This window comes from Diceros bicornis, chromosome 4 (assembly GCF_020826845.1).
Source record: "Diceros bicornis minor isolate mBicDic1 chromosome 4, mDicBic1.mat.cur, whole genome shotgun sequence".
NCBI lineage: Eukaryota > Metazoa > Chordata > Mammalia > Perissodactyla > Rhinocerotidae > Diceros > Diceros bicornis.
In genome coordinates, this window is record NC_080743.1 from 16,466,461 (window position 1) to 16,610,639 (window position 144,179).

Consider the following 144,179-nt stretch of genomic DNA (forward strand, 5'->3'; position numbering starts at 1 on the left):
ACTATGTAGTCTTTTATATTCCCTGCACTGTGCCAGATATTGTTATTGTCTCTCAGCTTCAAATATACACTTCTATATTCTGCTTTGTGATGTTGAAATTCTGAAAACCATATTTTCTGTGTTGTCATCAGGCTCTCTGATACATTCTGCCAAGAAGGGATGCTGAAAGGAGACAGCACGGCATAAGAAGGAACAAGTTCCATTCTGCCTGCTGCCTTCGCCTGTTTCTATTTCCTGTTCTTGTTAGTGTCACCCCAGCAACACTCTTTCTTCACCCTGGTAACAGCAGCTGATTTCAGTTTGCAATTTTTTCCAACACTCGGAGAACTAGTCCTGCCACCCCTCAAAGCTACCAGTAACAGCTGGTATTGTCCTCTCCTCAGAGGTCTGGGTCCTAACCCCTTGAGCCTCCAACTCCAAGGTCAGAGATATCAGCACCGACTGAACAACACCTCCTTCTCAGAGGCCCGTATTTCAGTGCTGTGGGGCCCCCTCCCCTACATTCTATGTTTTAATAATTCTAATCCCTTTGCTTCTTCCCCCAGCCCTAGAAATAATATCTACTTCCTGAAATTGCTACCTCAGAGGTATCTTAGTTTTTCCATTTTCCATTTCCATCTTTAATACTTAATTAATAATTCTTTATATAGAATTATCTCTATTAAAATAAATGGTAGTGTTTCCATTCTGTGTCTGGAAACTAGGAGTGAAACATGTGCAGTCTATTAATCAGAACGGCTTTCCTTGGGGCCAGACTGGTGGCGTAGTGGTTAAGTTCGCGCGCTCCATTTTGGCAGCCCGGGGTTCGTGGGTTTGGGCCCCAGGCGAGGACCTAAACACTGCTCATCAAACCATGCTGTGGCAGTGTCCCACATACAAAAGAAGATAGGCACAGATGTTAGCTCAGGGACAATCTCACTCAAGCTAAAAGAGGAGGATTGGCAACACATGTTACCCTAGGGCCAATCTTCCTCACACACAAAAAAATGACTTTCCTTTTAGGGGTATTTTCTGTTCCTCATTTAAGAGTAAACAATGAAGAAAGTTAACAAAAAAAGAAATAGTACGTAGAAAAAATAAATGAATAATATTGCAAAATAATTTTGTGTTTTATAAAGTCATACACACACAGTAGACAGAAAGACACACAAACTGGATAGAAAGATTTTGATATAGATATAGATGTAGACACAGATTTATATATAGACATACGGATATATGAACAGTATTATGAGTTAAATTGTATTCCCCCAAAATTCATATGTTTAAGTTCTAACCTTCAACACCTCAAAATGGGACCTTATTTGGAAATAAGGTCCTTGCAGATGTAATTAGTTAAGATGAAATCATACTGTAATGCATTAAGTCCCTAGTCCAAAATGACTGGTGCCTTTATAAAAAGGAGAAATTTCGACACAGACGTGAACACATGGAAATGCCACAGGAACATGAGGCAGAGATAGAGGTGAATATATCTTTAAGTCCCAGAACACCAAAGATTGCCAGAAAACCACCAGAAGCTAGCAGAGGGACATGGAAAAGATTTTCCCGTACACCCAACAGAAGGAACCAACCCTACCTACACTTTGATCTAGGATATCTAGCTTTCAGAACTGTGAGGCAATAATTTCTATTGTTTAAGCCACTCAGTTTGTGTTACTTTGTTATGGCAGCTCTAGCAAACTAAAACCCATAGGCATATATGCACGCACACACACACACACACAGACACACACCTTAGTGGAAAGGTGATAGCATGTTTTGAAATAGGAAGAAAAAGCAGCAAGGCAGCACATCTGCAGTGATTAACGTGGGTTCTTAGCGGTTCATATTGATGGAACAGAATTGAATACTGATTCTGATTCCAATAGCTTTCTCCAAATGAGTACTCATGTTGTCATAATAGACAGAAGGGAGAATCAGCTAGCATCCCAGCCAAATAAATCTCTGAAAAATAAACAATTTCTATTGAGATGACTGTGCTCCTGAACTCAGATCCGGTTGTTTTTCATCTGTGTGAATCTGACTATAGAGTCATTGCAGTGATGAGCTCATTCTCTTTCACTACACTGACCCTTTGCTAATCACGTCACAGGGATCCCCAACTCTGAAAACCCCAAACTGTCTCTGTTTAGGCTTCTAAACCTTACATCACAAGAAGAGTCAGCCACTCTGATTAGGTCAAACCCAAAGTCAGCCTCTTTGACCATACTTCCACCTGCACTTTTCCACTATACTTGTCTGTGTCATGGTTTATTTTCCCCAAAACTGTTTCAAATCTTCCCTAATCTTATCCTCTTTGTCAAATTCCATCCCCAAACACTTTGCCTCCTAAACTCCCTCCACGTCCTCCACTGTTCTTTCCTGAGATTAATGGACTGATTGATGGGTTGATTATTTAATCTCATCATCTTAGGTTTCCTTTTTAGAAAGACAATTTTCTTCCTGAGTTCTTATCTCCTGGCAATTCTACGTTCTCTTTTCTGACCCTAATCCATCCAACAGCTCTAGTTCTCTCATATTCAGTCTCTCTCATATCTCCATTTCTCCTACCATTAATATGCATCTTCTTTATCCTAGAGTGTTTTCTCTTTACCAAGTTCCTGGTTAAGGTGAGTTAATGGTACTGCATCAGTTATGGAACTAGTAATAGAATCTGGAAAAAGATTCAACTCCATTAAGGGAATTAATTTACTCTCATGCCTTCATTTCATAGATAAAGAGAGGTTCTTTATCCAGCCAGAGGGTTCTTAGGTTTTAAACCATTCTTTGAAAAATCTCAAAATCACCTCTGAGGCAAACCTAGAAGTTAGCCTGTGTCAACTTACAAAAGGAGTAGAAATAATCCAAGAAGAGCCACCAAGGAAATAGAGGTTTTGAATTTTGGACTAGATATTACTTATTTTTCAAAACATGTTATTAAACAAATATTTATTGGCTGGAATGTGTAAGGCATTATGCTATATGGATTACATGTACTACCTCATTTAACTCTCATTGCAACTCTATGATGTGAGTATTATCATTATTTCTGTTCTAAACATAAAGAAACTGATGTTTAGCTTAAGTAACTTGCTTGTGGTCGCACAGCTTGTAAATTTATCAGCAAGGACTTGAACTCCATTCTATCCAGCTTCAAAGTTGACGCCTTAACTGTTACTACCAACACTACCTGGCGCTATGCTCAATTATTTTCTCCTGAAAACATGAGTAGATAACAAGTGAGCATGTGTGCCTCTGTGAGTCATATGTGGCCACTGAGGGGAGGGGAGGGGGGTGGGCAATTGGTGGTGAGGCATGAAAATGGAGGGTATATATTTTTTTCTGGTAGGGAGATTGAATTGACTCTGATCCATACTTTAATGTATCTCAGAGATATTTATTTTTTACACGACTTGACAAACTTTGGAATTCAGTCTAGCTTTGGAAAACTGTCCCATCCCAGATGGGAATGACACTTTACAATCATGACCTCATTAGCATCTTCCCTGTTGAGTTCACAATCTAAAAAGAATGAGAAATATTCCTAAGAAGCAAACATAGTTTTACTCAAGCTATAAAAACAATGAAATATTTAGAGAATAAAAAAGTACTTACTGATCCTATTAAATCTTCAACCATCCAGAGGGAGACTTTCTGAAGAACAGAGAACCAGATAAAAGGTACATTGATTTCTCCCCAGTTTTCACAGGTTTACCACCAACAACATGACAAATATCATCAAGGTAATTACATGAACTTTAAAGTAAGTAGGAACAGGGCTATTTTAAATTTTCCAGGCTTTTTCTCTCCATCTTGAATGCTGTTGGAACGCCAAAATTTCAAGATCAATGTTATCTACTTCAGGAAAGGGTAATAAATATATAGCCCCATAGTCTCCTTTGTTGATCATATTCTGTTAAGAAATCTGAAAAGCCCAGCTCTCCCGGAATTACCTTATGCCTCTAGGGAAGGAAAAAAAAAAAGCTTGCTGGACATCCAGTTTGTACAAGATGTACATTTTCCTTATGAACTTGCCGCTAAAAGTTATGTGGCTTTGGCAAGTTTGACAGCAAGCTCTTTAAACCCTAGTTTCCTCATCTGTAACATGAAGAGGTGGGATTAAATTAGTTTTGTGACTCTGTCCAGGTCTAAAATTTCGTAATAAATACCACACAATGGCAATAGAATTGATGCCTTAACTCATAAAAGAGTCATACCACGTCACTAAATTTTCCAGATTTCATTTGTGGTGAGAGTAGAAGAGGAAGTCAGCTTTGAGACAAAAATCACTTATCTTCTGGATGAAAGACAGATTGGATTTCCAAAACCTCCATCTTCCCATTCTCTGTTGTCCCCAGAGAAAATGGCTGAAGGTGAGCACAAGGAGCACAACTGAGAAAGGAAAATGCCGATGGGAGGCATAGTGAAAAACCTGTTCAAATAAGGAACGTTTCCCAAACGATACTTCCCAATGTAAAAGGGATGCTAGAGGGTGGTTTTTACTGAGCACTTCTGGACTGGAAACAGGCTAATTAATAATATGAACATTTCATAATTTAAATGCTCAACCAAATCCATAAGTGCCCCTTCATCATAAAGATGGTAGAATGGTGCTTTTCCTACCCCACCTGAACTTCTCTTTACTCAGAATTTCCATAAGACTTCTCAGAAGCTTCTTACTAACACGGGCTGAGTTTTATCTTTTTAGTCTGGAATACAGAGGTAATCACCATGTAACTAAAAACAAGTATTCACAAATTGTGAGAATAATGTATACATCAATCAGAAGTCAATCAGAGAAGTAAAAATGCTAAGATATATACACACACACACTATGTATCTTAGTTACTCTATTTATATACTATAAAGAAAAAATAAGCTCGAGCCCACAGCATGAGCTGGCTTGGGATGGGTTACAACTCGTGTCAGTCTTGTTGCCTCTGACTTGGAGGATATGGGTGTCCTGCAGAAGCTGGGACCCTTCATTATGGAGCTAAAAACATGCACCTGGCCCGGAAGTTAGACATGCTATAGGAGGATCTAGGGGAAGGAGGAGCAGCTGGAGGCCCAGTCTCTGCATCACATTGAGGTGATCCAGCCTATCATCACAAACGTGTGTGCGCCATAACATGCTGCTGCTTCTCGCCACCCTCCAGATCTGCCACAAGAACCTCTCGTGTGGCTCACCTTAACCAGAAACTGGAAACGGATTTTGGAAAATGATTTCAGCTTAACCATGTTGATATATTACAAAGCCACTACATTGCACTGCTAAGATACTTCATTGACGATGGCAATATACTGCTAAAACAGGGATTATGCCTCGCTAAACACCTACTGGGTGTCAGACACTCTGCTAGGCATGAAATACATTATTTCATTTAGTCCTCATGTTAGCAAATGAGCTAAGAATTCTTACCTCCATTTTAAAGATGAGAAAATTGAGAATCAGAGACCATAGAAACTATCTGAGTTTGTATAATTTTAGATGCTGGGTATGTCTAACTCTAACATAAGTCTACACGTTTTCATTTTTCCATGCTGTATTGCGATGATGACGATGATAGCTAATGTGTCATCACGCTAGTGTGGGAGGTACTGTGCTGAGTGCTTTATATGCACTATTTTAGTTAAACTTTACATTTTTATGAAGTAGATATTGTTGTTATTCTATTTCACAGATAAAGACAGCACGCTTTGAGAGATTGAATAAACATGCCCCAAATCACAGAGGGAGTAGCCAAAACATGTATCTAAACTTGTCTAGCTTCAAATCCAGTGTATTTAACAGAAATTCAGGTAATGTGTCTAGGTCTAATATGTATTTTTGTTTGTTTAAAATGTTCCATACCCAAACATGCACGTATAGATTTTTAAAATAGTAACAGAGTCACTATCTATCTATCCATTCATCCATCCATCCATCCATCCATCCATTGATATCTTCCAGCTTAAAAAAAAATTATCAGTATCCTAGAAGCCCTCTTTGTGTCCTTCCCTAATAATATCACTCTCTCTTCTTTTAAGAGATAATTGCAAGCACGAACTTTGTATTAATCACTTTTGTGTCTATAGTTTTAGCACTTATAGTTTTGCTTTATGTCCTTTTTAAATTTATATGAAAGGAATCATGTTATATACATTTTTCTGTGACTACTTTCATTCAGAACTGAGAATGTGAAATTCATCCAACTTGGTTTCAGTAGCTATAAATCATTTGTTTTCACAGCTGTATAGTTTCTCATTGTATAAATATATCACAATTTATTTGTCCTTCTGATGATGATGGATATTTGGGTTGGAAATTTTTGCCGTTATAAATAATGATTCTATGTACATTTTAAAAAACATATCTACTGCTGCATATATCCTAGTGTTTCTCTATGGCATTTTCCAAAGAATAGACTGGTTGGAGTATAGGGTATGCTTATTTTCAAATTTACTAAGTAGTATCTAACTTTTTTTGAAAATGATTGAACAATTTTAAATTTGCACCAACTGTACTTGATAATTCTCATTACTCTAATGCTTTCCAACATGATATTTTCAGGCTTTTACATTTTTGCCTACTGTGCCTGTAAAGGTTTCATAGTTTTAATTTGCATATTTCTGATAATTATGTTGAGAATATTTTCACTTATGATGAGACTTTTGTGTTCATCTTCTGAGGAAAATCTTTTTGTCTTGTGCTTATTTTTCTATAGGGCTCTTTGTAATTTTCTTTTTGATCTAGAATTCATTATAATATGTATTGGAAAAATCTTCTCCCAGGAAGTGTTTGTGTTTTCATGGTCATCATCTTTAGATGATAAGAATTCCTTAATTTTCTAATAATTTAGTTTTTCAAAATTTCCTTTATGTGTTTTTGTGTGTGTTGCGTCTTCCTAAGAAATCTATTTTTTATCGTGTGGTCCTAAAAAAAAAATTTGTAGTTTTTCCTTTTATATTTTATTCTCCAATTCATCTGAAATTGTGAATTCCCTGAAGTAGGGATCCAATTTAATTTTTTTTTCCATATGAAAAACTAGCTTTTCCAATGCCAAATTTTAAATAATCCATCTTTTCTCTACCGACTCATGATGATGGCTGTGACATAAATTGTCTCTATATACGCATGGGCCTTTTTTTTTCACTTTATGTTCTTTTTCACTTGTCTTTTTGTGGTTGAAGCACATATGTCTTAACTAACATCACTTTATAATAAGTTTGATTTATTATTGAGCTGATCCACTCATTCGTCTTCCGCGTCAAGTTGCTTTGAGTATGTCTTGGCAATACTTGGGCATTTGGTTTTCCATATGATTTTCAGAATCAGCTTGTTAAGTTAACACAAACACGCGCATGCGCGCGCGCGCACACACGGAGATAGATAGAAGAGCAAGGAGGGGAAGTCAAACTACAGTGCAGGCTCCACACAAACAGTCAACATGATGAGGAGCTGGGAAGCAAATACTGCCCATTGGAGTCATCCTGGGCAGAACTGACTGGGCCTTTATACCGTCACCTTGCTCTGTCCCCGGATGCAAGCTGCATCAGGAACAAGGCTACTCGCTGAAGGTGAGGTGGATCCTGAAAGAAGCTGTTTCCTGACCTCATCCTTGGAGCTGGGCAGCCACAACTTTCCCTCAAGGAAGTTCTGGGCAATACATCTCCATGTCTATCACAGTTATTTTGAGTAGTTTTCCCTCAGGTTGCCTAGATAATTTGTATTTTGTCATTTTTGACAGTGAGTGCTCAATTTCCTTGTATGTTTAACTGAAGAAATTACTTCAGGTTTGAGTTAAAATTGTTATTTCCGTAGAGGATATGTACTTGCTTCTACCAGCTGCTTGTGTACACTATCAACTTGGGACCATTTAGAGCTTTTCCAGGCCACAAAGTTTTCATGAATTTCAAATACAAAACCACGCGAGGCCTGAATTTTGGTTATAAATTTTCAGAGTAGATTATTTTTTCCTTCCAACAAAGGAGGTCGTTCCGATATTCCCTTCTGAATGGTGGGTTTATTTCTCATTTATATTGAGAGTGTTTCCCTTTAGGTTTTCAGCTTTATGAGATGGTCTCCTGTAAGACTTCTCACCTTCAATGGGCCCTATTTTTTAGGCTTTATTTTCTATCTCAGTGCCCCAAAGCTATCAAAGTGAGCTCAAGTTATCTAGCATTTATTTGAAATCCTCAACTTTCCTATTTTCACATCATTTCTGGCCTGTTTCTGTGCATTCTTTTCTTTCATGCTCCTCTCATTCTCTATCAGGAGAGCCATTTAGGGTAGTTAGTCTACCATAAAGGTAGAAACAGTATGGTCTATATATTCTATTTAAACAAATATTAATATCTCTCAGATATTGCAACTCAAAAGAGCCAAGATAATATAATTCCAAAGTGTCGAATATACATTTCCCACAATTTTAACTGAATTAGTAAAGATACTAATAGATTTTTACTATAATGGCAACTTTCTAATCATATAAAACTGCTTTATTTACAAACGATAGCACATCTTCCCCCAGGCCAGTACCAATTAATTAATATAATTCCTAGTTTTGATATTGTTTCCATCATCTACTCTGCTTTGAATCTCATCGTTTCCGCATTTCACCATTGAGACTATTCTCCTAATTCGCTGAATAAGAGTATCTCTTTTTCTATATGTTCTAAATATTTTTCCTTTTCAGATCTCTACAGAGATCTACCTGGTGACTTTTGGAAAGAATCCTTAATCAAAATATAAAAAATCCGTGGTTTGTTTTTATATGTTGCATGTATACAATATGACAAAAATCACACCACCACCTTCCAGGCTTACACTACATTTTATTAAATAGGACTAATTGCACAGACTTGTTCTCAAGATCTAGAGCTCATCTTTTGCACTAAAAGCTAGATGTCAGCCAAATTTGTGTATTGCTAACTCCGTTGAACAGAATAACTGTTCTCAGACAGTAGCCAAAGAAAAAGATAATAGTTAATGAATTGCAAATAATGTTTCTTCAGTGCCCCTCTCCAGAATGACATCACCTGAGAAATTGTGTCAGCTTTGCATATCAATTGGCTTGTAATCATATCTTCAAGGTCTGCAGATTTTATATTGTCCTCACCTGTATCTGTGTCCTCCCCTCCTAACTTTATTGACTATTGCCCTCCTTTGCACTGAGTTGAAAGGACAATAGCATCCACCACCAACAAATATGTTCAGAATTTCTTTTGTACTTACAAATTGAAGATAGAGTGGAAAAGTCTCAGATTTTAATTTATTATCTCACTGGCTGATTTCTCATTAGGCTTTCTTCCTTTTCAGGAAACGTCTGAATATAATTCAATAGGTTGACTATTAACTATTATCATGGCCGGTAGCAGAGTATTATATTAATGCCATGAACACTTTCTTGATCCTAGATATGAAGGGAGAAGAGAGATCAGTTTTTGGTCTAAGGTTAAGGCAGGGACATCAGGGGCATGTTGCTAAATTTTATGCAGTGTATTTTTACATTTGAGGAATCACTTAACCTTTACTCTGGTTTTTCTAGTTGTAAAATGGGGTGTTGAAGAGGTTATACAATTAATATTTGTAGAGTATTCTTAAAACGAAAAATGCTATGCAGGTGTTAATTATCTTGTCATGTTATTATTAATAGTAATTTAGGTTATACATTTTAGAAAACAATCATCAAGCCATTTTTGCAACCCAGTGAGCTGTTTTCCTAAAACAGCATGCATGTTAGTATAATATAGATTTCAATGTTTATAAAACACCTCTCTTATAATCTCCAGAGTATTCATATCTAAACAAGTTTTAGGTTTACATTATGTTAAAAAAAAATGTAAAACAGATAGGAAAACATGCAGGCCTATAAACCAAAACACATTGGCTCTGTGTGTGCGCATATGTGTGCTGAGCCAACCAAGAAAGAGAAGGGCTGAAGGGATATTATCTTAATGAAGGAAACTGGTCAGCAATCCTCAGTTTATCTTGACAGACTCTGCTTTCTTCTGTCAATTCTCTTCCTCATGGCATAACAGGAAGAGAACTTCAAATGGCTTTACTGGTTTGTGTAGGCAATAAAGAGAACATCCAGGAAGTTAATACCACAGGGTACTGATAGCTCATGAGTCAAGTAAAGGAACAACTTTTATGTATAGCTCTTGTACTAGGGTTCTCCAGAGAAACAGAATCAGTATGATATGTATATATAGAACTACCATGACCTTTTAACCAGTGTAACTTCTAGATAAAGTTCAGAAACTTCATAATAGTTTTATTTTAAGGGTCCTGTTGCTCTGACCTGTCTTTAGACTTAGTTTAGGGTCATCCTGGGTCATCCCAATAGGTTTTAATAACTTTGAATTCAGAGAAGGTTAAGTGATCTTGATCATTCTTGCCAGAATTTCCCTGGGATTCCAATGCCTGCTTTCCAGCTGCCCATCCCAACAGCTTTCATTTTTCAATATCTCTCTCCCTATACCTCCTCCAGCCACAAAACCAATTAATAACTAAATATGCACGTCATTGGCCGCACAATGCTGCAAAAGTAGAATGGGTTAAGTCACAGAAGAATTCATGTAGAGATAATTGTTCATGGTAGAGATGGCTTATTTGAGACTAAGGGAATCAGGAAAGATTTTATGCAAATTGTTATTTCATTTGTTTTTGACTCGGAGAATGTGTAATCTTAAGTTATTAAGAAAAAGGAGCAACTGGGGCCAGCCTGGAGGCGGAAGCGATTAAGTGCACGTGCTTCGCTGCAGTGGCCCGGGGTTCGCTGGTTCGGATGCCGGGCGCGCACCAACATACCGCTTGGCAAGCCATACTGTGGCGGCGTCCCATATAAAGTGGAGGAAGATGGGCACGGATGTTAGCCCAGGGCCAGTCTTCCTCAGCAAAAAAAGAGGAGGATTGGCAGATGTTAGCACAGGGCTGATCTCCTCACAAAAAAAAAAAAAAAGAAGGGAAAAAGGACATTCCTTGATGGGTTAAAAGTGGAGCAAATGCTCAGTTACTGGAAGTTCAAGCTGTTTGGGCAGAAGATAGTTGTAGAATACATTGGAATATAGAATTTTTAAAGGGAAAAAACAGGTGATAATTATTGCTGCATTGTATAGCAAAAGATCTTGCTGTACCTTGAATGGTAGGCTAAGAAGTTGAACTTTTTCCATAGGGAATAATGAGAGTGACAAGATCAGAGATGTGTTTTAGAAATATGAATTTGGAAATAGTTTGAAGAATGCACTAGATAAAGGCTATGGGTGCTATGGAATTGAGCTTTGGGCAAGCTGTCAAGATAATCCAGGCAAAAAGCTCTTCAGTTCCTTCTTTTGTTTAATGGGACTAGTAATGTCTCTTTTAGTTACCTTGAAGATTGAGGAAGATATTTCACTTCTAGCAACTGTGCTTGGCACTTAAAGGAAGGGCGGGCGGTGGTGATGGTAAGTTGCTCCTGCAGGCTTCAGATTACCCTGAACGGAATGTATATCTTGTTTCCAAGAAAGTGATTATAAACTTTTTAAAGGGAAACTCTTCCTATTCCCTTAAAGAACTCTTCTTTTTTTTTTCTTTATATCTCACGTGATTTTAAGTTCTTAGAAAATACTCGCTGAATGAAAATACACAAACACATATCACACAATTGTTTTAAGCAGAAGTATCTATAATTTCACACAGATTCAGATTATTCAAATTAATAGCACCATATACTCTAAATGTTTTAATCTTATTGCCTTTCTATGCTACTATATAGATTTTCTAAACCATCTTGTATTGTGGAATTGCCTCACAAATCCAGAGAATAGATAAAGTCAAGGGCTTTTTAACTGCCTTATTCTGTGCCAAACCACATTTCAGGTTCCAGTTCAGTCCATGTCATTCCAGGCTGTCTGCATAGATTCAGCCTACCTGCCGGTTATCTGCAGGAGGTCAAAATCTAGCACATCCTCCAGCACTCATTTAGAACTCTCTAGCCCGCTGTTTTATGTTCTCACTTCTATCCTGACTTTTGAGACCGTCTTGGCTCTTTCAACTTGTCTTACTTCTAGATCCTCATTCTGGCATGCTTTTGTGACTTTGTCCTTATCGTCTCATTTGGATATCGTTTCTTATTTGGTCCCTTGCTCTGTACATCACAGCTATTACTCCCACTTCCTCTGACACCCTTACTTCCATCCATACAACCCTTACTAGCCCTATTGAGCTTCTAACTGGGATAGGGAAATGAGAGGCTATTAAAGACTTGGTTCTGTGTTAGGGCAGGAAACGTGAGAAGAGTTGAGGAATGGGCCACTGTCAGTGCCAGTGTAACTTCTAGGTGGCAGACACATTGACAGAAGCCAGCCTAGCATGGGCAGCACCCAGCAAATGGTGTTGCTTATTGGTTTTGCCTGCTCTGGGCTCTGGGTTGTTGATTGTGATTGTAATTCAGAGCCTACTCAATCTAGATATGGCTATCTTTGGTTTGTGTGTATAGTCCAAGTGTGTTTAGCAGACTCATTTGCCTACAGAAGTCATGCAATTATCATTAGTAAATAAAATGGTCATTGTGTCAGAAAGAAAATAACAAGTGGAAAGGGCTGAGATGAACCAAGGGGACAAGGCCATGGAAAGCTACCAGCTCATTGTTCCATGAGGAGATACTAGCCTGAATATACCTAATTTTTGAATTTTTCATAAGAAGATAGAAATCTGCAGTTTTATATGGCTTAAGTATATTTAAGACATGTAAGACAAGCATTCTGTAACTTCTCCTCTATAGCAATAATGAAAAGGAATGGAATTTTACAAAAAATGATACTCAAATTAGGGATATTAAAATTAAATTATATAGAGTTTACTCAACAGTGTAAACATGTATATATTTACAAAACTTACAAATATTATACTATGGAATTTGTTTTGTATCGCCAATTCTTCTATCCAATAATGGGATAATATTTGGAAAATATTAGCTTGATTTATTATTTATTTCTCCTAAATAATTTTCCCCTGTAATGTTCTCTCAAGGGCAAGCCAAGAGGCTTAACTTTGGAAAAGATGGATATACCAATTAGAGCAATAAAATCATTACTAGGTTACGACTGTCAAATTAGTCACTAAAGTCTCTAAGAACTCCTGAGTCTTTTGTGAGACAATATTCTGGAAAGCTAAGTATTACTGAGAGAAAAGAGGATTTTCTAAATTCCTTAAGCTCTCATTAACATATCAAGAGCCAGTTTTGATACAGTCAAGCTTGAATAGTCAGTTTTATTCTAAGCCATGTAGAGAGAACTCAGGATATGACGTAATAGAAATCCTGTCTGCCAAACTAGGATGTGGAAAGTTGTCTGAGTTGGAAGCGAGAGGAATTCTAGGAAAGAAAATTTTAGTGAAAGAAAGTAGGTGCCAGTTTATCATTTTTCTTTCTAAGGGAATCCTCAAGGTAGTATGTGAAAGAAATATCTAGATTAAGGTGGGGGAACCTGGGAAAGAACAAAACCCTCCTTCAATAGTATTACACTATTTTGGTACCATATCCAACACAGCAAATAATTTGCAAAGGCTTATGTACTTCGGGTAAATGATCAAAAAGTAGCATTCCTGTTCCTTCAGAGCCTACACATGTAGCATTTGTTTGTAGAGGATGCAGAAGGATCAGAAGATCGATATCTTTTTGTGGTCCAGATGAAAAACTCATGGTGTTCAAGGGCTCACCCAAAGAGGAAAACGGCCACGAGCTTGAACTTTCACAGCAGATGTCTGCATGACATCATTTTTTTGCTGCATGGCATCTTGGATAGATTGGAGTGGGATAGGAAAAAGCCCTGAAAGACTGAACTTTTACCCAGAAAAGATGGAGTCTACCCAAAGAGACTGATTTGAACCTGAAGAGTCAGAGCTATTTTCACTTGGCCTTTTTTTTTTTTTTTTTTGCTGAGGAAGATTGGCCCTGAGCTAACATCTGTGCCCATCTTCCTCTATTTTTCATATGTGGGACCCCTGCCACAGCATGGCTTGATAAGCGGTGCATAGGTCTGTGCCCAGGATCTGAACCTGTGAACCCTGGGCCGCCAAAGCGGAGCATGTGAACTTCACTACTATGCCACTGGGCTGGCCCATCGCTTGGCGATTTTAAGTCCTTACTCCCTTCATCACCACCCAGCAGGTTAAGAGCTTAAAAACTAGATTATATCAGTTGGAGATAAAGTAGTTATTTTCTTGCTCGCTTTAAAAATGGTTTGTTAATTATTGACCTTACCACATCTTTAAGGAATTAGAGAACTTATATAGGGCTAATGCAATTGTCTCTGGTGGGAAATTCAATCTATTTCTTCTTTGCTTTAACTCTTGGTTGTCTTATGCTTTGCTGTTGTGCCCAATGCAGGTCTTACCTCACGTCTGCTCTACGATGCCCCTTTCTAAAATCAAGGCATTTAACACCAACTGGGGGGAAAAAATCAGCCTACAATGGCTCACATTTCAGATTTTAATTATTGCATCCTCATCAACCTATTTTATGATTCCAACTTTTGCGTTCTTTATTGCAATTAACTTAAGAATGTTTTACTTCTCCAAATATATACTTCTTGGCTGGTTGTTATTTAATATCCTGCATTTTCTGTCTTCTTTTTCTCTAATTTGTCTGCACATAACTGTATGGTAGGAGGGTCAGGGGAGCATACATTTTTTAATTTGGAGTATGGAGAGTAACTTCACATATAAGACTGACTTCCAAGTCCCTGTTTAGTATTTCCTTTCACTCTTAAGTCAACCAAAAAAAGTTTGGTCCAGAAATATGAACTTTATGGTACTTGTCTAGTAACAGTGTGAGAAGTCTCTCTGAATAATAATAGCAGACTAGGAAGTTTCTGTGTCATCGTTTCCTGACCATATTATGGAATCTATGCTAACACGACATGTGACTGTGTTGAGTATGGGGCTTGGAGAGTGGAAACAGTAGGATATTGGAGATGTTTGGGAGAAGCAGCCCTTCAGAACTAGGAAACTGTCACGGTAGAGAAAATATGAAGTGGAAAAAAAGACAACAAGTCAATGGGCAACATATGTGAATAGGCAATCTATGGAAAAAGACATTAGAATGACCACAGAAGGTGAAGAAAAGAAACTCGTGAACATTGTTGAACCTATGGTTGATGTGACCACTCTGGAGAGTGATTTTGTGGAAAATAATAGTTTGATATGTCTATACTTTATGGCATAAAATTTGCACTGCTGTGTATAGTATATATCCTAGAGACATTCACACATGTCATCAGGGAGACTTATACAGCATCTTTTAATAATTGTTTTTATTAATAAAGAATTAGGTAAAAAAAAATGGCAAAATTATACAATGAAAAAATTAAAGCTTAAAAAATAAACTCTCTAAGTTAGATAAATAGATTACTCTCTCCATGTATATGTCTATATCTGTATTTGTATATGTGTGAATGTGATATGTATATAAGCAAATTTGACAAAATGATAATAATTTCCATTTTTATACTATTGGAATATAGATGTTAGTTATACAATTTTATTTAATATATGTATTTTTAACTTTTCTAAAAATGTTTGGTGGAGTCAGAAATTCTTAATGTTTTTCAGCCTTGGGAAAAAGAATAAATCTGAATTACATACTCGGTATCTTCCAATTCTTTCTAAGGAAAATTAATCTTAAGTTATGTTTGCAGATAGGCCATAGTAACAAGAATTCTGCTCCTTTGCTCTCTCCCCCAAAGACACCTGTCCCTAGTTCCTTAAAAAGCTTGATGAAGAAAATGAATGTGGTGGCTTTATCTCCATTGCCTCATTGCAGGCTTGGGGAGCTGCTCCCGCTCTCATCGGTCAGTAATTAGCTCAGGCAGCTCCTGCAAAGACAAAGCAGGCATATCCAAGTGACTGTGGCTCTGGGTAGACATGTCCTGGCCAATCGCCACTGAATTGCTTGCATAAAACACTTCTCTCTATTGCTTTTTCAAAAAAATATATGTGCTCCTACTTTCACGGTCTCTATAAACTTATGCAGAATTCAGAACAAAAAAAAGAATTTATGTGAATAGCTTTTGGATAATACAAATTTTGAAAATTATGCTGTGTCTATGTGCTTCACACATCTCTTTAAAGTTCGCTGGAAATGAATGAAAGCAGTTGGGTTCTAGGGGGTTGAGAACAGTATGTGGCATCTAGGAGGTAGTTAATAAATATTTTTGGAAAGGCAGAGGGGAAAAGGTAGGAAATTTGTTGTGAATAAATGTGGAGGCCAAAGTTAGATGTAGTTCAATTAGGTTCACATATAGAAAGTGAATTGCTTTGTGGCTTTAAACAGTAGTGTTTAGCTCAGACAACTCTCTTGAAAATTTGTGTTAAGCTGCTCTCAAGGTATGGACCTGGGAAAACCTGGGTGGGAGAATGTTTGAAAAGGAAGTTGTTGGAAGAGATGCAGAGGAGAGAAAAGATCTTCAGGAGGCTCTCATAAGGTCAGTGAATTTTCAGTGCATGTTATATTGTTTATTTCTTGTGGGTGGCCATCATCTTTTCTTTAATAGAAAAAGAAATTTTGATTGCACCCCAATGCTCGTGTGTGTGCGTGCACAGGTGTGCACACACTCACGCACTAATGTGGAGTCACGGGAACATGGAGGACAGAAGCCCTTATATTCAAGTGACATACCTCTCCAGGGACTAAACTTTTGATTCTCATCATGCTGTGATTCATTGTCTTCGGGAAGAAACCTAGGAAAGCCAAATGTGAAGCAGGCTTGTGGGTCCAGGGAACACATTATTTTTGATGCTGTATGGAATCATGACAGTCTAAGCAAAAGGACTTCTTGTGACTTACATGTTATTGGGCCCAGATCATAAAAACCAGGGCTTCCAAGTAGACATTTGTGGCTAATGATGTAAATAAAATTCACTTGTCGCTCTTTTCCAAATATTTCTGGGATGATAAAACCCACAAACACATTTCTTTAAAAGTAGGGTTTTGTTGGGGTCAGCCCCGGGGCGCAGTGTTTAAGTTTGGCACGCTCTGCTTCGGCAGCCTGGGTTTGCGGGTTGGGATCCCCAGCATGGACCTACACCACTCCTCAGCCATGCTGAGGCAGCAACCCATATACAAAAATAGAGGAAGATTTCACAGATGCTAGCTCAGAGCTAATCTTCTTCACCAAAGAAAAAAAAAAGTAAGGTTTAGCCTTTCCCATTGCATTGTCATTGTCACATGAGCATGATATGAGATCAACTACCTCAGGAGATCTGAAACTTCATAAAGTCAAATTTCACAGCTCTGTTAACTTCTTCATTTTCACATTTTAATCAACATTCTACTTAAGAGAAAAAAATAAGGTTACTATTATCCATATGAATACCACTTCATTTTTTCTTTTATTATAATTTCTTACTTGGTCCCAACCTGTTGTTAAAGTGAATTGCAATTACATGTGGACATAAAATACGAAATCTAGGTATGAAAAATTGGATAAAATAAAGTTCTTTCTTTTTTCTAAATTTTATTTCTCAGGAATAAGAATGTTTTTGTATTGGTGTTTTCTTATGGCCCTTTCTCTTTCTACCTGCTTGTTTGTTTGGCGGGCAAGCCGTTGAAAAATGGGATTTTTCTATCTGACATGCAGGAATACCTTGAGATTCCCAGTCACTGAGGTTTGCTTGCCACACCAGGAGTTTTAGAGTTACTTACCTTGACGGTGCCTGTTCCATATTAAATTTTATGTATAACAATTAAATTCCCCTCTGAGCCATCTGGTTTATTGGTTGTTTGAATTTAGATTTTTCAACTTGTCCTCCCAATTTACCCGTAGTGGACCCAGAGTTTCTCACTCAGTTTTAATGCCCTGCATGTGGCCCGTCCAGTCAACTCCCTGCTGTTGTGGCTGTGATGTGGCTCATACGTTTAAAATTATATCTCAGTACATTAGACCTCACAAGGAAGTGTGCATGTCTCTAGTTCTGTTCACTCAAGTAAATTGGGACATGATACAATTTTCAGAAAAGTTCCCTTGCTAGAAATTGGCTTGACTTGGAAGTTAATCTTTCCTTTTTTTCTTATAATTATAGTCTTGTAAGAATTCTCTGCTATATATGTTAATTATATTATTCTTTATTAATTCTATTAATTCTTTTTCTATTAATTCTTTAAATTGGAGATAACTAATTCTCTTCTTCTGTTTATTCATCCAAAAAACCATTTTTACGTGGATAGTAAGAGAAAAAATATCCACATTTCCTTTTAGCTTTTATTTTAGAAGATTCTTTAAGTCATGAAATTAAGGGAAAATATCCAAGTTCAAAAACCAAATTACTTCCTGTGAAATTTATATAATTTCCTATTCTTCATACACTTAAGCTACATACTAGAATGTGTAGCATAAATAATATATAAATTCAATAAAAAGGAAACCTAGCTAGACTTTCGTGTTAGCAAAACAACTGGTTGGGAGTTTTATATTTCATTAAAAATAATTTCAGCTTTTTATTTATATGCCATGTAATTTAAGTGCCAACAATATAAAATCAATCCCATTTTACATATTTATAGTCTTCAAATATGTTATAGTTAATTTTTTTATCAACATTTTAAAAAATTTAGAAAATACAAAGAAAAATAATCACTCACATACACAGACTACCTAGAATTAACAATCGTGAATTCTGTGTTATATTTTCTTCATACTTTTAGTAAAACATTATATATAACATAAATATAAATAATATATAAATTATATATATATCTAGCCCTTCAAGAGTAATTGCTAAGCACTGCAAGTGCTGGGCACTGTTCTAGGTGTTGAGGCTACATTGGTAAATGATACAGAGAAAAATCTTTTCCCTCTTGGAATTTATTGCTAGTGAAAGGAGACAGACAATAAGCAATAAGTGTAAAAGATATAGAAATTACATAGTATACGTGAAGGATATAGGTTTTATCAGATAGAAACACATGACAGGGATTGAGAACGCCGAGGTAAGAGTGCATTTGCTATTTTAAATGAGATGAGTGGGTGATGGTAGGAACATGAGGTGAGAGAATGAACCATGTAAATAACCAGGGAAGAATGTTCCAGGCAGAACAAAGAGCCAGTGAAAGGGCCCAGAGGTGGGAGTATTCTGAGACCAGGGAAGAGGACAGTACGTCCAGAGCGGACAGTATGGCCAGTAGAGATGTAATAGATAAGGACAGAGATAACAAGAGGCTCAGGTCACATAAGACTTTACAAGCCTTCCAAAGGACTTTGGAATTTACTCTTAAGGAAATGGAGTGATATGATCTTACTTAGATTTTTACAGTATCCCTCATGCCCCTAGCTCCAGTCCCTTCCTCTTTCCTGAGGCCATCACAGTAAGGATTTGTTGACTATATTTCTCATCCCCATTTTTATTGTTTTACTATATATATAGTAAAACATATATATATATATATATATATATATATATACACACACACCAAAACAGCATATAGAATTGTTTGTGTGTAGTCTTATATACTTACATTCACAAAAACAGTTCATATTATTATGGTAGACTTCTTACTTAAGATCTTTCTGCCTCAGAAGGGATAATGATAGTACCTACAACATAGAAATGCTGTAGCATATAGAAATTACTTGCACCAAAAGTCTTAAAACTGTACTTTATACATGGTAATAGAGTTTGCATACATGTAAAATGCTTAGAAGATTAACAGTTAAAAAGATTCAATGAAGATCAATTTTATGATTAATGTGATTATTTTGCCATCATTATTATTATATCAAAGAGTGTGTTTTCTAGGTCTTAGGTTATTTTCTGGGTGAGGTATACAGTTGCCTCTATTGTGCATTGCCTGCTCATATCCTTTGCCCATTTCCTATTTGAATGTTTGCTTTTTCTTATTTATTTGTAATACCTCTGTATACTTCTAGATACGAACATTTTTTTAGTCACAAATTTTGTCTAAATCATCTTCTAGTCTCTTGCCATTTAGATTAGCTTATGGTGTCAATTTTTGTAATATTTTTACCTTTTTGTTATGTTAATCTTTTATTATTCTCTAAAGTGAAATTTAACAATTTTTTTCTTTATTTAATCTTTATATCTTATTGAAAATATTCTTCTTATTTTGAAGTTAAAAAACGAAAAAAAAACCCTTCATCTACACGTTCATAAAAATTTTGAATTTTTTTCCTCATTTAGATCACTAACTCATAAGGAAATTTCTTTCCTTCTTCATGTGGAAAGGTCATTTTTGTAACCAGTTATTGAGAGATTATTTCCCCAGTAATTTGCAAGCCACCCCTCATTTACCCAGGTGGATGTTTTGTGTATGACTGACCCTTTTGTTAATGAAGTTTTTGTGGTCAGAAAATATTCTTTATTTATCTTTGAATCTATAGAAATTGCAAGGTCGAGTTAACAATGAAGTATTTAAAAAAGAGATGTCATTTGAACTGGAGCTTGACAGAAAACTTGTGATTTACCAAGAGCACGGGTCTGGGACAAAGATCTTCACTAAATTTGGTTTAACAAATGTGTCTGAAAGTAAATATAAAAAGCGTGAACTATTTCTTTTCCATTATGCCATTCTAAATTTCTTAAGGGCTTAACTTTGCAATTTTATGTTTGAATAACTATATCAAGCATGTAATCTGTAATGTTGTATAGCTCATGTTAAAAATGTTTTTCATTTATTCACTCATTTAACAAAAAAACAATTAATCCTAATCTGTCATGGGCAATAACTCAAGACATGGGATATAAAAGCAGCCAGGTGATATTCTCTACCCTCACAAAACTCATAGTCTGTTCAGGAGGTGGATGCATAAAGAAATAACTTTGATGTGTTAAGTGCCATAGGAGGGACGCAAATGAAGGGCACTGGAATGTAATGGAGGAAGGGTTAGTTTTGCAAAAGAGAGTCAGAGAAGTCTTCACAGAAGTGATTGTGTTTGAGCTGAATCTCAATAAGAAAATTTAAAGTTCACTAGGCAGAAAAAAGAAATGTACTTTCTGACCAGTGGGAATGACAAGTAGAAAGGCACAGAGGCAGGATGGAGCATGGCACGTTCAGGAAATACCAGCTGACCTTTTATAACTAAAGCAGAAACATCAGGGGTGGGGAAAGGAGTTGGAGATTAATCTGGAAAAATAGATTGAGGTCAGATTTTGAAGAGACTTATATGAAGAGGTCGGACATAATTCTGTAGGCAAGGAGTAACCATTGAAATTTTAAAATAGGCAAGTCACATGATCAAACTTGTGGTTGAGAAAATAAGTGATGTCAGGCTGATGGATAGACTGAAAGTCATAAAGACTAAGGCTTACTAAAGTTTATTTTCATAGACAAACCAAGAAATGGATTTCTAGATTTGTGTAATAAACTCTTAACTGATCTTCTTGTTCTATCTTTGCCTCTTATAATATTATCATAACACAGCAGCCAGAACTGTTCTTTTAAAAACCAAATCTAGATGTGTCACTTCTCTGCTCAACTCTTGTAATTGGCTTTCCAAATCATTCAGAGAAAAATCCTTATCGTTGATAGCACACCAGTTCCTATCACCTGCCTGCCCTCCCTCTCTCACCATCTTCCCCTGGCTCTCTCCATTCCAGCCCTACGGGCCTCCTTTCTGATCTTCATACATGCCAGATATGTTCTCATCATAGGACCTTTGCCCCATAAATGAGGGTCAATTCCCTCATTGCTTTTAGTCTTGGCTCAAGTGTCATCCTCTTATTGAGAACTTTCCTGGCCTCCCTGTTTAAAATTGAAAACACCTACCTCCATCGAGCAATCACAGCCTCTATATCCTGCTCTACTTTTATCCCCCAAAGCGTTTGTCACTTTCTAATATGCTATATAACTTACTTTTTTGTTATGCTTATTATCCTTCTCTCTTGCTGGAATTTAAGGTAGATATCTTCTGTTTTGTTCAATAATGTATCCAAAAATGCCTAGAACATGGGAACATACCAGGGTCTCAATAATTAAATTTTTTAATGAATGAAATGATAAGAGCCTTAAGACAGTAAGATATTGACAGAATTGTTGAAATGAACAGTTTTAAGATAAACTTTAGCGGAGTTGTGGATGAGACTGGTCTAAAATGGCCATTAAAAGAAATGAAAGAATAGAATCTGCCTCCTACTTCTCTAGCTTGGTTGAATCAGTGGACGGTAATGTTATTAGCCAACATTCGTCTCTTATTTCTAGTATTAATTTTAAAACCATGTAGAGACTGTATAAAAATAAGCACAAGTTTAAAAATTTTTAAATTCTTTTATAATCTCTAGTTATACAAATATGCATTGTCTTTTCTTTAATGTCTGATAAATAGTTTATATTTTATAGTTTTACCTTGGAAGAGAGAGAGGGAAACTTTTGAAAGATCATCCACCTCCTTCAACTATTACAAGTTACGTGAAAGGGAAAATAGATCATTTTCTAATTTATGTCTAATTCAAATTACCCTCCATTGCTCTTGTTTCTTTCTCTCTACTACGAGATCATTGTCCATTTGATTCTGGTTACACTGAATTCAGCTCTTACGTGGGTGCCATTACTTGCTCTGGCCACAGTCTGGTGTCCTCCAAGGGCACAGGATCACGACCATTATACTCTGAATAGTGTGGCCCTGTGGGAAGAAAAAGGAAAAACTTTCCGCAGGCTTGGATTCAGTAGAGCTGTTTTTAAGTTCTAGATTTGTTAATTTATTAGCAACGTCCTCCAAAACAAATTATTTAACCTCGTCAAGAAGCAGTTCCTTCATTTGTAAGATGATACTGTCATCCAACATTGTCATGAAGATGAAATGCGACATTTTTGAAAATTGTGAAGTGCAATGAAAGTGTTAGCTATAGTCATCATTCTAAAGAGCACAGTGGGGTCATAGAGAAGGTATCGAGTAGAGAAATTCATGTTACTTGAACTTCAGAAAACTAGATAGTGAAAGAAAAACCAGTTTAACAATTTTTTTCTTAACCAAACTTGTTCCTAGGTTCTACAGTTTTTTCCTACTAGACAGTCACAGACTGAGTTGTCACATTTATATTTTGCTCCACAACTTGCCATGGAGTAGGATCCCTCAGGGACCCCTCTAAACTTCATGTTAGCTCATACCAGGATATTTCCTGACTAGACACACTGCCAAATTAGCATTTCTAGTTAAATATTTTAAAAATTAGTCAGTGACTCTAAATTCACCTTCAGAGTATTTGCCAGAATCTGATTATGTGTATTCACTAATATAGCTTCATACTATTTCTTATTAAATCTAAGATTTGAGTTTTCCGTCTTGATTACATACTTGGAAATTTCTATAATAGACAATCTCTTAATTTTTTACTTCAATTTTTGTTGCTAAAGTTCTTCCCACATTATATAAGTCAAAGCCAATGGTAATTTTTCTCTTCCTTTTTGTGCTAAGAAAATTTAATAATTGGGGCAATAAAACATTATAGGCAAGGGCCGGCCCCGTGCCCTAGTGGTTAAGTTTGCACATTCTGCTTTGGCGGCCCGGGTTTGTGGGTTCATATCCCAGGCACGGATATACACCACTCGTCAGCCATGCTGTGGCAGTGACCCACATACAAAATAGAGGAAGATTGGCACAGATGTTAGCTCAAGGAGAAACTTCCTCAGCAAAAAAACAAACAAAACAACAACAAAAAAACATTATAGGCAAGAGAGGACTATTTTGACCCTCAAAGAATGAATGTATTAATGCAAGATAGTTTAATGCAGTAGTAAGAGTACTGAACTAGGTTACCAAAGACTTGAATTTGGTCCTAAATCTGCCATTACCTAGATCGCAGGCTAATCAGTTTACTTTTCTATGCCTTAACTCCCCTACCTGAAAAATAAACCACATCATTTTTCAGGATCTTTTAGCTGCAAATTCTATGAATACTATCTGATGGTTTTCTGGAATTAGATGGCCATTAGTGGGAAAGGGATTTTGTAAAAAGCTGCTCATTCTCACTGAAAGTTAGCCAAAGATGTGTGACATGGATATCACCTTGATAATTTGTAATCATTGGAGAAGACACCATTTCCTGATTGTAACGGAACTCAAAGTATCAGCTTAGAGAGGCAATTCAGTTATGTTTATAGAATTCCCTTTCTAGAGAGTATAAAATCCAGTAACTGGAAATATCCAACAGTGTGCATTTCTGATGGATTCCCTGTGAAACTGCTTTTGCTATGACAGTCTGTCTGATGAGATTTGTTGGGCTTTATATACTTTGTTTCTAATTACTTTGCGCATTACAGTATCCTTGAACAACTCCTGACAAAACTACAGTGAAAGTTTCACAAAACTTTCGATATCCATTCCCCTATTGCTCTAGGGTAGGCTCTTCTGTTAATTCTGAACCAAAGAAAAAATCTGATATCCCACTCAAAAATAACAATGCATCTAGTATTAATTATTTATCTAAACATCAGAGAGTTTTGAATAAACAGGCAATAAAAGCAATATGTTAGAGGGAGATGAGAAAAGCAACAGCAATTTCATTTTGAACCACTTCTACTGATGTTATTATCCTTTCTGGAAATGCTCCCTCACCCCAGAATTCATACTCAGGCATTCTAGCAGTGCCCAGATAAAGTTGATGGCAGGTACAGTAAAAATTTCTTATGCTTATTTTTCTGTGGGAAATCAACACAATCCCCACACTAATAGCAATTAGTATGGCTTGTGAATAAAAACATAAACAATAAGTCAGAGTGATGGTATGTGATCATTATATTTTCTTTAATAGGGTCATTAATTCATTCAGGAAACATTTATTGACAACTTGCTACGTATCAGGCACAGCACTCTAACATGGATCTGTTCATATGTTAGACTGAGATTATCACTTCAGCTGCTCAGTACTTTTACCTAGAAAGAATTACCACTCATCTGGCATCTTCACTTCAATATGTGCTATCTGTTGCTGCTTTTATTCTTGATGGTCACTCCACGTAATGTCAGCCTATGTTGTGCTTCTAAATATTCTCAAAACATTTATTGATTCCATCTTTCTATTACCAACACAGAAGCTCTCCATATACTTTGCTATCACATATTGTTTCTGCATTGTCCAGAGCTTTACATTTGAGATACAGTACGCAGAGTTTCAAAGCTCATGAACTTGTCGCACTCCAAGGATTAATTGTAAATTACTTCATCTTGCCATATGATATTAATTAGAACTCATAGTTGGCATCGAAGACGTGGCTCAAGAAGTGTCAGTGCTCAGTAATACTCCTCTGAAAAAAGATTTAGAGTTTAGAGGCGAGTTGACCCCAAGATTTAAAATTGTATGGAAAAGCTCTTTTCCCCCAACTTCCTGTTTTGATAAATTTCAAACCAGCAGCAAAGTTGAAAGAAGAGTATAATATAAACACCCATATATTCTCCATATATTCACACACGTTTTTGCTGAACCATTTTTTAAAAAATTGCATAAACCATGACTCTAAATATGACTGTATGTAGCTCTCAAAAATTAGAACTAAAAAAAGCATCAGGATATTTTCCCACATAATCACAATAATTACATATTTAAAACTCTCAAAGATTTTTAAATTGATAAAATAGTCCTATTTTATGTGCAGTCCATTATCAAATGGTCTCAGTTGTCCCAATAATGTCCTTTATAGTTATTTTGTTCTTGTTATTTTGAACCAAGATTCAATCAAGGATCACATGTACAGTTAGCTGTCATAATTCTTACTCTCTTCTCATCTAAAACAGAGCCCTGTCTTTTAAAAAAATTATCTTATAATATTGAAATTTTTGGAAAACCCTAGTCAGCAGCTTTTGTGATATAATAATTGTATCTGTCTAATTGTCGTCTCATGCTTTAATTCAAATTAAACATTTATGGTAAAAATGTTACATAGTTGGTGTTGGATTCTGCTCAGTGTATCTCACTAGGAGTTGTATAAGGACATTTGATCTGTTATTGATGATGTTTGTTTTTTTCCATTGTAAAGGCACTTTTTGCCTATTGTAATTAACTTTTTAAACTCTATTTTAAATAAAATTTAAATAAATCTACCTAGTTTTTTTTTCCTTTGAGAGAATTTGCTAATGCTTTGGAGAAGAGATTGGTGACTTTGGGATCTTGAGAATATAAACACCTGGAAATATCCATTAGTCCCCTTGCCCTGGGTAGATTAGTTACCACAGTCTTCTTATTCTTCCATGATTCTATCTAGACCCCATGAATTCTTGGGAATGCAATTGTGGAAGCACTTTTAACTTTTGATCAAATGTAATATCTATCAAGTTTTCATAAAATGATTACTTCAATCTGGTAAAATAAAGCCAGGATTAATCATTCATGCTTTGGCAACATTGAATAGGAAAGTAGTTGATCCAATATTACTAATTCTAAATATACCTACTACATGTTACAAAATTTTAGCATATTTCCCAGTTCTTTCCTGGGGAACTAAATCTTAGTAACTATTGTTCTTCCAAAAGCTTTAATAGAGGTAGTAAGTAGTCAATACGATTACATGCTGTTTTCTTCAGTAGTATTCTTTCTGACCTGCCATTGTAGTTTCTAAGTTGTTGAACTCAAACCTAATTGCAGGAAGAGATAACATAGTTATTCAGTAGGCTCTACATGTTTCTTTTCTTATTTCTTAAAGTATTAGGAATTACAGGAAACTTAAGTCTTGGTTTTTTTCAGATTTTTTGTTTGCTTGTTTGTTTTTGATTTTCTAGGCAAGGAGTTCTTGGAGTTGTTAGACATTCTTTTCCTGGGTCTGCTTTAAAAGATAGATGAATATATCCACATGGCCAGGAGCTTTATTACTCTGACCAGATGAACAATATTTAGAAATGGGATACAGTATTACAAATAAAATAATATAAATACAATATCCTCTTTTCTGTGACTATTCTATACTTTGCTAAGAGAAAGTGTAATGAGAAGATTGCTGAAAATCTTTGTCCTTTATAGCAGGGGATTCTCTTCTTGTCCATGAAGATGATAAACTATTTTCATTTTCTAATTTGGGAAGACAGCCAAAAGCCCTACGGAGCTTGATCTTTTCTATTCCAGAGAATTGTTTGGCTTCAACAGACCAAACTGAGCATATATATATCTTCCTTTGATTAGCAGACTATGATGGTGGATTATATAAATGTACTTCTGAAGCTTTAAGATTGGGAATCTATTTTATTTAAATAAGAATAGAAACCGTCTCACCACCACCTAGATTTAAACGTATATCAATATTCCTAGAGGAAAGAGGATATTAATCAGAAATGGCACAATGCCTACAAATCAGTGTGCGGTCCATGCTTTAATTTGGTTCCACACAATTTGACATTTGTTGTTTTTACTAATAATTTCCAGAAACGACTAATTTAATTGAGTTTGTCATACTTCTCAGGTAATCAAGGTACAACCAGAGTTTAATTTCTGTACCATTTGCTATTTTGAAACAGAGTGATTGGACATATTTCAAATGCACTCGAATGATACCTAGAGTTGACAGACCAGGAGCCTTATTTCTATTTTGTGTCTCTTCTGTATTAGCAATTTAGAAGCTTGACCAGAGAACATGCAAGTCTTAGTTAAGACCCTAAGTGTATGAAACATAAGAAAATTCCATGCACTTCATTTTCTGTGGTTTAATTAAAAAAAGGCAAATTTGTTTGGGGTTCACCATTTGTCTCCAATATAAGTAAGAATAATAATAAAAAAAAAATCAGCTTTACATGTCTGTTTGTCCTGCAGGGCATGGAAGGCCCAGATAGAAAACCAGCACAGTGATAGGATGGACTGTTCCAGAGTCTATATGGCCCATGCTCCATGAGAAATAAAACTCATCTCTACCAGGGGAACTGTTGGCTCCTACCTGCTATCATATTGTTCAAATCCATTGTAAAAGCAATTCATGACTAAGCACAGATAAGTGTTATTACTTGTGTCCCAGCCTGGTAAAGTCATGTAGTGTAAACACACTGGAAGAGTTTCCTCTTTCACCCAAGTATTTTTCTTCACAAACCCTTTTCTTGGTCCATTTGCTGTGTTAGATTCCTCACTTCTTTACCGGAGCACTTTGAGTGGTTTACCTAATGAAAATGATTTGTAGGAAGGAGCAGTATGGTATAAACGGGAAATCTCTCTTTAGTTAAAATTTTAGAATCCTCTAGCTTATTTTTATATCTCTCAAGAAAACAGTTAATACCACTAGTTCCTGATCGTGCTATTAATGGGCTTTCTTTCTGTTATGTTCTTTCCTTCTTTCTTTTCTTTCTAGATACACTACAATGTCTCTAGCTAAAGGAGAAATGGGTAAATCACAAATCTGAAATAGGTTGCCCAGCCATGAACTTCACAGGCAACCAGTGTTCACTACAGAGGTTGTTTTCATATTTTGAGAGCACTTTAAATCAATGATATTTGAGCAGCTTTAAGTAATTTGAGCTAGTTTTTCTCAGTTGTTTAATGTCTCATAAATGAACTATTGCTAAAAACAATGCAATGTTCACTTCTAATTTTGAAATAATTTTTGCATGGATGTTGCTTTTATTTTAAGCAACATTATATAAATGAACAATCTGGGGTCTAAAACACCTTTCACCCCTTTTGTGACATCTCTGTTTCAGATATTAAAATAATTTTGCCCTTTTCTAGCTTAGCTTTATATTGCTATAACAGAGTATCATTTTATTTCTTTTTAAGAAAGCCTACTGATAGATTTACAATATACATTTTGACTATAGCCCAAATACTAATGGTATTTATCCTTTTCAAAAGAAGTGACAGTGAGGCCGGCCCAGTGGCGCAAGCGGTTAAGTGCGCGTGCTCCACTGCGGCGGCCTGGGGTTCACCGGTTCGGATCCCGAGTGCGCACCACCGCACCGCTTGTTAGGCCATGCTGTGGCGGCGTCCCATACAAAGTAGAGGAAGATGGGCATGGATGTTAGCCCAAGGCCATTCTTCCTCAGCAAAAAAGAGGAGGATTGGCATTGGATGTTAGCTCAGGGCTGGTCTTCTTCACAAAAAAAAAAAAAAGAAAAAGTGACGGTAACTCTGTTCTGCTCCATAAGCCTTTTTAAGTTATTCAACATAAGGCCAAGGAATTTTTTTTTTTTAAGAAACTAGAACTCTCTCAGTTTACCACTCTTCCATCATTAGGGGTCCAAACTGTTGTACACTTTTCTTGGATCATTAGGCAACCTTGTAATAAGGAGAAAAAAAATGTAAATGGCTGGAACAATTTGTTCATAGCTGTAAGTCTACAACCGTGGTATTAAAAGCTCCCTAGTGGCCAGCATAGTTTCAGAATTCCCATGTGATATATGGCACTGCAGACGAGGTACTATGAACATTTCTACAGATGGCTGCTTAATGTGTAAATTAATCTGACTCAGTAAGGATCATGCCAGTCACTGGCAGCTATAATTATAGATCAGAATAAAATCTTGCTCTACAAATTTGTTTAACCAGAGAACGGTAGCATATACACAAGTTTATTTAAATACTTTAATTATTTACTGTCAGAATGTGTGACACATGTGTGCTTCAACTTGCAAACACTAATAGGAGTGATATGGCACCATGTTATAGCATAAAATAACCAATGTAATTAAAAAATGCAGGAAAAAAAAACACCACAAAGCAACAAAACCAAACATCCATCTCCAAATACAATGGATTTTCAAAACAAATGGATCAAATAACAGACCAGTCAGCATGGACATTTTGAAGGATCCAATTACATATGAAGCTGATTCTTTACATTTTTATAACCTTAAAATTAAAATGAAAATTTAAGTTACCCCAATCAAGCTCTTATTAACTAGCTGAACTCAGAGGTCTATTTCAACTTCATGGTAACAGCTGAAAGTTTATTTAAGACAAGCATATTTACGCTTAATGAGATTCAGATGAATTTTCAGCTTTTATTTGATGAGTTAGGGAAAGCAGCGACCTTGAAAAGCACATCTGTTCCTGTTACTAGTCCTAGAAAACAATCCCCTTCCTCCTATTAACTAGGAGAAACAGAATTCTCTGGGAAAAAATACATGGCAATTGACAAAGAATCTTTTATTTTTTCTTTCCAAGGTAAGCTTTAATCCTGTCCTTACTCAGTTAAAGTAAATCCTAATTAAAATAAACTGATCTGAAGCTCTCATTCACTCACAATAAAGGAAGAAGAGATAGAGTAAGATGAGATTTCCTATTATAATTTCAAAGCCGCTGGTATTCCCTTTGACAGTAACATTTTTTAAAAGATAACATTAACCATAGTCTCTGCCCAGTGTTAAGGAATGCAGCCTTCTCTCTTTCCAGAATGCCAGTCTGTCAATGGAGAGATGATTAAACTATATACAGCTATCTTCACATTCATGAAGGAGCTGTGTAGGATAATGTAAGGCACACAAGGCTGGCAGTCAGGACCTTGGTTTCTGCAAGAATGGCTGATTGTCAGCAAAGCACTTGACCTCCGTGAACCTCAGTTCCTCATCTATAGAATGACAGGCTTGGCCCAGAAAACATCTGCGATGTCTCTTTCAGTTCTAACAGTTAATTGTTCTATAAAACAGTGTATATACAAATGAAGAGAACTGACTCGTTTCTCTAGATAAAAGCTTATCTCAATGATATGGGTGTTTCAAAAAAATATGTTTCCTTATTTTTCCATTTCACTTTAAATACACAAAAAGCCCTACTTCTAGATAGAGGAGGTATGTGCCTTCATGGTGTGTTTTGAGATACCTGGGAAATTCCTGTAACTCACGACAGGCTTAGAAAATTTCAGCATTAGAGTCCCTCTTGCAGTTTAGATAGCAGCATTTTTCTGTAGGTTTTGAACTTGAAGTTGGTTTACTGTTGGGTTTGTCAGACTCGGAATGTGAATGTTTGCTGTGAAGGTTATTACTAAAGTGAAAATACATTTTTCAATTCATCTGACAGGGAACCCTGTTCTAGGGTCCAGTACAGAATGATTTGGATGCAGACGGCAGAGGATACTACCCCAGGAGGTAAGTGTCACTAGAGACACTCCATTAGGGATAAACAGACATCAGAAAAAGCCAGGAAAAGAGGAATAGGAGCTCCACGTCTCAAGGTGTTGGAGGTTCACACGAAACGATGATATTCCATTGGGGCACGTCTTATCAACCTACTCAGAGGAGAACTTCGTTTTTCTCTGCCAGCCGAATCATAAGCTTCTAGCAGGGTTTGATTATATTCTGTTCTTAACTAAAGCAGGGGTAGAAAACTGAAACGTAACCAATGTAAAGGGTTTAGCAGTCAGGAATGTTTTTAAAAAAGCAACAAAGCAAAAGGAAAAGGTGGTTTGATGATTGCTGCCTGACATTTGGGTTTGGTATCAGGAGGAAAATAGAGATCAGTGCAGACAGGGGCAAGTGAGACATCTAAAAGGGACTATTCAGCTCCTCAGTTTCAGCTAAGGTACCCGATGACTGCTAGCTCAGTATCTCCATGACTTCTGAGTTTTCATAAGAAGTCTTAATAGACTTTTATATCCTCCATTTTTTTTTTCTTTGGCAGCTATTTCAAAAAAATGTTTAAAATGTTAAAAATGTTTAAAATACCGTGCAGGTCAAACAAAACACATTTGCAGGCTGCATTTGGTCCAAAGGCCACCAGTTTTCAACTTTTGAACTAGAGCTCCATCAAACTTATAAGTATCTATCCCTAATAAGCAATAGTCCTCATTTAGTAAAAAAGAAATCTAATGCCCAAGTCAAAAACTTGCCCAAAGGCACACAGTAGGCTGTCATAGCCTGATTTCCTGGATGTTAGGCTGGTACTTAATCCGCTGTGACAGGCCTTCACTAGTTAAGTTCTATTTCAAATAATATGGACATGAAAGTATATACAACCTATAAAATCAAAGTTCACTTATTAATATGGGTAAAATAGAAGACATAGTATTAAAGACAATGCCATACATTCAAAAATTTAAATGTGGGTATTTGAATATTTTAAAAAAGTATCATGTCATGTGTCTTGCCCACGTATTTGATAACTGCTAAATTCTTAAAAATGTCTGGAGGTCAATAAATGGTTTCTTTCTAAGCCAGATAATAAGGTTATAATTTTTGCTGATTTTTTTTCTTATCAGCCATAACTGAGAGGTATCTGCATGTTTTTTCTTTTGCAGATTGCAATGAGACAGATAACACTGAATCTGATTATGTCATTGTTCTATAGCTGCTCTAAAAATCAAACCATGAGAAGGACAAAAATAGAATTTAATTAACTCATAACCCTTTAATAGCACCAATAACATGAAAAAAAAATTCAATACTCTTTTAAAACACCCCTAAACCAAGTTTTTTGATTGATTAAGAGATATTACTCTTTAGTTTTCTTTTTTTTTTTTTGTGAGGAAGATCGGCCCTGAGCTAACATCTGCCAATCCTCCTCGTTTTTTTGCTGAGGAAGACTGGCCCTGGGTTAACATCCATGCCCATTTTCTCCACTTTATATGGGACGCCGCCACAGCATGGCTTGCCAAGTGGTGCGTCGGTGCTCGCCTGGGATCCGAACCAGCGAACCCCGGGCTGCCACAGCGGAGCACAGGCACTTAACCACTAGGGCCACGGGGCCCGCCCCTACTCTTTAGTTTTCATGTTCTTTCATCTGTTTCATAGAATTTATGTATAGTTAAGCTAATACTATAGGACAGTGGTGCCCAAATATCTTTGGTCTAGTTCCTCATAATTAAAAAAAATGCACAATGTAAATAGTATATGCAATCATACAGGTATACGTATATTTATTGAACAGTTATTTATATAGCACCTAGCACATGTCAGAGACCAGGGATATAGTGCTAAGTAAGATAGATATAATCTCTTCTATCATAGTGTTATAATCTGGTGGTTGATATAAGGATTAAACAAATAAAATTATTTAAAGAGCTGTTTAATTGTAGAAAGTGCTAATTAGAAAGATGAAGAGACTGTAATACAGAGATTAACCATGTCCCAGTGGGGGTAGGGGTTGGGAGTTGGGATAACGGGAGGCTTCCCTGAGAAAGGGGCATTTATGTTAAAGGTGGAAGTGAGGAAAGCTAGGCAGACCAGGGATTGGCGGCAGAGCAACCCTAACGGCCGTAAACCAAAGGTGGCATTCTGAATGCTTTTCCCTAATGTGGCCCTGTTCAGCATCCTCTCAAGACTATCAGCAGTATCCCATTCCATTATTACTCTGGAAAATGACAGAGCAAATGGCAAAGGCCTTGGGTGACATAGACTGGGTTCAATCTTACTCACTGTGGAAACATACAAATTGTATAAATTCTGAATCATAGTTTTCTTATTTGTAAAAAGAAGACATAAAATTTTATTCCTTCTCCAAATTTTTTTAGGATTAAATTAAGTAAAATATATTAAGTAAGTGGCTCAAATTTGATATACCAGTTAGTGTCTCAAATTTTCTTTCCCTGTTAAGACGAAAAACCCTGAAAAGTAAGATACATGTTAAAATATGGCTGGTCGACAGAGTTAGTGAAGAAGAGTTAGAAACATTTCAATAGGAGGGAATTTTATCCCCATATTAAGGCATTTGCCTGTAACCTTTTTCTTTCTTACTCTATCTCTACAAGCAAATAATTCTCTTTCGAGAAAAACAAAAGCTGCCTTTTATTTAGTGCAAAGTATTGTACTAGGCAACTTAAGACATTTCATTTAATCTTTACAACTTTGGATATTAGATATTCTCACTTCCATTTTACAGATGAAGCAACTGAGACTAATGATGTGAAGTAATTTGCCCAAGGTCAAATCCTTATCAAGTAGCAGACAGGGATTTTGATTTAGGTTTTCTATACCGAAGGCCATGTTCTTAAAACTCTTGGCTCTATTTCATGGAGTATATATAAATTTTAATTATGTTTGCTTGTGGGTGGATATAACCTGAAAAAGCCTATTAAGTATTACACTTGAATTTTATATTTGAAATATGAAAAACGTTTACTTTTATGATATAAACATCAGACAGTACAATTCAAAAAATATTTTCTCAGCCCAGTATCACTATTTCCTCAAGGGAAGGGTGAGGGAGCTGAGTTTCAACTTTTTTGTTTGTTCGTTGTTTTAAAGAGGAAATAAATTTTACAAAGGAACAGATTTGAGAAAACTGGCATGGAGGCTTTCCTAAAAAACACGCTAGAAACTAAGACAACAGTATTTTTAATTTTTTTTTTTTTTTTTACTATTTCTGCCTATTGAACTAGCAAATTCTTTGAAATATAATAATATCTGCAACTAAATAAATTGAGGTGAAACTGACATTTTTGAAAGAAATGAAAATTACTTTTCTAATCTACTTGGAAATAAATATCAAGAAGTATAATAAAATTTAAAATATTTGCTTTAAGTGTTTTTCTTCTGGTCATCTCTCAAAAGGAAATGAGAGAAAATGTGAAAAAATTATATATGTCAAGATTTCTATTTCAAGATTATTTTTAACAGTAAGCAATTGGAATCAACATACATATCTAACAATAGATAAATGATTGATTAAAATATAATTAATCCACTGAAATGAATATCAATTATTTAGTCATTTAAAATGATTGTCCTAAAGATACTTGCAAAATACATAATACTTAGTAAATGAAGTTTTTTGGGGAAACGCAGGATATAAAACTACATGCATTAAGATTTTAACTATGTAAAAATAGAAGTAAAATAAACAGTCAACAAAATGATAATAGTTGCACTGTTGGACTAATATATGGGTATTTAAATAATTTTTTATTTTTTATAAAGTGGTAAAATTACTTTTAAAATTTTAAAACTATTTAAATAGAAAGCAAACAGTGAATCTTAGGTATCCAGAGCAATAATTCCAAGATTGCCTATCAGTTGGTTGTTTCTCCATCAAGTCACCTTTTCTCCTCCTAGTGATTATCATGTTTTACTACATTTGTTTATGTGCTAGTTCATTTGCCGGCCTATTGGCTAATTAATTGTTGGGATGGTATCTTAGCCATCTTTGTATGCTCAGTGCTTAGCACAGTGCCCTCCATTTAGTATGATTTCAATGCATTTTGCTTAATAAATAAATGAATGAATCAGTATATCCTAATAGCATATGTTCTCTAGTGTGGATATAAGGGCTTGGTGATAAAAATTAAATTTTGTAAGTAGTAAAAAATTAAGATTACTGAATATTTTGCTCCTAATGAAATAATGGATTCAGGTAATGATCATCAGTAGCTACAAACAACAGAAATGGCAAAAAAAGTAGACCTTCTTTGCCTCCTGATAGAAGTATACAACTTCAATGAAGCATTATTGCCTAAAGTTGAACCTGAAAACAGATCAAGTCTCAAGATTCAATTACAAAAACTACACAGGATGGAAGAACCTTAAACAACGTCATGGGGATTCAATCACCAAAGTTCAGAACATAAGAACTCTACAGAAGAAATGACCAATTTCACCAACAAATAAATTGCAACATGAAGAAAAGAGGGAAGGGTAACATAGATTAAAAGAAATCTAAGAGATAAATCAACTGTAAACTGTAGAGTTTGTTTGGATCCTCATTCAAGCAAGCAAACCGGTAGGTAAAATGAAAAAGAGGAATTTGAACTGGTTATTTGATGATATTAAAGAATTAATGTTAACTTTGTGATAATTGTATTATGGTCATTCTTTTGTTTGTTTGTTCTTTCCTTTCAGTGATGCATACAGACATATTTATGGATGACTGGTTACATGAAACAAGATTGATCCTGAGGTCATAATTGTTGAAGCTGGGTCATGAGTGTGTGGAGATTTATTATACTATACTTTTATACGTGTTTGAAATTTTTCTAACAAAAAGTTTTAAAAAGTAAGTCTTAAAATAATTGAAGACAGGAGAGTTTGGAACATAGCAACATGGGAGGATCCTAAACCTGCCTCCTCCCACGGACACAACAAATCTACGACTACCTATGGAATAATTTCCTCTGAGAGACATCTGGAAACTGGATAAAAAGAACCTCCACAACAAAGGACAACACCAACAGGGATGGAAAAGGCAGAGATACCACCTGCTGAAGAAAAAAAACACACTGTAGCTGTGGTGCCTTACAGTTGGGAGGGATTTCAAAGGTACGGAGCTTTCCCCAGAGGAGCGAGGGATTTGAGCTCCACTTTAGGCAGCTCCTCCCTTAGATTCAGTGCAAGAGAGATGAGATCCCAAAATACCTGGCTTTGAAAACCAATGGAGAATATACCCAGGAAAACTATTGAACTTCAGGGAAAAGAAAACCTGCTCTTAAAGGGCCTGTGCACAGACTCACTTGACACAGAAACCAGCACAAAAACACCAGACAGAAAAGTGCATAGTCCATTAGTAAAAGAGACTCACTTACTAAGCTTTGAGTGCATCTGGCAGAAGCAGGAGGCATCTGGGTCCACCCTCCAGGGACTGAGACACTCATGGCAACCATTATTGTGACCTAGTTCAGCTGTGCTGACGCAGGCACTGGCAGATGTCATTAAAATCCTTCTTCTAGCCTGTTAGTGCAAGGGTTTGCCCTGCCTACTAGAGCACCCAAGGCAATTGAGTGCAGTCAGACAGCACAGGCAGCCCACCTCAGGGACCAGCCCCACCTATCAATGAACCCTCAGCTGACTTGTGGCCCTGGGCCTCACAAACAGCCACGTAGGGGATCTGCCCTGCCTACCAATGCCTGAAACAGTTATGTGCTGTGCCTGGGTTCTGCCCCACCCATCAGCACACCTGAGGCAGCCAGGCACCACAGGGCCGTGCAGCCATCTACACTCAGGGCCTGCAGCAGTTGTACGCTCGCAGGCCTAGCAACCAGCCACACCGGGGGCCTGATTCACTTACCAGCAAAATCGCAGTAGTACACTACCAGACATCGCAGTCAGCTGTGCTGTGGCTTGCCTGACCTAACAATGTGCCTGTATCAGCCACATGTGGCCAGGTCTCACAACAAGCCAGCCCAGGGGCCAGCCCAGCCTACCTGTGAGCCTGCAGCAATAGCAGTCCTGCTACAACAGAAGGACATATGCAGCCCACACAGGGAACACCCCTGGAGCATTTGGCATGGGTGATGAGAGGGGAACAAGCTGTTGGGCCCCATAAGACATCTTTTGTATGAGCCCACATTTCCAAGATCAGTAGATGTAGCCAATCTACCTAACACATAGAAATAAGCATAGAGAAGTAGGAAAAATGAGGAGACAAAGGAAGATGTTCCAAATAAAAGGACAAGACAAATTCTCAGAAATAGAACTAAACAAAACAGAGATAATCTACCTGATAGAGTACACACTAATGATATAAGGATGCTTACTGAACTAGGGAGCAAAATAGATGAACACAGTGAGAACTTCAGCAAAGAATTAGAAAATATAAAAAACAACCAATCAGAACTGAAGAATACAATAATGGAACTGAAAAATTCAGTAGAGGGAATTAACAGCAGAGTAGATGACACAGAAGAACAGATCAGAGATCTGGATGAGAGAGTATAGGAAATCACCCAAGCTGAACAGAAAAACCAAATGAGAATTAAAAAGAACAAGGAGAGTCTAAGGGACTCTGGGACAATATCAAGCATACTAAAATTTGCATTATAGGTGGCCCAGAAGGAGAAGAGAAAAACAAAGGGGCAGAAGATCTATTTGAATAAATAATAGCTGAAAACTTCCCTAACCTAAGGAAGGAAACAGACATCCAGGTATAGGAAGCACAGAGTGTACCAAACAAGATGGACTCAAAGAGACCCACACCAAGACACATTATAATTAAAATATCAAGAAGTAAAGAAAGAATACTAAAAGCTGCAAAAGAAATGCAACAAGTTACATATAAAGGAAAACCCATAAGGCTATTAGCTGACTTTTCTGCAGAAAACTTATAGGCTAGAAGAGAGTGGTACAATATATTCAAAGTGCTGAAAAGAAAAAATCTCTAACCAAGAATACTCTACCTGTCAAGGTTATCATTCAGAATGGAAGGAGAGCTAAAGAGTTTTCCAGACAAGCCAAAACTAAAGGAGTTCATCACCACTTAACTGGCCTTACAAAAAATGTTAAAGAGACTTATTAAAGTGGAAAAGAAAAGACCACAAATAGGAATAAGAAAATTATCAAAGGAAAAATATCACTGGTAAATGCAAATATACAGTAAAGGTAGTGGATGAACCACCTATAAATCTAGTATGAAGGTCAAAAGACAAAAGTACTAAAATCAACTGCATCTATGATAAGAGGTTGAAGGATGCACAAAAATAAAAGAGGTAAAATATGATATCAAAAACATAAAATATGGAAGGGGGAGTAAAAGTGTAGGGCTTTTAGTAAAAGGTCAAAATTAAGGGATCATAAACTTAATATGGATTGCTACTTACATAGGTTATTATATATGAACCTCACAGCAGCCACAACTAAAAACCTATAATGAATACACAAAAAAGAGGATGGAACCCAAATATAACAGTAAAGAAAGTCATGAAATCTCAAGGGAAGAGAGCAAGAGAAGAAGGAAGGAAGAGAGAAGAACTACAAAAACATCCAAAAAAGAAGTAACACAATGGAGGTAAGTACATACTTATCAATAGTTACTTTAAATGTCAATGGCTAAATGCTCCAATCAAAAGACATAGGGTGGCTAAATGGATAAAAAAACAAGAGCCATATATATGTTGCATACAAGAGACATGCTTCAGACCTAAAGACACTCACAAACTGAAAGTAAAGTGGTGGAAAAAGACATTCCATGCAAATAGAAATGAAAAGAAAGCTACGGTAGTAATACTTATATCAGACAAAATAGACTTTAAAACAAAAACTGTAACAAGAGACGGAGAAAGACAACATAATTATGAAGGGAACAATCCAACAAGAGGATATAAACTTGTAAATATCTATGCACCCAACATAGAAGCACCTAAATACATAAAGCAAATATTAACAGACATAAAAGGAGAAATACACAGTAACACAATAACAGTAGGGGACTTGAACACTCCACTTACACCAACGGATAGATCGTCCAAACAGAAGCTCAATAAGGAAACATAGACCTAAAATGACACCTAAAACACATTGACTTAACAGATGTATACAGAATACTCCCTCCAAAACTGAAGAATACACATTCTTTTCAAGTGCACATGGAAAATTGTCCAGGATAGATCACATTTTAGGCCACAAAACAAGTTCAATAAATTTAAGAAGACTGAAATAATATCAAGCATCTTTTCCAGCTACAATGGTATGAAACTAGAAATCAAGCACCAAAAGAAAACAAATATGTGGAGATTAAACAGAATGCTACTGAACAGCTATTGGGTCAATGAAGAAATCAAAGGAGAAATAAAAAAAAAAATACCTGGAGACAAGTGAAAATGAAAATACGACACACCAAAATTTATGGGACACATCAAAAGTAATACTAAGAGAGAAGTTTATAGCAACACAGGCCTATTTCAAAAAACCAGAAAAATATCAAACTAACAATATACCTTAAGAAACTAGAAACAGAAGACCAGATGAAGCCCCAAATCAATAGAAGGAAGGAAATGATAATCAGAGCAGAAATAAATGAAAAACAAACTAAACGGACAATAGAAAAAAATCAATGAAACTAAGAGCTGGTTCTTTGAAAAGATAAACAAAATTGATTAACCTTGGGCTGGCCCAGTGGCTTAGCGGTTGGGTGCACGCGCTCCGCTGCTGGCGGCCCAGGTTCGGATCCCGGGCGCGCACCGACGCACCGCTTCTCCGGCCATGCTGAGGCCGCGTCCCACATACAGCCACTGGAGGGATGTGCAGCTATGACATACCACTATCTACTGGGGCTTTGGGGGAAAAAATAAATAAATAAAATTATAAAAAAATAAAAATTGAGTAACCTTTAGCTAGACTCACCAAGAAAAAAAGAGAGATTACCAAGAAAAAAAGAAAGAAGGCTCAAATAAGTAAAATCAGAAATGAAAGAAGAGAAATTACAATAGACACCACAGAAATACAAAGGCTTGTAATGGAATACTACAAAAATCTATCTGCCAAAAAATAGGATAATCTGGAAGAAATGGATAAATTCTTAGAATTATACAACTTTCCAAAACTGAGTAGGAAGAAATAGAGAATCTGAATAGAACAATCACTAATAAGGAGATTGAATCAGTAATCAAAAACCTTATGAAAAACAAAAGTCTAGGACCAGATGGCTTCACCAGTGAATTCTATCAAGCATTCAGGGAAGATTTAATAGCCATCCTTCTCAAACTCTTCCAAAAACATTGAAGAGGAGGGAATGCTTCCTAACTCATTCTACAAGGCCAACATTACCCTGATACTAAAACCAGACAAGGACAACACAAAAAAAGAAAATCACAGGCCAATATCACTGATGAACATAGATGTAAAAATATTAGCAAATCTAATACAGCAATATATTAAAAGGAATATACACCATGATCAAGTGGGATTTATTCCAGGGATGCAAGGATGGTTCAACATCTGCAAATCAATCAAAGTGATACACCTCATTAACAAAATGAAGAATAAAAATCACATGCTTATCTCTCAATAGATGCAGAGAAAGCATTTGACAAGATAGAACATCCATTTATGGTAAAAACTCTGAATAAAATGAGTATAAAAGGAAAGCGCCTCAACATAATAAAAGCCATATATGACAAACCAGCACTAATATCATACTCAATGGTGAAAAACTGAAACCTATCCCTTTAAGAACAGGAACAAGACAAGAGTGCCCACTTTCACCACTCTTATTTAAGATAGTATTGGAAGTTCTAACCAGAGCAATTAGGCAAGAAAAAGAAATAAAAGCAATCCAAAGTGGAAAGGAAGAAGTAAAACTGTCACTGTTTGCAGATGACATGATTTTATATACAGAAAATCCTAAAGAATCCACCAAAAAACTATTAGAAAAAATTAACAAACACAGTAAAGTTGCAGACTACAAAATCAACATACAAAAATCAGTTGTGTTTCTATACACTAACAACAAAATGGCAGAAAGAGAACACAAGAATACTATCCTATTTATAATCGCAACAAAAAGAATAAAATAGCTAGGAATAAATTTAACCACAGAAGTGAAAGATCTGTACACTGAAAACTATAAAACATTGTTGAAAGAAATTGAAGGAGAAACAAAGAAATGAAAAGATATTCCATGCTCAGATTGGAAGAATTAACATAGTTAAAATGTCCATACTTTCTAAAACAATCTACAGATTCAATGCAATTCCTATCAAAGTCCCAATGACATTTTTTTCAGAGAAATAGAACAAAGAATCCTAAAATTTATATGAAACAACAAAAGACCCCAAATATCTAAAGGAATCCTGAGAAAAAAGAACAAAGCTGGAGGTATCACACTCTCTGATTTCAAAATATACTACAAAGCTATAGTAATCAAAACAGCATGGTACTGGCACAAAAACAGACACACAGATCAATAGAACAGAATTGAGAGCTCAGAAATAAACCCACGCATCTATGGACAGCTAATTTTTGACAAAGGTGCCGAGAACATACAATGGAGAAAGGACTTGAAAGTCACCAATAAATGGTGTTGGGGAAACTGGGAAACCACATGCGAAAGAATGAAAGTAGGGCCAGCCCTGTGGCTTAGTGGTTAAGTGCGCGCGCTCCGCTGTTGGCAGCTCGGGTTCGGATCCCGGGCGTGCACCGACGTGACGCTTCTACGGCCATGCTGAGGCCACATCCCACGTACAGCGACTGGAAGGATGTGCAGCTATGGCATACAACTATCTACTGGGGCTTTGGGGGAAAAAATAAATAAATAAAATTATAAAAAGCAAAAAGTTAAAAAAAAAAAAAAGAATGAAAGTAGACCACTATCGTACACCATACACAAAAATTGACTCAAAATGGATTAAAGTCTTGAATGTAAGACCTGAAACCATAAAACTCCTGGAAGAAAACATAGGCAGTACTGTCTTTGACATTGGTCTTGGCAGCATCTTTTTGAATATCATGTCTCCTCGGGCAAGGGAAACAAAAGAAAAAATAAACAAATAGGACGACATCAAACTAAAAAGCTGTAAGGCAAAGGAAACCACCGACAAAAGGAAAAGATAATTCACCAACTGGGAGAAAATATTTTCAAATCATATATCTGACAAGGGGTTAATTTCCAAAATATATGAAGAACTCACACAACTCAACAACAACAAAAAACAAACAACATAATTAAAAAATGGGCAGAGGATCTGAACAGACATTTTTCCAAAGAAGATATACAGATGGCCAACAGGCACATGAAAAGATGTTCAACATCACTAATTATTAGGGAAATGCAAATCTAAACCACAATGAGATATTACCTGATGCCTGTCAGAATGGCTATTATTCAAAAAACAAGAAATAACAAGAGTTGGAGAGGATGTGGAGAAAAGGGAACACACATACACTGCTGGAGGGAATGCAAACAGGTGAAGCCACTATGGAAAACAATATGGAGACTCCTCAAAAAATTAAGAACAGAACTATCATATGATCCAGGTATTCCATTCCTGGGTATTTATCCAAGGAATACAAAAACTCGAACAAAAATATATGCACACTTATGTTCGTTGCAGCATTGTTCATAATAGCCAAGACTTAGAAACAACCTAAGTGCCCATCAACAGATGAATGGATAAAGAAGATGTGGTACATATATAATGGAATACTACTCAGCCATAAAAAAGTATAAAATCTTGCCATTTGCAACAACATGGATGGACCTTGAGGGTATTACGCTAAGTGAAATCAGTCAGGCGGAGAAAGCCAAATACGGTATGATTTCATTCATATGTGAAAGACAAAAATACAAGGACAACAATCAAACATATAGACACAGAGAATAGATTGAGGGTTACCAGAGGGAAGCGGGGAGGGTAAAAGGGCACATGTACAGTGATGGATGGCAACTAGATTTTTGGTGATGAACTGAATGTAGTCTACACAGAAGTCAAAATATAATGATGTACACTGAAATTATATAATGTTATAAATCAATGTTACCTTACTTAAAAAATTAATTAAATTAAAAGAAGAAATAAAATAATTCAAAACAAAACAAAAAATCCTAGAAAACCGGCTCAGTAAGAAGTCACTGATTGATCTATCTAATCTGCTTCCCAATAAACTGGCTGATAAAACACTGTTCTGTCCAAGATAGGTCAACAAATTTCCATCTGATAATTATGATTTCTTTCAATAATTTAGTGTATCTAGGAAGTGTAGACTATATATATATAAATGTATACAAATGAATGGATAACTGTTAAAGAATCACTCATCTTAATATCATAAGTTCCTCTTCAAAGGAAAGAACTAATACTTTGATTTCTTCAGTATTCAATTATTTTTTGCTCATCTGCCTCTCTTAGGCACTCAAAGTTTACTCAAAAGATCCCCCAAAGGCTTCCCGTAGGAAAGTCATGTCTGGAGTGCAATGCAGAGATAATTAGGTTGGCCGAACAGAACACAGAGATTAACATCAAGTATAGTTAACCATGTCTACCATATGGCTAATTGTATCCTCTTACCACATATGAAGAAATGATTATATAGTAAATTCATGTTTGAATTTTACTATAATTTACAAAAGCACCTCTGTGCAAATGGTGTTAGCCTCTGGGATGGTTTATTTTATGTGTCAGCTTGGCTGAGCCGCAGTGCCCAGATATGTGGTCAAATATTATTCTGGATGATTCTGTGAGGGTGTTTTTGGATGAGATTTACATTTAAATTGGTGGACTTTGAATAAAGCAGATTGCACCCCATAATGTGACGGGCCTCATTCAATCGTTTGAAGACCTGAATAGAACAAAAGACCTACCTCCTCCAAGCAAGAGGAAATTCTGTAGCAGACAGCCTTCGAACTTGAACTACAACTCTTTTCAGCTCTTTTCTCGAATTCCTGTCTGCCAGCCCAGCCTTGCAGATTTTGAACTTGCCAGTCTCCATAGTCACATGAGACAATTTCTTAAAATAAAGCTCTCTCTCTATATATGTGTATATATATATATATGTGTATATATCTTATTGTATATATATATCTTATTGGTTCGTTTCTCTAGGGAACCTTGACTAATACAGTCTCAGACAAAATTTCAGACATAATGAAAGTTACAGTTCACGATTAAACACATAAAACCTTTTCACAATAGGAATCAGTAAGATAATATTAGTGGTAGACTGTGACAGTTACAGATTAGGGAGTTCCTACCTTCTCTTTAAATAATCTTACTTCTCAAACTGGTCTGAAATATTATAGTGCTCTATGATTATTATTTAGTGCACAGGTTCTCTATTTTTGTCAAGTTGATTTCTTTTGGATTATATTCTTTTTAAAGCAAATCACACTTCGTCTCACTACGAATTGTTAAAAATACTTAAATTTTGATTTACTCTTGAGATATGCAATATTAAAGATGTAAGCAGGTAAAAGCACAATAATAGCTCACAAACGTATAATTTTTTTTTTTATAATTTAATTAATTTATTTTTTTCTCCCAAAGCCCCAGTAGATAGTTGTATGTCATAGCTGGACATCCTTCTAGTTGCTGTATGTGGGATTCGGCCTCAGCATGGCCGGAGAAGCGGTATGTCGCTGCGCGCCTGGGATCCCAACCCGGGCCACCAGTAGCAGAGCGGGCGCACTCAACCGCTAAGCCACGAGGCTGGCCCACAAACATATAATTTTAATGGATTACATTTTTGAAGTCAACCTATGCAATTTATTTCAAGAACGTAATTAGCTCAAATGCCTGATATATATAAAGGCTGTCTTAGTTCTGGCTGCTATAGCAAAATACCATAGACTGAGTAGTCTAATAAATATTTATTTCTCACAGTTCTAGGGCCTGGGAAGTTCAAGATCAATGTGCCGACAGGTTGGGTGTCTGTGAGGATCCTCTTCCTGCTTTGCAGATGTCTTCCTTTTTGTCATGTCCTCACATGACTCCCTGGAGCATGCTGGGGGTTGCGGGGGCAGAGAGAGAGAGAGATCTCCTGTCTCTTCCTCTTTTTATAAGGTCATTATTTTCATCAAAGGCCCCTCCAAATAGCATCACATGAGGATTAGGGCTTCAATTTATGAATTTTGGGGGGATATCAGCATTCAGTCCATAGCAAAGGCAAATAAAAATTCTAAGCAACCAAGATAGATCAGGAACCTAACTTTCAAATATGCATTAATTATACTCAGTCCTTACCTCATAAAACATTTTAATGTTTATAAGGTGGTACTAGATAGACAATAATACACATACACACACAGAAGAGAGATGCCACCCAACCATGCTGGCACCCTGATCTCAGACTTCCAACCTCCAGAACTGTAAGAAATAAAATTCTGTTGTTTATAAGCTACCCAGTCTGTGGTATTTTGTTATAGCAGCCCGAATGGACTCACACTTCCCTCTTCCTTTCTTCTATGAGAAAAAGTTCTACTCTCATATTTTGCTACCTGGGCTCCTGCCACTACTGATTCCCTTAGCATCTGATCTCTTAGTTTATTAGATTATTTCTCCCCAAAAGTGAGTTGCTTTCATAAGTGGAATTCTGGTGCTAGCCGCTAAGATAGTAATTAGATTTTAACTCATTACTCAAATAGTGATAATACTACTTATCCCATAGGATTTTTGTGCGTATTTTTTGATGAGATGGTGCTTAAAAGGAAATTAGCACCGTGATTGTGATAGAGTAAGTTCTCAGTATATGCTAATTATTTTTTGTTAATGTTATTAATATGCAAATAAATAACTGTGGCTACATATTCAGAATGGAAGCCTTTATGGCGAGCGAGAGAGAGAGAGAGAGAGAGAGAGAGAGAGAGAGAGAGAGCGAGGAGCTAGCGCAGGCGCGGGAGAGAGAGGAAAGACAGAGCTGAGAGAATGCAAAGCTATGTCTTATGCAATAAAGAAGTAAACATCATAATACCTGGTTTTAACTACTTAACTCAAGAAAGGTTATGTGTAACTCAACCCTTTGTCTTTGAAATAGCAATATCATCAATTCTTATTTCTTAGTACAATTCAGAGAAAGACGTTTTTCAATATGTACTAAAATTACGAAAGAGGGGTGGATGCTACAGGGAAATTTGGGGGTATACTGATAAGAGTCTCAGCTGACGTCCATCAATAAGCTAATTTTGTTAGGTGTGTAACATAACAAAATCGTTTTATTTAACTAACGAAGAAACGAGGCTACTTCCCTCCTTCCCACACTCCTTCCCATCTTTCCTTCTTCCTTTCATTCCTTTCTACTCTACTTCAGCCACACCTTGCCTACGAAACATGTGAGTCAAACATGTTAAGCAATCATAGGTACTAGAGATACACAAATGACTAATTCTTTCTCTATCCTCAAAGAGCTTGCAATCTAGAGGTAATTATATGCAAGAGAAGAGGATTAATCTATCTAGGGATGAGATTACCATAGAATTACGCACACCATGCTGAAAGAGCACAGGGCAAATCACCTGGATTGGCAGAAGTTACAAACACATTCCTTCAAGAAGATGATGTCCAACTGAGTCACAATGTGGAAATTAGCAAGGCTGGATGGGATATGACGTTAAGAAGGGTTTTCCAAGCAGACGGGGCTATCTGAACAGTGGTGCTGAGACATGAGAAAGAATTTTGCATCCTGGAAGGTATAAAAAGATGTAATTCTATAGGCTGATTTGATGAGTATGAGAGAAAAGAGATTTTAAGCTAAAAAACTGAGAAAGGGCCAGCTCTTGAAAGATCTTACATGCTGCACAAATGAGTTTAGAATTTATCTTGTAAGTAATGAGAACTAAAAGAAATATTTGAGAAGTGTGTCATACTTTGATTTGTATTTCTGAAAGATTATTTTGACTGTACCATAGAGAAAGTATTAGAAGAGAACAAAACTAGAAACAGGAAGAATTATTAGCCTGCTAATGCAGTAATCAAGATGAGAAACGATGAGAGAGCACATCTAAATAGTGGAAACTAGGAGTGAAGATTGAAAAGGAAAATGAAGGCTCTTTGCAGTTTTCAAGTTGGACAGCATTTTACTGGGTGTATACAGTTCTATTCACTGACAGAAGGGAAGAAAAGAGCAGGAGAGGAACAGGTTTGAAGGGAAAGATGATGATGTATTTTTTGGACATTTTGAATTTAAGGAATAAATTCAGTGGCCTGGAGTACAAAGTTCTGAACATGAAACAGATTTAGAGTCTTTAGCCTCCCTCCAACCCATGCTATTAGTTTTCCTTCTCCTTCTGATCAGTCACAAATACTGAGGGACTACGAGATACGAGGCACTTTGCTCTGAGTCATTTCCAATGCAAGTGTATATAGTGGCCTGATATTAGTGTAGTGACCTAGACAGTAGAGAATTAAAGTGGAATAATCAAGCCCCACAAAAAATAACGTAAATAAGTATATAGTAAAAATACATAGGTAAGTAAAATACTAATTGAAGGCAGTAAGATTTATTTATTCATTTATTCCACTTCCAAATGTATATTTGAAAATATCTTTTTCATTTCTAACACTATACACGTGCTTCCCAGGCCTATATACCTGATGGCCCATGGTATGATACAATATAATACTAATTAGTTGAGACTGGTAGGTAGTCAGTTTTCGTAAATGTTTTATGTGTGCATCTGAGAAAATGTATTTTATTACATTCTTTGGTGCAGAGTTCTATATATACGTCTATTAGATTATGTTTATTAATTGTATTTTTTAAATCTTATTTTTATTGTTTGACTATTTGATGTATTAATTACCAAAATATGCCCATTTTACTGGTGTTTGTCAGATTCACTCTGTGTTGCTGCCTTTTTTCTATGATATATTGGGAGTCGTTGTGCAGTGAGCTTACTTTTCTTTAGACATTATTTTTTGCCTTACAGTCTAAGGTATCTGATATTGACATAGCTATATCATCTTTCTTTTGGTTAGTATTGTTCTGGTATTACTTTCCCACATACTTGGTGTTTCAATTTTTCTCTGTGCTTGTATTTTACATGTGTCACTTGTAAAAAGCATATAATAAGATTTTAAAAATTCATTTTAATTTTGTACAAGTATTTTAGTCTATTTATACTTCATTGTGATTACTAATAAATTTAGATCTGTTCCTACATCTAATTTGGCTGATTCTATTTGTTTCACATTTTTTATGCTTATATTTTACTCCTTTCATATCTTTGTTAATTCTGTTTTCCCTGATGTTCTGGAATTTAGGCACTTCGTTTTTTTTGCAAGTCTTTCATTGGCTTCCCTAAGTCTTTTGATAGGCGTATTTAACTTTATTCATTTAAATTAATAAATATCTCTACTCTAAATGGTTTTAGGAATTCTTCCCAAACTAGGTATTCTTACTGTTGTTTATAAAATAAATTTTAGTTTACATTTACCAACCTGCTTATCAACTCTTTCATTCATACTTTTTGCATTTCACATTGTCCTTCTGGGATCATAATCCTTTCTGATGTATATCATTTAGATATTTCATAATTGAGGCTCTGTTATGGTAAACATTTCAGTTTATTTAGTTCTGAAAAAGATTTAGATAACCTAAATTCTCATATATTAATTTAATTGGATATTAAATTCTAAGTTGAGTTGTTTTTTCTCAACCTTTCAAAAAAATGGTCATTCTACCTGGCTTCTGTTGCTGGTATTGAGAAATCATACTGTCATTCTAACTGATTTTTTCTTGTAGACATCTTATTTTATTTCTGCTTTCTTTTTTGTCTTTTTGGTTTTTTTTTTTGTGAGGAAGATCAGGCCTGAGCTAACATCCATGCTAATCCTCCTGTTTTTGCTGAGGAAGACCGGCTCTGAGCTAACATCTAGTGCCAATCCTCTTCCTTTTTTTCCCCCAAAGCCCCCATAGATAGTTGTATGTCGTAGTTGCACATCCTTCTAGTTGCTGTATGCGGGACGCGGCCTCAGCGTGGCCAGAGAAGCAGTGCATGGGTGTGTGCCCAGGATCTGAACCCGGGCCGCCAGTAGCGGAGCGCGCACACTTAACCGCTAAGCCACGGGGCCGGCCCTCTGCTTTCTTTTAAGATCATCTTTTTGTCTTCGGTGTTCTTCAGATTCATGAAGAATAATTCTTTTATTAACACTCTGGCTTGGGATTTGTCAGGGTTCTTGAGTCTAAGGAGTACTGTTTTTCATCATATCTGGAATATTCTCATTCATTTTCACTTTGGATATGGCTTCTCCATTCCTTTCTTTTTTTCTCTCTTATTCTGAAACACCAGTTAGACATATCGGACCTTCTCATTCTGTGCTCTATGTCTCCTAATTCCTTCCATACTTTCCATCTCTTTATTTCTCTGTTTCAGTCTAGATAAATTTTTTACACCTTTTATGAACTTCACTAGTTCTCTCTTATGGTATCTGAATTCATGTGGGATTCAATGTATCGTTGAGGTTTTCATTTCAATTGTTATATATGTTTATTTCCACAAATTCTTTTTCATTAACTTAAATCTTATTCTTTTTTGTGTTTTCTATTCTTTTTTATTTTGTTTCCACAAATTCTTTTACATTAACTTAAATCTTATTCTTTTTTTTGTTTTCTATTCTTTTTTATTTTGTAATCAGTTTAATAAAGCTTATTATATATCATTTTAACTGACATTTCAATACCTGAAGTCTTTGTGGCTGTCACTTTGCTTTTTATTTCCCTCTGCTGATCCCCAGGTTTTTTGTTTTGTTTTTATAAATGTGGATGATGAGCTCTAACTATGAGATTGCTCCATCCCAAGAATATTTGCTCTTAATACTGTCAGACTCTGGTATAACTTTAATTTTTTTTGGTTGAGTTTTCCAGACCTCCTGGTTTCAGTCTTTCACTTGGATATAGCTCTTTGAGCGATCTACCTTTATGTGTGTTATCATATCTTCCAAGAAAGCTTACCATTCTGATTTTGAGTTCTTTAATTTGGGGGGATTTTCCTTATTTTATAAAAATTAGCTGTATGTTTAAATAGTTATTTTTTTTATGTTACCCAGCATTTGGAAATGTTTCATTGAAAGTTGGTTTTGATGATGTTTAATCTGTTATTTTATTTTGTAATTATTTCTATGAAACTATATGGAGCACTAACTATGTACCAGACATTCAGACAAGTATAGGGAGGTGAGATAAACAAACAAACAAAAAAATTACTGAATGATAAGATATATTCTGTAAGTAAATCTGAATAGGAATTTATGGACACACAGAATAGGGACAGTCTTAGTCACTTATAGGAACATAAAGTGAGAATGGCACAGCATCTACTTTGAAAAATGATAGAACAGGTATCCTTTTAGACATGTCATCAGGATAAATTTTGGCAACTGGAGATGAAAGTTTCAGTTGAATAAATGGTAGAAACAATGGCATTGAAACAAAAAAATGCTTGCAGTGGATTGTAGATACTTAATGTTCCAATTGGCTAATGAATAAAGTATGTAAGGGAGGGGAGTGAGAAATAATATTGAAAACGCAGGTTCATGAATAGAAAGTTAACACTGGACTAAGGAGTTTGAATTTTGTAAGTAAGAGGTAGTAAGTGGAGTGAGTGGGTAGTGGTATTTGACATTATTTGATAAGAAAAGTACATGATCCATGCTCTTTGAATTTGGAAATGATTTTTAGAAAATTATAGGTGGGTAGAGAGATGGGGTGGAAAAAATAGGGCATTAGTCATATCATTCTAGAAGTATCTAATAACTAATAAAGGATTATTTTTACATGGAAGCAATTGTTTAAGTCAGGGTTTTGTCAGGAAAACAGAAAACTTCCTAGGTGTTTCATGCTGGAAGGAATTAAACACAGGAGAATATAAGCTAATAAAACTGTTGGAATGGTTGGAAAAGCAAAGACCTTGGAAAACACTTTTAGAGTTCAGAAATTCAGATACTACGATAACGGCCAAGAACCTTCACCAGTGACCTCAACAACCTGCAGAACTGAAGAGGATGATTCACTGAAATACATCAGAAGATCTCTTGTGAAACTGTAGGAAATCATCTGCTACAGCCTTTCTGTCTGCTTGCTATTATCAGGACAAAAATGGCTTTTGATTTGCTTCTGCCTTCCAAATATCACTCAGTGCCTCTCATTGGTGAATCTAAAATGGAGCCTTGATGGCAAGAGAGCCGGAGAAACATTGGTCTCCAGCCTCTGAGATACAGGGGGAGCATAGGAGGGGGGAAAAGAGACGTTTCGAGTCCAACAGAAGATTCAGCACACTGTTTCAAATTTACCTCATAGCTCTCAATATTTATCTCAGTACACAAACTATTAAAAAAGGTATTGTCAGATGCTTGGTGTGTTTACTGACTAGTTCAATCATTTTGGTGTAGCAATAACGAAGAAAAGGTTTAGAAAATCATCCATATCTGAAGGCACTTACTTCTTAAAAATCCAAGATGTACCAATGAAGAACATTAAAAATGGGAAGCAATAGTTTTGATATGTCTATTTTTTGTTTCATTTGTGAGCATTCCTCACAGTTTATACATCATATAACAGGTTATTAAAAGAAGGCATTCTGGAGACTAGGTTCCGTTAGATCACTCCAAGTAATGATTCAATTCCATCAGGGTGGAACCTACCCCAACATGTTAAGTAGAATATGTAGGATACACAAGGTTTCACAAATATGCTATGGAATATTTATTCAGTAACGCACAGCTCAATCCCTACTTAACTGGTGTGCAAATGGAAAGCCACCTATATGGCAATCTAAGTTCCCCTCATAAAAGCAAAGTTGTTGAATATTTGGTTTTCATAGCCAAGCTTACATTGATCTTTTAAATCCACCTGCTGTGTATTTTCATTCTGTCTGACTGTGGTAGGGAGTCTCCTTTAAGGTTACGAACTAAGAATCATAAATTTGTGAGACCTTGAAAGAAAATGTAGTTTACCCAGTAAATTCAGGATTTTGACCAACCATGCTTTATGACAGATACTAAAAGAATTATGTTTCAATTAATTTTTTAAGTTGCGTATAGAATTAACTCCATTTCTATGCTAAATAGTGTGTAATGACTTTCGTTTTATACTACTATTTATTATATCTTTTTTTTAACGTTGTAAACAAGACTCATTAAGTAACAGTTACAGTTGAAAAAATTTAAGTATTGACTGGACATCTATGAATTTTGAAATCAGAAAATATCTTTTCCTTTTTATCTTATTTTCCAAATATCTTTTGAAATTAGATTGTTATTCAGCTGGATTATAAAATCAAGTGGATATCCTATATTTAAATTGTAACCCTTTTGGCTGATCTCTTAATGTCTATTGAATTTTACGTGGAGAAAATTGGGCATAAAATAATTGAGGAAAAAAAAGAGAAAAATATACAATAAATTAATAGTAAGTAGCCTGAGTACTAGAGACGGTATTTCTATATCATCCCTTGACTTTTTTCTCTCTCTCTCTTCTCTCTATTTTCTGTAATTCCTACAATCTCAAGTAAGTGAAAAATGATAATATTCATTTCATTGTCTGTCTGAGTACATGACCTCAATTTATAACAGCATCCAAATTTGCTATCCATATGACTTTTTTCTTTTAAGAGAGGCAAGCCAAGCATTTCTCTTTATAGGTTAATGTGCGTGGTCCATTTATACAAAGGGAGGTTTACAAGTCCTCAAAGAAACCCATTAAAGAGGTTCAGGGATATTACACTGCATCTTCCTTCAAACACTGAATTTCCATTGGCACTATTACCCTGACAATAGTTTTAAAAATGTCTTATGCAGCCCCAGAGACCTTCCCACAGACTTAATAAATGAGTTAAATAATGGTTAGAATGTTTTAACTAAATAAATGCCTTAGCGGGGCTCTTTACCCCTTGGCAAGAATCCACGACTCCAGTACCTGTGCGCAAAATAAAGCCAGTCTCCCAAGAATCCCAACACCACCTTGGTTTTCTCAGAGTTTTCATTAAAGTGAACGCTCTTAAAATTTAAACCTTGCAGCTCTCACCTCCAAGGTTTGCAGAAATGATTCTTTGTTTATGGGAGATCAAGGAAGGTTGTATAACACCAGTCACGCTGTCACAAGGGCTTTTGAGGTTTAGTTATATTTTTACGCTCTTGTTTCTGTTCTTAAAAATACCAAGTTCCCAATAGCATGTAGAGAACATTGCAGGGTATATTTCTTAGAGCTACATGAATTACTTTTCTTTTACAAAAAATAATGCCCTCATATCTGCTTTCTTTGATGAAGAGATACAGAAATTTTGTATTTTAAGAACACACAAATTGAGAAATGAGAGAAAATAGAGATTCTTCTAGATACTTAAAGTTTTTCAATGTTTTAATATTTCATCTTTCAAAGTTGGTACATTGATATTCAGGAAAAGTCATTCCTTATACTAGGGTTTGCATGTGTGTGTGAAAAAAAAACTAAAAAACTATATTAAATATTGTTTCAGGAGTAATTGAGTATTTATCACCACAACTCAGGGAACATAAGAGAAAGAAATAAGTTATTTATTTTATCTTGGGCAGGAATCTGTGTGCCCGATATCTTTAGGTGGTTAAAACTCTTTTGCATGTTGAACCAGTCAAAAAGAGTCCACAGTCAGTATCGACTTGAGCTGTGAGTTAAGCATCTTAGTTAAAGGACTAGGGGATTCTAGTTTACTTTATAGAAGTGTGATACCCTGGTATTATTTTGACTTGCTCTTGTATAAATGACAGGTGTCTTGCCAAGTTGTTATCAGTACCTGCAAGATGCTCTAGAGGCATAGGCAAAAGTTAATACCTATTGAATATCAATCCAGTTAACTTTTCTGAATACATAGAAGAAACAAGCTCATTGCTTGCCTAGGTTCAAAAGTCTATATATAGTGGTTAGACGGCAGAAGCAAAAGTTCCAAGCTTTCTCCTCAGAATAGTTTCAAAGACTTCACATTTCATTTTCTTGAAGGTCAGAAGCAATGCCAAAAAATCTGTTTCTCTTTTCAAATACCAATTTTAATTGGTGTCTCCTTTCATCCAAAGAATCCAAGAAAAAGAAAGCAATATCAAAATCACTTACCTTCCTTTGAGCCTAGTGCCAGGGAATGTTTGATAAGATTTGTGAATAGATAGTCTAGCAGCAAATTGAAATAAAGGTGAAGCAAATATTTTTGATTAAGACATTAAAAACAACTTTTAAAACAAACACAAAAATCCACGTTTTAAAAATTTCTTGGAAAAGTATTCAGGTGTATCAAAAAGAGGTGGTAATGTCTTTGGAGCTGACATAGAACTTTGGTCAGATCATAAAGACATTTCATTCTAATATAATCCTTTTCACATTGGATATCTCAACACGTAACAGTAAAGTAATACATTTTAGGTAAATATACAGCAGATTCATGTTTTCCATACTATGTTTGCCTTACCTTAGACACAGTTCTAGATGTCAGTAATGCTGGTAATTCGATATATTTGCTGACTGAGACTCAGACTCCCCAATCTCTAAAAGTCTTTCTTGGTGATATGAAACTCATGCTATGTGAGTTGCTGGTTGCTGATATCGTGGATCATTGGCCATAAATTCAAATGTCTATAGGAGTCAGAAAGGGAATTATGATCAGTTGGAGTATGTGTTCTGTGCCAGTTATCAATTCATCGCCTCTCAGCTCTGAATCCACCCTTCTTTGCGCTGCCGTGGAATCTTGGGCTGGTTCCTATTAACACGTCCTTTGCCAACTGGCACAATGTTAAAGTTGATCAGAGGGGGCACTGAAGGGACACTGCAGGAGGAAGAGGCCTCTCTCCCAGGTTCTAGTGTGTTATTTTCCTTCTTGGTCCTGCAATGTGTGACAGTCAGCAGTGTGCAGGCACTCAGTGGAACTTATTCTCTGGCAAGTTTTTGCTGGCAGCCCAGTAGGTGGCTTCCTAGTGAGTCTTGCTGGCAATCCAGCAGGTGGTCTTCTGTTCCCAGCCTTGTTCTCAGCACATCAGGGAACTTCTTCCTCACACAGTATGCCACAGCCACACCCTCCCCAATGAGAATTCTAGGGGTGGGGGTGAGGGTTCTCTCTTCCAAACTTGTTTCTTCCCTGGGTACTCTGCTTCAGCTCTATGATAGTGGCTGCTTCATATAGATACTATACTTGTATCTTTTAGGGTTCTCTTCACCCCTTAGTAGTTTATTCCTTGTTACCAGCTCGTAATTTTTATATTAAATTTTTCCCGTGCAAATAACTGGTGCGGTTTCTCTCTCCTGACTCACTCCAAACGGTACATCTCCCATGAGCTCCTGCTTGCTATTACTGGGTAGAATACATGTTATTAGATATTCAGATTTTTCACAGAAGCTGGGATGTTTTCTGTGAAATCTTTTAATTGCATATATTGGTAATTCTTTAAAAATCACCACGTAGACAAAACACTCTGTAAATTTGACAATTTTCTAATCCTCTTACAGATAAATGGGAAAGCAGATAAGTAGATGTAGAGTCATGGGACAGAGAAGTCTTTGGTAAGAGTGAAGAGAAATTTTGGGGAACCTAAATAACATCCCACAAGAATGGCCCATTAAAGCAGAGAGATTGGGAAGGCTGGGTTTTTTAAGATGGTTTTAGGAGCAAGTTAGAGAGAAGGAAGATTTCTCTCACAAAAAAGATACTACCACTTAAAACGTTGTCAGAAAGGAGTTCTATAAAATGTGTGCACACACACACACAATTTTAAAACATACACAAAGTGGAAGTTAAGTCATTTGAGGCTTGAATTATCCATGGGAATGAAAATGATTTCCCATTTCACTTTAACATGAGAAGAATCTTGAGGCTGCCTAGTTTTTAAAGGGCAAATTGGCACTTTTTTGCAGCGGAGTTTTAAAGATTGAGAAGGTCTGCAAGGGAGAAAAAAGTACAAGCAATTTAAAAAATATATATCTATTATTTTTGAGCTACTTCAATAAATGTGATATGATTTTGTCACTTTGCAGTGATCTAATTGTATTGTCAGGAATGCAAGCCAGTTGCAAGAATTTGTTCTATTTTTAGAACTCTCTTCCTTCACATTAAAACTGAGAACAAAAGGGACAGCCAGGTGAATAGTGTCTGGTAATCTAGACATTGGGCACTCAACCTTGGCGTAATGGTTAACTAACGAGGACTGAATATTTGAACAGTTTAGCAGAGAAAAGCATAGGGTCAGTGCATCTTTATTTTTCATCTAGGCAGCTGGGCAGAAAATTACCCAATTGAACTCCATCTGTCTCTATCTTTTCTCATTAAGTTTTTGAGGAAACATAATATTTTTGCAACATATATATGCTCCTTTGGCTTTTTAAAAGTATATAAATTATCCTAATGCAAAGGTATAATGAAAAACATAGTATGTCATGTCAGGAGGTTTGGATATTTTTCTCCTAATGCTTGATCTCTCCCATATATAACATAGATACGCTGCTAAGAAAAATGTTATTTTCGTGATACCTTATGAACAACATCAATAGTAATTTGCAAAAAAATTTTAAAAGGTTTAATAATAAACACATATCTGGGACTTACTATGGAAAGGGCAAAATGAAGCATATAACCATGAAAAGGTCCCTGCATTCAAAGAGCTCTCTGCTTACTGGGGTCGACTAAAACATATCTGAGAAATTTTAATTCTTATTAGACTGTGGTAAGCATTATAAGAGAGAAATAAGCAAAGTGCTAGGCGCTTACATGGCAAAGATGATTAATTCATCCCAAGGACACAAAGGAGATGAATTGCCACGTGAAAAATGATTAGGTTTTCCCACTGTGCAGAAGGTAACAATGATTACCTAGTCAGAAGAATTTATCTGAGGAAAATATAGACTATTTGGAGATATCCAACGGTAAAGTTGGGCTAGAACACGAGTTGTTGGGGAAAAATAACCAATGGGACAAAAGTGAAGAGATTGGTGCCTCACTAAGGAATTTAGATTTCATTGTCTGTAAATGCTTTTGCCAAAAATGTTTTCCAGCATCCAAGTGGTTATATCTTCATCTCTGTTTTCAAAAAATAAAGCTAGCAATGTAAGGAGGATATTTTGGAGGAGGACTGCACTAGTTCCTAGTAGCTGGGTGGATTGGCCCTTGCAATAACTCAGGGCATTTGACAATTAGGGCCTGAACCACAGAGGAATGGTGAGGATAAAGCATAGAGGACAGATTCGAAAGACATTTCAAAGATAAATTTGAGTGGACTTGGTTGATTAGACTTAAAGGGTCAGGCGAGGTCGGAGTCAAAGATGATGGAAGTTTGCTAGCCTGTGTGACTGGGAGGAGAGTGGCCCCATTACGGGAGCAAGGGGACACAGGAGCAGCAGCTTTAGGGCGGGAGTGGACAGATAATGAGTCCAATTTCGAACATCTTGGGTTTTGATTGTCTGTGGGCCAGGCATGCTTCATATTTTCTAAAAATAAAAGGGCTTTGGGGGCAATCATCTAAAATAATTGTAATATTAAAATATAATTTATAAATGTCACCCTGATGTAAAAATATTTAGCAATGCACATCATTAGCTCACAAACCATGCTATTTCCAAGAGGCCTATGTATACACATTAGGTCTAAGGTGTAAAAGTCTATCCATTAGAGAATGCGGCCCAGACAATTACATTTGATTTGACCTACCTCCTTGTACATTTTGGAGACATGGATTAAATAAAGAAAATATTTTTTCTCTTATTTTACTAACAAATAATTTGGATATCTCTTATCTATAGATAGTTGGAAATTTTAAAGTAAGATTTAGACAATAAGTTATTGAGTAGAGAATCAAGTGGCTTTAACCAGTGGAAATGGAATGAACTATATATTATTTTTAGTAAAGACTATTTCTTTTAAAATGTCTAAAATCAAACAAGAGTGCTCAGTAATTCTTTCCATTAAATTACTATATTAAACCTTCTAATTATGACTGCTAAATATTTGGATTGGATTATAGGACAAAACAAACAATGGGATTAATACTAAATTCCAAATCCATTTTATATAGTCTTATTGAATTTGATTAAATCAAGAGCACCTCAGCAATTAGTAGAAGGACATATAAGATGTTACTAGGCAAACAGTCTGCAAGGCATGCTTGCAGTCTCTTAAAAGTTTGGGAGCTGGAATAATATTAGCTGCTAGTATTTTAAAGTTTGTTTTCTCACATGTTCTTAACTGCATCCAAATACAAAACTCTCTATAATATTCAGCCAATTTTATAGAAATATTAATCACTCATCATCCCAACTCATCAGTACTTTCAATTCTCTTTATTAAAACATTTTGATTCGAATGGAATGCTTGGGGAGAAGCATGCACCAGCATTGCAGTTATAAGCAGTCTGTTGACATATGTAATGCCCCAGATTCACTCAATACTGACTACTAGGTCTTACCCCTCAGCTTTTAGAATAATCATCAACTTATCCAAAGTGATTATTTTGCTCATCCCTAGAGCATAAGATTTATAAAAATCTAAAACTTGAACCTAAATTGGCTGTGCACAGCAATTTTCCTCTCCTTTACAAGCCCAGGAATGCCTTCCTAATACTCCATCACAATTTTTACACATATTTTGGATGACAAATGTCAATGCATATTTCTTATGCATCATCAGAGTTCAGAAAGATTTTCACATATTTTTCTCATTTGATACCTTCAATGGCTCCCAAGGGTTATCTGAGAGGTAATATTTGACCATATTTACAGACAAGGAAGTAGTATCGATGATTTGCTTAAGTTCACCTTGCTAACAAATGATAGAAATAACACTGGAATCCAGAACCTCAAATTCTTTTTCTTTATCTAAAATATACTTCATGCACTTGGAGCATTTGTAGAGTCCTCGAGTGACGGAAGAGCCTGGGGATGGTGGTGTTAGAGAAAGCTTTCTCATCGAAGGTTTGTTGTTTGTCCTTGATATTGTATGTTGAACATCTCTCTTTCCAGTAAACGTAAGGCAGAAGGATTTATAAAAGATGCTTAGCTCCAGGAGCACACTAAAATAACATTATTTATAATATTCTTTTTGTATAAGTGGGCACAGCTTATCCATGTAGATTGTCTTGTTTGCATTCAATGTTTAAACTCATTACAAAAGAGTCTTGAACTCTTTAAAAAGCCATTTCTGTCAGCAGAAAAAGTTTGTCTAGTTATCAGCACATCGGAGTAGAAGGGAATAACTACTCCAGATCTGTGCTCTAGAGCATCTGCAGGAGCGCCACAGGGCAGGGAGCAGGACCTTGAAAGATGCAAAGAAACAGAGGCTAACATGGACACTGAAGCCGCTTCCATTTTGCGTGAACTAGAGTCTTGGGAATTTAAGAGGGCAGAAAACCACCATCTCTTTGTTTATATCTTTTTGTTCTGTTTTCCTTTGTGCTCTCACTTTCATTGAGAAATTAGTAGGGGAAAGAAACAGGAAACATTCTGCCTCATCAACAGTGTTTAGAGTAAACAGTCAAAGCATACTGGATATAATGTTGCAGCTTAATTAAAAAACTTTTACAGCAAACTCTAAAATTCCCCGTGGAAAGTAGTGACATTGGCTCTGGGCAAAGCCAACTCTCTTAGAAAGCCTTTAACTGGAAGGAGATATGCTTCTACAAAGCGAAGAGAGTGCTTGACATTGCTTTCCTTTTGTTGACAGATTGGGATTTCCTCTAGGTAAAAATGTACAAGACACCTAGTGTACCACCTCTGTGGCCACTACACCAAAACTCAGAGGTCCCTCTTTATCTGCTTTTATGTTTTGTCTTTGTTTGTTAGCAAAACATATGTTAAGCCATGTAGCCTGTATTTCTGATCTGGATTCAAATCTTAACTCCTTTCCTTTCCAGTTGTAAAATTTGGGCTATTTGGTTATCTGCCTTGGCTTTAGTTTATTCATCTCTAAAACAGCATGAGAAGTGAACCCACCTCACAGGGCTGTGGTGAGTATTCCATAAGATAATGAATGTAAAGTATTTGTCATGGTTAGATCTTGTTGTTATTATTATCATTCATTTTATTAATACCAATTTCACTGTTATTCTGTGACCTTTTGGGAATCCAGCATATAGGTCAATGATGACTCTTCACTTGGATTGCAGCTAAGGACCATTGCCATTGACTGGTGATGACTCTGTGTGCTGGTGCCTGTCCTTGTAGTTGTACCTTACATCCCACAAGATGCTAACTATGACACAAATTCCCAAGAGGCCAACAAAAGTTCTTTACCTTTGAAGTTCACTGGCACGAAGCACTCCACGAGAAGGGCCAGACACTTGCACTTTGATCCATTCTTTCTGAATTCAGTTCAAGAATTCTAGGTAAGAGCAAAGACTGAAGAGACAAATACTGAAATCTACTTACATTTACTTTTTTAATTACTACTCCCTCCCAGGCCCATCCGAGCCTTCACGTGAAGGCAGAGAGGAAAACTCTCTGCAAATCGATGACAGGTAGAGGTGTGGTTCTCCAGGTCTTCCTGTGCCCTGGGCAACACTTTCCCTGATCTTCCAGGCCAGTCCTGCCAAAGGAGAGGCAGAGAAAATGCCGTAATTGTCATGAGACTGCGCAGGGGCCTGTCTCTGAATCCTGACAAGTCGCATCACTGCCAGGGAAAGGAGACTTATTGAATTTACGGAACTCTTGTAATCAATTGCAAAGCTAAATTGGCAGTACCAGTAAGCATATCTCAATCCTTACCTGACCCCTATCTCCCCAGCTATAGTTGAGGTTGAGTAACCAGGCCCTCACGTAGGTATATTACACATGACATAAATATTCTAAGAAACAATTACAGTAGGAAAAAAATATAGATAATATTTTATCAACACTTTTCTGACCTGATTTGTAAAAGTAAGTATACACACACATATGTTCTTCCTTCTTTCCTTCCTCCCTTCCCCTCTCTCTCTTTTTTTCTTTCATTTAAACATAGGAAGGGGAATGTAAAATTCATTACATAGGATCCAGGTGGAGAACTGAATTCAGGCTCCAGGTTCATGACCGGCTGAGCACAAGGGATTCCACTGCCACCTCCCCTGGAGGCTAGCATGGCTGAGCAAGGCTGAACTTACACAACTAGACATGGAGCACGTACTTCTCTGACAATAGCGAAGGAAGGGCTGGAGATCTGGAACTGGAGTTATGAGAGAGGAGCAGAATTAAATGACTAATAAAACCAGGGAAATATTGAAGGTTGACTGGACTTTTTCCATGGTTTTACTGGATGATCTTCTGTCACTTTAGCTAAAAGCAAGAGCAAGAATGGGCAATTATAGAGTTTCTGGTAGGTCTTAAATGGGGAAGGGGTTAAGCTGGGGAAGGGACTATGCAATCCCTGGACTCTGCAACTGGGACTGGGAAGTTTAGTGTGTGAGAGTCAAGAGCCCAGTAATGTGGGCTCATATGTTCTCCAAATTTTTTGTGTTATAGACACTGATAAAAGAAGGTCAATCTTTTCTAAAATGCATGCTGCTGGCAACAAGGAGTAATGAGAGCACAGCGGATTCATCAAAAATTTTTCACAACTGTTATACAATTCAACTAAATAAGTACAGGCTAGCATAGACAATTAAAACAATGTAAATTCTAATCCCTGATCCTCATGATTATGTACTTAAAAAGGACCCAGATTATATGTTCTCTTGTGGTAGTTCAGTTCTGTATTCCAGAAGTTTCAAAGGCAATACAATGGTCTCATGATCAAATTGTCTATTGTGCTTTTATAACTCATAAACCAAATTAGAACTGATCACGGGTCAATGAATGAATTCATTTATGCCTATTAAGACATTTTGTTCGCTGCTGTTTGTCTAGAGCCTAGGACAGTTCCTGACACATATAGTAGACACTATAAATATTTCTTAATGAATGAATGACATTTCATTAAACACTTTTGTCTACATTAGCCCATTTGATCCTGGAGAATGTGTATTATAATACCTGCTGTACAGATATGAGTATAGGCTCAGAAAGGATCATTTATTATTTCAAGAAATTTCATCAAGAGAAAGTTGGAAACGTGAGGATGAGACTTCAAGATTTCAAATCTACGGCCTTTCTAACATATACTTACTCACTTTTTTGTAACACTAGGCTCTTAATTTTTAACTTCCTAATCATATCCAAATCAAGAGTGGCTTCCTAAGTCAGATTCCCAGATGTTAAATAGCAATGATTCAACACTAAGATATTACAGATGAAATAACGGAGAATTTCGATCTTTGAGTACAGTAGACCAGATTGTTAACACCAGAATTTGGATCTTCTTCACCACATCACATTACCTTCTGAGTCATATGAGGCCTGTGGTTTGGTGATTACAAGTAAAAAGTAAATTCTGTTTTTTAGAACATGTTTTTTAGTCCAGACTCGGACTAATTAACTGTGGTAGATGAATTAAATATTTCAACACTTCACATCTTCGGAGTCTCATCGTCTTTCCATTAATCCACCCTGCCATCCTAGGGGAGTCCCTGTCCCTCATACATAGTCACAGTATGGCTGCCTCGTAGCCATCATATTAATGTCACAAGAGTGTCCACTGAAGAAGAGACTGTCTTTTACTCTGTGTCTCTTTTAAAGAATAAAGAAACTGTTCCTTAAGGACCCCTAGCAGATTTCTTTTAATAGATTATTTCCAGAATAATGTTGTGTAAATCAGTCAATGGTAAGGAGAATGGGATTATTGTGCTTGACTAACATTATCAGTATTTACTCCTGGGGAGTACTAAGGGAGATAAATCAGTAGCTTATTTAGCACCGTCCCTCAACACCAAATGTCAGCATGCAGTAAATGTAAAAGATTATCCCTATTAGTCAAGAAACAGGCATAGCAGCATATTTTGTGGAATTATGAAGGTAAGCACCAGAAGAAATAAAACTGGACCTGATAAAATATGGATTCCTCTGTGAATTGCACCTGGGGCATAAAAGGAAGGGAGAGAGAATGTTTTTTCAACTTTTATTCAATTGTACTGTTGAAATTGTTTTACTATGTCCAGTTACTAATTTTATCATATTTAAGCCATTATCCTATTACCTGTAAGTATTACTGTAAATAACAGAGACATTCATTTTAAACTTGGATATATCGTTTTATTGCTGGTCCTCTATGTTTATCATATTCAAACATACTTTCATCATTTATTCAATCAAAATATTTATTGAGCACCTGCGATGGACAAAGCAAAAGTAGAGACTCGTAACTTCTCAAATGGTCCTCTTGTACTGTGGTGCCCATAAAGTATGGTAAACATCTATGAATTTTGGTGGAAAAAATGGCTATGTATTAGTTTTATTACACCACTGTGACAGTGCTTTTTAAAAGATTGACTACAAATTTTATGAAATAATCCATAGGCATAAGTAATGTGAAAGATTCAAATTTACCTACATATGTCAATTTGGTCTTCTTTTTATGACAAAATAAATTATGTGATTTGTTAGAACAATAAAAGAATTAGCCTACACAACTGGCTTCCTAATAATAGAAATTTTCTTAAAAATTCAAGGTGACATATATATAAATATTTTTCTCACTTTATACCTACATAAACTGTCTCAATTTCACCTAACTTGGTTAGTGTATATAAATACTTTTCTCACTTTATACCTACATAAACTGTCTCAATTTCACCTAACTTTGTTAGTGTAGCACAATGTCAAACAGCACCAGCTTCATAGTCAGATAGACCTATGTTCACATTCTCATACTCTTGGCTTTTCCACTTAGTCTCTGCCTGGTTTTGAGTATGGAGCTAAATTCTCTAAACTTTACTTTCCTCATCTGTATAAAAGGATCCTAATAATCTCTTCCAAAATAGCATTGTTGTGAGGCTGAGATGGGATAATGTAGTAAATAATTTATTACTGAGCTTGCCACATAGCGAGTAGTCACTAAGTGTTAACTGTTATGACTACTGTAGGTGTTTCCTTGTGAGTAAATGATATCTAGAGTGGTTATTTTCAACCCCATATTTTCACAGGAACAAAGTTCCTATGAAATTGGTAGCCAATTTCTTGGGTTAGTCCCCAAACACCAATTGCTCTAAAAATGTACTACAAGATCATATTAGTACCATATGCCTTAGTCTTTGATCCTGAAAACTGCCTCATTTGGGGAAAGAAGGAGGAGGAAGAGGGAGAATAGGAAGACGAGAAGAATGGGGGAAAAAGAGGAGAGTTTTCTATTTCTTGTTGGGTACATTGTTAATCCTGGAGAGCAGTTTGAAATAGGTGAAATCTCCTACCTCCGCTTTTCATGAAGGCTCACAACGCAAGCTTTTCAAGACTACAGCATAGACATTCTCTAAAAGAATCAAGATTTTTCACAATAATTCCATAACAGTGGTAGAAACATCAGGGAGTGATAAAACAGAGAAATAAAAAGATTTGTTTGTTTATTGTTTGCTTGTATTTATTTCTAACTGTTGCTTTTATGTGGGATGTTTTTACATTGGAGACTTTCCATACCTAATTTTATAAAGTTGTATTCTCGGTGTGTATTTGTGTATGTTCTTATATTTCAAAAATATTTCAAGGCCCAAGTAAGAAATGTATCCTGAAGTCATTTTTATCAAGATAGCTATCTTAAATATACTTAAATGGAGAAATATTTGCTTAGGTAGATGTTCAATTATTTTTATAAAAATTTCACATAGAGTTTTTCCTCTATTAATCTGCTGACACACAAAGGAAAAAAGCAAGCGATTTACAGACTGAATACAGAGAAGAATCCATGCAAAATGAGACTAGAAATTGCAGACCTGCATAGTCACTCTGTACATATGGAATAAATGCTGCCTTGAAATGTTATCTGGATAGTGAATTTCTCATTTTATTTACTAGCCTGAATGTGCATTTTGCCAGGAGTGGAACAAGAGCCATAAAGAGAACAAATCCTTTCTGAGTACATAATGTCAATTCCTTGCTCATTACCCAATCTACTTCCTAATGTCCCTCCTCTTCTTCCCTAGTTGGAGACCCTGGGGGTAATGCCCTTCAGGGAGACTGCAAACTGTTCTCAGTGAAGCTTCTATAAGAGCCTCCAGCCTAATTAGGTTGGAGGTTATTTCTTGTCCTGGCTCAATCTTTTTCTTCTTGTCCCACAGCTCAGTCCCCAGCTGCTGTCTTTCCAGAGATCAAGAGAGATTCTTGTCTTTCCCATACAGGGTACCGTACTTTACTCCATATAATGCCAGGGGTGGGGGAGTCCATGTAATATTCATCCAGCAGAAATTTACCTAGGAACTGCTCATTTAGGAACAGAAAGGAGAGTAAGGCATATTCTGCTAGTTGGCATCTAAGCTTAGAGTCTTTCTGTTCCCTCTGAAGACCACTCATTTGGCCCTAGGAAACATTCCACAAATGCAGAGTTGGGGTAATGCATGTCTGAAACTATACTCTTGATTTATAAATCCCATAACACAAAATTCTGTACACAAGGTCACGAAGCAAAAATCCTACATGGACACATTAAATACTCTGGCTTTATTTATTTAAAGAATTAACCTTTCTCTCATAGACAACTGGAATTTCTATCAGTTCTACTTAACTAAGGTATTTTGTATATAATTGCCACATTGCCCCACTCAAATAAGAGACACTATCAATTCACTCTGTAGCCTCCAGTTGTTTCTGTCGCAAAAATAGGACCCTTGGCTGCTTTTGCTTCCTTTTAACAAGTATTTGTTAATTTTTATAATTTGCAGAGTTTAAAGAACAGCAGTTCTGTTTGTGTAAATCACAAGATTTAATTAGAGAAGAGGAATCCAAATGGTGCAAATAAAAGTCTGTGCATAATAAAATATTAATTGCCTTTAAAAATACAATAGCGCTCCAGTATTCTATTACACTCCAGCGGAAAGTGCTGGCAGCAACAGAGCATGGTGCCACAGCTTGGCTGTACTCATCGCAGCCTCAGAAAACTGTGACCCTGAAAGGCTGGAGGAACTGCCTTTGTTGCCTCTCTGATGAGGGTGCCTTAAGCCAGTTTCTTTCGAGGTGTGGGACACTTACCATGGACTCATTGTACAGGCTTCTCATCTTGTACTCTTTGTACCTTTTCCCACAATCTTCTGAAATCTGGAGAACTGTGAAGAATTTAATGATTTTTTGCTAAGTAAGAATTTATTTGCGAGAAAGCAAATTAAAGGGAAAGGAATGTGGACTAAGTGTTGTTTTGGTCCTGCCCTTGAGGGACAGCGTCACTCACAGGCCCTGTGACCCCGGGTACATGGCTTCACCTCATGGGTCTCTGCTTCTTCGTCTGTTCAATGAAGATGAGGAAGAGCTCAGGGTCCCTTTGATTTCCAGTCATTCTAGCATACTAGTTAGTAGCTATTTTCATTTTTTTTTTTTTAGGAAAAGGTCAGTGTAGAAGAAAAATAAATGATATGTTATTTGGTAATAAAATGTACTTTCCAAATAAAGTGGACAATAAATATATGTAAGATCTAAAGTAATACCTCGTAATTTTGCATAGTGTTTTATAGTTTCAAAGATCTTTTTCAGGTGTATTATTTTTTTGATTATAACAATTGTTCTAATAATCTCATAGGATCAAGTAATATTCTGTGTGAATGGAATTTGTAAAGTTTAATGCTGGACAAATGTTGTTAGTATTGTTATTAGAATTAACATCTAATTTTCGTAAAGAAAATAAGCATAGAGAAATTTAGGGTAAAAACTGAAATTGGGGCTGGCCCAATGGCATAGTGGGTTTGGCATGCTCCATTTCAGCGGCTGGGGTTCATGGGTTTGGATCCCAGGCACGGACCTACACCACACGTTAGCCATGCTGTGGAGGCATCCCACATATAAAGTAGAGGAAGATTGGCACAGATGTTAGCTCACGGCTAATCTTCCTCAGCAAAAAAAAATGAAATCCATATGAGACTTCTATATTATATCATAAATTTGTTTTAGAATCAATTTTTGACTCAGAGATCATTCTATTCATGTATTCATCCATTTATTCAAAAGATATGTAGTAAGCACTCACTCTCTACCAAGATACTATGTAAGGCACTGAACAGGGGGTGAGGAGCAAGAGTTACCTCTAACATTATGGATCTTTCTGTGCAGACAAGGCAGGTATTAAGGGTGTAATTTTACTAATATGCAAGTAGTACAATAACAAGGAAGCTACAGTCTTCTTTAGGAGCAAATATTAAAGGATTAGCATTCTTTTTTTTTTTCCATTCGTTTTAGAGACAGTTCATTAATTTATTAATCTCTTAGAAAGATAACACTGCAGAGTGAAGAGGAAAGGTTAGTCTTTTTGTTCTGATTCTATTTTTTTTATTGATGTCATAATAGTTTATAACATTGTGAGATTCCAGTTGTACATTATTGTTTGTCAGTCACCATATAGATGCTCCCCTTCACCCCTTGTGCACACCCCCCAACGCCCTTCCCCCTGGTAACCACCAAACTGTTCTCTCTGTCCGTGTGTTAGTTTATATAAGGATTAGCATTATTTGACATCATTTTAAAAAATAGTTAATAGCCATTTTTTATTAGTAAATAGAAAATATTGCTTTCTTACAAAAATTAAAAAATTTTAATACATAATTTTTTACTAAAAATATCTAGGAATTTGCACCAAATCTGAATTTTTAGAATATATATTATAGAACCAGCCTTGATAGCCTAGTGGTTAAAGTTCGACGTGCTCCACTTCGGTTGCCGGGGGTTGGTTCCCAGTCACAGAACCACACCACTCTTCTGTCAGTGGCCATGCTGTGGTGGCAGCTCACAGAAAAGAACTAGAAGAACTTACAACTAGAATATACAACTATGTACTGGGGCTTTGAGGAAGAGGAAAAAAAGAAGAAGATTGGCAACAGATGTTAGCTCAGGGTGAATCTTTCCTAGTAGGAAAAAAAAGAGAATATATATTATAGAAATTTTATATGACTAAGTATCAGTGACAGGATAGTCATTAATGTCGAAGAAAAGAATATTTTACTTGTTACTTTCTACTATTGTTAGCATAGCTACTATGGCAAATATATATTTATGCTAAAATTTATTTCCTCACTGATATTTGTTCTTTCACGGCTATCAAAGAAAATAATGCTTGATGTAGACTAAGCAAATACATTTATCCCCTGTGTCTGTTGAGAATAACTGAAATTAAAATCTAGAATTATGTAATGAAATAAAGTCACAACAATGAACAGAATATGAAAAGTATCACTATCAAAAAAAAATATTTTAAGACATTCTTGGAAGACCAAAAGTAGATGGGAATAAACCTTAGCCTAGAGTAAGATACAGATTGCTTCCAGAGAGGTTGAGAACATTCCTTCAGAAAGAGCTCCAGAAAATTCTTGTGGTTCAGTCAGCAGATAGGAAAGAGGGCAAGCATAGGAGTAGAGCTACTATCTACCAGACTGACCTCTCACCCCTGCCTACAGAGTGGCGATGGCATTATACCGTCTGTAGAAAGGTTAGGCTTACAGGGTGCCCAATGGTGCCTTGCAACAAATGCCTTCTCCTTTTGGCAGTGTGAGGGGGGCGAGGTGGGCATCCGTTTGACCCACTCTCTGCTTGCTCTCCTCAAAGTGAAGCTGACCACTGCATCCCCAGGGCCCACTGCTCCTCCCACTCAGAGTGTCCGGGCAGAATTCCCCGCTCAGGGAAGAGACCCACCAGAAGTAAAAGCAGAGAAGATTCATACCAGCTACATGTCCTTCTGTCTTCAAGATGAACTGGAAACCAAAGATGACTAGCATAAGAGGAGAACACACAGCATGGAAGAGATACACCAAATACATAAACAGAAAAACTGGTCTCAAAGGAAACAGATAATTCACAGCACCAGCCTTTCAAGATTTCTTCCTTATATTCTCAGAGAATTTAAGAAGTTATCAGGCTATCAAAAAGGGTCAATCAAAGCATGTGAAAGAACTCTTAAGAGATTAAAAATATGAAAGTTGAAATTAAAATAAACCAACAGAACTAAACTGTATTAATAGCCAATATTCATATAGCACTTTCCATATGCAGGCCCTGTTTTATGCACTTTATGTGCATTATCTTGTTTAATCCTCACAACAACACTGAAATGGGTATACTACTATTAACCCCTTTTATAGATGAGAAACCTGAATTACACACTGGTTAAGTAACAGGTACATGTTACCCAGGAAGTATGTGGCAGTACTGGGATACAAGCCCAGGAAATCAGCTTCCAATGACCTGGAAGTTACGCATTCAACTCTTTCTTCCCAAAAGACTTGAAAAATAAAGGAAAGATGATTTTAATGAGCTTCCAGAAGGAGAGACAAAAAGTCATTTATACATTAGTAAAAATCAGAGAGGCATCTGACTTCTTTTCAACCATGCTGTATGCCAGAAAGCAAAAAGGCACTTATATTCTGAGATCAAATGATTTACAATCTAGATTTTATATCAAATCAAGCAATCAACCACATATGAGAACAGAATAAAAGCCTTTATGTCATTCAAGGACTGCAAAAACTGATCTCTCCAAAACCTCTCTCAGGAAATATCTGGAGGATGTGCACCGTGAAAACGAAGAAGTAAAACAACAAGGAGGATTCCTAGGATCGAGTAAACATCTGACACAACTCAGAAGAAAAGAAAGGAACAAAGAAAGAGAGTCCCAGGTGGCTACTCTGCAGCAGTCTATGAAATAAATTAGTTCCGATGGGAGCAGGAAATGAGAGGATCTGGATAGCGATGTCCAGGAAAAATAAAGATTTGAGAGAATAAAAAGTTGGTTTTGTTCTGGAAAAAGTGAAAGTATGGTGAAGATTAAAAAAAAGATGTAAAGCAAAAATCATTTTAGCAGCTCTCAGAATAGCAGAAATGGGTTCAATGCATTCGAAATATAAACTAATCAAAAATGTGGCATAATTCTGAGAAGTTGAAGGAGTGTAAGAAAAGAAAATCCATTTCATATTGATGTTGAGAACATTCTCTTTAGAACAGCCCTGGAGTCATGGAATTGGGCCCCGAATCCCAGCACCACTGCTTGGGCCAGCACTGGATAATACACCCACAGTCATATTAACGTGCATGCTGATTCTCAACTTTAGAGTCAATCCGTATTCACAGAAGACTTCGGTGTGGTAGCAGTTTAGCTTGTAAATATGACCTGCGTTGATAGCATAAATTAGCTGAGAGAAAGTGGAGTGAAAAAGAGGATTAGGAAAAGTTGAGGAAAACATAAAATTTCTAATACACCTATCTGACAAAATGGAGACTACAAGATACTTTTCAAAGTTATTAAAACTAGAAATTGGGGTTAAAAAGTAGCCAATAGGAGAATTAAAAATAAAACTGAGAATTATCAATCATAAAGGGAAGAGGAAGAGGGGTGTGCAAGTGAACTAGACCTTCACATATCATAAGAAGAGTAAATAGATACTTTCCAACATGATGCTTACAGAGGTAAGCACTATAAGAGCTAAAAATAGAGTCTGTTAAAAAGAGTATGTACCAGGAGTGGAACTAAAGGTGGTGAGAAGGTAATCGGGACCCTTAGTTCTCACCATGAGTTTCTGTACTCTTTGATTATTACCCTGTGATATACTATTTTGATAAAAATAAAATTTAAAAATATTACAATATTTTTAAGATGATAAAATATGCTAATTCTAATTTTCTAGTTTTCTAAATCTAAGGACTTTTTAATAGGTTCATTTGTTATCAAGGTTGAAAATAGAACAGGAAATGTATTTGTATCAGTATAACCAGAAGGTTCTATCCCTTTGAGAGTTGGCTTCCAGATCCCTGGGATAAATTCCTAAGGTGACACATGATGATGGGGCATGTGTCTCTTTATGATTTGAGTAATATATTATCAGTATTGATGTACAAGATCCATACATAGTAGAATAAATAAAAAGGCAAGACTTTGTCTTCCAAACATTTACCAGATATAAAGAAAAAGCTAAAAGTTCACAGTTGACGGCATTTACCTCTTTTAGTTTTGAGTATGTGTTAGCATGAGATGCACATAGGGTGCAGTGAAGGGAACCTTTGGCAAAAAACTAGAAGATATGGGCCTGGACTAATTGCAATGTGATGTTGGCCAAGGCACTGCAGTGTTTCTATGATTCTGTTTTCTCATCCACATAGAAAAGGAAGAGAGGAAGAACAGAAAGGAGGTAGGAAAAAAGAGAAGGAGGGAAGGAGGAAGGAAGGAACGATGGAGGGGAGGAAAGATGGAAGGAAGAAGGAAGGAAGGCAAAAACAAAGGAAGGCAGGCAAGAATGAAGGCAAGAGGGAAGGAGGAATTTGACTCGATTGACTCTAAATTTCTATCGTTCTGAGTGAGAAAGATGGTTTATTTTTAACTGAGATGATAACATAGTTATAGAGATAGATGAGGCCTCAGAGCAGAGATGTATATTTTAGTCATGGAGCTTCAGGGAATAGGAGTCTCTGAAGGCTCAAGCAGTAGGTGGCAGGATTAAATCAGTTACTAATTACAGCCAAGAGAAACAAAGCAGAGAATGCTTGAATGCACTGGTAATTTATTAAGGCATCCCAACTCTAGTAAGCTATGTTCAAAGTACTTTGCTGGAAGCTTCAGAAGTTCTAAAAGGCATGTAAGATACAGGCCCTGATTTAAAGACGTTTACACCAAGATAAGGAGATAAGGCATACTGCCTGCAAGTTAAAATGTATAAGAAATCAAACATATTTGCCAAATATGTTGCAGACAATAGGTGGTTTTGGATTTCAGAAGAAAGACCACTTTCATCTGCTGTAATGAAGAAGATTTCACAGGGCGTAAGGAGCTAGAGATGAGGTTTAAGGAAAGCTGAGAAAAATAAGTTCCGTGGTGAGGTCAAAGAGAAGTCAGTGAGGTAAAGATAATGAAGATTCATCCTAACTTCAGAATTTCTTGTGAGGTTGACAGAGACTATTGAGAGTAGCTCGATCTCCGTCTCTTTCTCTCTCTAAAAGAGGCTACGTTGAGGCTATCTGAAACAATAGACTTGAGTAGGAAGGTAACAGCCTCAGCATAATCTTTCAGGGAAAGCTGAGTCACTTGATTTAACTGAGAAGTTATACTAGACTTTTGTCACTGGAGATCTTTTCAGTCTTTTGATTTACTACCGTACGGGTTCCAGAAGTAGCTGGATTTTCCAAATCTATGAGGCCCTTGATCTCTGGCCCTCCATTTTCATTCTTATCTCATGCTTAAATAGCCTGCTTAAAATTAGCCAATAGTGGCCAATATTCTGGCTCTTTTCAACACTTCCCCTAGAGCTGCTCACTCCACAGGGAAGGTGTGTTTTCAAGTTATCAAATTCTACCAGATATTTTTTTTCCAGTTTTGTTGAGATATAATTGACATACAGCACTGTATAAGTTTAAAGTGTACAGTATAATGATTTGACTTACATACTTTGTGAAATGATTACCACAATAAGTTAACATCCATCATCTCAAATAGATACAAGAAAAAGAGAAAATCTTGTGATGAGAACTCTTGGGATCTACTCTCTGAACAACTTTCAAATATACCATACAGCAGTGGTAACTATAGTCATCATATTGTACAGCTATTTTTATTGTACAGCCAGGATCTCTAGTTTTCCAGCCTCAGGTATCAATTTTAGTGCCACCTGCTGCCTGAATGCCTTTTTGTTTTAGCAGCTCTACCTTCCAGTAACACTTTCTAGATTAAATTTGGCCACATTGGAAATCATCTCCATTCCAACCAGCAGGAAGAATCACATGTAAGTGGTAGTTGGGGACCACGTCTACACATAGCGCACATCCTTTCTACTGCCTTCTGATCGTTAGAATTGTCACATGGTCATTCCTAACTATAGGGGGGTTGGGAAGGGAAGTCTAGAGGGGTCCCCAGGAAGAAGGGAAAATCCATTTAATGATTGAGCTGGCAAAATCTAGCACAAATGGAGACATTGCTGTGAGAGATTGACAATGTCTGCTGTGGATGAAGCTTTGGAAGTGCTAGTGTCATGTAGATTTTATCCTCGTCATCATCAATGCAATTAGAGACAATTGTTAGCCAATCCTCTTAAGGTTTATAAACGGTCCTTTTCCTTTTCAAATATGTAAGTTCCTCTCAGTAGATTAGTCTCCATCTTTTCTTAATAATCTTCCTTAATATTACTTTCCAATTAAATTTTGGCTCAAAAAGACAGTTTAAAATTTAAAACAGGCACTAGAACATCTTTTTTAAAAAGCTCCATTTTAGAATATCCCTCACTTTGAAATTCTGCTGTCTGTTCTCTAATTCCACAGTGCCTAAATATTTCAGAGGCAATATAATCTTTAGTTTATTTCAAATTTCCAAGCTTTCCCTGGGGCACTTGTCTCTCTCTGGGGCATGAGTAACTAAGAACTCTGGTCTGATGCTCTCCACTTGGTTCAAGTGCACGGAGGAGAGAAATTGCCCATAGTAACTGCAGTTCCAATACCTGTCACTGAACATAAAGTAACTCGGGCCTCCAGGGTTAATGGTAACATTAGAATCACTTGAGGCTCAGGTAAGAAAATTGTAATTAAAAAGGAAATAGAGTTTGAGATATAGCTCAACTTTATTATATAAAAGTACAGTGTAGCATTTCCTTCTTAACCTTGGAGCCAAGTCTCCGAACGTGCTAGAGTTTTTGATTCCTAGAAAATACCTTGATGAGGGAAGGGGGGAAGGAAAAGGGGGAGTTAAGTAGACCACTGTCAGAGTTCTGCCCTGAATTTTATGGAATAATTAAGCCCTGCTTGCCACTTATTTCGAGTTGCTCTGTTTTTGTTTCATCTTAGTTCGATTTTCCTCTCATCTGTTCCAGGGCAAGGAGCTTTTGGCTTCAGTTCCTTCACAGCTGAGCAGTCACCCTACCCAAACCCCTACTGAATTCCCCCCAATTCCTTCATTTAGGAGTTTAGCCAAGTATGCAAAGTATCTTTAGTTTTTGTTTTTGTTTTGTTTTATTTTATAACTAAAATTGCATGGCTTGGTAGCAGGGTTTTCTTATTCCTTCTCTGTGACAGACTGAAATAAACACACCAGCATCTGATAAAGGTCAGATTTGAAACAACGCTGCCTGTTGTGCTCGCAGAGGAGGCCACAGTGCACCCCAAATCTTTCCTGACTACTAACACAATTTAAAATCCAATTAAAACCCTTAGCCTCCTCTCTAAATCCTGAAGGGCTTAGGGACCCAGACTCCTCAGAAACGGTCTCCTGAAGTCATCTTCCCCTTCCTACTTTCAATCGTCACTTGCTCTCAGCAGTTGTTTATTTCTAGGATTAAACTGAAAAGACCTCAACGAAGTCATTTTGGAAATGAAAACCCGAGAGCATAGACCACTCACTTCCCGCTTACCCACCTGAGTCCTGCTATAATAATTCACAACATGGCACACAAAACTTCCTCCCTCAACAGGCACACTGGCTTGGAATCCTAAGTCTGCCAATGCCTGTTTTTTTCCCACTTGCATTCACATGGTTTAAACGGAGTAGAGCCCAGGAGAAATTGATTTTCCCCTGTTGCATTATACTTACAAGTTTCTCTGATCTCAGAGCTATGCTGAGTGCCTGGCAATATGAAAATTTTAATAAACACTGGGTAGATCTGTCTAGCATGCATGCAATTGGGAAAGGCAGCTACCTTCAATGCATCTGCTCATGAGTCCCTCTGACAAGAGAGACTTCGGGCACTTGATATCGCGCACCTGCCACAGGTGCGCAGGTCCTTTGTAGCGACGTGCACTCATCTGAGAACTCAATTGCAGCGATGGTTTCCATTTCTCTTTGATACTTTCCCTCTTGATACTTTGGCTATGCCAAGTACTCACTGGGCCAGAACCACTCACTCTTTGTGTTTGTGCACATGGTGTTAAGGGATTAAAACACAGGAAGGAATATTTACCCTTTAGGAAGTAAAGTCTTGGAAGAACACACTGCTGCTGAACGCCATATGACTGCTAATGGGGGTTTCCTCTCACTCAGATGATCTGGGAGCTGGAGAATCACAAATGTGGTTCAAGCCCTCGACTCCGCACCTACTGTGGCGTCTGTCCTCTCCATGCTATTGTTTGATGGCTAATACACAGAGCAATCCCTCTGCTGAAAATTTACATGTAGGGGAATTTTGCAAAGCACTGAAAGGAGTTTCAAGTCCTCTCAGAAAGTCCACAGGGTTCAGTGAAAATAGAATCTAATCAACCTGTAAAAATTGAAATCCCACATCTATTGCATGACTTGATTTGATTTGAGGTATCTACTTTTTGATCCCTAAGCAATAAAATAAGTTGACTGTCTCTCCAGGAACATTATCTGCTTCGGTGTCTGCTTTTCTCAGCCTTCTCCTCTTCCTTCTTTCCCTTCTTCTTTCAGGCTTCTATTTCTGAAAACTTCCTAACTGCTCCTTGGTCCAGGTCTAATTCATTTTTACTGTGGTGATCGTGGCTTTTCTGCTAACTAGAAATGAAAGGAAAGTATTCCTTATTACGTAGCTTATATGTATGGTTGGCACTTCTCTGCCCATCCTTTTGTGTTCTCTGTTCCCTGAGTTTCGTGATTTCCCCGATTCCCAGAGTTTTATGAGGACTTTGTGAAGAACCATTTCTTTATCAATCAAATTTGAATCAGAGCAATTTCAGAATTCCATGTGGTGTTTGGGCAAGAGTCCCCTGTGCTCACGGCACACCGGTACCGTAGGGAAGTTTATGTTTAAGTAACCCTTCTTCCATTAAATGTTTCAAGATAGGGACACCTGTCTTTTTCACCATCTCCAATAAGGAAAATACTATATATTCATACAGAATTTTATAATGTGTATGGAGCTGTAGGCATTATTTAATTTTAGCCTAGGAAGTAAATTGGGAAAAGTGGTGTAGCACATTTTTTGTTTCTAACAAATGAGAAATTAAAACTCAAAGGAGTTCGGTGGCAGAAATGGGATTAGAACTCAGATCTGAAAATACGTGGTCCATCTTTCCATCATAACACATAGTTTACAGAATTATCTGAGAAATGTGAAGAATCAACAGTGGTTGGTTGATTAAGGGAAATAATCAAAGCCATGTGGATTTAATCTTGAGAAGAGTGTTTTGAAGAAGGGAGTAAGAGTATAGAAGGCAACTAAGATGGGAGGGGTGGTGTATATCGTGATGTGTAAGTAACTATTAAAGGTGCTTTTGGGGGATTATAAGCTTTTTTTCTATAATGTTCACTTCAGGTTTTGAAGCACAAACATAAAATATAATGCTTGCATACGTTACATTAACCCAACTTCGCAATAATTTGTAAAATCTGTTGATTTATCAGTTATATCAGTTTCTGCACCATTAGACACGTTCTCCCCAATACCTTGTCCTACCCCAGCACCCAAAGCATGTATTTCATATAATGTGCTACAGCAGGTTCTTTTATGTGTTAACACAAACATCCCTGTTTCCAGAGAATCTCTAAGGCTGTGCATAACGCACTAGCTCGTTGTAGGGATAAAGAGAGAAATTTTTTTAGCAGTCAAGAATGTATAAATACAACATAGAACTCACTGGAATTTTACTCCAGGGAGTCCAGACTCTTTTAACTACTCTAAAAAAATTGCGTGGGGATGTTAGGGAATGTCACTTTCTGGAGACAATACCCAAAGCAAGAGTGCCTTCTAGTACCATGCAGTACACAGGTTCAGTTATGAATGAGGAGAACCTCAGTGAACTGGCCCAATTCTCGTTTGCCTACCTTCTGCGGTCGTCTCCTGCCTGTACACTGACAGTGCTCTCTGGGCTCTGTGCTGCTCAACTTCTGAGCACTAACGTGATCACAGCCTAGGGTGGGAAAGCTGTATTTCAGTTTGATCAACTCATTCAGCAATAGAGGGAAGACAAGCATGAGGTGCTTCGCCCAACTCCGGAAGCATTTCTGGAGGAGAAAACTTGTTGAAGCCAGCCGACTTGACTTGTTTGAACTTCACCTTTCATCTGCTTGAAACCAAGATTTGTTTCTCTTCTTTTTCCTTTTTTTCTTTTTTTGTCCTCTTTTTGTTCTCAAACCAATGGTGGTAACTGAAAAGCGAATAGTCAAAGCTGGTCTGTGTATGTGTTTGGCAGTTGAGTGTCTTTGGGTGTTGTGGTGTGCGTGTGTGCCTGGCACTACATTAATAGAGATCTCATTTTAGAATTCTAAAATCTAAGATGACTCCTTTGACTGTCAATTTTTTTCTGATTTTGTGCTCACATATCCTAGCATACTTTATCTCTCCTATAATATGAGGAGAGATAATAAAAGGCAATTTCCACATTGCTTATGTCTTTAATTACAACATATTGCATGGGAGATGTTATTTTCAAATGATTTCCTTTTTTCTCAGTCCTGACTCTTTCTCATCCCACAGCAACTTTTCGCTTAAATGGTGTAAGCCATCTGTAGTTTATAAAACACCTTTAAGCTATTGTTTTAAAGGTTCATACCTTTTAATGTTTTCCTACTTATTTCCTGCTGATATCAACATATACCCTGCCAAAACCAATCTTTGGTGGATACTAACATATTCAGATTGAACATTTGATCCAAAAAGTTTGCAGATAATAAGCAGAGTGAACATCTGTGAGGGCTAGATAATTTTTAATATTTATGGAGAGTTCATTTCTGTGTTGTAATCCTTACAATGAGTTTGGTTATTCAAGACGCTATACAGTGTCTTGAATAAGTGTGTCTATACAGTGTGAGTCCTTGTAGTAGATTCCATCGTGGGAGAGGTTTGAGGATTGAGTACTAAACTGTTTATTAATTAGGATTTCAACTGTGTAAGAGAATACTACTTGTAAGAATTTGAGCACTGTGCAAAGTACCTACGGAAGGGAATTGATCTCATTCAGTTTAAAATTGTCACATGACAAATGCATTACAGAAAATGTTTCCACCTTAGAATGAAATGCCCAGAAACAAAACAAACTTAATTCTAGTAGTAAGGGAATTAGTGTTTTTACCATGAACAAAATGTCTAATGCTTGGTTAACTCTCTGGAAAAAAAAAAAATATGATAACTGTGTAATTAGAACAATATCTTAGTATATTCCACTCTTTGTAAAGTGTTAGTGCTTGGAAACAACTAGTCACAGGTTCAAGATTCATACCAATGCATCATATGGTCAAGAAACTGATCTGAGCCTTTAAAAAAAAAAAAAAAAAAAAAGGTATTTACTGTATTCCTTAACCTCTCTTCTAGGCAGTTCCCCTTAAAGTCAGATAAGGTGAACTGGCTGGCACAGGAAGATGATAAAACAATATACATTGTTATTATGAACTGGTAAATAAATTAGCAATAAGATTTACATTCAGAGATCTGAAAAGTATTTCAGAGATTGTGTGCTTTCAATCTTCATTAAACCAAGCCCTGAATAAATTTTTAAAAATTCACCTGTTGATGTAATCTAGTTTGCAGCAGATTCAGGATTAAAATCCAGCTCTCAGACAATACACAGAGAAGTGTAGATCTAGGAAGTAATCTTGGAAAATGGCCCGATGGGCAGAAATATTAATCTGCAATAACCGTTCTTGCTTATGAACTACCACTAAGGAGTCCCCATTTATCTCCACAGTCCTCTTGAGCACATTATTATTTTTGAGAGAGCCACCATGGCCGAGTTGTTTAAATTGGTAGGCAAAATTACTCTGCGCCCAACAACAATGTTTGTAGGAAGAGGGGCTTCAGGTTTTTTATTGTTTTTCTCTTCTACTTTTCTTTTTCTGCATCACAATTTCCATTTAGATCCTAAAATCCATTCTGAAGATAATTTTTCTTACAGCAAAATAGCAGCCTTCTCTTTTCATCTAGTGACAGTTGAAAAATAATTGAAAAAAGAATTAGAAGATGGTCATAGCACTATTATTTTGTTTTGTGTTGTTTTAAGCTTCCTAAATATATAAATTTGATCAATTAATAACTGGATTCAAAGAATGATGCTTTGAATTTCCAGTGCATATTTCATTCTGTGCCACATAAAAATAATATAGTATATTTCTTGCTGAATTTGGAGGTAATGACCTTGCTGAAAGTATTAATGAAACATAGATAACAGAATTCCTTGACACACCAGTGCTGTGTTGTCCAGAAAATTCTCTAGAACAATAAATCTAATAAGCAAATAAGTATCTTAACCTCATGGGATTGCATGGTTTCCCCAACACCAGAATGAAAGATAATTTGAGTTTATCATGCATAGGCTTGATATAAACAAGAAGGTGCAAGGAATAGATATTTAGGGTAGAGAAACCATTTTGATGAATAAAAATCCACATGTTGCAAACTATCTTGTGATAAAGTAGCCCAAGGCTGTCTGTGGAGTCTAAGAAGCAGGGACAATGTCTGTGCATTGCCAACAGCCACCCAGTGCCTGCCCCATGCTTGCAGTTTAATAAACTGTTGTTGAAGTAATTAGCTGACTAGCGAGTTAGTTATTTAATAAAAAGGAAGTTGTTTTTTAAAATTTTCTGAATAATTCATATATATTAATTGAAATGATAAACATGTGTAGCTAAACAGTTTGGTGACATACTCTTTGTAATTTGAACGAATCAGCAAATCTAGAGAATATAAACATGGGTTCTTGACTAGCTAAGAAAAATTGAGTATGGCAGTCAGTCTTTCCACTATACAGTGCTTTCCAAAAGTCTGTGTATAAAATAGAAGTCTTTTGACTGACTTGTATAGATAAGTACCTTGTCTTCCTACTTCGCTTGACCCTGTAAAGCCAGTTCACTAATTTTGCACACTACTTTCTATCTATTCAGGACAACATAGGACAGGCTATTATTTTCACATGTAATGGAAATTTCCAAAGGTAAAATGTTAAATGTAATTGGGCTAGGGACTTGAGCTTAATGCTTTTCTCAAACAAAATGCTTGCATGCCTCAAAGCTTGCTGTGAGATATTATCTGTAAGGGCATTTTATTGTAACCTCTGTTAAGTGGGCCATTAAGACATGAAAGAGTTTACATGAAAATTTTCAGGAGTAGTGGGATTATTTCCTCTCTACTTTGAGCCTTTATGATTCTAAGTCTAGATCTTTGAAAAATGCATTCTTCATTTCTTTGGTCATTTAACCTTCATCCAGGGAGCCTAATTTAGCTTCGTTGGTGACACGTTATGGGGATATATATTATTGTACCAAAACACTGATTTGGGCATGGAGGCAGGTGGCATAAACTTGTCATCATCCTTCATCTAGCTCTTCCTTTCCAGGACTTAGTCCCTCACCACTGAATTATCCTGATAAGCATGTCTTTGTGGTCACAAGGCCACAAGATGTGAGGCTTTTTGAGTGTAGATAAATGTTTACACTCATACATAAATACACACATACTCAAGCACACATGCTCCACAAACGGAGATGGTTTTCAAATGTTACAATACAGAGAGGGACATGATTACATCTTCTCCCCTACCTCTCTCATTCTTTGTGGAGCTATCGTCGTTTCATTCTGTCACTTGGTCTTTATATTTGTAAAAATTAATTTAACTCAATAAACTTTTGATAAATGCCTTCTGTGGGTCAAGCACTAGAGTAAGTGTTGAGGATGGATAATGTGAGTTTCTGCCCTTGATGAATTTACAATCTACCATACTGTTATTGAATTAGCAGCTATGCTTTTTGTTTCCCTAATGCTGAGGCCTCTTGCCAATTGCTACTTATCAGCACCCTTGCACTATGACTACACAGCTTTGAGGAAAGTGAAATACTCCTTGTATCCGTATCTCTATGAGAAGTTGGAAAATAGCAGGTAGGCCACAAGAAAAATGAGAGAGCATGCTTATTTGTGGAGGAAAAGAATATTCTTATAGATTTAAATTACAAACAAGTGTTTCAGGATCATGACATAAATCTCCTTTACCTTCCACCTACACTTGTGTGATTTATCTGCCCCATAGGCATCTGAGTTTGTGATTATATAGCTGTTGTTTATTTGCTACTTCTAACTTCTGCCAACAATTCTGCCACAAATTGTTTATAATCTTTGGTATCTTCTTTTTTCACTTTTTTTCTACTTTTCCTCTTTCTTGCGTCTTCTGGTTTTTCTTTTAACTTTATTCATTCTATTTTGAAAGGGCTGCATTTTCAAAGAGGCCATTGAACAATAAGAATACTTCCTTTCTTGGTAGACAAATAAATGATAGCATCTTTACTATAATCCCTTTGATTTCTGTAATTGTCATTTGTTTAGAACATGTTTGGTCAATAGTGATTAGATTAATTAATAGGCTAACTATTATTTTAAAAATTCCTTGTGTCTTATTCATTTATTTGAGTTCTTCAGTTCCAGAAAAGATCATATCTTGAGGTGATATGGTCACATTTTATATTCCATCCGATGAAACAGTCATAGTTGTAACTATTCTGTATATGAAAATGAATATCTTTTATGAAATAGCTTACATTTTGCTTTTAGTTTATCTCTATTATTTTTGTCCCAGTATGTTTCAATTCTTTGACTCCTCAACAGCTCCTTTCTAAATTCCCATTATGTAAAGATCTCAAAGCAGCTGTTATATTGAGTCTTTATAAATACAATGTGACCCCACCAAATAAGAGAAAATAGAAAGGACTGCTTATGGACACATTCAGAACATCTATTTAATCAGTGACAAGGAAACATACAATTAACTTTAAAGGGAAGCAGCAAAATAACAGCACACTTTGGAGGACAAAGCCCTCACGACATCTTCTGTCCTCATCTGAATGCAAAGTTAAACACCCACACTTACGCAGAAATAGCTGTCTATAAAATGCCATCTGTGATGCTGTCTGTTCTGGGGGCGGGGGAGGTGGAGAGAAATAATGTAAGGTAAACCAACATGTGGTAGACATCAGCAAAAGCTGAGGCAGTGAGAAATGCAAGCCGTATCCACAAGTCCTATGTTATAAACAGCAATAACATTAACAATTAACCAAACAAAGAAAACATAAAGGAATCTTTCCATAGACACAGCCCAAAAATGTGTTCAACCAAACGTATTTCTGTCATGTCTGGAAAAGCAAGGCTGTGCAGTATTGCTGTAATTATCACAAGTACTATTTTCCTGGGAGTGAGAAGGTTGTTTTTATTTTCTTAGGTTATTGTAAAGTGCACATTAGTGAGTAAAGACAGTCCCCTTATGTAAACACCAATCTCATCTTGTGTGTGTAAACATAGATTAAGGCATTTTAAAAAGTTCATTTATTATCCAGTTAAATAGGGAGTTTGCTGTTCTTGTTAGTACAGAGTGAAGAGAAGTGTGCATTCGGTATCAGAGAGGTTCTGGATACATAGAATGGGCAGTATGGAAATGCTCAATTTGTAGAATCTATTTAGTATGAGCTTCTGAAAAATAGCGCTAGGCTGAATCAGACTAGAAGGGTCATGGTTCTCTCTTTAGTCTTATAAAGAAACTAAATTTGGTCTCTTGCTTCAAGACTTTCACTTCTTACACATGAATAAAGAGAAGCATTGATATTGTATTAGCATTGGGCTCATCTTTGAAGAGATGTAAGGCTTAGGAGCAATTAAGCTAACATTTATATTTAAAGGTAATGAGCTAGAGAAGTTCATTACAATCATCTTGCATTAAAAGGTCATGACCTGGACAGCTAGGGCTAGCTCCTTTGGGAACAGGATCAGAAGAAGGCAAAAAGAGGGAGAGGCTGTTTATGTCAGAAAATGGTATAAGAACCCAAGAGGAAACAAAGAAAGAGAGGGAAATTGTGAGTGTTTTTCCATGTTTAAAACTGTTCCAAAAGATTTTAGCCATGAGACTAGGGGCATAAAGGAATTGAAATACGATGCTAACGTCATAAAAGACAAACTTTTAGATGAAAGGAATCCAGACTTGAAAATAAAAATAAGATTCTCACTTTCTTCCCTTTGCTTGCCTTTGAAATTCAGAGCACTACTCTGGTGAACAAGAATATTAACAATTGGAATGCAAACTGAGTTGGTATAATAAGAAATATCAAAACTCTCATTTTAGTAATCAGAGTCTGAGTCACAGAGGACAGCCCTGCTTGAAGCCCATTAACACATCATAATAACAACCACCTGATGTAATGAAAACAAATGAATTCCAAAGAAATAGAAAATGTAAGATTGGGTCATTATTGCACAAGCTAATGAGGAACAGACTTTGGCTGCTGTCTTGGGTTCCAAGGAAATTTTTCAGTCCACTGAGGGCATTTTTACACCAGGAAATATTTCATTCTGTTTTGGAATTTCTCCTTGAAACATGTTACAGAACTATTTTCTTGCCTTCAGCCTTCTTGTTTTAGTTTAGCTAAGCTGAAATTTCTGTCTGTTGCTCATTACTTTATTTGTAATTTTACAGAAAATGAGGATGTGAGGGAGCTGGGAGGAAAAAGGGGAAGAGCTCAAAATATTAGTGTTCTAACTCAAAATGCTCAAGTGATCTGGAGAAAGGCAATGCTGAAAGGACCCTTTCACTTTTACTTGTCACATTCCTATCCTTTATTTTAGTCATTGCTTCTGACAACCATTCCTGGCACCGTGTATTGGAAACGAATGAGCACAAGCTTTGGACTGTATGTGGTTTTTGGTAAGTCAGGATTCTGATCCATAATATGCAGTAAATAGTAATAATTCATGCTTTAATTCTGTGTTTGCTATGAGGATAAAGTTGTGTGTCTTTCCTATACATTTCTGGCCAACTCCCAACACCATGGGTAGCTTAGATCAGTTCACACGTGGACCAATTCAAAGACCCCCTATCTTCTCTCCTTGCTTCCTTCTTTTTTCAATTCAGCCCACACTCCTCACTACGCTGGAGACAGCTCCTTCATATTGCAATTTAGAAGGGTTTGTCTTTCCTTCCTCCTCTGATCCATTACCCAACCATTTCTCAGCTGATGGAAAATTCTCACATATAGCACTGAAATATAGGCAAACTAGGCTAGAAGTAGTGTACATTTATTCTCATCTAGTTGTAATTCCACTCTTTTCTTTTGTAGAATTAATTCTGTTTTGGCATCCCCGGTTGCCTAGATTAATGCCTGGAACCTAGCAGATGCTCTAAAAGTTGGGTAATGAATGAAAGTCGTACAGAACCTCTAAAATACTACATGACTATTAGCTGTCTTATTCAAATATCAGAACTTCTTTTGGTTCATTAATGTTGTTATCCAATGCTGACCCCCTGGAATGTTGCAAGCACATGCTTCTGACACATATGGATTCAAACTCTTATTCTCCCCCTTATTATGTCCTTGGACAAGTTATGGAACCTCTCTAAAACTTAGTTTTCCTGTCTATAAAATGGAGACAATAATACCAACATGACAAGGAGATAATGCCCACCTCTTAGGGATGCTGTCAGACTGAATAGTGTGTAGTACATAGTGTAGCACCTGGCTCACAATGGGGTCTCAATCCACCTTCCTTCTCTGACTAGATTAGCCTTTAGACACATTTGGGAGACCATGAAATCTTTTCACACGGCTTGCTAAATATACGCTATGCATTTTGTTGTATGGTTATGTTCTGGACTAACCTTATCTATAACCAAATCCTCCGTTAAAGTAAACTGCACAGTGAGATTTAAAACTACAAAACAAAGATGCCAACCTGCTCAAAACATCCCCCATTGGCTTACCACAATTTCAAAAAAAAAAAAAAAAAAATTCCATGATTGTCCAGAAATCCTTTCTTTTGCAAATACACTCAGGAATGTAAATTATTAAACCACTATTGATATTTTAATGTTAAGAAATAAGGCAAAATAATCTCAGAGTTGGAAGATAACCCTAAATATAGGAAGACTACTTTGCTTGGGATAGTTCCAGTTTATGCCTATTTTTGTGACACAATTGTTAATAGTACTCCTTTTTACTCTGATCTGGGTTTGGATGATAAATTATATGGTCACCCTACCTAAAGATATTTGTCCAACCTCTATCTCATGCTTGAGATCTTTCTGCAATATCCCTATCACATGGTTATCAGTTAGCTTGAATTGTTTTTCTGACAGGGAACTTACTACCTCCTGAGGCAGCCTAATATATTGTGGTTTGGTTCTGATAGATCTTCCTTAAAATAAGCCAAATTAGGTCTGGTTTTTGCTTCTACCTTCTGGTTCTCACTACACCCTAGGGCTGTAGAGAACGAGTCAAATGTTTCTCCCACAGGACAGCCCTTCAAGTATTTGAAGACAGTGATCATGTCTTGCCTGAGAGTGCTCTTTTCCTGGCTATACGTCCCCACCTCTTAGTTCAATTGTTGCTCATATAACTCAGCATAGAATTTTCTCCCCATTCTGATTGCTCTTCTCTGAGTGCATTGCAGTTTATCTTTATCCCTAAGTGAATTGCCCAGAACACAACAACATAGTACAACTGTGGTTTGACTAATATAAAATAAAACTAGGCTAGAGTTGCTATCAAAAAAAACAGGCTAGAGCTGCTGTCTTTGGGTACTATGCTTCTAGCAACAAAACCAAAAATTCAGTAGTTGTTCTGCTCACCATGTCAAATTGTTTTTTTTTCAGAACTTATTTTTCTAAAAGCAAAGCCAAGTTTCCCCCATTCCAGTATTTGTGCCTTTGCATTTTGGTATTCAGAATGCAGCATGAATAGTGACCTTCAAGGAAATAGAGCATTGAGTAGACTTGATTGTTTAGGAAAGAATTGTTGCCAGTTCAGGTTCTTGTCCAGGAAGGGAAGGTCTGTATGTTTTTGTCATGGCTGGGAGTGTAGTAGAAGAACCAAAGTCAATAAAGGATTGGAAACTTGGTGTGCGAGACGTTATTAATGCTCATCAATACTTCTGAGTCTCTTTCCTTTCCTGGGCTAATGAAAGATTAAATTTTGCAGCTCTCTATGCCATTGAGCAGGGTCATATGACTAGTGATGGCCAATGAGCTTTGACAAATGGTGATGAGTATTACCTATAAGTTGATGCACCAAAGTGAAGGTATTTAATTTTCTGTCTCCTTCCACTGCCAAGGAGAATTCGGAAGCTTCATGTTAGAGTGGAAGTGTCATAATATTAATGCAGCCTGAAGCACGAAGCTACCACATGGCGACAGTTGCCATGTAGTCTCATCACCTTCCAGACTTGCTAAGGCCTGCACTGATTGTGTACTTGTTATCAAAGGAAAGTCTGAGTCCATAAACACCGAAGAACTAGTTAACAAATGAATCATGGCTCCCATTTAATAATTACTTGCTATGTGATAAATGTTGTGCTGAGCACTATCCATAGATTCTCTTGTCCTATCTTTCCAATGACCCCATGAGATAGTATTGGCTCTAACATACAGATGAAGAATAGAGATGAAGTTCCTTCTCAAGGAGTTAGCTGGTTAGTTTTTTAACATGGGTCTTTCTGATCTCAAACTCTGTGTTCTTGCTATTTTATTATGCTTCTCTTACTACGTACCTAAGTATATTATTTTGGTGTCCCTATTGTCAAGTGAAATGTGATTATTAAGTTTAAAAGAAAATATATTAATAATTCATGCAACCATTCAACCTTTCTTTCAATAAGCTTTTATTGAGAAATGATTTTAAACTAGGCACAGGTATTAGGTATTAACAATGATTAAGACAGGCCCCTGCCCTCCCACTTCTCTCTTTATTTCTTTCCTCTTTCTTTCTTTTTACTGGGGGATACTTCTTCCTTCTAGTGAAACCATCTCAATTAGTGTAACTCTGAGTCTCTAACTTTTTACTTACTGTGGAGGTGGAATGATGTAAGTGATTGGTCAATCTATGGAGGTGGAATGATGTAACTGATTGGTCAATCTGGGAAAAACAACTGAAATTTTCGGCCTAATTCCACCTTTCTTCTTCTTGGGAGGGAACATGTCTTCTGCGAGCTCAGTTTCGCCTCTGCTCTTCTTTATTGAATGTCTTTTCTGTGTGAATTCCCTCTACCTGGGAAGGCCTGTTCCAGCCCAGTGTGGCCTGTGACTGGTTAGCAAATCACTAATTTTGGAGATTAGTGACCAAGCTCATTTGGCTTTCACATTAGTCAAACTTCTCCAGCATAATTTCTATCAATAATAAAAGTGGTATTGTTGCCTCTGTATTAGTTTTCTATTGATGTCTAGCAAACTACTGCAAACTTAGAGGTGTAAAACAATACGTATTTATTTTCTCTTACTTTCTGTAAGTGAGAAGTCTGAGCATGACATGGCTGGATTTTCTGCTTAGGACTTCACTAGGCTGAAATCCAGACGTTGGCCTGGATTGTGGTTCTCAGCTGTGCCTGGAGTTCTCAGCCATGCTAACTGGGTGCCCGGAGAATTCATTTTCTCACTGCTGTAGGACTGAAGTCCCTATTTCCTTGCTAGCTTTTAGAAGGATGCTGCTTTCAGCTCATAAAGTCTACCCACATTCCTCATCACAAGACCCCCTCCATCTTCAACTCAGCAATGGCAAATCAATCCTTCCTATACTTTGAATCTCTGACTTCAGCGCCCAGCCAGAGAAAACTTTTTGCATTTACAGGGCTCATTTGATTACGTCATGCCCACTTGGATAATCTATTTTAAGGTCAACTGTGCCATATAACTAAACCTAGTCACAGAAGTAAAATCTATCATATTTACAATCCCAGAGATTATGCAGTACGTGTACTGTGGAGGAGGGGAGACAGGACATCTTGAGGGTCATCTTAGAATTCTACTTACGGCAGCCTCCATCTTTATATTTTACTCTATTTCTCAACTTATCAAGAAGTGATGTAAGAGGTGTAGGTTTTGTTTATTGGAGGCCTTTCCCTTTCTCCAATAGTTTCTTCTTTCCCTTATCTCAATTGTGTGCATATGCCTCTCTTTTTGATGATAGAAAACAAAAAATAAGAGAAATTAGGCATACATATATAAAATATGCACACACACGTACACGTACACACTGCTTTCTATCTAGCATTCTGGTTTGAAGGTTAATAAATATTGAAGCTATGGGTAGGAATGGAGAGGAGTTGGAGGCGAATCAGAGTGATTGTTTTATCCATAGTGTCATCCTTCTCCTTTCTTTCTTCTTGGAATTAGAATCAAATGGTTGTCCAAGAAGCATTAACTAGTCTCTCTGGCCCTTCCCTTAAACCTGAAGACTCATTTCACAGTTGCTTAATAGGTTCCTTACTACAAAGTTTACTGTGACTCTCTCTCTTTACTCAGAGTCTGTCTTCAAGAAATTATTCAGAGTTTTCTAAGAATTAAATTCCTGGGATTTAAGGAACTTGGAAATGAGTCCCTTCATATTATCTCTATATTTATTATATTGCAAGTCCCCAAATAAAAAAAGACCTTAGGCTATGCACAAGCTTATAATTTTAGGCCTGGCAAGTTAGTTAAGGAAAGGCCATAATTTATTTCACTAACAAGGTATATAATAGATAGCTAGAGCTACCTAAGAACAATTCTCCTAGAGTCTCTAGGATCTTCGTAGCACAGTCTCATTTTGCATATATAAAAGCTGGCAAAAAACCCGGTCGCTAGTCAGAAGCAAGAAAAGACAATGATGAATAGAAATACATTTTGTTTTATAATGACTTTCCTTTTCACTGGAAGAAAGCAGCATTTTAATAACTGAATTGAATGTGAACTCTAAGTTGCTTTATAAGATGCTTGCTACGAAGAGTTTAAATAAAAACAGAATCATCTTTGTTTATGAAATGCAAGCTATCCAGTCTTCTAAACTTGTACAACCAATGAGATATCTAAAAGAGATATCTAGAGAGATATCTAAATAAGGATTCACATCTATTTAAGGGAGGTGTTGCTGGTTGGAGAGAGATTTGATAGCCAACCTGATTCTTCTCTAGCATTTAAGCCCATGATATAACAAATGACAACATTAAATGATCAAAGTGTATGATTTTCCTGTAAAAACACTCATAAAAGAAAAATTGAATGGTACTGGGAAATCAACTGGAAATATGTCAATGAAGCTCATAATAATTTCAGAAACTCCATGCTTCAGGGCTAATGAAGCAGCACCCATGATTACTACATTGCATACACAGGCCAAGTGGTGAGTTGGCAAATCATCTTCTAGGCTCAGTGGTATATTTCTTGTTAAAAATAAATGGAGATTTGCTCTCTTTTTTATGTACTCTGGGTTGATATTTAAGGATTGCAATGATTTCAGCCAACAGAGTCTTGTCAAAATTCCTGGTTTGATTCTTCGTGGTTGTGACTCCTCGAGCTCTGTAATGCTGGTCATGCTGCAGTGCAGAGCATGACAAGCTTCCCATGGACAATGGGGTATTAGAACATTGGCTTCCCTCCAGTATTAACACGATCATTTCTAGTACCACAGGGAAATCGTGCTACCTCTTTATGCTGGATGAAGTGTCTTAAATAGGCATTTAATTTATTCATCGTAACAGTTGCTATTGTTGAATAAATACCAACTGCTTATTAAAAACCTATTTATTGAAGATGAACAGCTATATCATAGACACATATCAAATTTATGGTTACTAAATCTCACTTAATATGCTTTGAATATTCTATTGGTCTTTAACATACTGTTCTGAGGTGACTGTATTTATTCTAGCCCTTCAAATAAAAATAAATGCTGTTGAATAAATATGGATTTTTTTTCCTCTTAGGCTTATGTACATGATGTTAAATGCTATGTAAGAGTTACCTACTCTAGCTTATTCTTAGTGTTAAAATTTTCAATAAATGTGTTTTTAATATTCAATTGATTTATAATCAACAGAGATTAAGTAACTTATTAAAACCAAATTAAAAGTGTGAGATATTTATGAGATTCATTGTAATATGTTACCCAAAATTCCTCTTAATCTTTTAGTAGCTCTCCTGGGAAGAAGCTGAATCTCTGTTACCAGATAAAGGATTATTTAATTTTCTCCAGAACAAAGTTACGTAAAAGAAATAAACTATCTGGTCAGTGATTCAATTGACAAATTGGTAGCTAGAATTCTTGCCCAAAAAACAATGAATGGGAAAGTTTTACCTTTTTCAAACGTGCCATGCTCTCTTATTCAAGAAGCTGACAGCAATTGGACGTGCCTCCAGTATACTGATGAATAATTGAATGGGGTCATTTCCAGGATGCAACACTGGTATTTTATTATTATTATTATTTTGCACTATTGGTTATGAGATGAGATAGCCTCTCTATACTAAGGCTGATGAGGCCTTTCATATGGCAGCTGACATTTCTAAGCCTTACATCGTGAGAAGAGCCTACCTAAGATGTGGCATTTCCTGTACCCACCTGTAGTCTATGCAGTGAGACATCTGTAATTTGAATTGTCTTCTACTGATTTCTTGCATTTGCTGATTGAAAAAAAATGCTAGAGATGTGTTTCTGTTTTTTTCTTTTAATCAATTTTGCTGGCTTCCTTTTTAGAACAGAGTTGTAAGAATAAGCAACACAATTTATAAACATAGAATATATAGATTCCAGCTGTTGGAAACCACATTGTCTGTTTGTGAGTGTTTTAAGATCTCAAAAAACAAACTTTCTCTACACGATTGGCATTTTAAAGTGGAAATTAGAATTGAATTACTAACAGGAAACAAGATATTTAGGGTAAGAATAATCAAGTTAGTATACAGTCTTGTCTGGCCGCCATAATAACTCCAGTGAGGGTAACTACCTCCCACTGGGCATTAGAATATTTTCATGAGGTCTTTCAACAATAAAGTAATTATCATATATTTTGCTCTAAATGCTTCCAATATAATTTATTTTATTACTGAGAGATCTGGAATCATCGTGTAAAAGTCATGAAAAGCTCCTTATGATTTTTTCTTTAGCCTTCTGACTCTCTTGATTATTGTCTTTTCTTGACAACAGTCAGGCATGTAGTAGTAAACATTGTCTGAGGACTTGAGCTTTTTCCTGGCAAACCATTTTACAAAGGTCAATAGAACAAGAGATTACCCCTGATTGGTTAGATAGAAGCTAACCTAGGCGCTTCAAAAGAGCCAACAACCTCTTTTGCTCTTCGTGAATTCAGTTATAATCAATGGGATGTAAAGATTACATTCCTGCTTCTAGTCACACACTCCTTTTTCCTTGCATTAGTATTGATTTAGTCATGAGTCTATTTAACCATTAAAGGCATTATTCTATTCCCAAATCCTGCATTTAAAGAAATCTAGAGTGTCCTTTTAAGAACTGAGAGAACAATGGGTTTACCTCTCTTAAATTATATTAGATTGGAAAACCACCATTGGGTAGCTATTTACGCACTTGGGGGATTTGTCTGGCAGTGATTTTGAACAATCAGAATGGCTGTTTCAAATTTTGGAATAATAATTGTAATAGAAAAAATAATATAGTTATTAATTATATGAACTAGGCCTTATATTGAGCACTTTACATACATTATGTCATTTAGTCCTCAGAACAAAGCAGTTGTATTCCATTTTATCAATAAGGAAATTGACACTTAGACTAATTAAGTAACTTATGCAATTCATACCTCTATTAAATGTTGACTCTGGTATTAGGACCCCAATCGGTGTGAAGCCAAAGCCAGTGCTTTTACCCATTATGTTATGCTATCCCCAATACTTTAAAATACTTTATTAGGGTTGAGAAAATCTAGTTGATGTCGCATGATTATGAAAGTTGTTTGAGACCACATTTCTGGTTTGGTGCTCAGTGTTCCATGGCAATTTGGCCTTTGTCCAGCTTCCTTGAAGCATTGACTAGCTGGAATAAACTACTTAACTGTATTCACCACCAGTAATTTTTAGCACAGCAAAAATCCATGCGAAATAGTATTTATTACATTAAATGAAACCACAGTTACTTGTTTCTCCTTCTGCTAGTGCCTTTTTGTTTGTTTGATTCCCCAGTGCTTAAACTTGTGCCTGAAATCACATAAAATTTGCTCAAATGTTTACAGAAGGAAGGAGGAAAGAAAGAAAGGAAAAGGTTTGGAAGAGGGAGGGAGGGAAGATGAAAAGACAGCAAAAGACTTTGGGGGATAGTGTTGTGCCCTGGATTTAGCTCTTGAGTGTCATTCTTTGAATCTGTGACTTGACTAATTATATCTATTTGGCTTTATTAGAGTGTGTAAAAAAAAGTTAGTGGAAACAGATTTTAAAATAAAAATAAGTTTCTGCCTCCTGCCAAATATGTCTTTGATATTGCCAGAGAAACACATTAGGAGCTAATTTCTTTTAATTGAATATTTATTCTCTACTTGGCACAAATCCGCCTACTAATATGTTCGATAATTACATGATTCCATGTGTTAAATTTACTTGAATAGCTCCATTGTTGGAAAGACAATTGACCAAGTATCCACAAGACTCTGCCTCATCTAATACTTTAAGGTAATTTTGAAGAGATATCATAAGAGACAGTGAAACAATGAAGTACCTGTACATTAACAATAAGATTTTGTATCAAATACATTTAAGATTCTGAGTAAATGAAGGACATGAACGAAGAAAGAAGTGTTTTTTACGTTTTAGGCAAAATGGAAGTTTTGAAACACAGAGAAGGAAAATATACAGAGGGAAAATTTACTTGGGAAGTGCACATGTAACTCAAAGTTTGGCAAATCAGCTAATAGAATTGATCATACTTTCTCTTTTTATCTGAACCAGATGGCCCCTCCTTAATTAATATGAACGCACGGTTCCAAAGAGTTCATTGCAGTCTCCCCATGGCACAGCTGTGCCACAAATGATTCTCACTTCTGGGAGAATATATTGTCTTCCTGCTATAACCAGAACCTTCTGAACAACCTTCATTGCAACTCTGTCTGCTTCTTTTTCTTGGTCTAATTATCTTTCAAAAATAATCAGAATTGTAATTTAAATATTACAGTACATAATTAACCACACTGGTTGACAGAGAATGAGAAATTGTGGCTCCAGGCAAGCATCAAAATTAATATGTACAATCGGGAATACATCTTGTAGCGTAGGAGTGTCATCTGGCTAGTATGCAGAGAGGAGCAGAGTGGAGCAGCCCGGGCCTCCTCTGACCATGCTGCTGCCATGGGTAAGGTTTATGAAATCCCAGGTACAGTCAGCCTGTTCTTGCTTTTTTTTGATGTGTTGTTTTTCTGTTTCTCTAGGTGAAGTTTAACTGCAGCTCCCCAGTGACCACCTCTTTCATCCTCTTGGAAGTCTGGCTCCTTTTAAGTGTCAACATTTGTAGGTATTTATTCCTCTTATTGCTTCTGATTTAGCTTCATGGCCAGTTGTGAAGGGTTCTCTGTCTGGCTCTCTCCAAGGCACAGTGTAGAAAGATGGTTTAGCTGTGAACCCTGGGCCTTCACACACTGGAGAGGAAAAGAGTAGGAGGAAGGAATGGCAAATAAGCTGTAATTACGTCCCTGTGGGCTGCCCGGCCAAGAATCATCTCAAAGATCCTGAGTTGTGAGCCGAAACTAAACTTTGTTGACTTTTATCGAAGAAGGGAACAGATACCTCCAGCACAGCAAAGAGGTCCTCTCTGGTTTTCATCAAAAATTGGACTTGAGATTTGTGATATTGTTGGTTTTCAATACCATTCGGCTGAAGGAAATTTACCAGGGCTATGCCAAAAAGATGCCTCTCAATCAGTCATCACCAGGACTTGTCCTCTGAAATTAGTGCTAAAGGGAAATATATCATTTCTTCATCTCTTAAGAGAGCGAAAAGCAATGCCAGGCCGCAGCCTGATTTTCCACAAGAAGCAAAAGGAATCAGCTAAAGTATAAGTCAAAGAAAAGAGGAAAATAAAACAAGGAAAGAAATAGAAAATTAGTGATGATTTAACAATCAAGTAAAGCCTTTTGGTTGCCTTTATTGTTAACTTTGTGAACTTTATAATAACCTTTTGCCCACATTTGCAGCTTCCCTGCTGATACAGCATGCTCCCTACCCTGCTCTCTATCCTTTTTGGTAGTTGTTGTTATTTTGTTATTCCCTTGTGTTCCATTGTTGTTGTTGTTTTCCTCAAAAAAGGGCAAACATAATGGATCCATTCGCTGGATTTTTTAATTGGGTCCATTGCTTCTGCCACGAGAGGAGAGCTGAATGCTGGCATTTTTTATCAGAATCTTGTGCACCTTTATTGAAACTGAAAGAAAGATAATGGCTCTGGCAGCTATGTTCTAATAAGGTCTTCTCCTTAATGACCTTAGACGGTAAATTAGAAAACATGGCTACAGTTGGTGCTTCTTGATTGGGTCCATTTTTCCTGCCCAGAGGATGTAAATGCTAGCCAGCATTGCACAATTAGATGCTACTTTCTTCCTTAGAAATTGAATAATTTTGTGTAGATTTCACTTTAAACTGCATGGGAAAGTGGATGGCTGCAATTGACTGTACTCAAGTCTGATAATAGGCTCAGCCGATAATGGAAACAGCAATTTGTTACATTTGCCTTTGATTGTAAGTGGCACTAAATATCTCTTTTCTTCCAACACTTTCTCAAAATTAAGATTTACTTGTTTAATACTCAGAAAACACTCATTTATTCTTGTTTTTTTTAACACAATTATGATAGATGACTATTTTTTCCAGTATTTTGCAACCAATTTTACAATTAAATTACTCTAACAAGAAGATTAATCAAATTTTAATGTGAAACTGTATTATTGATTTCATTGTATATGTATTTTATGCTACTATCAAATATGCCAACTAGAAGTTTATGTATATCAAAATACCTATACCCACTTGCACCCATGGCTATTAAACAATTAACCCACTTTTCATGGGTAATCAACCCACAATAATTTGGTTTGGGTGTTCATTACCCAGATTAATTCAAATAAAAAAGACACAGTGAGGCAGAAATTGGATAAGTGGATACTATCTAATCCCAACTGTCTTAATTTTCCATAGGGATGTCTGAATTGGATTTTGACAAAATACCTCTTTTCATCACAACCTGTCTAATCAAATACAAAATGATTTTTCTCTATTTCTTAAAATAAATTATTCTTCCATGAACTGTGTGGAGATAGTAGTCTTCAAAATTCTCAAGGACTAAGGTTAGAAAAATCTTCAATCCCTGAAAAAATAACCCCTACACAATTTAAAAATTAAAAACTTATTTTTATTTACATATATATTTATATATAATGTACAAAATAATAAATATAAAACATATATTGGAGATTTCTTAAAGTTATAATGAATCAATTTTAGATTTTTAGCAAAATTGTGAATTCCAGCAGTGATGCTCAGTTCTTCTGATTTTCTTTATAGCCCCCAGCTATTGTCAGTTTATCAATGGTCAAAAGCACTAAAAAGAAAAAGTGTGTCATGCCAGGGTTTTCTAGTCACCAAATCTCTAGTCAGCTGTGTCTTTTAAGTTCAATGATTATATAATTCATTTACAGTAGTTTTATTAGGTCATTTTTCAAATCTGCTTGAACATTTTCAATAGTCTCTGATTCTTTGCTTATGTTTTGTTTATTTCTTTAAATATTTTTGTAAATACTGAATATCTTGTATTCGATGATTCTAATATCTGAAGCCCTTTAGGATCTAAATCTAATACTTATTGGTTCTGTTCTTAGCATTTTTCTCATTCATGGTGGCTCATTTCCTTGTGCATTTGGTATTTTTCTTTCTACGGTGAGCCCATATTTACCAGGACTTAATCTGTACATACCCCAAGAAGCCTAAGTTGAGAGACTTTCCTCCTGAGTGGAATTGTATTTGTTTCAATTGGTCATAGACAGCCTACTTTTAACTCAATTTCTTGTCTTGGACTTTCTCAGACTCAGTGGTTCTTTGGTCACCATAATAAGTAGACTCCCCTGAGGTTAGGCCCACACTCATAATTCTGAGAGGGCTATTACTGTCATTACTGTGGTTACTTTCCCACCTGTTGCCTTGGCAGAGGCAAACAGGCTTGTTCTGGGTTCTCCTTGTTACAAGCAGGAGGATATTTTTAGTACTCACAGCTTTACTGAGAAGGGGACACTAGGGAGGTAACAAACTTTACGTTGGGGAGAGGGATCCTCGCTTTCGCTTCCTCTCCCCATCGTTTGGAGGTCAAAGGCTCACCTGCTTTTTCCCGGGTGCTGTCCCTCAACATCCAGCTCTAGGTCCTCGTATCCGGTTTTGGCCTAAGGTAGCACAGCTTCAGTATTTACTAATCACTCTGGCTTCAGAATTCTGCTCCATTATTTTTCAGTTCCTGGGGAATTTCTTTTCTTATTTTGAAATTAGTACATTTAAAGTAAGTTTGTAATAATTTACTAGTATCTATGTGTTTTGCAGATGGAAGATTTTTCAGATGGTCTAAGTATCGTAATGGTACCATATGGAACCATTAGTACTGTCTCTACACATGAGTGGTCTTAGAACAATTCTAATTCTCCTCTAAAAGGACAACTCTGTGAATTTGAAATAGCTACTGAGATCAATCTCCCTGTGTCTTTTTTTTTCCCATAAGTTAAGCATCCTTCTGACTCTTTAACTTTTTTACCATTTAACATCATTTCAAGTCCACCCAATATATTGACCTATCACCTCTGAATATATTTCAGTTGGCTCTATCTATGTTCCAAGAATGGAAAAAACACTACAGGTAGGTACTGGGAAGCACAGAGAAGAACATCACTATCACTTCCCTCAAACTCTTTCATTAATATACTTTAAATGTAAATTTGCCTCTTTTCTTTTTGTGCAGAAACATAACACTTCTCTTGTGCTTGTGGTCTCTTAAATCCATATGTCTTTTTTAGATTGTTGCTAAGCCATACTTCCTGACATCATACTTGTAGAGCCGTGTTTACTAATATGAGCACCAAAAATTGATGTTTGTCTTTATTAATACTCCTCTTATTAGGTTAAACTCATTGTCTCTCCCTATTCGGTTCTCTTAGGAGTCTGATATCTAACTTATTTGTGATCTCTCCCAGCTTTAAAGCATTTGCAGTTAGTCAATATTTTATATTCCCCACAAGTTTTCCTCAGTTAAATTTCATGACTATATATCAACATTTAATTTTTTTGTTCCAAATTTCAAGTTGCACCACCAAAGATATCTCTAAAGCCTGTGTGTGTGTTTTGTCTTAGCTGTAGGATATTAAAGATAAAGTTAAGCCAAGGTGAAGATTTTGGTCTCAGAATACATATGTATAAGAAATAAGACATGCATATAAATGTAAACACTGCAGGCTGGATTAAAATGCAAGTTCACTTTAAATTTTATAACTACACACAAACGTGCTGATTGGCTGGTTAAAAATTTATTTAATTACTTGTAACATACATTTAAAATGTCTTTGAAAAATACGACACAACACTGAGGATGGGAGTTGTAGAAAATTTGCTTCGTCTCTAACAACCTTTGTCAAAACATTCTTTTCTCTCATTACTTTAATTAATTTGATCACTAATTTTAGCACATAAGTTATAGAAGAAAATTTAAACCAAAACACAATTTGTTTTAACTGTGTATATTAAAATAACTTTAAAAAAAGAGGTAGAATCTTATTCATTCCCCAATTCCACCAGTATTTATTATCTGCTATATTTCTGACAGTATTCTAAATGTTGGAGATAAAGCAGTCAAAATCCCTGCCCTCATGAGTCTTAATGGGGAGGCAGATAACAAACAAATAAGCAATCACATAATTGAATAAGTAATAAAGTACATAATATGCCAGAGCAGGGGAAATACTATGAGAAGAGAAGGATGATGAATAAGTAACGTCTTTGGGGACAGGGGCTGTAATTGTAAATTGGTTGATCAGGAAAGGCTTCACTGAAAAAAAAGACGAGATTTGAGCAGAGACATGCTGTAGGTCAGAGAGTAGGTATACTTATATGGGGAAACACATAATATCAAAGCCTTAAGGCATGAGTTTATGTGGAGTGTTCCAGGGTGCCTGCAGTAGAGTGAGCAAGGGGGGCATTTTTACATCATGAAGTTGCAATGGAAAGGATGGAAAGTGGCCAGATTCTGGTTATATTTTGAAGATGAAATATACGGAATTCATTGTCAGATTAGATTTACCACATGAATGAAAAAGAGATCAATTATGAAACCAAAGTTTTTGGCCTGAGCATCTGTAATTATGGAGTGAGCATTAATTGAGATGGGAGAGGCTGGGAGGCAATTACGCTTGTTGGAGAAAGATCAAGAGTTTATTTTAAACATGCTGAGTTTGACATGCCTATTAGTCATCAAGTAGAGACATCAAGTGAGCAGCATATCTGAGTGAGGAGTTCAAGTGATGCAGCGATCTATTGCTGCATAACCAACTACCTAAAACTTCATGGTGGAAAACAATAACTTATTATTATTTCTCACAATTCTGTGGGTTGGCTGGGCTCAGCCGATTGGTTTTTGTTTTGAGTCTCTAGTGTAGTTGCAGTCAAATGGAAGCTGGGGCTGAGGTCATTTGAAGCCTCGAATTGGCATGTGAAGAACCCCTTTGTGGCGTCCAGTTGATGCTCGCTGTTAGCCAGGAGTTCAGCTAGGACTACCTACAGAGCATCTATCTGTGGTCTTTCCTTGTGACTTTGGCTTGTATGATGGCTAGGTCCCAAGAAAGAGAACCCAGGAACAAGCATTCCAAAGGCCCAAATGCAAGTTGCAAGGCTTCTTTTGACCTAGTCCTGAAAATCTCACAGCCTCACTTCTGCTGTATTCTACTGGTTAAGAGTAAGTCACAGAATCAGCCTAGATTCAAGGGGAGGGGAATACACAAGAATAAGAATATCAGTAGATGTAGCTCATGGCAGACCATTTTTAGAGATTAGCTACTACAAATGGATATAAAGATTCAGGCATCGTAAGTCATACAGATAGTATTCAAAGCAATGAGATTTGACGAAATCAATAAGGGAGTGAGTATAGAGAAAAGAAGAGGATCCCGAATGGAGCCCTGGGGCAGTCTAAGATTTAGAGGTTGGGGAAAAGAGAAGAAACAAACAAAGATGATAAGAAAGAAAAGCCAGAGAAATAGAAAAACCAGGAGAGTGTAGTGACCTGGATGCCAAAGGAACAAAGAGGCAAATGCTACCAATTATGGTAAATGATGCTGATAATTCAAGAAGATGAGGAATGAGAATTGGTCACTCCAATATGAAAGTCATTGCTACAGTTTCAGTGGAGCCACAGGACAAAAATTTGTTTGGAGTGGTTTCATGAGCTGCTTTAATGAGAAGAGCTGGTGGTAGCCAGTATAGGTAACTCTCATGAAAATGTTTATACTAGAAAGAAGGAGAAAAGTCAAGTATTTGGCTGAGGGACCATGAAATCAAAGACGATTTTTTTTTTTAATGAGAGCACATTTATATACTGACAGAAATGATCCAGTGTAAAGAGAAAAACTGAGGATTTGAATTGGCCAAGGAGAATTGTTGGCCCTCTGTCATTAAGTAGATGGGAGGATACTAATAGAAGAACTGACTTTAGATTTGCTGTGTGGAAAATTCACCCATAACAATAAGATAAAATGTAGGAAATATGGACACTGATGCAGATTGGTGGATGCTGAGGCTGTAGGAGGTTTGGGAATTCTCTTCTGTTTGCTGGTATTTTCTCATTGGAGGAAACGGCAAAGTCAACAGAGAAACAGAATGCAAAAGGAGGTGATGGAGTTTGAGGCGGACAAGAGGTGCGACAAAGTTATTAAGAAGTGTGGGATAGTATGTGTGTAGAGTAGACCGGGGAAATGTAAAATTATAAGGCTGCAGGAAGGCTTCACATGAGGATGGTGATTGTGTATTTAAAATAAGATCAATGCTATAATGTGATATATAGATATAGAAATTAGAGAGAGAGAGAGAATCTCTTATCCACAGTTGAGGGTGGATATTTTCTCTTTAAACAGTAAAAAAAGATGGGAAAAATTTGGGTCTGAGAATAGGAAACACTATGTGTACTACAATAATATTGGATGGAACAATATAAAGAATCAAAAATACAGTCTCAGTATTTTGTTACTTTTATAACTTTCTCTATATTTAATGACTTATACATAAGTAAAGGTGACTTCTTCAAAAGCACACGTGCTTAGAGAGATAAACTGGATAAAATACATATAATAAATTTTTTTTTTTTTTTTTGGTGAGGAAGATTAACCCTGAGCTAACATCTGTTGCCAATCCTCCTCTTTTTTGCTGAGGAAGATTGGCCCTGGGCTAACATTCGTACCCATCTTCCTCCACTTTATGTGGGACGCCTGCCACAGCATGGCTTGATGAGCGGTTCACAGGTCCGCACCCAGGATCTGAATCTGCAAACCCCAGGCCACCAGAAGCAGAGCGTGTGAACTTAACCACTATGCCACTGGGCCGGCCTCAATAAAAATATTTTTAAGTATGTTATCTCAAGTAGTGGAAGAAAGTTCAAAAAGTTCTCAAAGCCTAGAAACATGACAGTATGGGAACATTCAAATACAAATACCATAGCCATAGCAATCCTGCAAAAGGGTTTATGTATTTATTTTTTGTCTGAATGTTCCACAATAACTACTCTATAATAGTGTCATTTATAATTTTTGGAAAGAAAAAAACATTTGAAAGTAGTTTAACATTTATATTGAATAACTTATTTTTAGTGCAGAAAATTTGGAAAACACATAAATGTTTTAATTCATTCATTCAAAAACATTATTAAGGGTCTATCTGTGCCAGGCACTGTGCTAGGTGCTGGATATTAGTGAGGAATAAAATCAGGCTTGAATTCTCCTCTTAGGAAGCTCATAAACAAGAGCATACAAAAGAACATGAAAAGTTATGTTTGCTCCCATAACTCAAAGATTAGCCAAAATAAATACATAATTTGGTGTGTTTCAGGATAGACCCAATTACGGGTCTGATCACATGACACCCAGAAACATTTAGGGAACTGACGCTTGTATTTGTTGCACAGTTGCAAGTTCAGGAAGCTGCTCAGAGCAGGCTTAGGACACGGAGGACGACAGATAATGCACTATATATGTACATGAATATGTATATAAAATTCATATAGTTGCTGAACTTATATCACCAATGGATATATTGCCTTTGAAACTTAACGTTATATCATGTACAATTTTATATGTCCTTAGACATTTTTGATAACACCATTTTTAGTGAGATCAGTGAATTTCATCTAATGGAAACAATATCATTTACTTATCCAAGCCTCTAATTTTGGAAATTTGGGTTCATTCTAATTAGTATTATAAATAACACTATGAATATCATTGTACATAAATCTTAAATATTCCTGATGGTTTTTTAGAATATATTCTTATGAATATTTCAAGCTATTGATAACACATTGCAAACTTGTTGTAAGTTTAAGAATGCTAAAAAATCTTTAAGAACATGTTAATTTTATATTACCACTTACCCTATTATTTTGAGTAATATCTAGTGTTGCTATTTAAGTAAATATTTTACAATTTCCTAGATGGTGAATAGCATGAAATTTTTTTAAATTCACATTTCTGATGAGTTAATTTTGTATTTATCATCTTTAGTCAATAGTTGTCAATACTATTTTTGTTTTAAATGAATTATATGGTCATATCCTTTATCTACAAGTGATTTAAATCTTTCTTAATATTTTGTTTAGAGTTCTTCATTTATTAACAATATTAGCAGTTTATTTGCATTTATCATATTTTTTCCAGCTTATCTTTTTACATATATCTACATTGTGGACAAATACATCAGTCTTTTCCTGTCTATTGCTTACATGTTTAGAAAGTCCTCTGTTATAATAGTGAAAAAACAATTAACTTAGATTTCCTGTCTCTTAATTTATTTAAAAATACGACTATTTCATTCGTCTGGAATTTATTTAGGTCTGAAAGAGGAAGTGAAGTCTAACTTCTTCTGTTCCTTCTCCTTCTCCTCTCCTCCTCTTCCTCTTCCCCTTCCCCTCCCCCTCTTTCTCCTCCCCCCCCTTTTCCTTCTACTTATCATAATCATCATTATTTGTGGTAGGTAGCTTATAAAATGGCCCAAATGACCTGCCTCCTGACCTTCACAGACTTGTAGAATTCACTCCTCTTAAATATCTTGCTTCTAACCATATAGAATATCAGAATGTTGAGGAGATGTCACTTCCGTGATTAGATTACCAAAGATTCTTGTTTTTTTTTTTAATTTTTTGTTTATTGCAGTAACATTGGTTTATAACATTGTATAAATTTCAGGTGTATATCATTATACTTCTATTTCTGCATAGATTACATCATGTTCACCACCCAAATACTAATTACAACCCATCACCACACACATGTGCCAAATTATCCCTTTCACCCTCCTCCTTCCCCCCTTCCCCTCTGGTAACCACCAATCCAATCTCTGTCTCTACGTGTTTGTTTATTGTTGTTATTATCTACTGCTTAATGAAGGAAATCATACGGTATTTGACCTTCTCCCTCTGACTTATTTCACTTTGCATAATACCCTCAGTGTCCATCCATGTTGTCACGAATGGCTGGATTGCATCATTTCTTATGGCTGAGTAGTATTCCATTGTGTATATATACCACATCTTCTTTATCCATTCATCCCTTGATGGGCACTTAGGTTGCTTCCAAGTTTTGGCTATTGTGAATAACACTGCAATGAACACAGGGGTGCATGTGTCTTTATGCATTGGTGTTTTCAAGTTCCAAAGATTCTGACTTTCCCTTTCCAGCACACTCTCTCCCTTGCTGGCTTTGATAAACAAGTCCCTCTGTTGGGGAGGCTCTCATGTCAAGGAATGGAGGATGGCCTCTGGCCATGAGCCAGGAAGGAGCTAAATCCTGCCAACAATGACATAAGTTGGCGGTGGATCCTTCTCCATCCCGGCATTCAGAGAGACCCTAGGCCTGGCAACAACTTATTGCAACTTTGTGAGAGACCTTGAAGCAGAGTATCCCGCTAAGCTGTGTCTGGACTCCTAACGCTCAGACTCTATGAAGTAACAAATGTTTGTTGTTTTAAGCCAGTAATTTTGTAACTTTGTGGTTATGCAGGAATAGATAATAATTCACTAATATTATTAATATTTTGCTAACTAATTACCTGTTAACATAATACCATTTATTGAATAGTTTTCTTTCTCTAAATAATTGCAATAATATAAATTCTTTTATGCACAATGTTTGTTTCTGTACTACTAATATTCTGGTTCATTGATATATTTTTGGTTCTTGATTAAATATCGTAAATATGTTAATTTAACTTTATGGTGTTTTATATTGGGTTGGGCAAGTCTCCACTCATATTTATTAACCTTCCCTTCAAAAATAGAGTTAGAACTTTTTATTAACAATAATATTACAAAATTATTATTTTTCTGGTTAAACTTTATAAACACTTTATATTACCTGCAGAAGAGATCACATCAATTGTGATTAAAATTGCACCAAACATGTAATTTAATTTGGGAAATATTAAAATCTTTAGAATTTTGAGAACTTCCATTCATAACCATGTGTTTCTTAGTAAAAATTTTCATTTTCTTTATGTAAGTCTCATAGATTTTAATGCCATCTTATAACATATTTATTCAACAAATATTTATGTTGAACAGCTATGATATGCCAGATACTCTTTTTCATGCTAAGGATGTATAGGAGAGTATAGGATCAAAGCAAAATTGTACCTACCTTGGTAAAGCATATGTAGTGTGAGAGAGAGATAATTAAACAAGAAGACAGCATGGACCGATAGCACAGAGGAGACCCCTAAACAAATGATAGGTTAGATAACGTTGAAGTCTTCCTTGAAAAAAGTCACCTATGAGACATGAAAAAAACACAAGCAGAAGTTATTTAGGGAGAGGCAGTGGATAGCTACAAGGAAGAGTATTCCAGTCAGAGGAGAATCATATATTTTTTTTTCTTTTTTGTTTATTGTGGTAACATTGGTTTATAACATTGTATAAATTTCACGTGTACATCATTATACTTCTATTTCTGCATGGATTACATTATGTTCTCATGTTCACCACTCAAATATTAATTACAATCCATCACCACACACATGTGCCTAATCATCCCTTTCACCCTCCCCCCTCCCCCCTTCCCCTGTGGTAACCACCTATCCAATCTCTGTCTCTATGTGTTTGTTTGTTGTTGTTATTATCTATTACTTAAGTCAGAGGGAGAAGGTCAAGTACTATATGAGAAGAACCATATTTACATCTAGATTGATAATGGGCATCTAAGCCAAGCAGTTGCAGAGGGGCAGGGTCCTAATCTTTAAGCCATATCATTGCTATTCTGAATGTAATAGTTTTTTTTTGTTTTATGTTTTCTAATTGATCACTATTGACATATAGAAGATCTATTGTTTTTTCTGTTTTGTATCTACAACTTTATAGAATGAGTTATTTTTAATAGTTTTTTTCTTGAGAAAAATCTCTCCCTCTCCCAGGTATTCATATATTTACAATAAGGATAATTTTAGAATTGCATTTTTAAAAGACATTGCTATATACAGAAAAGTTGCTTTGCAATAGTGAGATAAGTTAGAGGAAATGAAAAAAAGTCTACCTTTTACAATTTTAAAATGCAATTGTCACATACGTGCTACATACAATAAATGATAACAATACGAGCAGGTTGACTTAAATCCACTTGAATGCAATTCTGTTATTGGACAAAGTAATAGAGAAGTCAAATTTTCATATTTTTCAAAAATATTTTCTTTACTATGAGTATATGGAGCTGTAAGATTTAGGGATTCTGTTTGATTTTTCTTTCTTTTTTTTCTTGTGATAAAATATATATAACATAAAATTTGCCATTTTAACCATTTTTGGGTGTACAATTTGCAACCATCAGCACTATTTCTAAAACTTTTTTATCACCCCAAATATATCTGTAATCATTAAGCTATAATTCCACTCCTTCCCCACCCCCACCCCCCACCCTAAACCCTGGTAACCTCCAATCTATTGTATGTCTCTATGAATTTGCTTATTCTAGATATTTCATATAAATGGATCATACGATATTTGTCCTTTTGTGGCTGAGTTATTGCGCTTTATGTTTTCAAGTTTCATACATGTTACAGCATATATCAGAACTTCATTCCTTTTTATGGCTAAATAATATTCCATTGTAGGAATATACTATATTTGGTTTGTCCATTCATCTATTGATGGATATTTGGATTGTTTCTACCTTTCGGCTATTGTGAATAATGCGGCAATTAACAATTGCATACTAATATGTGTTTGAGTCCCTCTTTTCAGTTCTTTTGGGTATATACCTAGGAGCAGAACTGCTAGGTCATATGGTAATTCTATATTTAGTCTTTTGAGGAATCACTAAATCATTTCCACAGAGGCCACACCATTTTATATTCCCACAGCATTGGATATGTGTTCTGATTTCTCCACATCCTTACTGACACTTGTTATTTTCTGGTTTTTTTATTATAGCCTTCCTAAGTAGGTATGAAGTGATGTCTCAGTGTGGTTTTGATTTGTATTTCCCTAATGACTAATAATGTTGAGCATCTCTTCAAATGCTTAATCGTCATTTTTATGGCTTCTTTGGAGAAATATCTATTTATGTCCTTTGTCCATTTTTTAATTGGATTCTTGATCTTTTTGTTGTTGAGTTGTAGGAGTTCTTTATATATTCCAGATATAAATCCTTATCAGATATATGATTTGCAAATATTTTTTCCCATTCTTTAGATTATCTTTCACTTTCTTGATAATGTCCTCTGATGCATAAAAGTTTTTAATTTTGATAAGGTCTAATATATCTTTGATTTTTGCTCATGCTTTTGGTGTCATATCTAGGAATCCATTGCCAAATCCAAGGTCATGAAGATTTACTCTATGTTTTCTTCTAAGAGCTTTACAGTTTTAGTTTTATATTTAGGTTGTTGACTCACTTTGAGTTAATTTTTTTATATTGTGTGAGGTAGGGTTCCAACTTCATTCTTTTGCATGTGGAAATCCAGTTATTCCAGAACCATCTGTTGAAAAGACTATTCTTTCTACATTGAGTGGACGTGGCCCCCTTGTCAAAAATCCATTGACCATATGTATGTTTTTTTTTTTTCTGAACTCTCAGTTCTATTCTATTTGTCTATATGTCTATCTTTATGCCAGTACCAGCCTGTTTTGTTTACTGTAACTTCGTAGTAAGGTTTGAAATCAGGAAGTGTAAATCCTCCAACTTTGGTTTTCTTTTTCAAGAGTCTTGGCTATTCAGGGCCCCAGGGAGTTCTATATGAATTTGAAGATCGGCTTTTCCATTTATGCAAAAACGGCTACCAGAATTTTGATTGAGATTGCATTGAATCTTTAGCTAGCTTTGGGTATTATTGATCTCAACAATATTAAGTCTTATCCATGAGCATGGGATATCTTTTCATTTATTTAGGTTTATTTTACCTTATTTGAGCAAGGTCAGGTAGTTTTCAGTGTACAATTCTTTCACTTACTTGCTAAATTTATTCCTAGGTATTTTATTCTTTTAGATACTACTATAAATGGAATTGCTTTTTAATTTCCTTTTGTATTGTTCATTGCTGGTGTATAGAAATGCATCTAATTTTTGGGTATTGATTGTGTACCCTGCAACTTTTCTAAATTCATTAATTAGCTCTAGTAGCTTTCTTGTGAATTCTTTAGGATTTTCTATATATAGGACCCGTATAGGACCATGTCATCTGTGTCTTAGAGACAGTTTTACTTCTTCTTTTCCAGTTTACATGCCTTTTATTTCTTTTTCTCTTCTAATTACTCTGGCTATAACTTCCAGTATGATTGTTAAATAGCAGTGGTGAAAATGGGCACCCTTATTTTGTTAAGATTTATGAATTCTTAAAAACATATTAACCTAGAAAATTTTGTACCTTTTTCATTAGTAAGGAGTGTGTGTGTGTTTGTGTGTATGTAAGCTAGCTGTTACAAATGGCAAAGTTCGAACTTTCCATGATAAAGAATTTTCTGTTCTGTCTTATTTTTGCTTTTATTTCAGCCTACAATGTTATAGGCTGGAGAGGTGAAGCTCTGTCATTGTTGGCCTCCAAGGTCACATTGGCAGGGGAAGAGAAAACTGGAGGATTATGAGAGATGTTTTTACAGGCTAGGAGTCGATGATGTTTCAGCACTTTCACCTACAGAACTGAGTCACATGGTCTCAAGCTACTTGAAAGGGAGGCTGGAAGATGTAGTCACCCTGTGGATAATAAACTTGGCATCATAAACATGTAACATTTTCTCTGCCACAATATATATTAAAACTATTCAGGTACACACAAGCACATGGATATATTTTTCTACCATGCATACTTTATATACTGTACACGTTTTTTCTATTTATCTTCTTATCTTTCTATTATCTGAGAGGCAGATTTCCTTCTATTCCTTTATTTATACACTTTACACTCTAACCACAGCAGACTACTTACTTTTCTGAACACCAATTTCTGTCACACATTTTACATGGTGCTTTCCCAGTTCAATGCCCTTTCTCTCATCTTCATTTGCAAACCTCCTATTTATCATTCAAAACTTAATTCATGTGTTATGTTTTCTGTCACAACTTGCCCAGGAGACACAAGTCCGTCTCTTACATCTTCAGAGCATTTATACAAATGCTAATAATAACATGTATTTCCTGAGCACTTACTATTGGACAGGTAAAATGCTGAATGCTTTATAGGTTCATCTCCTTTGATCCTCAAAATAACTCTATAGGGTAAATACTCTCTTAATTACTTTTCTCCAGATGTGGAAACCTAGATGTAGACAGAGGAGATAACTTATTTAAACTGAAATCTGTGCACAGCACTGTCCAAAGCCCATGACCTTAACAATTACTCAACATGGATTCATAATGTTTTATGATCACTTACACATTTTCTTTACCAGGATCTCACTCATGAGTTCTTGGAGAAAAAATGAAAAATCACATAATTGGTTTTGTGTCCCCAGCTCAGATCACAGGAGTGCCACTGTCTTTTCTTTACTGCCAGAGATTAATTGCAAGCCTATTATTTCTGTGATATGTATTGTCAACCTTGACCTCCTTGGAAGAAAGTGCTACAAAACCAGTAGCAGCTCACATTGAGTGATATCTATATAATATTAAGGGTTCAGAAGAATAATATAGTCAACAATTTCTTGTTCCCTGTAGATCATCTGAGCGAGGTTTTCTCTTATTTAGGCAAGCAGAGACTGGTCTAGCAACATCTACTGAAATTCCTTGTCAGTGACCGTGTCTAGGAAATGCAAGCTAATTTGGGCATCTTCAAACAAGTGAAATTAGAAAGAAAAGTCTTAAAAATATATCAGACAAGCTATTCCAGAGTCAGGGACAAATTGTGTTTGAAAATTTCAATGTTTTTGGATTATCTGCACCACTGCCTTGCTCCATTATAATGACTTACTGAGATCTAGTTTTATAGAGAATAACTAATCCTTACCATAAAAAATGAACTGTCTCAGAGAGGCAGTGGCCCCGTCAACTTGGCATCACCAAATGGGACCTATCTGTTATAGTGGGTATTTTTTCCAATTATTTTTCTATGCGATAGTAAGCCATATTTCTCAAATATCTGACTTACCTGTGGCCTCATACAGGTGCATTCAAGTGTTAATTAAAAATCATTAATCTTACATCCTCGAACTCTTGATTTAGAGACACTGTCCTAAATCAGTCAAATCCCACTAGAAACAAGAGTACAGCAAGTATTCAAGTTTCTCTCAGATCTCAGACTTCTTGCTGTTTTATATGACAATAGTTCTTAAAGGCCTATTTGAGGACCAGCTGTCATAGAATCCCTAAACAACATTATACATATATATAAATAAATATCTAATATATGTATACTGAATTCTGAGTTTGAGGTGGGCCTGAGGATTTTTAAAAAATTATTTTTCAAAGTAATTCATAAACAAGACAAAAAATAATTAGTTCAAAAGATTTACAGTAAAAAGTAAGTGTCCCCTGACATACACTCCCTATTTCAGATTTAAGACAGTCTTAATAAGCAAGTGTGAATCTTTGGTCAATTCAATAATTTGTTCACTTTTGATGTAAATGAAACTAGTAGGTCAGTTATCTGTAGCCAATTGAATTGCATTGAACAAGTCTATCTTGAGCCTTTAAAATATTCAATTCTATATTTTAAGGAAAAAATTATCTGATTAGTAAATTTCTTAGTGGTGTATGCACACTCATCTTTGAGGATCTTATTCCAGTTTTTTGCCTTCAAATAGGGATAACAAATAGTTTAGGACTAAACTGTATGACATAATGGACTTGTTAAAGGCTAACGATTATACTATTATTAATGTGCAAATGGTAGCATTTACACTGGTGTCATCTGTCACCATCTAGATATTCACTAACAAAGTATTTCTGAGCAAATTTTTCGGTTAGTGTTGTAGTTTTACATACAGATATCACTTAAAAAAACATAGCCCCTTTATCAGTAATTTTGTGTTAACATCCCAAATCACAAACTATTTCAGAATGCTAGCTAATTCAAATATATAAACTTTATATTAAAATGTTAAGGCAACATCCAATATATATGATATATATATAAAACAACAGAAAAACTTATATATTTGTTTTCTTTTTAAAAATATAGGGCCGGCCTGGTGGCTTAGCGGTTAAGTGCGTGCGCTCTGCTACTGGCGGCCCGGGTTCGGATCCTGGGCGCGCACCGACGCACCGCTTCTCCGACCATGCTGAGGCCACGTCCCACATACAGAAACTAGAAGGATGTGCAACTATAACATACAACTATCTACTGGGGCTTTGGGGAAGAAAAAAAAAGGAGGAGGATTGGCAATGGATGTTAGCTCAGAGGCGGTCTTCCTCAGCAAAAAGAGGAGGATTAGCATGGATGTTAGCTCAGGGCTGATCTCCCTCACAAAAAAAAAAAAATATATATATATATATATATATATAAAACAATATACATATAAATTTTATATAAAAATGGAATGTATCCTACAATTTACTTCAAATAAAGTTAACACAATTTTTTAAAAAAGAAAAAAAAATTTGAATGCAATCACTTTGATCAGATATTGGGTTTTTAGATATCTCGTTAAGAATTTTGACTTTAAATGTTGAAAATATTTCCATGGAAAAATCTAAGGTAGCATAAACAGTTTTGAAGATAAGAGTAATAAATAAATATTTCAATAACGATTGTAAAATATCAAAAAGCCATGTGATTTATAGATTCGGCATTTAATGTAATGGCCAATGGCTAGAGTAGAAGAAATACAAATAAGTCAAGGAAAAGGGAAATAGGCTGATTAAATTTTTTTTTAAGATTTTATTTTTTTAGAACAGTTTTAGGTTTACAACAAAATTGGAAGGAAGGTACAGAGATTTCCCATATCGTTCCTGCCCACACATGTGCATAGCCTTCCCTATTATCAGCCTCACACACCAGAATGGTATATTTTTACCAAGGATGAACTTACTTTGGCACATCCTAATCATCCAAAGTCCATAGTTTAACTTAAGGTTCACTCTTGCTACTGTATATTCTATGGGTTTGGACAAATGTATAATAACATATATCCACCATTATAATATCATACAGAATATTTTCACTTCACTAAAAATCCTCTGTTCTCTGCCTATTCATCCTCCCTGGTCCCACACACCTGGCAACCACTGATCTTTTTATTTTCTCCATAGTTTTGCTTTTTCTGGAATGTTATATAGTTGGATTCATATACTATGTACCCTTTTCAGATTGGCTTCTTTCCCTTCGTAATATGAATTTAAGGTTCTTCCATGTCTTGTCATGGTTTGGTAGCTCATTTCTTTTTAGCACTGAATAATATCTCAGTCTGTATATACCACAGTTTATTTATCCGTTCACCTACTGAAGGGCATCTTGGTTGCTCCCAAGTTTTGGCAATTATGAGTAAAGTGCTATAAATATCTTGTGCAGGGTTTTGTGTGGACATAAGCTTAAACACTTTTGGGCAAATACCAAGGAGTCCAATTGCTGGATCACGTAGTAAGAGTAGGATTAGTTTTGTAAGAAACTGGCAAATTGTGTTCCCAAGTGACTGTACCATTTTGCATTCCCACCAGCAATGTGTAACAGTTCCTATTGTACCACATCCTCACCAGTGTTGGTGTTGTCAGCATTTGGTGTTGTCAGTATTCTGGATTTTGGCCATTCTAATAGGTGTATAGTGCTATCTCACTGCTCTTTTATTGGTATTTCTCAAATGACGTATGACGTGGAGCATCTTTTCATATGCTTATTTGATGTTTGTATATGTTCTTTAGTGAGGAGTCTGTTAAGGTCTTTGGCCCATTTTTTAAGCAGGATGTTTGTTTTCTTATTGTTGAGATTTTTTCGTGTGTGTGTGTGTGTGTGTGTGTGTGTGTGAGGAAGATCAGCCCTGAGCTAACATCCATGCCAATCCTCCTCCTTTTGCTGAGGAAGACCGGCCCTGAGCTAACATCTATTGCCAATCCTCCTCCTTTTTTCCCTTTTTATCCCCAAAACTCCTGTAGATAGATGTATGTCATAGTTGCACATCCTTCTAGTTGCTGTATGTGGGATGTTGCCTCAGCATGGCCAGACAAGTGGTGCGTCGGTGCGCGCCCAGGATCCGAACCCAGGCTGCCAGTAGCGGAGCACGGCACTTAACAGCTAAGCCATGGGGCTGGCCCCTTATTGTTGAGTTTTAAGAGTACTTTTTATATTTCACTTATATATAAGCACATATATAATACATAACCAAATACATTGTTGCTATTATTATTTTGAACAAACCGTTATCTGTTAGATCAATTAAGAATAAGAATAAGAACAATAAAAATTTTTATTTTACCTTCATTTATTCCATCATCAATGCTCTTTACGTAGACCTGAGATTCTGACCTATATTATTTTCTTTCTCTCTAAAGAACTTCTTTTAACAATCCTTGCAAGGCTGGTCCATTGGCAACAAATTCCCTCAATTTTTATTCGTCTGAGAAACTCTATTTCTCCTTTAGCTTTGAAGGATAATTTCACAGGGTGCAGAATTCTAGGTTGGTATGGTTTTTCTTTTTCTCTGAACATTTTAAATATTTCACTCTATTTTCTTCTTACTTCCATGGTTTCTGAGGAGGAGAAAGATGTAGTTCTTATCTTCGTTCGTCTATGGGTAATGTGTTTTTATTCTCTGGCTTCTTTCAGGTTTTTTTCTTTATCTGTCATTTTCTATAATTTGAAATTACATGCCTAAATTCATGGGCATTTTTTTGCATTTATTGTGCTTGGTGTTCTCTGAGCTTTCTGGGTCTGTGGTTTGGTGTCTGACATTAATTTGGGAGAAATTCTCAGTCATTATTATTTCAAATATTTCTTCTGTTTCTTTCTCTCTTTCTGGTATTCCAATTATACCTTTTGTAGTTGTCCAACAGTCGTTAGATATTCTGTTCTTTTTTTTTAATCTTTGTCCTTTTTGCTTTTAGCTTTTGAGGATTCTATTGGATATATCCTCAAGCTCAGAGATTCTTTCCTCAGCTGTGTCCAGTCTACTAATAAGCCCATCAAATGTATTCTTCATTTCTGTTTTTGATCTCTAGCATTTCTTTTCAGTTCTTTCTTACGATTTCCATCTCTCTGCTTACATTGCCCATCTCTTCTTTTTTTTTTTTTGAGGAAGATCGGCCCTGAGCTACAATCTTCCTCCTTTTTTCCTTTTTTCTCCCCAAAACCCTAGTAGATAGTTGTATGTTATAGTTGTGCATCCTTCTAGTTGCTCTATGTGGGATGCCACCTCAGCATGGCTTGATGAGGGGTGTGTAGGTCCACGCCCAGGATCCAAACCGACAAACCCCGGGCCGCCAATGCTGAGCATGCGAACTGAACCGCTGCCATCGGGGCAGCCCCCTGCTCATCTGTTCTTGCATGCTGTGCTGTTTATCCATTAGTGCCCTTAGCATATTAATCACAGTTGTTTTAAATTCTAGGTCTGATAATTCTAACATTTCTGCCATGTCTGGTTCTGATGCTTGCTCTGCCTCTTCAAATAGTCTTTTTTTTACCTTTATCTTTTAGTATGTCTTTTAATTTTTTCTTGATAGCCAGCCATAATTTACTGGATAAAAAGAACTGCTCCAAATAGGCCTTGAGTAATATGGTGCTGAGATGGTGGGGTAGGGGAAGCATTCTGTAATCCTATGATTAGGTCCCAGTCTTTTAGGGAGCCTTTGCCTCTGGACGTGAACTTCACAAGTGTTCCTCAGTTCTTTTCTTCTCCCTTAGGTGGGACAGGATAGCTAGAGCCAGTTGGAATTGGGCATTTTACTTCCCTGAGTGAGCTAGGCTCTGATAATACCCAGCAGGTGAGGCTCTGGTTTACTGGTTTCACCTAAAGGCAGTCTTTAATAAGAAGTACAGAATGCTCTGGAGTATTTCCAAGTGGTTCCTTTACCCCTCCCCCCGCCAGAAGCTTCAGGAGATAGTTTCTCAGATATTTACTGCGAGAACCTGGTTGAGCTGCTAGAGATAATCCCACAATATTGTGGGGGTCCTCCTATGACGGGCTCGCTCGGGAGTTTTTAACTCTTGGAGTTGTTCACGCTGAGCCTGCAGCAATTTATCAATCCCGGTTCAGGATTTGCTACCCCGGCACGGGTTGCCATGGCAGCTTCTATTCTTGCGTCTGCTCAGGGAAGCTGCAACTCCCCGTACTCACCTGTTTCTCCAGTCTTGGGGCAACGGTTTGCTCCGTGTCCTGTCCTCTCGTATACATCCAAAATGAGTTGTCGAGTTTTCGGTCTGTTCAGGTTTTTATTTGTTGTTAGGATGTAGCGGTGACTTCCAAGCTCCCTACATGCAGAACTGGAAATTGGATTTTAAAAATTATATTGTTGAAAGATGCTAAATGTCTAAAACTCTTTATGTATTTTTGCAATAGTGGTGCAAGACTATATTCTCTGGCTATATTCTAGTAGTGTTCGTAAAGATAACCTGAAATATTAATTTCATTAAAATTACCACTCTTATTCCTTTGTTAATGCATTTGCTCATTAACTCATTTATTTACCAGAATATGTAATAAGTATGTGTACTCAATGAAACCAGTGATTTGCATGCTGAGCAGATGTAATATGTAGTTTAGAATATTAACAGGTAAATAAAATAATTTTAAATAGTGGTGAAAAGAGGACAAAACAGATTTGTATATTTTTTCTGTTCTAGAAAATACCGGTTCCTGAGGCACTTTCGTCCATTTTTGTGGGGAAATTGTATCAGTGCTTTGAATTTATACTGATATCTTTCTTATGTTGCTGTTCAGTAGAGGGAGAGGTTCATTGAGGGTGCTTCAAAAGGGTGATATTGGTGTGGTTTTTCTTTTTACTTGTCTGATAATATGTTTATAACTCTAGTTGAAGATTTTTTTTAAAAAGTGCATAGTCTTGATTCAATATAAAGTTTAACAAACTTACAAAAAGTGGGGATGAAAATTTTAAAAAGATTAAAGAAAAGATTTAGATAGAGAAAAAGATGCAATCATAATTATAATTATCAATTGGTGGACTTTTCTATACTCTTTTTACTATGCAGTAGTCACAAAATATTTTAGATCACTTTTCAAAGTATCTGGCTTCAATCAAAAAGTCTATTTTTTTAAATTTTGCAAACCATTATTGCTGTTAAATATTTGCTTTTTTTTCTTTTACTTTTCTTTTACTCCTTTAGTTCTCAATGGGAAAAGGACTCCACTACAGATTGGTTGGAAACAAAACTTTCCCTTACGTGTAATTTTCTTTCTTTACTCTGGTGGATGAGATGTGAGGAACAAAGTTTTCTTTGTCCACATAATCACTGACTACTGTTTAGAATTAGACAAACTTAGTTATTATACAATAAATTTACATTAAATGCACATTTGCTGAATGTCAATAATTTGCCTAAGTGCCAGAAGTAAAAGAGGTATATAGGCACGTGTGGCTTAACGATGGAGAAACGTTCTGGGAAACGTGTTGTTAGGCAATTTCATTGTTGTGCAACTATTGTAGAGTGTACTTACACAAACCTAGATGGTATAGCCTACTACACACCTAGGCTATATGGTACTAATCTTATGGGGCCACTGTCATACACGTGGTCCATCATTGACCAAAACGTCAATATGTGATGCATGATTATACTAGGAAATGTGTCAATAAAGGAGACAGCCAGTCCTTTCAGGTTGATCAAAATGCAACTTAAAAAAGTATGTAATGACTAATTCAAATTATTAAAATAACCAGAGAAATCGGTCAGTTTAGTAAAGTAACGTTATTGAAGCAACATAATCAACAGGGTTACCGTGACCTTTCTGTCCTTTTGTGCCTGTATAAAGTTCTATTCTGGAAAACTTCTAGAAGGTTGGAGCTTATGACTAAGTCCATGTACAATGATTTATAGATATTATGAAAATTTAGATAAAAAAAGTTAAACATAGCTCCCTTTTTCAATATAAGATTCTCAACTTAAAGATTGATATATACTTATTTTCTGAGTTGAAAGAGATTTATGCTTGTTCATGTATATACACATACATACTAACGATATGGCTTATCCAATTATATATTATTCTATTCATTTTTAATGTAGGGGGCTGACTAGGGGAGGTGGAAACGGTCAAGGGAGAAGACAAAGATAGATAAAAGGATGGTATAAATAGTGAGAAATAAGCATGCTCATTGTTAGGCATATGGATATGACACAAATGAAAGCTCTCGCCAATCCAGGCCGTCTGTATTTAAAACTAAATAGGAGAGGAATGATGGAATGATATGGTGATTGAGAAGTCGGTATTAGAAGAATAAATGAAAAAATTATTTTCACAAAATGAATCAGAGATTATATTTTTCTTCAGGAAGTTTAAACCTGAGACAAGATAAACATGTATACTAATAATTTAAGTATAAGGAAGAAACACATTTTGTATGTTAGGTTAGATTTTCTGGAAGCTGAGCCTACCTAAAACAGGCATTTGGGTTTCAGGATTTATTGAAGTAGTTCTCGTTAAGAAAAACTTATAGGGGAGTGAGGGAAGAAAAAGGAGGAAGAGGAAAAAGATGACAAGAATGTCTTAGGTAAGTTCTGTCATTGGCCTGATCCAAGGAGTATTCTGGAGTGTAAATTGCATTGTAGAGGTATTCTGTCTTGCAGCTAGGGGAAGTAGGTTTTGCACTCCGAAACAGTCAGGCATTATCTGCCTCCCTGGGTGGGAGTGGGCATGTAGCCTCCCAGGAGGAGGAGTTTGGAGTGGTTGAGTTGGGTCTGTCAGCCAAGGGCAAGGCTTCCAAGAAGGTTGTGTGTATAAGCCCTTTTTCCCAACACTCAGCAGTTGAGAGCACCAGCCAGTAAAGGGGGCTTGGGTGGGGCACACACAGAGCTTGCTCCATTATGCTAAGTAAAGGTACAAAATAACATGGGTGGAAGGGTCTAATTTCAGATGGGAGACTTGTCAGACTTTAAGCGATGTAGCCTTGGTTGCCGTATATAACTAGAGTTTGCAATTGAGGTTCTCCCAGTTCTGTTGCTCTGCACAATTACTTGTGGGAAATACCAGAATTCCTTTGGCAGTGATTTTTAAGCTGTATCCAGTAAAATAAATTTAAATGACTTACTTCCGGTTTTTATAGGCGTATTACTAGTGAAGGTTGCAGGTTATCTCGAAGAAATATGAAACATGAAACAAGGATATTTTATGGTTCAAACCTTTATAGTTTCTGTCATTTTTTTACTACTGCACTTTTATGCAGCTTTGAGTTTATGTGCGATTTGTTGTTGTGGGGGAGGTATTTTTCTATTTTGTATTTCTGGGGCTAGTGTTTTAAAGATCTTATTTAGGAGAGTCTGTTTTTTCCTTCTATGTACCTTGTGGTCTTGTGATTTAATGACAACAGAGGGAGCTATATCGTGTTGGGAGTTTGTAAAATTCACATGGTTAAAAGAATTAAGTGTGTGGGCATTGGAGGAGTCACAATCCACCTAACAATTATACCCAGAGACTAAAGTAGACATGGAAATTGAATCAACTTGTGCCTGTAGTGTGTTCATAATCTGCTTGATTGCAGAGTATGAATCTTTTTGATCATAGCACAATTTTACTTTCAGTCTTATATTCTGATGCTTGCATTAAACTTAGGCTGCCTGAATGTTCATACTCATTCTCATAGCATGAGTTAAAAAGTACAAAATAAGGATCTAATCTGTAGCATGGTTACTATAGTTGGTAACACTGTATTGTATAATTGAAATTTGCTAAGAAGATAGATCTTAAATGTTCTCACTCTTCCCCCCCAAAAGAGGTAAATACGTGAAGTGACAGATGTGTTAATGAACTCAATGTGGGGAGTCCTTTCAAAAATCAAAAAAAGTACAAAATGATTATAGGTAAAAATCCGTGTTTCTAGTGTACTGAGGAGAAAGTAAGCCACCCACCTATTTGGGAGTTTATTAAATGGTGCCTAACCATGGCCTGTTTTCAGAATAGCTTATTGTGTTAATAATATTATCTGTATTAGGAAGGATTCTGTTTTGTTTTTTTCAAACAGAGGCTATGAAAAGTTTGGAATGTTCTCTGGAGAATTGCCTGAGATATTTTTGCCTGAAGGAGGGAAATCAATCCCTAGAGACAGAAATTAGGTTTTTACACACAGGAACCTTTGCTGTGATGGTTGTAAATGAGATTCTTAGGGGCAGTGATCTCCCATTATCACATAGCTTCCTGATTCTTCTCACTGTTTTATAGCTTTCCCAGCACTCTTCTTCAGAGGGTGGCGAGAGAGAGCTGTTAGACGCTAAAGCAGAGACCTAATTCCTTTTGCCAACCAGTCTGAAGGAGGTGGCCTTAATGTGAGGAAGGCAGAAGTCTACTGAGTGGGCAGCGTAAGGGTTGATTTGAAAAAATGTGGACTAGTGGTGAGCCAAACATTTAAAGAAATCTCAAGACTTAGGAGAGGTCGGTTGTGAAAATCGTAGAAATTGGAGTTGGATCTAGGGACTGAGACCCTTCCACTTTGCCTGCTGAGAATCTCAATTTAAGCCCCATGGTAAGCGGCACTTCCTTGAGGAAGTCTTTCCTGAGAACTTCCCTGCTCCCTCCAGTCGATTTTGCCACTCCTTCCTTTGTGCTCCACAGAACCTCCGTGGTGGTCTCACACAGCTCATAGAACAGCACAGCAGCCAGCCAGAAAGGCAGCCTGGTCTTGCTACTACAAAGACTGGAAGTCAAAAATTTGAGTAGAGCCTCATCTTGTGTCTTCTCAGTTGTAAATAGATTATTTATCCACCTTGAATCATTTTCTTCTTCTGTAAAGTCATCAAATAGTACCTTATAAATACAGCTGTTTCAACAAAGATGAGACCCATCATTTACCATGAGAGTAAAGGGATTTGCTTTGGAACAGGACAGATTTCAAATCCTAGTTCATCACTTAACAGCTATGTTAAATTGGGCAAGTTGCTTAATTTTTCTAAACCTCAATTTCTAGTTAATATCAATTTGTATCAAATTTGGAATGGGAAATCCCTCTAAGCTTGATGTTTGTGTGTTAATTGTTGTAATGTCTATATTTATATATTAAATATAATTATATTTTGTATATGATATGAAAAATGATCTTCTCTGACATGCCAACATTTACTAAATAACCTATTTTTTACTGAAACACGTTATTTTTTAATATATTATTTCCTTGTATACACAAATTTTATTTCCAGATGTTCTTTTATATAGACATGTTTTTATTTCTTTGACAATACCATGCTCTTTTTATCATAGTGAGTTTACAGTAAGTATTATTATTTCATAAGGCAAATATATCTGGGCAGTTCTTTCTTATCATAATGTTTTTATATTTTTCCTAGATTTTTTATTTCAAATTAACTTCAAAATTAATTAAAATTAATGTATTAAGTTTCCAAAATACCCCCATTTGGATAATAATTGCGATATATAGTAATATGATTGGATATTTTCCCCTAAAATCCAGATTCATGTATGACCACCTATATTTCCTTTTGGAAATTTAAAATAGGCACCTCACACTTAACATGTCTAATATCATTATATAGTTATATTTATATATACATATATATATATTTCATTATATAATGTCTAATAACATGTCTAATATTAAGCTTCTGCTGCAGTGTTTTCCTTCTCAGTTAGTGGTAATATCCTACGTTAACTCAAGCCAAAACCCTTGATGTCATTCTTAACTTTGCTTCTTTCCTCACACCAAAGATCCAATATCAGGGCTTTAGCTTTCGAATATGTGGGAAAGATACAATCACTTAGTTCTGTGGCTACAGTCTGGCCCATGTCCCCTTTATTTCTCACCTGGACAGGTGTATAGCCTCACAACTGCTCTGCCTGCTTCTGCCCTTCGACCCTTTAGTATGGTCGATAGAGCAACGAGAGTTACCCTGTGAAGTTAGATCGTGTCACTCCTCTGCTTACAGCCCTCCAGTGACTTCCCATCCCAGTCACAGTAAAAGACAGTACTTATACTCATCTGATCTGGTCCTTCCTCACTGAACTCATCTATTACTCTACCCTTTGCTCACTCCACCACAGCTGTATTAGGCTTCTTGCACACTCGCAACTCAGAGACATTGTACTTTTCCCCTCTGCCTGGAAGGTTCTTTACCCAGATGCCACATGGCTTGGTCTCTTACTTCCTTCAAGTCTGCATTCAAATGTCCCCTTCTCACTGAAGCCTTTTTCGGCCATCCTATAAGGAAGTGCTATGTCTACAACAGATTCTATTCGCTTTTCCTGCTTTATTTTTCTTCATGGCATTTTACCAGTTTAACATACAGTATGTTTCGCTTGTTGATTTTGTTTATTGTCTGTATCTTACCTCTATTGTTACTGCATTCTGAATACACAGACTGGTGAACACAAATATATCTTGAATAAATGAGTGACAAAACACATGCAAGAATTGACATTTTCATGATATTATGTCTTTACATGCATGTTTTTTCATTTATTCAGGGTCTGTTTCATGCCCTTCAAAGCATTTTACGGTTCTCTTTAAATGAGCCCTACCCCTTTCTTGAATAGTTTGCTTTAATATTATTTTATAGCTTCATCATAATTGTAAATGGGTTATTTTCCATTTTAACTGTTTATAGATATTCTAAGAATAAAAAACTTGTTATTATTTTATATTGATCTTGTATCTAGCCACTATACCAAATTGTTTCATTAATTCTGCTAGTTTGTGACCAGACTATATACAAGATTATGGAATTATAGCATTTCTCTCAGTTGTCTTTAACTATTATTTCATGGCCTCCCAATGTTTCAGATGAGAAGTCTTGTGTTCATGTAATTCCCATATTACATTCAACCCCCTTCCCCATCTCCACCCCTGTCTTCAACCTGGGTAAGTTTTCTCTTTTTAATGTGGAATTTATAAATTTTTATTAATCCTGACTAGAAGTTTATGAATCTTTTCCATATGCAGACTCAAACCCTTCAGCTCAAGGTTTATCTTCTGAGCTGAATTTATCTTCTATTTATATTAAATTTATCTTCTATTATCATCTAATTTTTAGTTTTCCTTCTGTTCCTTTTTTCTCCTTCTGGCACTCTTGTTTTTTGACATTTTAGATCTCCAGATATTTGTCTTTCTTATCTTTTAGCTTTTCCCTCAAGATTCTCATTCCTGTTTATTCTTGCTCTGTGTTGTGAAATTTCATTTTCTGTTTGATCTTCAAGATCAATAGCTCTGTTCTCAGCAGTGATTCTTTTAATTTCCAATTCCTGTATTGATTTTTCACATTTAAAAATCATGTAATATGTGTTCCAGAATACATTCTATGCTCTAATGGCTTGTCCATGTGCATTAGCAATTTTTTAAAGTTTTTTTCTGACTCTCCATCAATTCCATTTAAGTTGCTGTCAATTATTCCAAATAACGCTTGATCTTCCCTCAGTCATGTAAAAGGATGCATTACTTTGTTTTCTTCTATATAGGTTCCATCAAAGTAGCACTTCTCTGTGTGTTCCATCACAAAGTAGCAGCTGAGTTTTGGAAGACATAGAAATTTCTGTCCTTGTGGCTCAGTTGACAACAAACTGGAGAGTATTACCTTTTCGTGAAGGAATGGGGCAAAAGCCTGATGTTGTTTGATTACCTGTGTGTAAATCACAGCCCTTTCCCAACCGTGGGACTGAGATTAATGTAGTTTACCCTGAGATTACCCTGCAGGGCAGGGTTAGTCCTTCCAGAATTACAAGCAGTAAACAGGCTGCCCTTTCTCCTGGGATTTCACCAGTTTTTGCTGTCTGGATTTGCCCAGAGATCTGCTAAATCCCGTGCTTGACCTTGGCTTAGAGAATGGCAAGTCCTCTCCCCAGCTCCTCCTTGCTAACTCTCACTGATGCAAGAAGAGTGAGATCCCTTACCTCTCTTCTCCCAGGAGGTCCTAGAAGCTGTGGCCACCGGTGTGTTCTCACAGCTCATCAAGGCATCTCTTCTGGTGGTGATATGGCTCTAGGAAAGGAGAGGTCGAGAGACTATCCTCTTAACCATTCTCAGGTACTCAAACTCTCTGAGACTATGGGGTTTGAATCAAATGATAACAATTCACAGGTATTTTCATGGAAACAACCAGTCATGACCACTATCACATTTACCACATTTAATGTGAGAGGACCAGAATCCTTTCCAAAGCCTTTTGGACAAAAAGGACACCCTTCTTTCTGCCAACTGTAAAAATTTTGTGGGAAGACACATAAAATTTCTTGTTTCTTTGAATCTTTGGCTTTGACGAGTATGGAGCGAAAATCATTCAGAGCAAAGAGCTCAATATAGATCTTACAGCAAAGGAGAGTGTAAAGGCAAGAGAAATAAATATGTTGTGATAATTTCTTGAAAAATGACTTAAAGAGAGGAGGATGTCTTATCTTTGTGTCATATAACCTCTCATATGGCTCTTGAATGTTGCTAACTGTGGCTAGAAGCACAATTTTCAAGAGGTAAACTATAATCTAGCCAATGTTGTGGGAGCTGTACATGTCAACTGAAGGTCATATATGGCTTTACCTGTCAAGAGCTGCAAAGTAAATGTACATTGTTACTTTATTGAAGTGCACATAATTTAAGTTTCTTGTTCTATTCTTTACTGTGGCATTATCAAAACTTAAACCCACACCATTTCCCTACTGAGTCATTTTCAGTGCTTAAGAATATGCTTTCAAGCTGTAACTGCATCAATACCTGTGGTTGTACGTTCTACTGAGAATAAAAATGCCTTTTTCTTTTCCTTCAGAGCTGTCAAAACTCCTGATGCTGAAGAGTTTATCTTGGAAAATGTAGGTTCAGTCCTGCTACCAGTAGGAAGTAGAGAAAGTCCTTCATTTCACAATCAATGTTATTTAAATGATGCCAATGTTTCTTATAATTGTGCAGAAAACATACTTCATTGACTTTTATCATTGTGTATTTTGGAAGGTAAATTTAATCATGCATTTGATACGTGATATGACAACTTAGATATCATATTCTGTTAAAACAAGTTGTATTTGTTTATCAAAGCTTCAGAAATCAATAATGCTTTTTTTCAGATTGAGTAGCATTAAATTCTTCCAGTTTCTCAAGAAATCTGACCTTTTATATGAAGACTTACACAGCTTGGAGCCACAATTTTATTGTCCATTATTACATATCTATGATTGACAAGTAGGTAAGTAAATACCTGTTGGTCTGATCCACTCAGCTTAATTCCATTGTGGTCCCATACATTTGCTTTAATTTTATGCTCTGTCTTTTGGACCAAAGATACTTTACCTCAATCCTACTTTGTAAGCAATACTTAGAAACAAACTTCTTTAGTGAACTTTCTGCATTTCTCAGTCAGATGCTGGGATCAGATGCATAGCCACAAATTCAGCTTCTCACACTACACATGGAATGTGTCTGTTATAGTAATTTACCCTATATAGATTTGGTTGCTGTCAAATGTCACTGAATCCTTGCTAGCAGATTGGGTTCTTTTTCTATATTTAGTGAATTTGCAACAATGCTTCTGTTAGGAAAGAATGTTAAAGTCAATGCATTTATTTTATTAAACAACAACAAAAAATATCATCTGGTTATTTTAAATTACCTGGTAACTAATAAATATTAGCCTAATTGAATACGTCTAATTAGGCATGATTTTTTTCTCCTTGTATTAAATGTGAGCTCTAGAATTTGGTGACCAGAACCTCATTAGGTTGTGTGCCCATTTTCCACAACACTTCTAATAGTATGTTTTGTCTTGGTTCAAAAAATGCATGTCATTTTATTTAATAATGAAACAAAGACAGTTAATCCCCATTATTCACAGATTCCATATTTGTGAATTTGCCTACTCACTAAATTTTATTTGTAAACTCAAAATCAATACTTGGAGGCTTTCAGATCATTTGCAGACATGTGCCGAGTGGTCAAAAATTTTGAGTCATATGACCACATATGTTCCCAGCTGAGGTTGAACAAGGAGAGGCTCTTGTTGCAGGTCTCATATAGTACATGTGTTCGTTTTGCAGTCTATTTAGTGTCACCTTTTTTGCATTTTTGTGGTTTTCTTTTTTGGTGGTTTCATTGTTTAAAATGGCCGCTAAGCATAGTGTTGAAGTGCTGTGTAGTATTCCTAAATACAAAAAGGCTGAGATGTGCCTTATGGGGCAAAATATGTGTGTTAGATAAGCGTTGTTCAGGCACGACTTAAAGTGCTGTTGGCTGTGAGTTCAATGTTAATGAAACAACAATATGGTACATCTAGAAAAAAGAAGAGGAAATTCACCAATCTGAACATGAGGCTGCTTCAGAAAGTGCTAAAGTAACATCCACAGTGAGTGATGAAGCTATGGAAAAATGGCTAAATGTGTGGTTTCAGCTGATAAACAAACCAAAAACATAGTGGACAGCACTGTTGTGAGGCTGAAAAACAAAGAAATTTATAGTAATGTTAGCCAGAGTCAGGAAAATGGTAAGCCCTTCTCCAATTGTGCTGGCTGGCTCGCATTTTTCAAAGGTGGTATATGATGGGAAAAATGCTAAACTTGTAGGAGAGGCAGGTTCTGCCGATCAGGAGGCTGTGGAAGAATTTAGAATATACCTTCTAAGTTATACAGGAAAAAGAACCTGGTAGAAGTATATAAGTAGAAGAGCTGGTTTTCAGTGCTGATGAGACTGGCTTGTTTTACAACGGTGTTGGCAAATGCCCCATATAACACAAATGGTGTTTTGGTTGATGAAATGTGAGCAGAGGCTTGCAGGCACCTAACCTTGTAGTCCCCCTGGAGCCATAGTTCAGTATTCACTAATTCAGTGTTTGTGGTGACTTTGGAGAACATAACTACTACGAATGATGATAATCAACGGTAAACAAGTAAATATATTCCACTGTGTTCAAACATTCTGTAGAAATATAGAACACGAAACAACTATTACACGTCAGCATGAATAACCATGTAACTGAAGTTAAAATTTCTTCTGTCTTTAATCACTGCTGTCTATATCATTTAGCTTATTTGGGAAAAGCAGCATTACATAGACTATATCGATATGTGACTAGTAAGTTCAAGGAGGCTACTGAAAAGTTTCCAATCTGAGAGGAAGCATCACCACAATGACATACACTCCCTATATCAGTCAGGCTCTCCTAGATTAGCTGCAGTAACAAACAATCCAAGCATCTAGATGACTTATCATAACATTGCCACTGTGGTAACGGAGAATGAAACATAGCCACTGCTGATTCTTAAAACTATGTCACATGACTAGAAGCACACGTTGTTTCTTCTCACAATTATTTTTGCCAAAGAAAGTCACATGATCATTCCTGTGAACAACAGAGCAGGGTGTTTGGTGAACAGTGAAATAATGTATTAGGTTTCCTTAACAATCATGAATTAAAAAAAAAAAAAACCTAGTAATGTGAAAAGGATTTTAGTATGAATGTAACATGCACCAGTTATGTTGACTTAGATTCCTTTCTTAAATACCAATATTATTTACTATGCAAATCTAGTTGTTGTAACTTTCCTACTTAAACCCATTCTGCAGTTCTCCATCCTCAATAGGATAATCCCAAATTCTGTAGCTTGCCATCTATGTCACTTCGTAATGTGGACTTTACTACCTATATCTTGCCATGTTTTTTTGCCTTCATGTTATGCGTGTGCAATACTGATAAAACAAAAATAGTTCATGCCTTTGTGCTTTTGGTCATGCTGTTTCTTCTGCCTGGAATGCATTTCCTATCATTCCCTCTTGGCCTGGTTAATGCTTTCTAATCCTTTGAAACTTCCCTGACTCCTGCTTCTATCCCATTTCAGGTGGGATTATTTATCCCATCTTCTTTGTTCTTATAATAAACTGTCTTAATTATGAATTGCAACACATTGTATTAAACATATCATTATATAGATCCACCAGACTGTGAGCTTATTTACGGCTCAGGAACTTTGTCTTAATTATATTTGTATGCCAGTGTCTCATAGAGTACTTGGAACATTTGAGTTTGTTAATAACTGTTTGAATAACTATGTAAATGAATCAGTATTGCAACTAGATTAGATAGCATTATATGTGTATAATTTTACATATCCACACAAAATCATAGTAAGTTCAGTAATATTCAAGTCCAATATTCAAGAAATCTAATAATTCAAGACACCTACAAGCTCATAGAATTTATATATCTGGAGAACTTTATAAACTTTATAAATTAATGTTTTCAACTTGATGGTGAATGCGTGTGATTTTGTTCCTGCAGAACTTATAAAAGATCACAGAAATAACTTCCAAAACATTCTTTAAAATTAGCATAGAGCTGGCCTCTTGATAAACTTGAAGAAATCTCTGACTTTCTCATGCACTATGCCCAAGAAGTACTGCTGAAAGATAATTATTTTTTATGAGAAATAAGGATCTGAATGCAGGTACTATGATGATAATTCTACCACATTCTGTCTTGATATCTGCTCAATGAGAAAGTAAAAAAATAATGCAAATAATCAACTTGTCTTTTGAAGAATGAAGCAAGAAGATCTGAACCAGAAGTTCTATCAGTCTTTTCTTGCAACAATACCTCCTCACCAAGACTTTCACACACCTCAGTCCCATATACTGTATTAAAATTTAGAAATTCAAAACCTTAAAATTTATTCAAATTTTCACTGTATTTGTAGTCTCATATTCTATCATTAAATGTTGCAGTTTTTCAAGACTAAGTCCTAGCTTTCTTCTTCTCTCTGTTATCATGTGTTTTCCTCCATGTCCACCTCTCCAATTACCCCTTATAAGAAGATGATTCTCAAATTTCTGTGTAGTCTAAATCTCTCATCTGTCATCTAGGTCTTTATACTCAACCACTAATGTAGCATTTTTGGATTTATAAAAAGCATCTCAAACTCAACATTTCCAAACCTACAATCATACTCTTTCTTTCCCAACTAATCCTCTTCCGAATGACATCACTCAGCGAACAGCACCACCGTGAACTGAGATGTGTAAATCAGAAATCCGAGGGTCTTTGTTGTCCCTTTTTCATGCCTCCAATATCCAACGCATCACCATGCCCTGCATATTTTGCTTCTTAATTGGATTTTCAATCCACTTCTCTCAACTTCCAGCACCACTACCTTAACATCCCTTTTGCCCCACCAACATATACCTGCTTTTGTATTAGTATTAGGCTTCTCCAGATAAACAGAACCACTAGGATGGAGATATAGAGAGAGAAAAAGGAGAAGGAATGAAGGATTATTTATTTTAAGGAATTGGTTCATGAGATTACAGAGGCTGGCAAGTCTAAAATCTGCCTAGTGAGCTGGAGACCTAGTGAGCTGCAGTTCAAGTCAGAAGTTTCTCTGTTGGCAGAATTTCTTCCTGCTTGGGTGAGGCCAGTCTTTTTTTCTATTCAGGCTTTCAACTGATTAGATGAGGTCCTCTCACATTGTGGAGGACAATCTGCTTTACTCAAAGTCTTCTGATTTAAATGTTAATCTCACCCACAGAAATATCCAGAATAACATTTGACCAAATATCTAGGCACTGTGGCCCAGCCAACTTGACACACAAAATTAACTATCACGACGTTGCAACCAGTTTGTACTTTCATATCACAAATCCAGTCTTGTCACCCCCTTCCTTAATGGGAATCCTAATGGCCTGGCAGCTGCTTCCTTCTCCAGATTCACCTAACAGCACTTCTCTGCCTTTAATGTAATCTCAATTGAATCTTCTCTGATCTACCTGAATATTACAAATCTCCCTAGTACATGTCTTTATAGCACTATGTACATTTAATTTGTGACACTCTCCACACTTGAAAATTTATATTGGTTTGGTAGTGATTTGATGTTATATTCTAAGTTCTATGAGAACAGAACCAACATCTATTTTTGTTTATATTTGTATTTTGCTCATTATAGTATTGTGAGCACAGAGCACATCAAAAGTAATAAATATTCTTTAATGAATAGACGAGACTCAGAAGAATGACAAAATGCCCAAGTACATTTCTGTGGTGAACTTCAATGTGCCAGCCACAAGAAAGAAAGACACAAACCATGAAAAGTACATAAAAACTAAAGAAAAATCTTAACAACACTTAGCAGACATGTACTTCTATTCATCACCTAAATTCTTCTCTAAATTCTTGCTGATATTAGCCCTCAAGATATTGAAAATCCTCATTCGTTTCTCTGAATAGTTTTTACACTCTTTTTTTACTGAGGAAGATTCTCCCTGAGCTAACATACGTTGCCAGTCTTCCACTTTTTTTTTTTTGCTTGAGGAAGATTAACCCTGAGCTAACATCTGTGCCAATCTTCCTTCACTTTTTGCATGTGGAACACCACCACAGCATGGTTGGTGAGTGGAGTAGGTCCGTGCCCGGAATCCGAACCTGCAAACCCAGGCCGCTGAAGTGGAATATGCGAAAATTTAACCACTCAGCCACTGGACTGTGCCCAACACTCATTTTTTTTTAATGTGTCCCCACACATGACCTCTGTAAGGGTATTATTGAAGAGGAAGAACTTTTCCTTTCCCTTTCTGGGTCCTTTTGGCTACCCTAATAGTTAAATTGATATAAGACACATTAACAGAAGAAAAACAAATTTAATTATGTATCTATGGGAGTCCCATAAGAATACGAGACCCAATGATAAGTTGGGCAATTGAGGCTTGTCTGCTATCCTGAGCTCAGGAATGGAATAGGGGTCTGGGGCTTCAAAGGGTAACTCACAGGATGATAAGAAAGCTGATTTTTTTTAAATTTTAATTTAATTTAATGTTTTTTTGTGAAGAAGATTAGCCCTGAGCTAACATCCATTGCCAATCCTCCTCTTTTTGCTGAGGAAGATTGGCTGTGGGCTAACATCCGTGCCCATCTTCCTCCACTTTATATGGGATACTGACAGAGCATGGCTCGACAAGTGGTGCATGGGTCTGCACCCAGGATCTGAACCTGCGAATGACGGGCCGCCGAAGCGGAATGCATGAAATTAACTGCTGCGCAACCGGGCCGGCCCCAGAAAGCAGATTTTTGGTAATTAGATGTTTGTCCTGCCATACAGGTAAGTCATTCAGATAAAAGTTATTTCTGATAATAGCTCTTTTTCTAGGCAGGTCCCCTATCTAAATTATTTTATGTAGGTAAGGAAGAGGTAAAAGTTTCTCTTGAGTCTTCTGGATATTGATTGCCTTCAGTTTAAAATAATCCACATGCCAAAGTTGCATATTTTGGGATCACGTATTCTGCTCCCCCTCAGTATTATTATTAATCATTTCCTAGATAAGCAAAATCAATTCAGACCAGTACACATAACTTGATCAGGAACCTATCGCTATTCAAACCTGGGGTAGTACAGTCATCCAGGTTTTCCCGACATCCCAGCTCTCCCTTCTTACCTAGAGATTGCTGGCAAAGGGGGTTTTAATGCTTGCAGCTTACTGAGTATTCAGAGAGTACACAAAACCACAGGCAGGAGGACTCCAGTAAGAAACTTTCCTGGTAAATGTAGGAAAGGAAATTCTTCTGTAGACATAAAGACTAAAGGAATCTGAGCAGCAGGAAGCCTTAGCACTGAATTCTTGTAAAGGAGGGTGTGAGTCAAGGAAACAACATGAAAAGGAAGTTAAACAGCGGGAGGCTTTAAAGAGAAAACACAAATACTGTGATCTAGAAACCAAAATAAGGTAAAGAAAAAAAGCCAAAGAAGAGAAGAGTAATCTAAATAGCAAAGGTAAAGAAAAGCAAAAAAGAATAACAAGATAAGTGCCTCTTGCCTTTCAGTAGAAAACACAAGGACTCATGAGAGTGTATGAGGCAATCATAAAGCAAAAGCTAAAGAAAGGAAATTAAGGAATAAGTATTGATACTTTTCATAAAGGAAAATGATATCCCTATCTTGAATTAGAAGAAAGATAGAGATTAAACTTTTCAGAATAAAATCACAAAGGAGAAGGAAAGATCGATGAGAAAGAAGCTGTTGGTAATGATGCTATTATTAGAGGATTCTTTTTTAGTGTTACAAATTCTGATAAAGATTCTCTCCTTGACCAAACTCTAGTCAGGTTCTTCTGAACTCTCTTCTCAACTGGGCCTTGACTTTTGGGCTTCCGTGTTCATCTCTGCATTGTCCAATTTTAGCAAGAATCCTGCTAAGACGGTTTAGCCAGAACCCCCCATCCTTGATATCTGATCAACCTTGATATCTGATCATCGATTCCTCTTTCTCCACCATCCCCCGAGTGATGTCTGATCACCCTGGCCTGCCTTCAGCAAGGATCTTGTTAGGTCAGTTTAGCCAGAATGCCCCCTTATCTGTGATGTTTCCTCTTAGTAATTTTCCATCCACTCATCTCCACCTTGCTCCTTGGTCATAAATTCCCACTTTTCCTTGTATCCAGAGTTGGGCCCAATCTCTCTTCCTTACCACAAAACCCCTTCCGTTATAGTAGCCCCTTGTATACCTATCACAATGATCATCCCCCTTGAATAAAATCTGCCTTACTACGTTATTACTTAGAGATAGCAAGAGATAAGTATATCCAGCATGGAAATATAGAGCTGGGATTACCAAGAATAGAAGAGAACAGCCTCTAACTCATAAACCTATTGTGTTCCAGAGATTACTTTGTAAATCACTTCTTGGAAAGAAGAAGATATTTTTTAATGCAAACAATATATTACATGGTAGGTAAGTTCTCAGGTGAAACTCCCAAAATATATTTGTCATAAAATGCAAGTAAAATGTTAGTTTTGACATGACATCATTGGACACTGACTTTTCAGTATTTGAGTAGGATGATGATGGGGATGAGGATTTACTCATCTAGATGACTGGTGTTTGAGGACACAAGGTTAAATTTGAAGAAGGCAAGGAAATAGATGAAAACACTTGGACAAATCCAAGTGGAGTTTGAGTTTGAAGAATTCTCAGAGACTTTAGAGGTTGGAAACATTGAAGTTTAATTTTACCTAACTTTAGGAGTTATTAATGAAAAATATTTATTAAACAACAACCAAGTGCTTGCATTTATGCTAGGTGTGAGCAATCCTAACATGAGATGAGAATATTCAGTCCCTGTCCTTAAGGAACCCAAATCTAGTTGTAACTTCTCCTTTCTCCTTAAAGATGTGTTATGAATTCTACTCTTTGGCTTATGATCAAATTGTTTCATGGCATGTAACTGTCTGAAGAGAGGACAAGGGAGAAAGACAGGGAGAGACAAAAGCTTTTGTGTTAGATAGGTGAGAGTTGGGCTAGATAGGGAAAGAAGGAAAGGGATCAAATTAGTTTCCTAGGGCTGCCATAACAAATTACCACAAATTTGGTGGCTTAAAACAAGAGAAATCTATTCTCTAGTTCTGGCAGCCATAAGTCTGAAATGAAGGTGTCAGCATGGCCACACTCCCTCCAAGAGATCTAGGGGAGATTCCTTCCTTGCCTTTCCAGCTTCTGTGTCTCCAGTGACCATTGCCCCTCTGTATCCACACGTTCTGCATCTGCGGATTCAATCAATGGTGGATCGTGTACTATGTTTACAATCCGTGGTTGGTTGAATCTGCAAATGTGTAATGCTGTGGATATGGAGGACTGACTAAGGGACTTGAGCATCTATGGATTTTGGTATCCATGGGGGTTCCTCGAACCAATCCCCAAGGGATACAGAGGCACCACTGTATTTCTTGGCTTGTGACCACACCACTCCAATCTCTGTCTTCATCTTTGCATGGCCTTCTGTCTGTCCCTGTGTTTTCTCCTCTTCTGTCTCTTATAAGGACTCTTATCATTGGATTTAGGGCCGAATCATATAATCCAGAAGGATCTCATTTCAAGATCCTTAACTTAACTGTGTCTGCAAAGACCTTTTCTCCAACTAAGGTGACATTCACAGGAATAGGATATAGACATATCTTTTAGAGGGACCCCTATTCAACCCTCTATAGGAGTTAAAATAGGAATCATTTGTATATGAGGAGACAATTGTAGTGGAGTGATAAACTAAGTTTAGGAAAGAAAAATACGAAGGGAAAAACACAACAAGGGAAGGGCTTCTGGAAAATAAGGATGCTATGAGGGAAGGATGAGGCTGACTCTTCTCTATGGCTCTTACTTAGTGTTACAATTGGACAAGAACACTGAGTTTCAGAGGAACTAAGATGAGGTTTTAAAGGATGTGTAGTACTTTGGGGGATGGATATAAAAAATGTAAACATATGTCTAGTAGGCTCTTCCTCTATGTTGGAGTATAGAGTTATAAATCAGTGGTTTGCTCTTCATGGAATATGCTTGAAGTAAAAAAGTTTTTCAAATTATCTGATTATCAATCAGAATCATCTGGGAAGTTTAAAAGTAAGAATCCCGTGATATTCTCCGACCCTATTGGTCCAGTTGATTTGGGAGCTACTTTCCTACTATATAGGCCAGAGAATCAGAGAAATATGATAAAATGTAGCTAAAATTGTTTAGCCCTGCTTATTGCCTAAGAGTAAATGAAAATATAGCTGCATTTCATAGCAGTGTTTGAAGCTTCTGAGTCTTGCATGTCACAGTCGTAAGCAAGTCCCAGGTAGTTTTATATATAGAACTAACTCAACAAAACTCAAGTGTTTTGAACAAAGGCAGTTAAATGGCGTTCCTCAAATGAAAGAACTCAGATATTTTCAGGGAAAGTGATCATTTTTGCAGAGACACCTTATGTTATTAGGAAATGTGGAATCTGTATCAGCTTTTGGAGACATGTTATATTCAAGTTCCCTTAGGAGGAAAAGCAGAAGCTAAAGAAATGCATATCTTTGCTCTGCATCCTTTTCTTTCCTCTAACATTGACATTAGCAGTCATATCCACAGCAGAAGCATTTGCAACCACTCAGCAGAGACTATCCTCAGTTTATATTACACCTGACTCAGCACTGTACAAAATCCATGTTTTCAAATGTTTTTTTTCCATATAATGGCCATCAGCTTTCAAATATGTGCAATCTGCAAGCAGATAATACATGGTTGATTTTAATTGAAACAGATTAAATATTAGTTTCATAAAAATAAACATGTGCATGTAATATCATATTAGCATTTGCCTCAATTTGTACAGTGAGATGTGAAGAACTTTCTTCTTTAGAATTTGACAAAGCACCCAGGCTACAGTGTGAAACTTCAAGGTAGCACTAACCCTCTATAGACACTGGACCTCAGCAGGAGAACTATCCTCAAAGGGAAGGTTTGGAAAGGACACAGATGAATAGGTTGCTGAAAGTAGGTTGGGATGGAATTCTTGATGGAATACTTCTGTGGCCTCTTAAAAAAAGGCTGGATTCTGTTTCTGTAATTAATACAAACTATGTTTAGTTGCATCTGTGATGTATGAATCCCCAAAAGACTTTCCTTCTGAATTATAAATCATAGTTCTCCTTCTTGCTTCAAATCCTCCAGGGTAGATTGAGGTGGACACATCTCTGTAACACCCTTGCCACTTGCCTATCTTATAGATGTTTGTAACAATAGCAGCTGATCTACAGTTGGCAGAGGAAATTAGAGAAAGTTTGGCAGCCAGCCCCACCATATTTGCAACAAGGAGAATATGAGGATCAGAGACAGGAAAAGGATGGCAGCTACACTGTCTCGTGGGCACTGTGCAGTGGGATTCCCTCCACTGAGAAGTATTTGAAGGACACTAAAACTAAACATCTTTGGACTCTAATCCTCCTCGGGTTGGCAGCTAGGTAGTATCGCATATCAAGGGAGGTAGGAGGACCTGTTGAGTTACCACTGCTGCAGCAAAACTTTAAGAAGCATTGCATTGCATATACAAGGTTGTGTGTACTTACATACATACATACATGTGTGTAATTATTTTACAAGAAGGTAATGAAAGTATAAATGGGAAAATAAATAACATGTAGAAAGGAAATAAAGAGAAAGAAAAGGTGGCATAAGCCAAAAAACAAAAAAAAGAAGAAAAACCTGCATATTTGACTATTTCTCTCCTCTTGCCACAAAAATTGAACGTAAATTCCAGTGTCTGATGTCCTCTTGATAACTGAATCCTGGAAGATGTACTTTGAAAGACTTGGATGTTAATCTGAAACTAATTCAAGCCTTTTGAGTTCAAAAATTGGATTGGAAATCTTTTAAGAGCAGGCTTTCTCATGAGATTTCCATTACTTCTATTCTTACTGATAAGCCACAGGTATCAGAGAAACATCCATTTGTGTGCTATCTTTGGATCCTTCACTATAAGAGAAGAGGTACAGAAAAAAGGGATGGGGTTTGCTTTGATTCAAGTTTCAGAGGAAAGTTTCAATCAATTCGAATTTTGTCTGAAGCCACTCTACTATAACAGCTTAAAGTCTTTATTAGATACTTGTATGATGTTACCTTCAGTGTAATATGCCAACTTCAAGTGAGGGAGTTAATCTGTTCTAATGGATAGGGTCCAGTTCTGGCTCTGTTCCTGACCTATGAAATTGACCTTGGATAAGTAAGTAATTTACTTTATTAATAAGTTTCTTTACCCCTACACTGAAGCTAGTTACTTTAAAGAAGCATACTCTATAACATGATTTGTGTTACTTGGTCAAAGTTGACATTTATTTATTTGATATTATTATAAATTTAAAAAGCATTTATATATTTGCTGATTGTGAGATCACTTTGCACTTTTCAAGTGGAGTAGCTTGTTAAGAAAACTAGCTGTATGATAAGGGAATATGCACAGGTGTTCAGTTTCACATGTTCTATGAGACATACGCATAAGCCTCTTTCGATGAACACATATGTACTTTTCTCGTGAAGTACTTGAGAAATGCATATTCTTCTTCTTTTTTTCCCCCTGAACATGGCTCTGCCAGTGACACTGGTTTCCTATCAGCAGAGGAGCTTTATTTGGTCACTGATGTGATATAAACACCTTAATGCTGACTGATGTCAATGGCCTATTTTTTCCCACTCCATGTCCAATATCACACCTGCTCAGTAAAGTTACGGTGACAAGGAAGCACTGTTTATCTATTATTTGCTGACAGAAAAATAGTCAGCGATACCAGAAAGAAAAAATTCACAATAGCTTTTATTTTAATCCCATTGAGTTTTCTCGGATATCCCAATTAATAGGATTAAACATCCTTCCTGAGAATTATCAATATTCTTTAAATATAAATTTACACTGCCAAGTCAACTGTAAAGGTAGAAATGGAAAATAATTGCTGAAGTTTCTAATTCTGTAATAAGAAGGAACATTTCCCCCAATCAATTCCTAAATTATAATCTGTAAATAAAAATATCACTAAGAAAATGTCTTGCTCAGAATGATGAACTCCCTGTGGCGTGGCATAATGAGCCTGGATATGCTACAGACACTGAATAACTAACAAGCTTATTGAGAATTCAGGTTTATTAAGCATGAATAGCAGGGATTTCTTTTTAAGTCCCTTATACAAAAATAATGCACAGTTGCACAAATTACTTCTTTTGTGTTTTCTTTGTGAAAGATCAAATTTAGAGGGCAGTCAGCTTTTACATACAGTGTCTGCTTTATTTCAAAGACTGTTTTGCTCCTCTAACCTGGTGCTCTACAGACAGAAATGAAAATAGAGTATGTAGTTTTACGTTTTTCTTAAGGTCAAACTCTAAGACGTTGACATTCTACTATGAGGCCTAAGAGGTGATACATTCTTCTGTAGAAACTATGACATATTGGTGGCTATATGCTAGTAGGAAAGAGCTGTAGTTATGTGCTAAGAGCAAGGAATGTATATGGGAAGTGAGAGAGGCATTGAGATTTCTTCACTACATTGTCCACCATGTCTAAGAAGTAACATATTGAAATAAAATAGAAAGCAACGCCATCTGTTTTTAATTACAATCATTGTATATTTTCTATTGTTTACATTGTTTTAATTAAACATCACAGCTAATTTCATTCATCATTTCCATAGCAGAAATAAGCAGATATGAAATGTAAAATGTTAGGTCTGGTCATGTCTATCCTATTTATTACACATTAAAATCACCATATGGTCCTACTCATTTATCATGCCATTATCAGTTAAATATAAATATGCTACTATAGTATGCACACACACACAGACACATTTACCATTAGAGTACTTTGTGTTAGGCCAGAAGATTCATGGATACAATCATTGAAAGGATAAAAATCACTGACTGGAGAGAAACAAAAAGTCTGAACTCATTCTTACATTCACTATTTTTGGCAAACATTCATTGAGCACCTAATACGTGCCTGGCATGTTCTAGGTACTACAGTTAGGGTAGCGAATAAAAAAACAGACCCCAATCCCTGCTCTTATGGAACTCATATAGCAGTGGAGGAGACTGACAATATACTCGATAACTAAATAAAATCAACAGTAGGTTGTATAGTATCAGGCATATATTATAAGAATAAGAGGAAAAATAAATAAGCAGAGGGAGTAGCCATTAAAACTTTAGACAAGATGGTCAGGGAAGACTTCAGTGAGAAGGTGTATTGGTTTCCTATTTCTGCTGTAACAAAAGAGCACAGACTTAGTGGCTTAAAACAATACAGATTTATTCTTACGGTTTTAGAGGTCAGTAGTCTAAAATCAAAGTGTTGGCAGGGCTGTACTCCTTCTTTGCTTTCATAGTAGAATCGGTTTCCTTATCTTTTCCAGCTTCTAGAAGCAGCCTGCATTCCATGGCTTGTATCTCCTTCCTTGCATCACTCCAACTTCTTGCTTCCATTGTCTCATGTTCTACTACTTACTCTGCTCTTTATGACTCCTTCTTATAAGGACCCTTGTGATTAGATTGGACCTACCTGGGTAATTCAGGATAATCTCCCCATCTCAAGATTCTTAACTTAATTATATCTGCAAAATTGCTATTGCCATGTAAGGTAAAATACTCACAGGTTCTAGAGATTAGGACATTGACATCTTTGTGGGAGGCATTATTCAACCTACCATAGAAAGTAAAATTTGAGTAAACATCTAAGAGAATGAGAGACCCAGCCATACAATATATTTAGGGGAAGAACTTTCTAGGAAGAGTGAAAATAATTGAAGGTACTGAACAGTATTGTTCCTTATATGTCCAAGGAACAGGAAGAAAGCCATGGGGGAGAGGTCAGATAGGTGACAATGTTGTAAGGAAGAGCATAAAACATCTAGGATGTGACTGTAAGTCACATAATAAGAGCTTTGCCTTTCATGCTGAAAGACATAGGGACAAGTTGGATGGTTTTAAAGAAAGAGTGACATCATCTGTATTATGGTTAACAGGATTACTCTGGATGCTGGGCTGAGAAGAGTAGAAGAAGTCAATAACAGAAGCAGGAGACTAATCAGATGGGTACTGTAATAATCCAGGTGAGAAATTGTAGTAGCCTAGACAGCGATGAGGGCAGTGGGCATAAGGAGAAGAGGTCATATTCTGGACAAATTTTGAATGTAAGACTAACAGAATTGGCTGAGAAGTAAGAGAATGAGAAGCATCAAAAATGATACCACGGGGGCTGGCCTGGTGGCTCAAGTGGTTAAGTGCTCGTGCTCCACTGCGGTGGCCCGGGATTTGCTGGTTCGGAACCCCGGGCACGCACTGACTCACTGCTTGTCAAGCCATGCTGTGGCAGCCGTCCCATATAAAGTGGAGGAAGACAGGCATGGATGTTAGCCCAGGGCCAGTCTTCCTCAGCTAAAAGAGGAGGATTGGCAGATGTTAGCTCAGGGCTGATCTTCCTCACCAAAAAAAAAAAAAAAAAATGATACCACGGTTTGGGGCCTGAGCAACTGAAGGAGTAGAGCTGTAATTAACTGAATTGAAGGCTATGGATACATCCAGTTTTGAAAGGAAGATCAGGAGCTTAGTTTGGGACATGTTGAATTTGAAATTCTTATTGGTCATACAACTGGAAATTAAGTTTAGAGGTATAGTATAGAGATATAAATTCAGAAATCATCAACGTATAATGGGATAAACCCAATCTCTTGGATGAGATCACCTAGGGAGTAGATATAGAGAGAAAAGAGAGAATGTCCAAGGTTTCAGCCTTAGAGTCTTAGGGCATTCTAGCATTTAGAGGTTGAGTGAGAGCTGGCTTCATGAACTTGATATCCATGTGGTTGCTCAGAGGGGCTCGAGCTCGTTTTAAGGTTCTGTTCTTGCCTTGTAATTCTTAATTTTTGACCAAGAGGCCCCACATTTTCATTTTCACTGGGCTCTACAAATTACATAGCTGGTTCTGGTTGAGGAGATATAAAGGAATCAGGAAAGGATATGAAGTGACCAGACATGTAAAACAAAAATCAGGAAAGTATGGGATGCTAGAAGCCAGATAAGTAATGAATTTTGGGAAGTAGACAGTGATAAATCTTGTAAAGAGTTGCTGACAGGTCAAGTAAGGTAAAGACTGAGAAATGACCACTAAAGGAAGCAGTGAGCAAGTCTTTGGTGTCCCTAAGAACAGCTTAGTAGGGGAAACCCTGATTGTTGTGGATTCATTTTAAAAATTCTAAATTAGGCAATTTGGAGAGTGATAGAATAGTGTGTAAGAATTTTGCTCTGTAGTAACCAAAGAGTGAAGTAGGATCGAGAGAGAGAGATAACGGCATGATTATATGTTCATTATATTGAAGAAGGAGAGAGAGAAAAGGTGATGAAGCAGGATAGCAAGAGGGAATAATTGCTGGAACCATGTTTTTGAGTAGGAAAGAGTCTCAGAGCTGGTGTACAGTAGAGCTGCTTCTTAATTAGAAGCAGAAAGAGATCATCCATTCTAACAATCTAGAAGTATGTGGCTCCTGACATAGATAAGCAGACACATGTAGTGGTGATAGTAAACCCTTGTGATGACTTCAATTTTTTTGGTGAAATAAGAAGGAAGATAGCTGAGAGTGAAGATGACAGTAGCGGTGTTGGAGATTTGAAGGGAGAGAGATAAGTATAAAATAATAGTTTGGGAGAATAGAAGAGATAAGGAGCAAGGGAAATATAGTATGATTGCCAGGTAATATTAAGGGCCTACATGTGTTAAGTGATAACAAATTTAATTTTATCTACATGGTGTGTTTTCTCCTTCCAATTGCAGGACAGGCACAAAAGTGTAGAGTCAGATCCAATAGGAGTTGTTATTTTGCCAAGCGAGTGTGTTAAAACAATAGAGAGAGGCAAGGTCATGAGGGAAACAGCAAGACACAATAATTAGGATGCATTATGGAGTGTGACTTACACAGAAGAAGAGGGCGGGAGGAGGATGAGGAACAGGGAGAACGTGGTCAGATCAATGGATTCAAGATGTGAAAGGGAGTGAAGGATTGTTGGAGTTGAGATAATAGAGGAAATGAACAGGAAAGAGACAAGGAGGTGGCATAGGGTGGGGATGTTAAAACTGAACGTGTGGAGAGTTTACAGCTATTGACAATAATAAGGATAATAGGCTGACTGTGGGAGTGCTGGGCTGAAAATTGGTAGAGACCAAGTTCATTGAAAGAGGAAAGGTCAAGGATCCAAGGGACTAGAGCATTGAAAGGATAATTTGTGTGAAAATTCTGATCACCAATAATGGTCACCAATAAGAATAGTGTTGGAAGGACCTACCAATGAGGCAGGTGCTAACCTTTTTACAGAATGAGCGATGTTAGCACCTGGAGGATTGACAAATAGCTACATTGTGGAAGGCCGTGGGTGTTTTGGTCTAGGATGAGATTCAAAGCAGAGAAATGTTGTTGATAATGAGGGAGAATGATCTGGAAGTGGTAATGTGGAGCAAGGGGCAAAGATACGCCATCTTCAGGAATCGTGTTCTGAGAGAGAAAACAGCCCCCATTTGAGAGAGCTTCATAGAAAGCTGTTTCCTTAGAGAATAAGATTTCAGTTAGAGAAAGAAGATGAAAGAATATTTATAGAAAAGATTGAGACTACTGGTGATTTTGGTGATGATGAAGTCCCTTAAAATACACTTTAAAAAGATTGAAATTACACAAAATATCTCCAACCACAAAGAAATGAGATTTGAAATCAATTTCTAAAAGATATCTGGAAAATCCTTAAATAATTAGAAAGGAAACAACACATTCATAAATAATTACAAGGGAAATTAGAAAGCATTTTTATCCAAATGAAAATACAAACACATATTATCAAAATTTATGTGATGATATCCAGATATATAAAGAACTTTGAAAATTCAAAAATAAGATGACAAAAATATATAATAAACAATGAGTCAAAGATTAAGAATATATTTCACAAAATAAGATATATGGGTGATCAGTAAGCAGATGAATTACTTTCAACATATTTAGTAAATTAAAACCATGATGAGATACCACCTACACACACACCAGAATGGCTAAAATTAAAAATATGAACAATATCAAGAGTTGGCAAGGATGAGGAATTACTGGAACTCATACCTTGTTGGAAAGAGTATAAAATTATGCAAACATTTTGGAGAGCTGTTTGATTAGCTTGTAAAGTTAAACCTACACTTACCATATAATCAAGAAATCACACTCCTAGGTATTTGCTCAAGAGAAATAGAAATATATATCACCAAAATACTTGTATGCAAATGTTTATAGAACTTTTAAAAAAAAAAATGTCAATCCAAAGAATGGATAAACAGACTACAGTATAGTCATATAATATAATATTATTTAGCTATGAAAAGATATCAATTACTGATATATGAAACAATATGAAAGAATCACAAAAACTTTGAATGAAAGTAGCCAGACATATAATAGTACCTATTGTAAATTCCATTATATAAATTACAAAACAGAAAAATTAATTTATAATGATAGACATCAGATCACTGCCCAGAGAGGGAAATCAGAGTCATTTGGATTGGAATGGGGTATGAGGGCACGCTTTGAGATGACAGAAATTTTCTGTGTATTGATTGGGACAGTGGCTACACAGCAGACTCATTTGTATAACTCCTCAATTATATAAATTATACTTCAATAAAGTTAAACAATGAATTACCTGATATCTGTTATTTTACTGCATATCAAAGAAATCAGCAAGAAAGAATAAATATTTTTGTTTTAAGGAGACAAATATTTTTTGTTGTGTGCCTTTTATAATTCTTGCGTTTGGCTCCTTTGAGATGATAGCTAGCTTTGTTTAATATCTTATGGCATTTTCACAACCAATACAGCATAATTATTCAGAACATTTCTATTAACTTGATAAAGCGTATTAGCTTTCAATGAAAATATGTCCTTTGGTTCTAAAATGTGTCTACAGAAAATTTTACATTTTTGGATATTTATTTCTTATTCTCTCTTGGTGGCTAATGAACTTTAATTAAATTTAACTACAAAAAGTTCATCATAATGACAAAAAACGATACTCATCCGTTCTTCATCTCCATGCTCCGCCCCCCCCACGCACACCCCCACCCACTCCAGGAAAAAATAAAATTGGTTTCTGTTTTAAGGAGTTGGTAGTAGAGGCAAATGTGATGATTGAATAAAGCATCACGTTCTATGTACCTGTCTTGGCATATGTTATATTTAAATTAAGTTAAATGAAAGAGCCTTCATCCTTCTTGGCCCAGTGACACTGTGTAACCCTGAATAATTCTCTTCCAAAATCATTTTTTGCTTTTAAGAATTATTTGCTAATCTAATAGCCTGCTTTTTGATTTTGATTTGTAAACTTGCTGTTGTTTAGTTGCCTAAGATTGGCTTCCTTTTATAGCCTTCTCTCTCTTCTCGTCACCAACCGGTCCTGCATGGGTGGTGGGCATGGTGTTAGGAAAAGACTGCATGATCTTTCTGGATCCACTCAGTGATAAGATGTCCTGTTCCCTTTGCTTGTATATCACAAACTATTTCCCTCGTCTTATTTATTGAGGCTAATCTGTCCTTAAATGGATAAGATCACGTTTATGTTGACAAAAGCCCTACCTGCCCTGAGTGGTTTTTTGCTCTCTCCTTTTAAACCGTTTCCTTTAGTCTCTAAATGTAGTTTACCCTGCAAAATATTTCCTCAGTACCTTGGAAAAAACACGAAATAAGAAAAGATTTATTTATACTTTTACTTTTAAGATGTAAATCTCTTACGATTAATGAGACTACATTCTGCGTACTGTGTTGTGTCTAATACAGTATAATTGTGCAATAAATATTAACGGGAGTTAAGAAAAATGAATATTGGGAATTTTCTCAATGAGAGAACGATCTTTCTATCTTCAATGAAATGAATTTCAATTTACGGAGATAGTGAGGTCTGGAAAAAATGATATTCTCAGAGTATCATGAAAACGACATTTCAGAACAGGGAACAAAATCTTGAAGAAATCTATCAAGATTTGAAATAGGATGACCCTAGGATGGAGGAGTTGTACTTCCACCATAACACAATTTAGAGTTTTGTGAAATGGATAAATGGTATTTTTGCTTTAAATTGTGTCATTTACTAGTCTGAAGAAGTAAAAAATTGTCAGCTATTTACTACAGAACTGAAGCAAAGGAAGAAAAATTTTTATCACTCAGTGTACCTGATTTCTGCGTGACTTCAAAATCTAAGTAACATTTCATTAAAAAGAAAAAAAAAAAAGTGGGAGATCCTAACAACAAAACGGATTATTTTGTTCCTTTGTATTTAACAGCAAAAATTATGTATGAAAGGTTACTTTTTTTTTCTTCCCCTTTATTTTCATAGGAATATAAAAATCTTCTTTTTGGATAAAAGCCCATTTTGTAGACTCAGCAGAAAATCTGGACCAACGGATTTCCATAGCTGCGGTCATTAGGGTACTAATTATAACAAGTTAAAAATAGGCATATATATCTTTTTTGTTTTTTTTCCAGTGGATGCTACAGACGGATTGGGCCTCCAGCAGCTCATAGTTCTCTTTTAAGAACATGACATTTGGTATCATTTATAGCAATCAGAATAGAAATTCTTTGGTAGAATGGATGATCTGAATTTATGTTTGAATTACACAATTGCCACTGTTGTGGGTGTGTCCCAGATATTCCTCTTGTTCCATGTCCTGATAAGGTGACTGAAAGAAAACCCATTTACCAGGCAGGAGAACAGGATGTCATTGGGAACATCTAACGGCTGACTGTCACAGCTTCTCTGTGGAATACTGACATGTTTCCAGAGACATCTATAGGCCTCCTTTGCATGCCACCAGCCAACCGACAAACTTCTATCTGTAAGAAACATGTAAGTAAACTGTAGAGTATAAGATATAAATATTACTGAATTAGAACAAGGCTAGGATACTGTATAGCCCACAACCTGCCTCGCATCCTGAAGATGACACACACAAGTCATAAAAATTGGGAACTTTGTGAAAAAATTTTCAGCATGAAGTCCTTTCTTATTATATTTTGTTAATACTAGTAATATTTGTTATTTTCACTATATTAACTGACACTGAGTGTTTGCTATGTGCCAAGGACTAAGTACTAAGCACTTTGCATGAACTATTTTAAGTAATATTGGTAAGAGTCCTGTCTCAGCATTTCATGAAGCCTGAAGTAATCATTTCTCTCTCCTATTCTGTGCCTGACTTCATCCTCCTTGAGGAAAACTTCTCATCAAAGTGAGGTACAGGATGAATATTTGTTCATTCCTGGATCACATTCATGGCAATAATGACCGTTACTGAACTCTTGTGTGGAACTTCCAACAGTGCTCATGGATGCCTCTCATTCGGAGAAACGGAAAAGTAATTTCTGGAGTCAAGAGAACTGGGTTTACCACCAAACAATGTGTGACTTAGGCCTCTTCCTTAACCTGTCCAAGCTTCTGTGTCCTTACCTATAAAGTGAGATATTCTCTAAATTATATACCTGAAGTTTAATGTGTTAGGAATTGAAGACTGCAGGGTAGGGCCTTCTGTCTGAAACATCTCTTCTATTATCTAAAATGAGACCATAATGAATGTATGTTTTTTGTTCATAAGACTTTTTTTTAGAACATTTTTATTAAAATGTGTAGTATTCCTCTGTTGGTTTGGCTCCAAATAGTCATGAGGCCTTAGTTGATAGCTGTCCATGAACACAGAGTTTCCTGGTGGTGATAGTGTTCACGGGGCAGGTACAAGAACCAAGAAAGGAGCAACTAGTGCTGAAGGCGGAGAAGCCACGTGAACAGTGTTTCTACGTGGGGGAAAATTTGTGCATTGTCTATAGCACACCCTTCTGGATTACCTGATCCTAATTACATAGTAGCTATTTTATAACACTGAAACTTGTAGATGACTGATAGCCAGGCAAAATAATTCTTGTCTGTAGACATGCAAATTAATACCAACTGGTAGAGAAAGAACCCTTTCTTCCCAGGACGTATCAGTTTCGCCTCCATTTGCACACTCATTTCAATATTCCCATCTACAAAGGTGTCTGTCTTTGGATTCCCCTTTGAATAGGTTGTAACACCTCACCGATTTCCTCATTAATGAGTTATATAAAATTTTTAATATGCAATCATTTTTATATCATATGAGAATCATGACTTTACCCTTTTTTTTGAAAATTATGTTATAACATTTAAGTCTCAGTTTTGCTTCCATCTATACTTAGATGTGTTTATTGTCAACGTATTTAAAGTTCCGGGCTTCTACCCACGCCCCACAGTCAGTGCTAAGGTAGACAACCAACGTGGAACAGTAAACCCAACGTCTGACCTAGAGAACAGAGACTGGCCGATTCAGAAACATCATTCCCTTTCCCTGTGATCTCCTCATCCTCTTTTTCCTTTCTTCTTTGCTTTATTTCTTTCTGCCTTGTGAAGTAAAATAAATGAGATGATTATTTCATTGTGATGAATGATACAAGCATTGGTAGATTGCCTCTCATTTATAATAAAGTTGATAAAGTATTTGAACTAAAAAGATTAT